The 124910-nt window shown below is 39.6% G+C and overlaps 1 protein-coding gene across 1 annotated transcript; it reads left to right on the top strand.

Moving 5' to 3' along the window:
- Window positions 1-10997: 10997 nt before the first annotated feature.
- Window positions 10998-75238, top strand: LOC106092140 (islet cell autoantigen 1). Its single transcript, XM_059370886.1, has 4 exons — window positions 10998-11472; window positions 11606-11816; window positions 33795-34034; window positions 74638-75238. Exons 1-4 carry the CDS (start codon window positions 11120-11122, stop codon window positions 75082-75084), a joined length of 1251 nt encoding a protein of 416 aa, XP_059226869.1. The 5' UTR covers window positions 10998-11119; the 3' UTR covers window positions 75085-75238.
- Window positions 75239-124910: the final 49672 nt, after the last annotated feature.

Below are 124910 nucleotides of genomic sequence, written 5' to 3'. Positions count from 1 at the left end.
GCACTTGATTGTTGTTAATTGATTCTCAACCGCACTGAGAATTTTCCTTAATTTTTTATAAATTCTCAACCGCACTGAGAATTTTCCTTCATATAATAATGAAAATTTTGCGCGATTTCCATTGACAGCGCGCCAAATAGATAGCTCTCTCCTAGAAAGAGATTTATACAAGAGAGAAATTACTTTCCCCAAATTTCCAACTGTTATAGGGTTTCATCCCACGATGGAACCCTATAACACTCCAGAAAATTGGAGTTTATGAAAATTTTGAGTTTATATACATTGCTGCATCCAGTTAAGAACACAATTTCTTCCATTACCGAATATTTAAATGAATTACAGTAAACGGATGAAATTGAGTTTTTACCTGGATGTCCTGTTTCACTTCACACTAAAACACTTCACTAAACTTTTCATTCTACATTTTTAATTTTTTTTTTTATTTTTGCACTTTTTTACCAAATACGACATCAACACACAAACACACGCGACAACCGAAATCTTTTTTTTTTGCCAAAAATTTAAAGGAAATTAGATTGTTACTCTAAGTTCCTTTAAATTAAGCCACTTTTATAAACTATTTTCATTTTTTTAAACATTTTAACTCGCGACGACCGAAGTTTGTAACCCGTAATAAACCGACACTTTTCACTATTAAAATGATTTAAATCAGAGGAACTTAGACTACAAATATAATTTCCTTTAAATTTAATCACATTAAACAAAAAATAAAATTAAAAGTTAACAAATAGCATAAGCGACACGAAAAAATTACTTTACGAATTAAAAACCCGAAAGGAACTAAAATTAATTCACGAAGAATTAATAACACAAAGTGAAATACAAAAAAATGTTCCAAAGGATGGCAAATCAAAACAAAAAAAGAAAAAATGTTGCAACGCTCAAAGTGATTCCAATTGCAATACATTGAAAAGGTTGTGTCTTTAACGCGAGTTATTTTACAATACGGGCAAGACAAAGCAGAAACCCTCTCTTGTATTAGTTCTTACGCTCTTTGATAGTCATAGTCATATTTGTTTTAGATCAATGATTGATACAAGAGCAAACAGTTACTCTAGTGAGGTTTCACGTTCAACCACATCGGCTATGGCGACAACAACAACAACCGCAGCAACTAAGTTAGCAATGGCCATTACAAACAATACGGCAGTAGCTATGGCCACGACAGCCACAACAACAGCGACAGTCACACCCAAGATGGCTACGCCTGCTTTGTCGTTATCAGACATGTCGGACGTACGCATAACTCCCGACACCCCGGAGTTCACCAGTTTGGCGGCGCAGACGGTACGGAAAGAGCGTAGAAAGAACTGGGAGGCAAGTACGGCACGCCAAGCGTTTTACGGAGCACCACAAGAGGAGGGTTTTTTAAATACTGTCATTGACTCAGCGATCGGTGTGTGACAGTTAGAGATCATTACGGTGCACGTGGAGAAGTTGAGGTAGCAAGTACCCCATCTAGTGTAGCACAGCTTGAACCATTTAAATGTCGCGACGAGCCCAACAGTACCACAAACAGCGACCGCAAAATCAGCGCAACCACCCAGGGTCGTAAGCCAACAGACGCCGCCATCAAATCGAATACAGAGAAGCAGCGAGTAACGAGAGCCAACAAGAAATCTGAACCCAACCTTTTCAGTCGCAGACGTCCCGCAGAGACCACCGAATGAACTGCCATCCCCTCACCAAACCGGAGCAGTATATACATCTGGGTAACCAGCACGAACATCTTCCGAACTCAGCAATGCACCGCCTTATCAGCCGATGTACCCGCAGGCGATGCATACTCCAAATCGCCAGAACATTAAGAATTAGACGTGGATAAATGGTGGGTAAAATTCGATGGCACAGCCAAGTCGATAAGCGCGGAAGACTTTATGTTCCGTCTAGAGCACCTTAAGGATGATTACCAGTGTGAGTGGGATGAGGTATTAGTGAAACACCCACAGCTTTTAGAGAAGGGTTGGATACACGCGCAGCTATCCCGAGTTGAAGCAGGCATTTTTGGCATATCTCCGAAAGTTCGAGAGTGACTTTGGCATCCAAAGAAAGATAATGGATCGCAGCCAAAGGCCATATGAGTCATTCGAGGACTTTTGTAATGCCATGCTGCGCCTACGGCATCAACAACGAGAGCCTATGAAACGAACAAATCATGGTCGAGATGATAACGGGCAATCTAAAGCCGGCAATGGCAGCGTTGGTCTTCCCAAAAGGAAAGGAAAGAAGGAGGAAGAGGATGAGCCTAAAGATCCCTCGCAACACTGCTTGAGGGGTGAGGAGAAGCTACGCCTGGACGAGGGCATTTCGATGTTTCCGTCATTTGAGGTGAAAGGCCTGGGGAAGACGCTAATTGCTGAACACAGTATCGACACCACAGAGGCAGAACCCGTCAAATAGTCGCATTACCCCGTATCTCCTGCCGTTCAGCAACTGATGTATTCGGAGCTGGATAGGATGATTGCTATGGGGGTCATTGAGCCGAGTCAAAGCCCGGAACAACCCCGTTGCTATGGTGCGCAATAACCACTAATAACCGTACTAATATCCGGTCGTTCCACGATGCGAGGAAGCTCTATGCCCTTACGATAAAAGATGCCTATCCACTTCAGAATATTGAGGGTCTGCTGGGTAACACTAATTTTATCTCGTGTGTGGATCTGAAAGGTGCATTCCGGCAGATCTCCCTCGAGTTAAAAAGCAGGGAGAAGACGGCGTTCACGCTGCCGGGAAGACCCTTATATCATTTTAGAGTCATGTCTTTCGGACTGTGTAATGCGGTCCAAAGGCTATGTTGATTAATTGACAAAGTCGTCCCAGGGCATCTGCGGGAGCGGGCGTTCGTCTACTCGGACGACTTACTCATAGTGTTGCCCGCTCACAGCACCCATTTGGAGCTGTTGGCGCAGGTGGCTAGAGCCTTGACAATCAATGTCGGCAAATCGAAATTGCGTATTCGCGAGCTCAGGTACTTGGGCTACATTGTCAGAGAAGGAAAATTAAGGCCGGACCCCGAGAAGGTGTCCGCCATACTAGAATACGACTATCCCAAGACAATTAGGCAGGTCAGAAGATTCACTGGCATGACCGGGTGGTATCGCCGATTTATCCCGGACTATTCGACAATAGCGGCACCGGTATGGCAAACGGGCAAGAAGTGTAAGAATTTTGCGTTCGGTGAGGAAGCCAAGGTGGAGGAAGCAAGTTGAAGGAAGCACTCACCCAAAGTCCCATTTTACGACATCCTGCCTTTGCCAAGCCGTTTTTCGGCCAATGTGACGCACCTTATGTAAGTATTGGGGGAGTGCTCTTTCAGAAGGACGAGGAAGGGGGTGAGCACCAGATTGCCCGATTGCCGTCATGTCCCAGAAATTAACACCGGCGAAAAGAATTACTCCATGGCCGAGCGTGAGTGCCTAGCTGTGGTGATGGCCATCAAGAAGTTCCGACCCTACATTGAGCTAATGCCGTTTATGGTGTTCTATGCCGAAGGAAGCCAGAACTTTGTGCCAGACACTCTATCATAGTTGGAACTAGAGGAGCTATTCGAGGAATTTGCCTCTCTTGTGGATCTCGATGCAGAGGAGTTCAAGGACGAAGAGTATGTGAACAAAGCAAGGAATATATCGGAAAACAGAGACTCATTGCCAGACTTGATGGTTAAAGACTGATTCATCTAAAAAAGGACAATACCCGTGACTGCTGATATACTGTGTGAAGACTTTGTTTTGAAGCTGTGGGTTGCGGCACGACTGACCACTATAGCAAGGGCACATGAACCAGCTACAGCGGTGCATAGATGTTCTTAAGTCTCTGAAAAGGTTGCGGGAGCTGTACTATTGGCCGAATATGAGTGCACAGATCAGTGATTACGTTAAAAGGTGTGACATCTGTAAAGGAGCCAAGCCCAATTATCAGAATATGCAGCAGCCTATGGGACCAGAGGTCACAATAGAGAAACTTTTTCAGAAGTTATTTGTAGACTTCCTTGGGCTGTACGTCCGGTCGAAAGCCTGGAATAGCTATATTTTTATAGTCCTCCACCACGTCACCAAGTTTATATTGTTGAAGCCTATGTCCAAAGCCACATCTAAAAACGTGATAAGGTTTTTACCGCTGAAGAGTTCCACAAGTTTGGAGTCCCAGAGATTGTCATGTCTGACAATATATCGGTTGGCTAAGCAGTTGTCTTCGATGATGGACCCAGAGTTTAGTGCTTTGCCAAGGCAACTCATTTGGAATTGGTCACAGAGGAAAGAAGCTCGAAAAAAGTTACAAAGAACGGTCTACGAAATACAATACCAGAGCGCGAGAGGTAAAGATTCATCCGGGACAGGAAACACTTCATCGCAACCATCAACTTAGCGATTTTGGCAAGAACATAAATGCCAAGCTCTGCCCGAAATATTTGAAATAATGATCGTGAGAGCAACAGTAGTCTTTACGAGATTGAAACCTTAGATGACAAACCTATAGGGGTCTACCACGCTAGAAACTTAAAACAATAATTTCTCCCTATCTCTTAAAAAGAGCCAATGCGAATCTTTTTAGTTTTTTTACAGCGTTTAGAGCCATTTTTTCCGAACCTACGCAATGATTTTATCTTTTGAGAAAAAATAATCAATTTTTTGCCAGATAAATGCCTGTTATTGTAGAATAACAAATACTGTTTAGCAATACGAAACAAAGAACTGATTAGCAGTACAAAGCGATATACGAAAATTCAAAGTCTATGCCATGTTTTACAATCGTCTATAGTGAACAATGGACTCAAGCTATACTTTTAGCTAATTCTCTAAGCCAATAGCAAAAAGGTCACTATAGAGTGTATACAAATGTAAAATGATTCACCTGATATATCAATTTCCTGCACAGCTAATAGTTCCAGTTCATAGTAAGCCATGGTCTAATGTAGGTATAGGTGTTATAGTTTTACCCTATACTCACCTGGGATGAATAGCAAAAGAATTGAATCCTCAGGAACTCCATAGCAATAAGAAACAAGATGTAGAACAGCTGTAGTGAAATGATGAACCGTAACATAAGATGAAACAAGTGAATTAGAATTGAATTTTATACTTATCTTAAGTTGTTCCTCTTTACAGTGGTCCAAGTAATTTTTGCTCAGTGCCCACAACATATTTCAGGGTTATCGCGAATCTGGTATCCTGTGTGTGTGCTTAAGGCAGTAGTGAGCACATATATAAGTGTGCATATATTTCCAAACCCATGGGTTTATGTTCCTGTGCACGTACGCAAAAAGTGCAATAGTGTGTGTGTATTTTCCCACCTTTGGTTTAAAATTAAGCTGAAATATAGCCTTGCTACTTACCAGGGCCTTACCTGTATGATTCGGGAATGTTGTTGTTGAAATGGACTCGTGATCTTACACTCTCGTGGGTGCTGAACAGCTGAGAGTGGTCCGGTAGCGTGATGTGAGCAGGATTACAAACTGTTTCATGCTACTTCTCTCTGTCAGCCTCTGGGGTGCCTCGACTGCGGGAGAGCTCAGTGACGACATCGAGACTGTGCGTCTATCTACCATTACGTCATGTTGGACGTGGAGCTCGAGTTGCCGCGGAAAGCGTTTGTCCGGACGGTGAATTTTAATTTCTCGCTGCCGGCTCCGGAAAAGCCTCACGATGACCTCGCGATGGGTCAACCCGTCCTTCTGTCGCTATCACAGTACTAGACCACAGTCTGTCTAGTTCATGCTGTTAAGCGATGGCCGATGTGAGTTCGCTAATCCATGATGTGAAGATCCTGGAAAGATAGAGGAGAGGAAGAAACAGATTAGTCATGGTAACAATTGGCTTTTTTTTGGAAAATGTCAAATGGTTTCAGCTATATTTCTGTTTCATTTTAATTTTTGAGATATATGTTCTCAATATTTTAAAAATGTTCTCCATTTCGCCCTGAATTTTGTTTTTTGTATTTTTACCCCACAATTTTTTTTTTATTATTCTTTTTTCTCTTTGGCGCCAGCTTATGGAAAAAAAGCAAGACAGTTTTTCGTGTTTATGATTTTTTTTTTCTTTTTTTTTCGTTTTTTATATGTATTATTACTAAAAATTTTTTTCCTAGTTTTTATTTGGGATTTCTGTTTTTTTTTTCTCCTAAATATTTAAACTTTTATCATTTTTGATAACATTTTTAATTTTTTATTAAGTTGCATTTAAAGCATTTTTAGTTTACCTTAAATTTTGCCATTTTTATTTAATTTTTGCTTTTTAACTTTTGGTAATTTTTACTTATTTCTGCTTTCATTTTCTAAGTCTTTCATTGGGAAAATTTCGGAAGTTTTAATATATTTTTATTTTTATTAAATTTAAAGGAATTTTTACTTTAGTTTTATGGCATTTAGAAATATTTCTTGTTTTTAATTTTTTTTTTTACTGTTGGCATAATTTTAAAATTTTGTTCAAATGTTTTAAGCAGTTAGAGAAAAAACTTTAAACTTTGAAAATGACGATGAACTTGCGGAGATTTATTTTTTGTATTTTTTTATTTTCTTAAACCTTCCCATGTTCTTTGTAAAATTTATTTTTTTTACATTTTTCATAAATTTCTATTTTAAATTGTTCACATTTAATTATTTTCGATAATTACTTTTCATATTAATTTTGTTGTGCTGGCCGGACAGATTTCACATTTAAGATATTTTTTATGGTATTGAAACATATTTTCTTTTTTTTTTTAATTAAATCACAATAACCTTTAGTGTTTCACTTCTCGTTGTTTTTCTTTTTTTTTTGTCAGCAAGAGTTTTTTTCATATTTACCACCTTTTGGCAAATTCGATCAAGACTTTTTAGTTTGAAACTCATTGAATCATTTCTTAATACCCCTTCATTCATAAATTGAGTGACTTGTACACAACAGCAGGGGCACTGTAGGATCATGTGTTCTCTTTGAAATACACGCACTCATAATCATGACTTCACTTACACTTGCACAAAATAAACGGATTTTCTTTACCACGTTGCTCTGGGTTTCTTTATATATTGTGGTTAGGATTTTTTTATTTTTGACATTTCGTACCACAATTATTTTCACTTTCTTTTTTCGCATTTTTCCAACGATAGTTCCTTTCATTTCGAGACATTGTTTTTTCCACTATTTCATTGATAATCCCCATTTTTAAGGGCTACTCTTGCACTCTTTTTTTTTATTGTTTTTGACACTGCCAACAAGGCAGTGCGCACTCTTTTTCATATTTACCATGATACAATTAAGAGGTAGTGTCATTAGCACAACAACAAAAAACTACCCCCAACGAAAATACCTTGAGTGGCAAATGCCGTTAACTGAAATGTCAAAGTGGTTTTAAATATAAACTTTGTTTTATCTTCTTCAAATATGTTTTATATTTGTATAAACGTTGTAAAAACGTAGCTTTCTGTACGTGGTTTTTTGTCCATTCATTTACACACACACACACGATTTGTCCGTCTGCTGCAGTGGTATATAATTAATTGGTCGAGGGCATATACCATGTATAATAACCAGGTAGTGTACTGTAAACAGCTGAATACAATTTTTTTTGACGAAATGCACCATCTGTCAACGAGTTCTGGTTGTGTCTGTGTATTAAATTAAGAACCATGCCTTACACAAACAAATGAAAAATGGCGCGAACTAGAAACAAACGCAAAATCAGAGTTGCACTAATCACGGATTTTGACAGTTAGTGAACTCAATATTTTGTTGGTGGGTAAGTGTCACTACACGTAAATGAATATATCCTGGTATATACCTATGGGTAGTTAGCTCAAGGTACATATGTTGAGGAAGACTTACATATTATAATGTGACCTACACATGGTAAGATAGGGTTGACTTACAAACTTTATGAAATTTAATGCCCTGAGAGAACTTATTTTTTTCCCCCTCCCATCCTTTAATAGTGGTGTTCAACGGATGGTTGGGTTTTTGGTGTGCGGCCTAATGTGCAACCTCATCGCCACCTACTATCAAATAGTAGACAGCCAGCGCCATCTAAAGGCTGGAAATCGACTCCTGTTAACGAAAGAAGCAGCCAGCTGACACAAACTGTCAAATTTGACCACCACCATACGTTTTGTTGGTGTCCGCTGGAAGTCAAATTTGATGATGGAGGCGAATCCAAGCCAAGCCGACCGATGATCCAAGAAAGCGCATTTCTTTTTCGATTGGGACTTGGCAGCTTAAGGAGGTCAAGCTCAGTGAACAACAAGAGGAAAAAACACCAGTGAAAAATTTTCTAAATTTTGTTTTATTGAACTTCGTTTTATCTGAAATGATACCAAATGTGTACAATATTTAAAAAAGCCAAATGTGTACAATATTTAAAAAAGGCTTGAAAAGTGAACAAATTAACAATTAAAAAAACTGAAATTTTAAAGAGATAAAGCTAAAAAAATCTAAAAACTTAAAGAAGCAATAAAACAATGCAAAAGGCCTAAAAGAAAAACTAAAGTAAATGAAGTTGTTCAAATACCTGAAAAGTAAAAGTTATTAGAAAGACACAAAAGGCTGAAAAAGAAAACTTATTAAGAAAAAGAAAGCAATTTTAAAATCCCGAAAAGAAAGAAAATTCGGTAAAGAAAGAGAAACATTGATTAAAGTTAACCCTGGGAAGAAATGTACAGTAAAGTCAAAGCAAAAAATATAACCAAAGAATCAAAGTCAATACTCCTCCAGCTTAACTGCTATAAGAAAAGACAGCAACTGGCACATCTGCAATTGACGATTCTGCAACCGCCACAACCACATCCACCATACCCCAGCGAGAGGTCCAGATGCTGTTGCGCACGCCAGCGTCAATAATTCATAAAGATTCTCATGACCAGGAAACCCGATTGCATAGGGATCCCAAACTCGACTTAAGACAAATCTAAAGGGTGATTTTTTTGAGGTTAGGATTTTCATGCATTAGTATTTGACAGATCACGTGGGATTTCAGACATGGTGTCAAAGAGAATGATGCTCAGTATGCTTTGACATTTCATCATGAATAGACTTACTAACGAGCAACGCTTGCAAATCATTGAATTTTATTACCAAAATCAGTGTTCGGTTCGAAATGTGTTCATTCACCGTAACGTTGCGTCCAACAGCATCTTTGAAAAAATACGGTCCAATGATTCCACCAGCATACAAACCACACCAAACAGTGCATTTTTCGGGATGCATGGGCAGTTCTTGAACGGCTTCTGGTTGCTCTTCACTCCAAATGCGGCAATTTTGCTTATTTACGTAGCCAAAGACTAGACAGACAGACGAGAACTCGAAGTGACCATATTGAACACACACCAAGGCCACATTCTACACTGGCAGTCCATTGACATCCATCCGAACAAGGCGACACATACCATCTGAAAAGAGGGAAAATTCCAAAATCTTTAATATTGTTTTTTTTCATAAAAGTTGTTTTTAAAAGGTTAGTATCCGATTTTATATCAAAAGTTTAACTTTTTCTTGAAATTGTTTGGAAGTTATAAGACCCAGTTTAAATTTCTTTTTTTTTAATTCTAATTACAAATTTTCTTTTTTATATTTTCTAAATCTACGGAATATGAGGTAAGTAAAAGTAAGAGGTTCCCCTTAAACATTTCTGGATGAGGGATGCCATGATTGGGGTGAGCAATGTCCTGAGACGCCGTGAAGGTATTTTGGGCGCCAGGCAATTCCACAGTTGCGATGTCTACAAGTTTTTTTTTATATAGGCGTTTTGTTAATGGTCTATTGCGTATTCTTATTCCATCGATAGATGGTTGATTTATTATGTGTTTTTTTTGTCACTTGCCAGAGGATTGGATTGGCAAAAGAACAGCGCCTCACAGACTGAGCTAAAAACCGGTGTTCAAATGCCAACAACCAGCGCCCGCCATTCCGACTCCTCACTTCGATGGCAAGGGACCCTTGGGTCCACGGCATGGTGTTGATCTTCCCTTTAATTTGGTATACGTTTTGTTTTTTTTTTTGAACGAAGTCCATTTGTGATTTCCAGTCTGAAGTTTGTGTACTGCCCTCCAGTTTCAAAATAGAAATCTGGGATATATGTGGTACACCAAATTAATGGTGTTGATCTTCCCTTCAATATGCGGAGCGGAGAATCTCAGTAAGAGGTCGGGCGGCAAAGGCTCTTGCACATATACTGAGTGCTTATGATGCTCGATATGACAAGGCGAGTTATTGGAGCCTTGAAATAACCAAAGGCCAGCATGTTCCCGCTGCGATCGGTCTTTTGGATCGGAACGAGCTTGCTCACCTACACATTGCATGTGAGGGTAGCGTTTCTCGTCAAGCACTTGTAGGTGAGCAAGCTCGTTCCGGTCTAAAGGCCTCCAGACTGAATTTTGTTTCCTGCCCTCCAGTTTCTAAACAAAAATCTGGAAGGATTGTTGTACGAAAAACAGTTCTGGGATATATGTGGTACAACAAAATAAAGGTGTTGATCTTCCCTTTAATTTGGTTTACACACTTTTTTGGACGAGTTCCATTTATGGTCTCCAAAGTGAATTTTGTGTCCTGTTATCCAGTTTCGGAACAGAAATTTTGAAGTTTTGTTCTACGAAAAACTGTTCTGGGAGAAGTGTGGTATACCAAATTAAAGATATTGATCTCCCCTTTAATTCGGCATGCGCACTTTTTTAAACGAAGGCCACTACGCCCTCCAAAATGAAATAATTTGTTCACAGCTTTTTGTTCTAGCGACAGTAGATGTAAACGGTTGATAATTTCCGTACATGCCGAGTTTTTGTATTAGTGTCACCCCGTATTACTGCCATTTGCGAGTTATCGTTGTTATATTCACACAGGTAGGATACATGCCGATTAGAGCGCGCTCTATTCGTCTATGTCGTACATAAAGCAAGTCTTATGAATACAGAAAGTAACAAGTCTTACGACATGTCTGATCGTCGAAAAGGAGCTTTACTTTGATTACTTTATACATAAGTACTGGGTACTGTATACAGATGTTTCATCACTCATATTTAATGAAAATCATAGCATACTTTCAGTAGGCATTTTTAAAGGACAATCTGTTCCTTCAAGTTGAAAATAAACTGTTCATAAAAATTAAGCACTTAAAGCAAAAAACAAAGTTTGGAAAAATGCAACATTTTTGGGTTACAAAGAAAACTGTTCAAAGGAAATTGGGTTCCAAAGAGGATGAACACATTATATCTTCTGACTCGGAATTAGATGCGAAAATTGAAATATTCAAGTCCATAAATGAGACTACAAGTGAATTGAGCCGAATAATTGATCTGTATCAGGAACGTCTTTGCGTGCTGTCTCAAGAAGAATGTGTTTTCGGACGATTTCTTAAAGAGGCTGGAAAAAGGAGCAAAACAACAGCTCTAAGTATCACTAACACAGGAAAATCTGTCACATATTGTGGACAACAAAGAATGTGTGTTAGGGTTCCTCTTCTCAGATTGCAGCACGAAGTCAACATTTATAGGTACATAGTTATGCCTTCTTTTGCATATTACTTGATGTAAACGTTTAGATACGTTCTACATCAAAACTTTTTTAATTTATTGGAAATTTTTAAAAAGTTAAGTATTTTATCAAAATATTGTCTTTGCAAATAGAAATCGCGCTATTACCGATACACAATCGACTATATCAGCCATGGAGAGGGAACGAACGGAATATAGAGCAGCCCTTGAATGGATGAAATCATCCAGTTCAGAGTTAGACCCTGACACCGGCCGAGGAGTTGACAAATTTAGAACAGCGCAATCTCACGTACGTGGTGCTAAACAAATATTCGATACTCTGTCGATGGATTCAATACAAAAGGTACATTATTTTTTGTTCCCACAATATATAGCTATAAAGATAATTTTTAATTGGCAATAAATACAAATACAACTCACTTAGGTTCGAATTGAAAAATTCTCAAAATACTTATGTAACTGAGGTATGAATAAAAATTCTTCCAATTTTTTTTATGGAAAATGGTAGTCGTTACTGGGTCCCGGAATGAATAGGAATGGGCGATGGGTAAATACCCAAAAGGTATTTACCCGGTAAATTGGGTAAATTCCCGGGAATTTACCCATTTATACCCAAAAGCTGGGTATTTATAATTTTGCAGATATCTTGGGTATAAAAACATTTTCCATACAATTTTTGATGATTTCGTATTTTTTGTATATAAACCTGACCTTCTGATCTCAAAAAATAGTATTTTAGTTTTATATAGCCGCTATATAGAACGATCTCCAGACTTAAAGTCTTGAGGTAATAAATTGGTATTTTTTCATCCATTTCGATTAAATTTGGCACAGTGATTTCTGGTAGACCCCTACCCATTTCTGTGAAGTGTGGTTCAGATCGGACTATATTTGGATACAGCTGCCCTATAGACCGACCGCCCGATCTCCCGATATAGGGTATTGAGGCCATAAAAGATCCATTTATTACCCGAATTCGATGAAATTTGGCACCGTCTGGTAGATCCCTACCCATTCCTGTCAAATGTGGTCCAGATCGGACAATATTTGGATATAACTGCCATATAGACCGATCTCCCGATATAGAGAATTGAGCCCAAAAAAGGAGCATTTTTCATCCGATCTTGATGAAATTTGAAACAGTGAGTCTTAATACACCTCTTCACCTTTGTGTCGAACATCGGCTAGATCGGACCATAGTTGGATATAGCTGCCATATATACCCATCTCCCGATATTGAGTAATGAACCCATAAAAGGAGCATTTTTCTTCCGATTTTGATGAAATTTGAAACAGTGAGTTTTGGTACTCCTCTAAACCTTTTTATTAAATATCGTACAGATCGCACCATATTTGGATATAGCTGCCATATAGACCGATTTTCCAATAAAGAGTATTGAGCTCATAGAAGGAGCATTTTTAGAGGTGTATTAAGACTCACTGTTTCAATTTTCATCAAAATCGGAAGAAAATTGCTCCTTTTATCGGCTCAATACTCTCTATTGGGAGATCGGTCTATATGGCAGCTATATCAAATTTTAGCCCGATCTGGACGATATTCAACAGAAAGATTTATAGGGGTATCCAAATATGGTCCGATCTGGACCACATTTGACAGAACACACTGTGCCAAATTTCATCGAAATCGGGTAATAAATGGATCTTTTATGGCCTCAATCGGGGGATCGGGTGGTCGGTCTCTAAGGCAGCTTTTTACAAATATAGTCCGATCTGAACCACTCTTCACAGATGGGTAGGGGTCTACCAGAACTCACTGTGTTGAAAATTGGGTACTAAATTTTTTGATAACTGAAGGGGGAGCGGACCCTCCCCCTTACACCAATTTTCAGTAACGTCAGATCTCGGAGATGGGTGGTGCGATTTAAGCGAAATTTTGTGTGCTCTCTTATAGTAACCTAAAAATAAAAGTTTGGATTCCAAATTTCGGTTGGGGTACCTGGGGGGTCGCCCCACCCTCAAAACCTACTAAATGTATATATAGACCAATCACGACAATATGGGAATCAAATGAAGGACATTTAATATTAGAAAACGTATCTGATATCCAATTGTCGAATCAAGTGTTTGGGGGACCACCCCAACCCCTAAACACACCTAGGTTAGGTTAGGTTTAAGTGCCAGTCTGCCTTCAGACTCACTTAGACGTTTTTGTCCATTGTGATACCACAGGAACAGTAGAAGGAAGATGCCTTTTAGTTCCTACCGTTGAACCATCCAGATCGCTTTAAAAAGCCCAATAACTTGCGAATGTTCACATCCGCTAAATTAGACTGGTTATCAAAGAAATGAGAACCTAAAGTGCAACTTCTTGTAACTGCTAATGTGGGACACACACACAGAAGGTGTTCTATAGTCTCTTCTTCCTCGATGTCCCTACAGCTTCTGCAAAGTCGTTGCTGGCAACCTTTAGTCATGTTTTCCAATTAAACATTGGCCTGTCATGACGGAGACAATGACTGAGACGTCTGTTCTAGCAAATGACAGCAAAGCAGTAAACCTCTTCAAGTTTAGATGAGGCCATATAGTTTTGGAATGCTCACATCCCCCTCTTTGTGACTATCTATCATTCATTGCCCTTCGGGCTTGGTCCTGAACACTTAGCTTACATGTCACTAGAGGCATACCCACAGATTCCAGTGTCCCTGGAGTGTGTAAGGTAGTTCCTAGTCTCGCAAGCTCGTCCGCTTTAGAATTGTCTGGGGTATTTCCGTGGCCCGGCACCCAGAACAGGTGAATTTTGAACTGTTCCACCATCTCGTTGAGAGATCTGCGACAGTCGAGGGCGGTTTTTGTGTTCAGAAATACGTTCTCCAGGGATTTATTGGCTGCCTGGCTGTCTGATGACATTATATCTTAGCCATTCAGCCACTTCCTTAATTGCAAGGATCTCAGCTTGATACACACTGCAGTGGTCGGGTAACCTCTTCGATATTAGCAGTTCTAGATCTATAGAGTACACCCCAAAGTACACCTGGTCGTTTAGTTTGGAACCATCAGTATGGAATAGTCTTCCATACTTCTGTTACCAGGGATATCGTAGTTCCAATCGTTTCTATCAGCAAAAGTGGTACAGTAATTTTTATAAAAAAGCGGCTCAGGTAGGGTGTAATCAACACTGCCTGGAACATTAGATATTGTATGAAGGAGACACAGTGTCCGTAGTCGGCACATGACCAATGAGAAAGCTCCCTTAACCTCACGGCAGTGGTCGCTGCATTTTCGGTAGCCACAATGTTCAGAGGCATAAGATGTAGCAATGCATCAGATGGTGTCGTCCTCAGTGCGGCTGTGATGCACAAACAAGCCTTCCTTTGGATCCGGTTACGGAACATTCTCTCCACCCAAGGAGACAGGTTCTACTGTAGGCAATTTGTATCTTGTTCTGTCTTGCACGGATTTATACCTAGACCACTTTCGGTATCCCACTTTGCTGTTGCACGTAAAGCTTCCTGAAGTATATCTTTCAGAGTGCTAGGAAACTTTCCCCTAACCGCAATTGCTACGTCATCAGCATACGCGATCACTTTTACGCCTTTTTCTTCCAGAGACAATAATATATTGTTAATGGCTATATTCCAAAGTAGAGGAGACAGTGCACCTCCTTGAGGAGTTCCTCTGCTGACCCATCTTTTTAGATTCACAGTTCCCAAGGCTGCCGTAATGCACCTTTTAGTAAGTTATTAATACTCTTTCTTACGGTAGTGTTGATGCAAACTCCAACTCCTTCGTGATTGACGTCGGTTTTACATTATTGGAAGCACCTTCAATGTCAAGAAATGCAACCATTGTATATTCCTTGACAGCGAGAGAACCCTCTATGTAGCCGACTAGGTCGTGAAGTTTCAGTGGATTTGACTTTCCTATAGTCATGCTGCTGCCGCGACAGGCGATCTCCAGGCATCTTTGCCCTAAGATATGTTTCTATCAACATCTCAAGAGTCTTCAACATAAAGGATGACAGACTAATAGGATGAAAATCATTCGCCATCGTATGGTAGGGTTTTCCTGCTTTCGGAATGAAAATGACCTTTATGTCCCTCCATTCCGCGACAGGCGATCTCCAGGGATCTTTGCCCTAAGATATGTTTCTATCAACCTCTCATCAGCCTTCAGCATACAGGATGATAGACTAATAGGACGAACATTTTTCGCCTTCGTATGGTAGGGTTTTCCTGCTTTCGGAATGAAAATTACCTTCCTGTCCCTCCATCCCACAGGTATATATGATATTCTGTTACAAGCAGAGTATATCTCCCTACGCCAGGGAACCAGTCAATCAAGAAATAATTCAGCCTGTGATACATCATCAGGGTCTGGCGACTTAATGGAGTCGAAACTTCTTATCGCCCAAAGGATTTTCGGCTCAGACACAATTTCCCTTATGGCCTCCGACGAATGCATATCTGTGACAACCTCTTCTGGCGCCTCCTTGTCCGTTGGAGAATTTCGCGGGAAATGTGTATCAACGAGTAGTTCTGGTGTTTTCTTACCAGACAATGTCCATACATTCTCGGACTTCTGGATATACCCCACCGTAATAGGTCTCGAGCCCAGAAAAGAAAACTAATATAAAGATGATCAGAGAAGCTGTGGTCATCCAACACATCCCAGTCGCATATTCTTCCACTTATATCTTCCGATACAAAAGTAATATCTAGTACCTCCAGCCTGTTCCTGGTAATAAATGTCGGTTTATCCCTTTTTTTACAAATCGCCAGATTGCAACTTATAATATATTCCATAAACAGCTCCCCCCTTTCGTTGACATCCGAACTCCCCCATATCAGCTGATGTGCATTAGCATCTCTTCCTACAATGAGGCTTTTCTTCCCCACAGATGCTGTTTCAACCAGCGACTTAAGGTTTGAAGGCGGCATCGCTGAATCGTGTGCCATATATAGGGAAGCCAACCAGTAATGTGACTTATTTATTTCAACGCTGGCTACTACTAAATCTTTAGCGTTTAGCGACGGAAGAAGAAAAACATTTAGACTACCCTTTGCAAGAATAGAGGCTCTGTGTCACCCATTCCCCGTACCCTTGAGAAGTCAAATCCCCCAGCCTTCAGGAGGATCTTTAGTGCCGCCGAAGCGGCCTTACAATGCTGGAGATTTATCTGTAGAAACCGGACCATTAGCCTCGTTTTCTGACTCCACCAGGAGTTCATCCTCACAAGATACGTTAGATTTTGTTATGATGAGCTTTCGTACGCATCCAGGGCAGGTGAGAAAGCTGTGGAACCACTCTTCCTCAGGACACTGGACTTGCCCCTCCTCAAAAACATGTCCCAAAGAGGACAAATTTACGACCATATCAATATGGGGCTCAAATGAAAGGTCTTTGGGAATTAAGCACGAATCTGATATCAATCTTCGGGAAGATGTTTCTATGGGGCCACCCCACCCCCATAACACCATCCAAATAGGAAGTATTTGCTGACCATTGCAATATGGGCCCAAATAATAGACAATTTGGGTCTTCAAGACAGTGGAGCTCGATATTGATAGTTTTTTGGGCCCACACCCCATACCGGACATATTTGCTGACTTTTGCAATAAGGGGCTTAAATGAAAGGTATTTAGGAGTTGAATACGAACATCCAACTGTGGGACAATGTATTTGGGGCACCGCTCTTTCCCTAAGACCCCCAAAGTGTAAAAATTTGGCGACCATGCCATTATGTGGCTCAAATGAAAGGTATTTGAGATTGGAAAACTATTGTAATTTGAAAACCAATTTTGGGGCCAAGTGTTTGGGGGACGCCTCATCCTTTATACTCTACTTAAACCAATGGCAATATGAGTTTTAAATAAATGATGAAAACGAATTTGATATCTAATTTCGAGGCCAATGCCAATATGGGGTTCAAATAAATGATTTATAGATATATGAGAATAGGGCACGTAGCTGATATTTTTTCAGAGCTTAGTGTTTGGGGGACCACCCCACTCCCCAAAACACCCCTAAATCGGGTATATTTACCGACCATGTCAATGTGGGGCTTATATGAAATTGATACCCACTTTCGGGAACAATTTTCTGGGGGTCTACCCCTTTCCCAAAATAGACCACAAACAGCAATTATTTACTCACCATCGCAATTTGGGGCTCAAATAAAGGTATTTAGGAGTTGAATACGAACATCCAACTGTGGGACAATGTATTTGGGGCACCGCTCTTTCCCTAAGACCCCCAAAGTGTAAAAATTTGGCGACCATGTCATTATGTGGCTCAAATGAAAGGTATTTGAGATTGGAAAACTATTGTAATTTGAAAACCAATTTTGGGGCCAAGTGTTTGGGGGACGCCTCATCCTTTATACTCTACTTAAACCAATGGCAATATGAGTTTTAAATAAATGATATTTGAGACAAGAGCACGATGCTGATATTTTTTCAGGGCCAAGTGTCTAGGGACCATCTCACCCCCGTAAACACTCCTAAATCGGATATCATGAGAATATCGGGCGGAAATAAAGACTTTTTAGAATGGCATTAAACCCTCCGAGCGAATTCGTGGTCCAATAAAGATCATATGGAATTCAGATAAAGGCACTTGTATTGTTAGTCAAGCGATATGCATATACTTTTTTCGTAGCATGGCATATCACTAAAAGCTTTTTTTTGTCGAAAACAATATTCAAGGATAATTTTGTTCCATATAAAGTAAAAGAAGGCGCGGCGGAGCAGGCTCGGTTTAGCTAGTATATAACTTAAATCCGATTTTATGACATCAGAAGGTCAGGTTTATAGACGAAGAATACGAAATCATCAAAAATTGTTTCGAAAATGTTTTTATACCCAAGATTCTTCAAAATTATAAATACCCAATAAATACCAAAAAATTGTATTTATTGGGTATTTACCTAATAAATACCCAAGCGTTGGGTTAGAGACGTTATCGTCCATTGCGATACTACAGGAACAGGAGAAGAAAGATGCCTCTAGTTCCTACCGTTGAACCATCCAGATTGCTTAAAAAAGCTCAACAATTTGCGAATGTCCACATCCGCTAAATCAGACAATTTTTCAAAGAAATGAAAACCTTCAGTCTGTCACCATGTTTTCCGAACAGACAGTTATCTGTCATGACGGACACAATGACTGAGACGTCTGTTTTAGCAAGCGACAACAATGCGGTAAACCTCTTCAAGTCTGGATTTGGTAACATATTTTGGAATGTTCCGGCTGAGTATATAGTAGGTGGATTTTTGAAGCACCTTCAATCAGATTACAAACTCATATAGCATTATAGGTCTGACAACTGCAGTCTATACTCAGTGCATGACACGCGGTTAAAACTCTGTTCGGTATGCCAGAACAACCTCCATCATAGGTCGGTTCCGGCGAGTTGAAACCGGTGCATGGAGTGGGTACATTTTCGATCTTGCTCTGGCCTTAATTACTACGGGAGTATAGTCATAATGAATATGTTGCAAGGTGCTGTGCGAATTTAGACAGCAGTGGATCTCAAGCGTCGTCTTCTGCGTCCTCTACATCGGACTATGTGACACCCCCACTTCTCACGTGCAGCAGCATCCCAGCCCCAATATTGCCAGGCCAGTGCCGGGAAGTGTATCATTTTTGCAGTTGAATTGCAACCGTCTCCGTGGCATGATCGACGAGATTGTGGATTTTATAAGTCGGAAGAACATATTGGTCGTAGTGATCCAGGAGACAAAGCTGACCAACACCTGCAGCTTGCACAGTTGTCACGGATACAGTGTGCTACGTAAGGATCGCTCAATGAATGGAGGTGGGAGATTGGCCTTCGTGATACACCATTCCGTGCAATATAGATCCTCTCGCCTGGCCTACGCCTAGCGCTAGTGACCCCTACATGGAGTAGGGAATAACAGTCAGGTCCAGTAGTGCCGATATAGAACTATACAACGTGTACATGCCGCCGGTTGGTAGCTGTGTCCCAATTAATGGCCAAGGTTACAATCCCGACATAGGTGGGTTACTATCTGGGCATCGTCTGGTTCTAGGGGACTTTAATGCGCATCACACTTCATGGCATTCTCCCCTATGTAACGACCAACGGGGCATAGCTTTGGCTGATCAGATTGAAGGCTCCCCGTTTTGAATGAGAATGAGGATACTATGATTACGAGGAGGTGTAGCAGATCGCAAGACATTTCCATTGCATCCCCTGATCTTCTGAGGGACGTATCCTGGCAAGCCGTCATCTCTTTGAGGTCATACCACTTCCCCATAATTCTCACCATCGACAGACCACCCGACTCCATATCAGAGATTTTTTATTTTATTTATTTATCAGAAGAAGGCCGATTAGGCGGCTTCAGAGAGTACACCAATCGCCGCTTCAGTGAACTGCCACCCCCCTCTCCTGTGCTAGTGGCCGAGAAGAAATTCCGAGACATCATTAACGCAGCTCCCGCTCGCTTTCTACCAGCCGGTCGAATACCCCAAGTGCGGCCCAATTTCCCGGCGCAAGCAGTCGTACTCGCAGACGAGCGTGATGGGATTCGTGGTATGGACCCCATTAACCCCAGAATCAGCGAGCTAAATCTGGAAATAGACAGGGTAGTCAACGAACATAAGCGGAATTTGTGGCTGGAACACTTGAAGCAATGTAACTTAGGCACCAGTTTAGGCAAGCTGTGGTCTACTGTTAAGTCACTGTCGAAGCCCGGTAGACGGGATGGCAGGACCTCTTTTCGCGAAGTAAGCGTGACTGATCCGAAGAGGTTTTTTTTATTTAAGTCTATAGATAATAAATACCCTTACAGACTAATAACAATATATTTACAAAGTTGGTTTTATAATAAGAAATTTTCAAAAGATCAAAATATCTGGTAGGTCTGATAGGAACGTTAAAGAAAATTCGACTCAAAAGAAAGCAGCAATCTATTTGACCATGAATTAAATTTGTCAAAAACGTAATGTTTAGCATGGTTCTACGACTTTTTAATGTAGGAAGCTTTATAAGATTTAATCGGTACCCATACGAAGGTAATGAACTTCTGTTTCACCCATTTCGACGTAGACTAAATAGTAGAAATTGTTTTTGAACCGATTCTATCAAATCAGAATGAATATTGTAGTGCGGATCCCATACCACTGAACCGTACTCGAGATTACTTCTAACTAGCGACGTATATACGTTTTTCGTTACAGAGAAATCATTAAGTTCTTTACTCCAGCGTTTCATGAAGCCAAGAGCATTACGTGCGTAGTTTTAAGAGAGATTATTATTGAAAATGATATGTGTTTGCATTTGGAAATATTAAGTTCCATAAAGTTCTGGTTGCACCATTCGTAAAGAGTATCAAGGTCATACTGAAGATAACACTGTTCATCGGAGTCTCTCGTTGATCTGAAGATCTTTACATCATCTGCATACATCAAAATATTCGAGTGCTTTAAAGTAAAAGGGATATCGTTTATGAACAAACAAAACGGCACAGGGCCAAGGTGGCTTCCCTGTGGAACACCAGAAGAGACAACAATTGATTTGGAAACTGCAGTACCAAATTTAACTCTTTGAGTACGTCCAGTCAGATATGATCTGATCATCTTTAGTAAAGATGGACTGAAACCAATAAGATCTATTTTCCTTAACAGAAGGTTGTGGTTGACTTTATCAAATGCTTTACTAAAATCGGTATATATAGTATCCGTTTGGTAGCGTTCCCTAAAGCCATCGTTGACCAAACAAGTAAATTCTCAAAATATTTGTTATCGTCGATTTCGATTTCCGGAACCCATGTTGGTAGGGAGACAATATAGAAGAGACTTGATGTGAAATAGTGTCAGTCAGAATTTTCTCTAATAGCTTCGGAATAGCATTCAAAATTGAAATGCTCCTGTTGAAAAGTGTACAAAGGGGATACGAAAGTTTGAGAGCGCAATGCATTAAAATGTTCGATGGTATTCCGTCTGGATCGGGATTAAAAGTTATCTTCAGTGACCTTAAATTTTCAATTACTACGTTGTCGCCAATCCCAGCTGAAATGAATTGGCGAATTTTTGATTGTGTATGGATATGTTCCACATAAATCATAATAATTATCTGAGTAGGTAGTGCTGAAAAAGTCAGCAAAGATGTCGGCAATGCCTGAATCGTTATCAGCTACTTTAGCTTTAGTTCGGTAAACTATTACAACGGCGCTTTGAATTCACAAATTTGTAGAAGGATTTAGGATTTGATTTCAATTGATTTCTAATTTTATTCAAATAACTACCATATGCCAATTTGTTTTCTTTATTATATTCGCATCTTGTTAATGAATGCATCGAAAAGTCACACGTTGACCCTGAGCGTTTAAACCTTTTATATAATTTATTCTTCTTGTTCTTCAGCCTAGAAAGATTGGTTGTATTCCATGGAGGACCAGATGCGTTGCAAAAATTAGTTTTAGGGACAGATTGAGAAATAAAGTCAAGTAGCCCAGTATAAAAAGTTGAAATCATTTCATTGATATCTTTAGATCTGAAAATTTCATTCCAATGAACAGATGCGAGTAGTGAGTTTAGTTTGATGTAATCAGTTTTAGCAAAACTGTACACTTTTTCAATTGCTACATCTCTTTTAACTGTAAGAGTGGGATAGAGTATAAGTAATTTGAGTGTCGGATGATATCTATCCTCAGGACTTACAACCGGATCATTAGAGCTTAAACATAACTCAGATGGTTGATTAACGAAAACAAGATCGAGTAATTTAGAAAATGAATTGTTTATGTAATTAATTTGAAAAAGACCAAAATTTAACAATATGCCGATGCATTCATTAGAAATGCCATTTGGTATCACGGGTGTTAAATCATTTGATTTGGACGAATGAATCCAGTTAATTTGAGGAAGATTAAAATCATCAAGGGCAATCAATGTGTCTCTTGGTTGAGACGACTGAAATGCTGATTGGATTGCAGATACGTGTTTTAAATAAATATCCTGAAATGAAGAGGGTGGGACGTAGGAACATGAAATAAATATTGAAACATTTTTAAAAAATATTTTTACGGCTACAAATTCAATATCCAAGGAAGATTCCACTATTATTTCTTCAGAAGGAAATTCAGTGGAGACCGCACACCACCGCCAGACTTTTTCATTTTATCGTTCCGATCACGCCTATATATTTGATATTTGGAATGTAATATTTCAGAATCGTTACCTTATTCTGATGCCAAGTTTCAGTAAAAGCGATGATATGATAATCGAAAATAAAGCTATCTGAGTAAAGAGAAGATAATTTTGTATTTAACCCTCTAACATTTTGATATACTAGAGATATGTGATCAGCAGCAAATGATAAATTTAGTTTTTTGGCATAATTTCAGAGTTAGAATTAGTTTGGAGGTAAACAACATCAGATCGAGGCCTATCCTTAAATATATTGTCGGATAAATGGCTTAGCGGGCCAAAAATCAGGTTTTATAACGACTTCAAAAATGTCTTCTCGAACAATGATTCGGAAAGAAGCTTTGCTACGTCTTTCTTGGTACTTAAATTTGTAAACACTCAATTCGACATCAATGTCAATCTTTGATTATATATAAAATAGCATGTCATCGGTGGAAGTTGCAGCAGCGAATTTGGCTGCAAAAATCGCTTTCTTACTCGGGGCAAATTTTAGTGGTTTAGGAGTCGTAGTTGGTAGTTTGGGTGTAGTTTGTGGAGTGTAAAATGTTGTTGTTCCAGGCGGTAAGGCAGAGGCACTAGGAGCACTTGATGAAGCAGCCGTGTTCGATGGAGTCAATAGGCCAGAAGGCGGCAGAGTATTTAGTCTCGTGTAATCGGCGACTAAATTGGTTGTTGGTTGCTGATGCATTGGAATTGGAATATTAGACGGAACTGTGTTTATATTAGGATTCAATGTTTTTTTTTCTTTTACGCATTGAATCGATGGGTGATTGCAGAAAATTCTCCAGGCATGATGCATTTTCAAAAACTGTTTTCTATCTTGCAAATTTTTCCATTAAGGCGACGAGTTCATTATTTACATTGTTTCGAATTCACTGCGAGCATTCTTAAAAAATGCATAAAACCCAACATCGAATACTTTCTTCTCTTACTCCTTTGTCTTCTCTTATGTTGTCGGCAGTTCTTGCAGAAAGTTCGACGCACTTTGCGTGATAAGACATATAACATTACCAGCAAGATACCATAGATTCTTCGATGTTTTTATTGGACATTTCGATTTCGCACAGATCACGTTGAGATAACTAGTGGACAAATGATCCTATTGGGATAAACTTTTATTTCAATAAATGTTAATAAGTGAAGTATAGTTTTAGGGATATGTGGTAAATTTAGTCGTAATTGTTTTGGGTTGCAATAAATGTTTACTGAAAAGCTCTACTCATTAAAATTACAACAAGGAAACTCTCTATTTATTTGTGAGAGGGTATCAGCAGTTTCACGAGACACTCATTTATTGGTGTTATTGTTTTGTTTGTAGTCTTCTTTTTCAACTTTGCAAAAACTTTATATGCACTTATGTATGTTTTTATGTTTTTCAATATATTCAACGCAAGAAATGTGTCACCAGATCGATTCAAAATCGTGTTTTTATTTTTATTCGTAGTGATCACAACTGAAACTATGAAAAATTTTGCGTTTTTAATGCGAGCTTTAAAAGAACACGTCCACTCTCAATGACAGCTTGCCGATAGTCACTTATAAAACACTTGATGGTAGCGACGAGAGTACCGTGAGGTAATGGTCCAATCGAAATGTTACACAGAATAGTTGTGCCAATTATTGCGAAGAGTTGTCACGAAGATCCGAAACGTTGGTATAATCATTTCCGCAAGGTGCAGATGATGATAAATTCTACCCCACCAAGAAGCACGAAGATATCACCATTTAAGCTGTTAACAGGCGTCGCACCGTGGGCCAAAAGGCAAAATAAATAGAAAATAAGTCTACAACTTTTTATCTATTGATCTAAGCATTTCAAAATGTTCTAGACATTTGTAGAGGAAGTCATAAACTTTCAGGAAAGTACTGCCCCTCGGGTCAACATCTTTAATACAGGGTGTTAAAGCTGACCACTTTTAACTTCTCCAGCATTTTAGGGGCCATACTTTTGATCTTCTGAATCGATTAGCACTATTTAGTACACTAGATAAAGAGCTTGACGAGATATTAAAAAAAATACGAATAATGTACCATGCCATCGTGTACCGTTAATAAGTTATGAGTTGTTTAATTTTAAAGTATCAAAATTTTGACTTTGTGTTATTTCAGTGTTTTTTTAATAACTCCGTCAATCTTTAAGTTATAAACTTAAAATTTTACACAATTTGTGCCAGTATGTGTATGCTCAAAATAAAAAATAACGTCAATATCCTTAGCAATCGTTTTTAATATCAAAAATATTGTTTTTTTAAAAATGTTTCAAAAAACATACTCCCATTTCCTTCAAGTTTTCGCAAATTTTGTCCATGAAACTATTATCATTTCTTTCCATTTTCACAAAGTGGAGGCGTTAAGAAAAATTTTAAGTGCTAATTTGACCCATTTCGATATCAAACCACCTCGTTATGTTAAAACCAATACGACTAAATTTTTTACTAAATTTCAAGTTTCACATTGGCAAAAAAAGTTCCACGGCGATTTTTTAAAGTTTTTTTTTGGACTTGAATTAAAGCTTGAAATGTTTTCAACAATTTAAGGTACGTCTCGCCATATCCTAGCCATAAATGAGGTCACTGCAGCCAAAGTACTAAAAAAGTCGATTTTCAAGAAGCATTTTATTCACTGTTAAAAAAAACGAGTACTACGTCAAATTTTATTGCACATGTGTGTGAGACCCTTTTTTCTGTATCACTTCTGCTACAAAACACAGAAAGTGAAAATATATATCTATCCTGTTCGATTTTATGTAACCGGCAACATAAAAGTTCATTTTCCAAAAAGGCGAATATTCCAAATTTTTTTGTTGTCGTCATCATTAGTAATGAAAACCGACCGACTTATTTATCCTTACTTCATTAAACTCAATGTAAAAATCTCTATATGTGAACATTGTGTATTTGTGTTTAGATTTGATGCAGACAAATGTTACCTGTTTCGCATTGTCGAATTTCCAGGAAATCTACCGTATCAAAATGTATGAAGAGTGACTAAAATCGGATCTACCAAAAAGAAAAAACAAGAAGTATTTAAAGAGGATGGTAGAAAGTATTTCAACTCCAAAATCAACTACGGAGTTCACAGAGGAAGATGCACTGGCCCTAATTTTGAACCTAGGCCTCTCAAGAAATAAATACTCAACAATGAGGATGGCTCTTCGTGAAAAAGGTTGGGGTTGTTTACCCTCAAAACAAACAGCATTGTACAGTTCTAGGACGAAAATAGTGCCATCCAATATACATATATGTGGACGAATTGAAAGCAAGAGTAAAACTTATTCATCTTCTTGAAAATACAGCTATAATAATTATATCTAATATTACTGAAGAACAGTTGAACACATCTAATAATTCTGAAGTGGTTTTGATCAGCAAATGGGGTTGTGATGGATCAGCTGGATTTTCCGACTATATACAACAAACAGAAATAGATACCATCTTCACATCAATTTTTATGGCTTTATTAGTACCATTGAGAATGAGATAGTATAAGGACCAATCTTCATCATCTAAAGAAAATGCATTTGAAGAAATATGGTTAAATAGAGCGCCTAGATCAAAATATTTTTGTCGCCGAATTGGGTTCAAGTATACGAAGAAGGACCGGAACACAAGACGAATCAATAGGGAAGAAATATAAAAGTTTCGTTTCAACTAAAGGGTGATTTTTTTGAGGTTAGGATTTTCATGCATTAGTATTTGACAGATCACGTGGGATTTCAGACATGGTGTCAAAGAGAAAGATGCTCAGTATGCTTTGACATTTCATCATGAATAGACTTACTAACGAGCAACGCTTGCAAATCATTGAATTTTATTACCAAAATCAGTGTTCGGTTCGAAATGTGTTCATTCACCGTAACGTTGCGTCCAACAGCATCTTTGAAAAAATACGGTCCAATGATTCCACCAGCGTACAAACCACACCAAACAGTGCATTTTTCGGGATACATGGGCAGTTCTTGAACGGCTTCTGGTTGCTCTTCACTCCAAATGCGGCAATTTTGCTTATTTACGTAGCCATTCAACCAGAAATGAGCCTCATCGCTGAACAAAATTTGTCAAAATTTGAACACATTTCGAGCCGAACACTGATTTTGGTAATAAAATTCAATGATTTGCAAGCGTTGCTCGTTAGTAAGTCTATTCATGATGAAATGTCAAAGCATACTGAGCATCTTTCTCTTTGCCACCATGTCTGAAATCCCACGTGATCTGTCAAATACTAATGCATGAAAATCCTAACCTCAAAAAAATCACCCTTTACAATTCGCTATGATAGCTGGAAAGGTAGCAAACGCATTGACTGGCGTTATGTCCAATTGGACTTGTAATATTTGTGGCAAGAAAAATTGGCAATTTGAGGAAAAGTCTGACCAAAATTTAGTAAACGAAAATGCTCTCAATTTCTGTAATTCTTTAGAATTCGATTCATGGAATATTGTTTGCAGTTATCATGTGACCTTAAATATCGGACTAGCCCTGGAAACCGTTATATCTCTGCTAGAAACTACCAAGATTTCCACAAAATGAGACAAAAAGAGAATAATCGAATCCAGTTAGAGTTTAAGCAAAAGGGACTTATATAATAAGCCTCTTTACGTATACGAAGCACAAATGATGGCAACACGGCAAGGCGCTTTTTTGAAAACACCGTATCGACATCTAAAATAACCGGTCTTGATGAACACTGCTAAGAGGATTCAAAGTGATTTTGGCTGTGATCAATAACAAGAAGATGATAAATTCAACCAAATTTGAAGCATAATGTATTGATACAAATAACATTTTAACTGATTTATATTCGTGGAAAGCTGTAACACCGACAGTATATAAAATCACGATAAGAAAATTGTGAAATACAACATACTTCCGTTAGGAGAACTTACAGAAGAAGCTCAGGTATCCCGAAATAGAGTTAAGCAGTTTCGGCATTGAAAAACCCAAAAGAGCAGCAAATTTAATCAAAATTATGATTCGATTCATTATTTATTGTTATCGTCGGATCCGGTACTATGCAGCATCAGATCTGAATGGCTACCTAAAATATGTGAAGATATAGGTAAGGACCATCCCGATGCAATTCTAATTAAAGAGTTTTGATACTTCAGATTATTTTGTAGAAAATAATGCAAAATTAAAATGTTTTTTTTTATTTTGGAAGTATTTTTGCTATAAAACACATAATTTTATTCCAATTTTTTTAACTTTTATAGGAGACCATTTTGTGGTCTAACACATTTATATTGCAAACCATGGGCAAATCGATGAATGTTTTAATGTAGGCCCCATATAAAGTACCATTGCACATATAGAGATTTTTACATTGAGTTTAATGAAGTCTAGATGAAATTTATTCGTAGTTGGAATAAAATATATTTCGTAGATAAGTGGGTCGGTTTTCATTGATAATGATGACGACAACAACAAAAAAATGGAATATTCGGCTTTTTTGAAAAATGAACTTTTATGTTGCCGGTTACATAAAATCGGACAGGATGGAGATATTTTCATGATTCTTTTTGTGTTTTGTAGTAGAAGTTATACAGGAAAAATTTTTCTCACACACATGTGTAATAAAATGTGGCGCAGTACTGGTTTTTAACAGTGAATATAGCACTTCTTGAAAATGGACTCTTTTGCCAGTGTAAAACTTTTGAAATTTAGTAGAAAATTTGGCCATATTGGTCTTAAGATAACAGGGTGGTTTGATATCGAAATAAGTCAAATTAGCGCTTAAAATTTTTCTTAACACCTCGACTTTGTGAAAATGGACAGAAATTATGTTTTCATAGACAAAGTTTGCGAAAACTTGAAGGAAATAGGAGCATCTTTTTTGAAAAATTTTGCAAATTTTTGATATATAAATATACTGGCACAAATTGTGTGAAATTTGAAGTTTATAGCTCTAAGATTGACGGAGTTATTAAAAAACACAGAAAAAAACTAAGTCAAAATTTTGATATTTTAAAATTAAACAACTCATAACTCGTTAACATTACACGATGGCATGGTACATTATGCGTATATCTTTATTATTTTTTATTTTTTAAATCTCGTCAAGCTCTTTCTCTAGAGTACTAAATCATGCAAATCGATTCAGTAGATCCCCTGACACCCTGTTTCTCACCCTGTATTAAAGATATGGACCCACGGCAGTACTTTCCTGAAAGCTTATGCCCTTATACAAATTTTGGACTTATTTCCAATTTTTGCCGTTTGGCCCATTGTGCGTCGAGATGAGGATAACCGAGTACCCTCATTTACATGCAATCCTAGATGAAAATGCAATGGCGCATCCGTGCCAGAAAAGATAAGAGCTAAGATTCAACGCAAAGGAGAATATCGCTACTATTAAACGAGAGAATTGTAAATCCTTCAACAAGAAGCGAAAGCCAGAAACGGTTTATAAAGAAGGTGGTTTGAAGTTGAAGGGAAAATTTTTTGGACCATATAAGATCGTGAGAGTCTTACGACATGGGAGATACAAAGTGGGAAATCACGAAGGACCCAATGGAACATCAACTGTAGCCGAGAATATGAAGCCGAAGGTTCTGCAATCCGAGACGTATTGTCGTCGGGAAGGCCGGTTGTAGGATGGTAACACTGACGATCTTAGAAAAAGACGCATAGTAGATAAAGAAAAGGATAGACAGACGACCTACGTTAGCTTCTTACACTTTGCATTGTAACCCACAAACACAATCCCATGGCAGTCGGTTGTACGTACCGGATTGACCCGATGGAATCTTCATCGGCAAGGGCTGCCGCCTCAGTGTACGTGTTCGTCTTTTTTCGTCATGGGAGAGGCACATCCCGGAGTGCCTTCTCCGTATGCTTTTGGTCCGTGCCGGGATTGAAAAGAACCCCGGACCCTGGTTCTGTTCCGTTTGCCAGAACCGCCTTCATCATCGGTCAGTGTCGGTGAGGTGTAACAGGTGCTTGGAGTGGGTACATTTCCGTTCTTGCTCTGGCCTAACTTCGCTACGGCAGTATAGTCATACTGGCTATGTCGCTAGGTGCTGTGCGAACATAGCCAGCAGTGGGTCACAAGCGTCGCCGTCGTCGCCTTCGGCGTCCTCGTCGTCGGACTATGTGACCCCCCCGACCTCTCCCGTACGGCAATTTATGCAAAGACAGCACCCTAGCCCTACTATTGCCAGGCCAGTGTCGGGAAATGTATCGTTCCTGCAGTTAAACTGCAATGGACTGCGAGGCAAGATTGATGAGATTGTGGATTTTATGAGTCGGAAGAGCATATCGGTCGCAGCGATCCAGGAGACAAAGCTGACTAACACCTGCAGCTTGCACAGTTGTCACGGCTACAATGTGCTACGTAAGGATCGCTCAAGGAATGGAGGTGGGGGATTGGCCTTCGTTATACACCATTCCGTGCAGTATAGACCTATCTCGCCTGCGCTTGACGCTAGTGACCTATACATGGAATGTATGGGGGTAGCAGTCAAGTCTGGTACTGCCGAGATAGAGATATACAACGTGTATATACCGCCGGTTGGTAGCTGTGTCCCGATTAATGGCCAGGCCTACAACCCCGACATAAGTGGGTTGCTATCTGGCCATAGTCGTCTGGTTCTGGGGGATTTCAATGCACATCACTCGTCATGGCATTCTCCCCTAGGCAACGACCAGCGTGGCATAGCTTTGGCAGAGCAGATAGATAGCTCCACGTTTTGCACGGTGAATGAGGATGCCCCCACTAGGATTACGAGGAGGTGCAGCAGCTCGCCAGACATCTCAATCGCATCCCCTGATCTCCTGAGTGACGTATCCTGGCAAGCCGTCATCTCTTTGGGGTCAGACCACCTCCCCATAATCCTCACCATCGACCGACCACCCGACTTCATAACCTCTGAGCGCCGAACGTTCATCAACTACAAGAAGGCCAATTGGACTGGCTTCAGAGAGTATACCAATCGCCGCTTCAATGAACTGCCACCCCCCTCTGATGTGCTTGTGGCCGAGAGGAAATTCCGAGACATCATCAACGCAGCAGCCGCTCGCTTTATACCAGCCGGTCGAATACCGCAAGTGCGACCCAATTTCCAGGCGCAAGCAGTGGTACTCGCAGACGAGCGTGATGGGATTCGTGCTATGGACCCCGCTAACCCCAGAATCAGCGAGCTGAATCTGGAAATAAACAGGGTAGTCAACGAACATAAGCGGAATTTGTGGCTGGAACACTTGGAGCAATGTAACTTAGGCACCGGTGCAGGCAAATTGTGGGCCACTGTTAAGTCTCTCTCGAACCCCGGTAGACGGGACGACAGGACCTCAGTCACTTTTGGCGAGTTAACCGTGACTGATCCGAAGAGATGCGCCAGGTTGTTCAACCGTCAATTTATCGTGCATCCCGAGAGAGACAGGGCAAGGAGGAGAGCCATTCGCCGTATTCGTGGTCTCCGAGCCGATGAACAGCCATCACAATTTACCGTGGGCGAAGTTACGAATGTCATCCGTGGCGCCAAATCTTCCAAGGCGTTGGGCCCCGACGGAATCTCTACATTGATGCTGAAGAATCTGGATTTACCTGGAGTTGAGTACCTTACCACTGTCCTTAACCTGTCATTGAACACTCTTATAGTTCCCGATGTCTGGAAAATGGGCAGAGTGATCCCGCTACTGAAGCCTGGTATAGACCCGAGTTTGGGGGAGTCGTACAGACCGATCTCCCTTCTCTCACCAGTGGCTAAGACGCTTGAGGCATTACTCCTCCCGAGCCTCGTAGGAGAATTTCCATTCGCCGAGCATCAACACGGATTTCGGAGACTGCACAGCACAACAACAGCTTTGCATGCCATCACCACACACATTTGCCGTGGCTTCAATCAACCCAGGCCATGTGATAGGACGGTCCTCGTGGCATTGGACCTATCGAAGGCATTCGACACGGTCAACCATGCCAAATTATTTGAGGACATCGCCAACACGTCCCTTCAGCCAGGCCTTAAACGTTGGGTCGCGAATTATCTGTGTGGCCGCCAGTCATTTGTGGAATTTAGGGATAAGAAGTCAAAACACCGTAGAGTGAAACCGGGAGTTCCCCAAGGCGGGGTGATATCTCCGGCTCTGTTTAACCTCTACCTATCCTCCATCCCACCTCCTCCAGACGGCATAGAGATCGTATCATATGCGGACGACTGTACGATCTTGGCATCAGGCCCCCCACCCATTGATGACATCTGCGATAGGTTGAACGCCTACCTCAACGAGCTTGCCTCATATTTCGCTGCAAGAAATCTGAAGATATCCGCCACCAAATCTTCAGCCACACTGTTCACTACAAATACGCGTGAGGTGAATTCTGAGCTGACTGTGATGGTCGATGGAGAATTGATTCCGACCATCAAGTGTCCCAAAATACTAGGCGTCACATTTGACAGCTCCTACACTTTCTCCCCACATGCCACAGCAATCTGCAATAAAGTCAAAAGTAGAAACAAGGTCCTCAAGTCACTCGCTGGCAGCACTTGGGGTGCAGACAAAGAAACCTTGTTGACCACGTACAAAGCAATTGGCCGGTCTGTGGTAAGTTATGCAGCGCCAGTGTGGTCACGTCAGCTTTGTGACACGCAGTGGAATAATACAGGGTGGCTGATGAAAGCCGCTACCAAAAAAAAATGTAATAACTTTTTTTCTATTTAATAATAATAATTTAATAATTAATTTAATTAATTAATTAATTAATTTAATTAATAATAATTTAATAATTAATTTAATAATTTAATTTAACATGAATAAAAGAAAAATGTATTCCATACACCGAAAAAAAAATGTAGCAATATTCATCATTGTAGCAATATTCATCAGCCACCCTGTATAATACTCCTTAGTTCTCATGTGGACCACCTCCACCAGGAGACAAAGATCCTACCAGTGCGAAGACATAACTACATGCTGTCTAAGCAATACCTTTTGGGCTGTTATCGCAGAAATCATCCAAATCATCATCTTGTGGATAGATACCCACCGCCCAGAAGCCTTAAGGTAGATCTACATGATCTAGAGCGTGAGGTCCAGCGCTACAAGAGAGAACCTCTAGATCAAGCGGCATATCAAGCGGGTCTGAACAACATTCATGCAGACACGGTAGCAGACGCGTTAACTGGCTACCGGGTGAATGTAGTCCTTGGAGAACGACCGCCACCCATTGCACCCGAAGAAATCGACCTCCCCCGGCAAACCAGAGTGATTCTGGCTCAATTACGTTCCGGCAGATGCAGCCGCCTCAATTCCCACAGAGCTAGGATTGATGCCGACGTGCAAGATGTATGTCCCGACTGTAACCAGGGACCGCACGATACACGTCACCTGTTTAACTGCCCGGCCAGACCCACTCGACTCAGACCCAGATCCCTGTGGACGCACCCCATCTTAGTCGCGGAGTTCCTGGGTCTTGACACTCAACAGAATCAAGCAGACGAAAGATAGTACACAATAAACTGCTACAACAACAACAACAACCCACAAACAGTCTCTCGTACCCGTGGATGTGTAAAGATGCGTGAAGTTATCGTTCTTTGTAAATAGTATTTTTTTATTTAAATTAACCGAAATCAACTGAAATATTTTTAAGTTCTTTAACACAAACATTCAATAAACATTGGTCTAAGATTAAACGTGTGTGTGAGCAAATTATTGAACTGGAAGGGAGTTACGACGAAAATCCCAGTAATCATTGTCCTCAAATATCCCTAGACAACGACCACCTGATAGGAATCCGGTGGACATTGCAATTCGGAGTCCGTTTTTTTGTGACTCACTAGGGTCCCCACATTTATATATTTTTTTTTGAGGAGCGAAATGGAAACACGTCCGCTTCGCTCAACGGTTATCTAAAATTAGAAAAAAACTCGTATGACGTACTTGGGGCCCTGGGGTCCCTGGCCCCGGGAGCCTTTATGTTCCCGCGGCGATCGGTGCTATGGACTTAAACGAGCTTGTTCACCTATAGGAGCTTGACGCTAGCTACCACCGCCTGCAAATATGAGGCTATAATAACAACACTATAACCAATTAAACAAATTTAAGGTATCCTATGTTAACATTTGAACGAATTTTGTACCGGAATTGTAGGAGTTATCTCTTCCCTCTTATTTTAACATTTCAATCCTTTCAAGTAAATACATTTTTTCTTTTATATTGTTGATGTTGTATTTTTTATATATTTAGATTGACCTTTTAGCTGCTGCACGTTGCAATATGTTTTCGCATGTACTAGTTTCGTATATTGCAGAACTGAAAAACTTCAGCCAGAAAACTAGTGCAACATTTGATACAGTTTCGAAAGCTCTTGACCAAAGGCCAAAGTATGACTTTTATATACTTAAGGAACTAACTCAACATGAAGAGGTTCATGAAGATATCATCAGAATTTCAGCTTTTAACAACGACCAAGCACTACTCTTTGCTGTAAGTATTCTAAATAATACTTTCTAATACGAGTATTTTATTTAAAAATACAAAATTTATTGATTCAACTTTTAATTAGTTACAGCTTAAAAAATGTGATCTGCTTAAATTATAGATTATTTACGAAGAAAAAACTAGAAATAGAAATGTCACACAAAATGACAGTTTTTTTTACGTTATTTCTCACCAAGGGGAGTTAGTCGAGCTAATGACCATGAGAATAAATACCACCAGAAATTGAGGCATTTAATTGATTACTGAAAAGAAATTGCCAGACAACAGATGGATTGATCACAGACAATACGCCTTTGACATATGTTGCTTGCATGGCTAGTGCTATCTTCAGTACCGTAGCGTTTCTCTCTAATCTCACGTCTGTCGGGCCTACAGTTCATTGCTTGATAATTTGCAGCGTCAAACTTAAATCCAAATGGAAATAGCATATTTGGATTTCAAGCTTGACTACCACAAGCTAATTCCTGCAGCCGTTGGACCAATATCTCTTCATGTGTCTTTATCGCTTCTATTTCTCTGTGTGTGATTTAATTTTTTCAAATGGCTGGTTTTTATACCCTTCACCACAGGACTGGGGTATACTGATTTTGTTATTCCGTTTGTAACAGGGTTTGTATTTCTGATTTCAAAATAAAAACATCACAAAAAAATTAATTTCTCTGGGCACAGCACAAAAAAATTAACTTTACTTAAACTTTTTTCAGTCGAAAAAGATCAAGCAAACTAATTACTTAATTGTAACTACGAAAAATAAACAAGCAACTGCAAAAGCCAAAAAGAAAAAACAGTATAACTTAACTTGACTTTTTAAGCAAACAGTTAAAGCATTAAAAACAAGCAAAGCTACATGGATCGGTTTAAATTGCTTAGCTGCCAACATTTAGGTTTTGTTTGAAACGCATCAAAATATGCAGCTCTTGCCCTATAAAGTATATATTAGATCGTCGTAAAATTCAAACATGTAGTAATCATGTCATAGACTTTAAAATTATAATGTTGAGCTGACATTGTGCACAGACCCATATTTTTGTTGTACGCAGTTTAAGTTTTTGAACGGGCAAAATCGGACCATACTGAGAAATAGCTGGCATATTAACCGATATTCCGATTTTGGTTCTTAAGCCCATAAAAGAAGCCTTTGTTGTTGTTGTAGCATTATGTTGTGCACTGAGGCGGCAGCCCTTGACGATGAAGGACTCCATCGGGTCAATCCGGTACGTACAATCCTTTTGTTACTTGTATATGTATAAGACCTCTCGATTTAGGCGCCTAATATTAACCAGATCCGGCCATTTGAAAGAAATGGACGCATGACGTGATTAATAAACGTTTAGCGCGGTTTAAACGTTTTTGCTTTTAATGTTTTGTTTGTTTGCTCGACTATGCAATTCGAAAAGAGCAAGTTTAAAGCAAAAAAAAAAAACAAATTAAGTAAAACGGAATACTGATAGTTAAGAAGTTCATATTTATTCATAATGCTTGACTTGCTTGGAATGCTTTAGCTGTTTGTTAAGGAAGTTAAGTTAAATAGTTCTGTTTTTTAATTGCTTTAGCTGTTGCTTTTGCTTGTTTATTCTTCATAGTCATAGTTAAAGCAAATATTTAAGTATTGAAATATTCGTCTAAGACCCCACAATTTTTGTCTATTCTTGATCGTATATGTATATGTATAAGACCTCTCGATTTAGGCGCCTAATATTAACCAGATCCGGCCATTTGAAAGAAATGGACGCATGACGTGATTAATAAACGTTTAGCAATCCCAAGGCAGCCGGTTGTACGTACCGGATTGACCCGATGAAATTCTTCATGGGCAAGGGCTGCCGTCTCAGTGTACAACACACTGCTACAACAACAACAACAACAACAATAAACGTTTAGCGCGGTTTAAACGTTTTTGCTTTTAATGTTTTGTTTGTTTGCTCGACTATGCAAGTCGAAAAGAGCAAGTTTAAAGCAAAAAAAAAACAAATTAAGTAAAACGGAATACTGATAGTTAAGAAGTTCATATTTATTCATAATGCTTGACTTGCTTGGAATGCTTTAGCTGTTTGTTAAGGAAGTTAAGTTAAATAGTTCTGTTTTTTAATTGCTTTAGCTGTTGCTTTTGCTTGTTTATTCTTCATAGTCATAGTTAAAGCAAATATTTAAGTATTGAAATATTCGCCTAAGACCCCACAATTTTTGTCTATTCTTGATCTATTCTTGATCATGACATTTTAAGTCGATCTAGCCATATCCGTCTGTCTGTCGAAAGCACGCTTACTTTCGAAGGAGTAAAGCTGGGCGCTTGAAATTTTGCACCAATACTTCATATTAGTGTAGGTCGGTTGGGATTGTAAATGGGCCATATCGGTGAAATTTGGCATGAGGTGTTTTGTTATGAGTTGCTAAGTTTTGGTCTAAATCGGCCCAAAACCTGATATAGCTGTAATATAAACCGATTTGGGGTCTTGGATCCGTTCACAGTAGTTAAGATGTTTTGCAAATTTCATATTTTTATGTTCCATCATAAATGTTATGATGCACTATTGTTCAGAATTATTTGTTCTTACTTTATCTTTAAAATTTTATTTATTTTTTAAATTTCTTTTGGAAAAACACCGATTTTTATTTTCTGACATTATCCAGGGCTTTGTTTATTTATCACAACTTAGGCATTTATTTGGGCTCACATTCTTAAAATGACCCGTTTTTGTGGCAAACGAGTCGTTTTGCCCTCATAAATTGTTAAGGAAAAATGAGTAGTTTTCGGAGCATTATAAAGGGAAAACGACTCGTTTGCCCAAAACAGTTTTGGTCTGAACATAGTGTAAGGGCGCAATTCTTATCCAAATTGGCTGAAATTTTGCACAATGACTTCTACTACTTCTACAATCTCCAACATTCAATTTAACTTGATATAGCTCCAACAGCATAGCAATTCTTATCCATTAAACTTTGCTTGCCTAAAAAGAAATACCGGAAAAAGAACTCGACAAATGCGGTCCATGGTCGAGGGTATATAAGATTCGGCCCTGCCGAACTTAGCACGCTTTCACTTGTTTTACAACAAGCCGATTAAGAGTGCGCAACAATAACTGGTTTAGGTGTATGTTCATTCAATTAATATTCTCACCCTTTTTATACCCTACAACACTACTGTGGTACAGGATATTATAACTTAGTGAATTTGTTTGTAACACCCCTAAGGAAGACAGATAGACGCATTGAAAAGTACACCGATCGATTCCGAATCACTTTCTGATTCGATTTATCTGTGTCCGTCCGTCTGTCTCTCTCTCTCTGTCCGTCTGTCCATGTTAATTTGTGTACAAAGTACAGGTCGCAATTCTAACCCGATCGTCTTCAAATTTGGCACAAACATTTTATTGGGCCTAGAAATGAAGCCCATTGAAATTGGAAAAAATCGGTTCAGATTTAGATATAGCTCCCATATATATGTTCGTTTGATTTGGACTAGTATTGCAATTATTTGGTACTTTGATAACGGATTCACACGAAAATTGGCACAGAGGATTCCCTTATGACTCCCGGTATCGCCATTGAATAGAAATCGGTTCAGATTTAGGTATAGCACCCATATATATTTTCGTCCGATTTTGGATAAAACTCAATAATTTCTCAATAGTTTTTCTTATAACTCTTCTGACTGATGAATTTCATAGAAATTTGTTCAGTTTTGGATATATTGTAGTTTCTTATATATGCATCGCCCTAATTTCACTTTTAACGCCTTATCTAACCCATTTATTAACAATTAACTCTATAGCTCCTACAATATATACGGATTTTGATCCAAATTCTACATATCAAATTTAAGCAAATTCTTAATTCGACGACTTAGCCTGCATATCCAATGTGGAGAAGCGTATCAAAAGGTCGGCTTCGCCCGACTTGTTTCAACTTAACCTAACCTACTTGTTTTTTCCGCTTCAATTGTCTTTGGTTCACGAATGTCACCAATGTGATGCGCTTTAACCAGTCATGTTTTTGTTCTTGTTTTTATTTCTTTTGGAACTTCGCTAACAACTTCTAAGTGCATATTTTTGTTGTTGCCTGCTACGGCTGGACAATGAATTTTACTTTTACGTTTTTTCTCCCAAATGGGAGTGTGACCATGATAATGAATATCACCAGAAATTGAAAGATTAAATTGGTTACTGAAATAAAATTTCCAGACAACAAATGGATTTGGTGACGGACAACACGCCTTCGGCATGGGTTTCAAGCATGACTAGTGCTATTTTCAGTACCGTAGCCTTTCTCTCTAACCTCCCGTCTGTCGGCCCTACAGTTCATAGCTTGATAATTTGCAGCGCCAAACTTCAATCCAAAGGGAAATTGCATAATTGGATTTTGAAGTTTGGCAACCATGAGCTAATTGACCGATCTAGGGCCGCAAAACTTAGTTTTCAACTTGTTTAAAATCGGCAACATTGTACCTCAATCGATTACGAACATTTCACATCTTAGAAATTGATTCTACATTGATTAATTGGATCCAGTAGAACAGCTGTATGCTGTCAATACCACGTGTTTTTTCGTTATCAAACAGATTATTAATTTCCATTTGTGTTAACTGATTAAACAAAAATTTGTGTTTTTCATTGAGAGAGGTATGTATTAACTTGAAAAAAAATTTGTGATCTGTGCTTATATGTTATAAGAAAAAAAATATGTTAAAGTAGCTTATACTGCAAAAAAAAAATTAAGACTTCCATGTTTTTTTTTTTCATGACTGAATCATCAGTGTCCACTTGCGAATTTACGAGATATTGCACTTTTTTTTGGTCAGTGCTCAGACGAGAAGTTTATTTAATGTGGTGACAGCCAAATTGAAAGATAGATTTATATGGGAGCTATATCAGATAATGGACCGATTCGGAGCATACTTGGCACAGATATAAAAACAACTTTCAAAACATGAAAAATTGTTGCAACTTTCACAAAAACCAAAAATACAAAAAAAGTTTAAACATTTTTTGTTTTGGTTTTTCTTGTTACTGAATCTTTTCTTAATTAGAAAAAAATATGAGCAAAACAAAAATAAAATTACCCTAGGTTAGGTTGAAAATAGAATGCGGTTGAAATGTTGTGCGGTCTAAATATTAAAAAGTAACCTCAAAAAAGAAAATCAAAGTTAGAATTTCGGTGTTACCTAAGTTGGTTCATGTCTGGTATTGTGTCCCCACCAAAGTACCGCTGTCTGTTGGCCGCGAAAGCTGGGCAATGACATAGAAAATGCTCCAACGTCTCATAATCTTCCCCACATGGACTGCACATGTGTCCCGTTATGAAACCCAAAGCTATAGCCTCGTCTTCTCACAATCCGAATATCCCCATAGGATTTTCGCCGTTCTACAGACTAATTGCCTTTGGGAATCATCAACGCTCAATTGAAATGTATCGTTGTGCGCTAAAAAAGATTGGTGAGATCTGGCCAGGAGCAGCATTAGATTTAGTCAAGAAGGAAAATATTCTTTTTCATCGAAGGGTGCATGCTTGGATACCAAGGATTCCCTCAGATCCTAAATGGATACTTAGAAGACTAAGGGAATGTAATCCCAATATTTCAACCACCGACTTGAAGATTGGTAGATTGGATGAGGCTGATAGTGATAGGAGACCAGCAGTATTCGCACTAAACTCTGGCAGTCTCGCAGACTTCAACATGTCTTCAGCAAGTTTAAACTGAAGGTCTGTAGAAGTGGTGGGGTTGGGGAATCAGGAGACGACTCAGCAGTTGTTGCTGAACACTTGCCTGAGGAACCATCGACACATCGCCAAAGGCTGATGGATTGCAGGAGACTGACCATGTCACAATCGAGACAGGAGGGGATGGCATCAAAACGGGATCCGACAAGTCCTGTGTGGGTGGATCATCCAGTTGGACTGGGCTCAAGGTGCACGCCAGCGGGGAAGCTCGGAACTTAAAAATTTACTTCGAAAGCAGCCGCAAGTGTCCAGTTTCCTGACGAAGAGTGGTTCCACAGCTTTCTCACCTGCCCCTGGATTCATACGGAAGGTCATCATGACAAGATCTTACGAATCTTTTGAGGATGAACTCCTGGTGGAATCAGAAGATTTGCTAAGACAACAGTGGTGGAAGTTCTGAATCCTGACTTTGATCCGGTTTCTACAGATAAATCTCCACCATTGTAAGGCAGCTTCGGCGGCACTGAACGTCCTCCTGATGGCAGGGGGATTTGACGTGTTTGTTATCCAGGAACCATGGGTGTGTGGAGAAATGGTACGTGGACTAAGAATTCCTTGATTTAAACTACTCAAGGGTACGGGCAATGGGAGACACAGAGCCTGTATTCTTGCAAAGAGTGGTCTAAATATTTTTCTTCTTCCGTCGCTAAGTACTGAAGATTTAGTAGTAGGCGGCTTTGAAATAAACAAGTCTCATTACTCGCTGGCTTTTCTATATATGGTTCACTATTCAGAGATGCCGCCTTCAAACCTTAAGTCGCTAGTTGGAGCCGTTTCTGTAGGGAAGAAGAGCCTCATTGCAGCAAATGATGCTAACACACCTTACCAGATATGAGAAAGTTCGGATGTCAACGAAAGTGGCGAGCTGCTTATCGAATATATTATAAGTTGCAATCTGGCGATTTGTAATGGTAGCATTTCTTGACATTGAAGGTGCTTTCAATAATGTAAAACCGACGTCAATCATGTAGGAGTTGGAGTTTCTAAGCATAAACTCTACTGTAAGAAAGATTATTAATGACTTACTTACTAAAAGATGCACTACGTCAGGTTTGGGATCTATGGATCTTAAAAATGGGTTAGCAGAGGAACACCTCACGGAGGTGTACTGTCTCCTCTACTTTGGAATATAGCAATTAAAAATATATATTGTTGTTTCTAGAAGAAAAAGGCGTAAAAGTGGTCGCGTACGCCGATGATATATACTTCAGGAAGCTCTACGTGCAACAGCAAAGTGAGGTACCGAAAGTGGTCCAGGTATAAATTCGTTCAAGACGGAAGTAGATACAAATTGCCTACAGCGGAACCTGTCTCCTTGGGTGGAGAAAATGTTCCATTTATAGAATGCGCAAAATAACTGGGTGTTTTGCTGGACAGAAAATTTAACTTCAATCCAACATTTTGGAAAGGGCAAGAAAGGCCACTCTTGCCCTATACACCTGCAAGGGAGCCATTGGCAAAAGTTGGGGGTTTAGGCCCCGTGTCATGCATTGGGTATATAGTGCAGTTGTCATACCTATTATGCTGTATGGTGTTGTGGCCTGGAGAACGGCGCTTCAAAAGTCCACCTATTGCTCAATACTTCACCGGATCCAAAGGAAGGCTTGTTTGTGCATCACAGCCGCACTGAAGTCGTCTTCACCAGCTTCCTCATTGGTCATCTGGCGGCTATGGACTGAGCCGCTTTTTGATCAAAAGTTCTGTACCACTATTCCTGATAGAACCGATTGGAACTACGATATCCCTGGGAACATAAGTTACATAGACTTCTATACGGATGGTTCCAAACTAATCGACCAGGTGGGCTTTGGGGTGTACTCTGACAATCTAGAACTGGTCATATCGAAAAGGTTACACGACCACTGAAGTGTGTATCAAGCGGAAATCCTTGCAAATAAGGAAGTGGTGGAGTGGCTAAAATATAATGTCATTTCGACGATTGGCATACATATATTCTGAGACAGCCATCAAATCCTTGGAGAACGTATTTCTGAGCACAAAAACGGCCCTCGACTGTCGGAGATCTCTCAACGAGATGGCTGAACAGTTCAAATTCACCTGTTCTGGATGCCAGGCCACAGAGTTACCTCTGGGAATTGTAAAGCGGACGAGCTTGCGAGACTAGGAACTAACCAACACATTCCAGGTATACTGGAATTTGTGGGTATGCCTCAAGCGACAAGTAAGCTAAGTTTTCAGGACCTGGCCCCAAGGGCAACGAAAGATAGATTGTCACAAAGAGGAGTTCCACTATTGGTTCTCATTTCTTTAAGAACCTATCTGATTTAGCGGATGTGAACATTCGCGATCTGGATGGTTCAACGGTAGTAACTTGAAGGCATCTTCCTTCTTCTGTTCCTGTGATATCACAATGGACGAAAACGTCTAAGTGAGTCTGATGGCAGACTGCCCCTTAAATCTAACCGAACCTACCCAACCGTTCGTAGCCCACGCCCTAAACTCGCACAGTTTCAACCTGAAAGTCTTCGGGTTAACCATGTTTATTGAAGGCAGTTCCCTGGCCTTCACTGCCAAATAGTCTGCTTTTTCATTCCCCCCTACTTCGCTTTAGCCCGGCGCCCAAATGATACGGATCGTTCCATCTCAAAGAAGGTGTTAATCTCCTTCTTACACTCCAACACTGTTCATGATCTTACCGTCCTGGTTTTTGTTGCCCTAATGACTAGTTTACTGTCCGTAAAGACGACCTCGTATGGAAACTACACCACCTCACGCATTCCGACATTGCTCAAGTCTCCGTGACAAGTTTGGCAAAGACTAAAGGCATGGCGTACTACGGTAACAAGACCGTCTTTTTCAAGATTGGTAAGCCTAGGATAGGCAAATGTCCTCATATTAAGCCATCAAGAACTGCAGTTGCAGGACATTCGACACCGCCTAACGAACAGGAGACAATCACCGATTGGGCAGACTAGGATAAGCAAAGATCCTAATACTAAAACATCAGGCAGTGCAGGGGCGAGAAACCCAACACAGCCTAACGAACAGGGCCCGACGATGGATCCATCACCGACTTTCTCAAGATTTGGAAGACTAGGATTGGTGAAGATACTAGTATTAAAACATCAGGCAGCGCAGCGACAGGAATCGCAATTTATCCTAACGTACAGGGAGCCGAAGATGAGACCATCACCCTAGAGACCCATATACTTAAGATTTGGAACATTCGGAAGACTAGGACGTTGGAGCATGTAGATAAATGGGCCACATCGGTCCATGTTTTGATATAGCTGCCATATAAACCGTGTCTTGACTTCTTGATCCTCTAGAGGGCGCAATTCTCATCCGATTTGGCAGAAATTTTGTACAACGGCTTCTCTCATGACCTTCAACATACGTGTCTAATAATCTGAATCGATTAATAACTTGATACTCCTGAGCTCCCATATAAACCGATCTCCCTATTTTGCTTCTTGAGCCCCTACAAGGTGTAATTCTTATCCGAATGAACTGAAATATTACACAACGACTTTTACAATGTTCAGCATTCATTTATGGTCGGATTTTAACTTGATAAAGCTTCAATAGCATAACAGTTCGTATTCAATATTCTTTGTTTGCCTAAAAAAAGATACTGCGCATAGAACTCGACAAATGCGATCCATGGTGGAGGGTATATAAGATTCGGCCCGGCCGAACTTAGCACGCTCTTACTTGTTTGAGGTTACTTTTTATTATTTAGAGCGCATAATAGGCCGATTACTGGCTAAGGGGTATGTCCATAGTAGCATGGGCGGATTCATATCCGCACCCTCTTTTTAATATAAACTAATCCAACATAGGAGAGGAACTGACGTGTCATGTATATGATGGTTTTGTAAAAAAATTTCAAGCAAATGTAATTAATTTACACTGATTTTACTTAGGCTTTTGATAGTGTGGTGCGCGATTTATTTCTTTTTAAACTTGACGTAATGGGTTTTCCATCATTTCTTCTATTTTCTTCTTCTGTTTAATGATATTCTTTCCAAGGATAAACCTTCTTATTCTGGTGTTCAACAAGGCAGTCATTTAGGTCCATTGCTGGTCGTTCTTTACTTGAATAATCTTCCATAAGTTATTCAGTCTTCTATGATTTTAATGTCCGCAGATGATGTGAAACTGTCTTATAATATGTAACATGTCTTTTCAGGGTGACTATTAAACTCATTTACAAATCTTGGTGTTATTTTGGATGGAAGATTACGTTTTAATATGCACATAGACTCGTGCGGCAATAAGGCGCACGAGTCTATGTGCGCACGAGTCTATGTAGTCCGGCCTACATTAAAATACGGCTGTGTGATTTGGAACCCATTCTAGAAGTTTCATTTAGATCGGATTGAATCAGACCAGGTACAATTTTTTCTTTTCGCGCTTAGGAGCTTACCATGGAATTCGGCTGAAGTTTTTCCTCTCCACGAGAATCGCTTGAATGTTATTGATTTACCAACGCTCGCAATGAGACGCTTGATGCTTAGAGCCGTATTTATGGTGATATTATTGCTCGGTCAGATTGATTCCGAATTCTTGACTGGCGAACATTGGCGTAGCTAGCGGGGGTGCTGGGGTTGTTAAGCACACCCATGCGAATCTGTAGCACCTCCAGAATTTTCGTTAGTATTAATTACTGTTTGCAATTGATTGTATTCCACTGTATTTCAACTCTTCCGTTTCCCAAAATAAACCGTTGAGAAAAATTTTATTTGTTTACGAAAGTCGCTGGCGTACTTTATTTGCAAAGCAATGGGCAGTATGACGAATTGGGAAGTTACATTATTTACTGGAAGTGTTTGCAAAGGCATAATTCAGTATGACACTTTTATAATAAATACTCTGGCATAATTCCATATAGTTTTGTCATTAGAAAACCATTTTTCGACCAAAAATTTCGAAAGAAAAACCTACAGGCAAGATGGGGAGCAGGATAACATTGAAAAAACCGCAATGCACCCAATATTCTTATTTAAAAAAAAACGTCTGTCATTACACAAAAATAAATGCATTGGAAAAAGTACAGCTAATAAGAAGGGTTGTCGAGCTTGGTTAATGTGGTAATTGTATCATAGATGCGTTTTCGCAATTAATACGATTTAAATACAACATACCAACGCACGGCCCTTAAAGCCATCACACCTAATATGGTTGAAAAGTCTTCTAACCAAGACGAAACGCATCCCATAGTGGTTGGTGTCTGTTGCTACCTTTGGCTTTCCTTTTCCATTTGCATCTTCGATCGTTCAGCTCGTCTCGAAAGAGAAACAAACAAACAAACGTTTTTATTATAGAGAAAAACCACAATAAACCAAATAAGGATTAGTGTACCGATTTTGAATGAAATTTAGCAGAGGCTTTCATTTGATTAATAAAAATCATGGCATACCAAATTTTGTACAAATCGGTTGAAAATTGTACCAAACATGTCCCCCTTGATTACAAAAAAAAAAACACAGCGGACGGACAAACGATATAAAAAGGATACGTGGACAGACGGATATGACTTTTATATATTTTTTCTATCACAGCCACAGTAGTGGTGTTTTTATAATAAATGACACATGATAATTTTGAGCTAGGACCGAAAATACTAAATGGATTCCCTAAATAGTAATACATCCAATTTTGACGTCATGTCAACGGGTCATGGTTTACCGATTGACATAATATTGCGTATTTTGCTTATTAGAATCAAAAGCAAAATACGTGGGCCAGTCTAATGAATATTATTGGTCATCGATAATATCTAAGACGAACATCGATCCCATGTCCGTCTGCTGCAATCACGCTACAGTCTTTACAAATTAATATATTGAGCATAGATTATTTTTATGTCCATGGGCAGATTAAGTAAGAATGTGTCTACATCGGACTGTGTCCTGATATAACCCGCATATAGAACCGATATCCGTGGCAAATATGGTCCAAAATGGTAGTTGTCTTAATATAGTTCCCATTTACATCGACCTTCCGATTTAAGGTCTAAAGCCCATAAAAGCTATATTTATTGACTGATTTCACTAAAACATTAACACAGTGAACTGTCTTAGTTAACCATGGCGGATGTTGTTTAGATCGGACCATTTTGGTATAGCCCCATATCGATCTCCTGATTGAACGCCTTTCACCCACAAATAGCGAATTCATTACTCGATTTTGCTGAAATGAAATATATATAAATATGATATAAATATAAAAAAAATTGGCATAATCGTACTGGAAATGCGAGAAAAAGTAATCTTAGTACCGCAATTAATACCATTTGGTACTATCTTTGCGGATTAAGCCGGAACTCCAAATTTTGAAGAAAGGTTCATTATGGCAACTTAAATTAGTTGAGTGAAAGAGTTTTTGGACTTTTGAACGATTATGAACTAAAAAGCTGTTTTTTTTTTTTTTTTTTTTTTTTTTTTTTTTTTTTTTTTTTTGTAATCAAGTTTGAGATGTTTGGTACAATTTTCAACCGATTTGTACGAAATTTGGTATACCATGATTTTTATTAATCAAATGAAAGCCTCTGCTAAATTTCATCAAAATCGGTACACTAATCCTTATTTGGTTTATTGTGGTTTTTGTCTATAATAAAGACGTTTTTTTGTTTGTTTCTCTTTCGAGACGAGCTGAACGATCGAAGATGCAAATGGAAAAGGAAAGCCAAAGGTAGCAACAGACACCAACCACTATGGGATGCGTTTCGTCTTTGGTTAGAAGACTTTTCAACCATATTAGGTGTGATGGCTTTAAGGGCCGTGCGTTGGTATGTTGTATTTAAATCGTATTAATTGCGAAAACGCATCTATGATACAATTACCACATTAACCAAGCTCGACAACCCTTCTTATTAGCTGTACCTTTTCCAATGCATTTATTTTTGTGTAATGACAGACGTTTTTTTTTTTAATAAGAATATTGGGTGCATTGGGGTTTTTTCAATGTTGTCCTGCTCCCCATCTTGCCTGTAGGTTTTTCTTTCGAAATTTTTGGTCGAAAAATGGTTTTCTAATGACAAAACTATGTGGAATTATGCCAGAGTATTTATTATAAAAGTGTCATACTGAATTATGCCTATGCAAACACTTCCAGTAAATAATGTAGCTTCCCAATTCGTCATACTGCTCATTTCTTTGCAAATAAAGTACGCAAGCGACTTTCGTAAACAAATAAAATTTTCCTCAACGGTTTATTTTGGGAAACGGAAGATTTGAAATACAGTGGAATACAATCAATTGCAAACAGTAATTAATACTAACGAAAATTCTGGAGGTGCTACAGATTCGCATGGGTGTGCTTAACAACCCCAGCACCCCCGCTAGCTACGCCAATGTTCGCCAGTCAAGAATTCGGAATCAATCTGACCGAGCAATAATTTCACCATAAATACGGCTCTAAGCATCAAGCGTCTCCTTGCGAGCGTTGGTAAATCAATAAGATTCAAGCGATTCTCGTGGAGAGGAAAAACTTCAGCCGAATTCCAAGGTAAGCTCCTAAGCGCGAAAAGAAAATATTGTACCTGGTCTGATTCAATCCGATCTAAATGAAACTTCTAGAATGGGTTCCAAATCACACAGCCGTATTTTAATGTAGGCCGGACTAAGTTTGTAAACAAACTCTTGGTCACATAAGGGTAATCCAACATCGACTTCGCCTTATTGCCGCACGAGTCTATGTGCATATTAAAACGTAATCTTCCATCCAAAATAACACCAAGATTTGTAAATGAGTTTAATAGTCACCCTGAAAAGACATGTTACATATTATAAGACAGTTTCACATCATCTGCGGACATTAAAATCATAGAAGACTGAATAACTGATGGAAGATTATTCAAGTAAAGAACGACCAGCAATGGACCTAAATGACTGCCTTGTTGAACACCAGAATAAGAAGGTTTATCCTTGGAAAGAATATCATTAAACATTCTTTGTACGGTCATGTAAATAAGGAGCTGTCCAATTTAGAAGAAATGATGGAAAACCCATTACGTCAAGTTTAAAAAGAAATAAATCGCGCACCACACTATCAAAAGCCTAAGTAAAATCAGTGTAAATTAATTACATTTGCTTGAAATTTTTTTACAAAACCATCATATACATGACACGTCAGTTCCTCCCCTATGTTGGATTAGTTTATATTAAAAAGAGGGTGCGGATATTAATCCGCCCATGCTGCTATAGACATACCCCTTAGCCAGTAATCGGCCTATTATGCGCTCTAAATAATAAAAAGTAACCTCAAACAAGTAAGAGCGTGCTAAGTTCGGCCGGGCCGAATCTTATATACCCTCCACCATGGATCGCATTTGTCGAGTTCTATGCGCAGTATCTCTTTTTAGGCAAACAAAGAATATTGAATAAGAACTGTTATGCTATTGAAGCTTTATCAAGTTAAAATCCGACCATAAATGAATGCTGAACATTGTAAAAGTCGTTGTGTAATATTTCAGTTCATTCGGATAATTAGACACGTATGTTGAAGGTCATGAGAGAAGCCGTTGTACATAAATTTCTGCCAAATCGGATGAGAATTGCGCCCTCTAGAGGATCAAGAAGTCAAGATCCCAGATCGGTTTATATGGCAGCTATATCAGCTTATGTTCCGATTTACGCCATACTTAGCACAGTTATTGGAAGTCATAACAAAAATCCTCATACAAAATTTCAGCCAAATCTGATGAGATTTGAGCGTGCAACTCAAGAAGCCATGATCCAAGATCGGTTTATATGACAGCTATACCAGATTATGAACCGATTTGAATCATACATAACACAGTTGTTGGAAACGATACCATAACACTACGTGCAAAATTTCAGTTAAATCGGTAGAGAATTGCGTCCTCTAGAGGCTCAAGAAGTCAAGACACGGTTTATATGGCAGCTATATCAAAACATGGACCGATGCGGCCCATTTACAATCGCAACCGATCTACACTAATAAAATGTATTGGTGCAAAATTTCAAGCCCTAGCTTTACTCCTTCGAAAGTTAGCGTGCTTTCGACCGACAGACGGACATGGCTAGACCGACTTAAAATGACATGACGATCAAGAATATATATACTTTATGGGGTCTCAGACGCATATTTCGAAGTGTTACAAACAGAATGACGAAATTTGTATACCCCCATCCTATGGTGGAGGGTATAAAAAGAAAAATTAAGTCAGAAATTCCGTGCTGCTTACAAAAATTGTTTTCGATACCACACTCCCAAGCTTGTTCATGTCTGGTATTGTGTGCAGGTATCTGTTAGACGCGTAAGCCGGCAATGACAAAGGAAATGCTCCAACGTCCTAGTCTTCCGAATGTTCCAAATCTTAAGTAAATGGGTCTCTAGGGTGATGGTCTCATCTCCGTCTCCCTGTACGTTAGGATTAATTGCGATTCCTGTCGCTGCGCTGCCTGATGTTTTAATAATAGTATCTTTACCAATCCTAGTCTTCCAAATCTTGAGAAAGTCGGTGATGGGTCCATCGTCGGGCCCTGTTCGTTAGGCTGTGTTGGGTTCTTTGCTTATCCTAGTCTGCCCAATCGGTGATTGTCTCCTGTTCGTTAGGCGGTGTCGAATGTCCTGCCACTTCAGTTCTTGATGGCTTAATATGAGGACATTTGCCTATCCTAGGCTTACCAATCTTGAAAAGACGGTCTTGTTACCGTAGTACGCCATGCCTTTAGTATTTGCCAAACTTGTCACGGAGACTTGATCAATGCCGGAATGCGTGAGGTGGTGTAGTTTCCACACGAGGGCGTCTTTACGGACAGTAAACTAGTCATTAGGGCAACAACAACCAGGACGGTAAGATAATGAACAGCCTTGGAGTGTAAGAAGGAGATTAACACCTTCTTTGAGATGAAACGATCCGCATCATTTGGGCGCCGGGCTAAAGCGAAGTAGGGCGGAATGAAAAAGCAGACGATTTGGCAGTGAAGGCCAGAGAACTGCCGTCAATAAACTTGGTTAACCCGATGACTTTCAGGTTGAAACAGTGTGAGTTTAGGGCGTGGGCTACAAACGGTTGGGTAGGTTAGGTTAGATTTAAGGGGCAGTCTGCCATCAGACTCACTTATATGTTTTCGTCCATTGTGATATCACAGGAACAGAAGAAGGAAGATGCCTTCAAGTTCCTACCGTTGAATCATCCAGATCGCTTTCTAAAGCCCAATAACTTGCGAATGTTCACATCCGCTAAATCAGACAGGTTCTCAAAGAAACGAGAACCTAAAGTGGGACTCCTGACTGCTAGTGCCGGACACACACACACAGAAGGTGTTCTATAGTATAGGTATCCATGGCGGATGTTGTTTAGATCGGACCATTTTGGTATAGCCCCATAAAGATCGATCACCTGATTCAACGCCTTTCACCCACAAATAGCAAATTTATTACTCGATTTTGCTGAAATGAAATATATTGTATATAAATATGATTTATATATCAAAAAAAAATTTGCAAAATCGTACTGGAAATGCGAGAAAAAGTACACTTAGTACCGCAATTGGTACCATTTGGTACTATCTTTGCGGATTGAGCCGGAACTCCAAATTTTGAAGAAAGGTTCATTATGGCAACTTAAATTGGTTAAGTAAAAGAGTTTTTGGACTTTTGAACATTTATGAACTAAAAAGCACCAAAAAGTTACAAAATTGGCTGATTTCGCACAGTGCGAACGTGTAGAGCTATAACTCAAATGATACTGTTACGTAAAAATGGAAGTAAATGGAAACATTTTCGCAAAATAGTTCTCGCAACAGGAGAAAATGTACGTTTAGTACTGAAATTGGTACCATTTGGTACTATTTTTACGCAATTTGGTAAGAATAATTGGGTTCTTGAAAAAAATTGGATGTGCGGTTACAATTAGTTCCAGAAGAGAAAAAAAACTTACTACAATGTTGTAATTGTTACTATTTGGTATATATTTTACGAGTTGAGCGAAAGCTTATACAATTGGGATAAAGGAACTCTTTGAAAGTATATACCAGGCGACTAGAAGATTCCTTTTGAAGTTCGTACATTTAGATACTAAAACGTACAAAATGGTACTCTATTTATGGATTGAGCTAGAGCTCTGAAATTTGGGATGCAGGTACACCTTGGGAGTATATATCGGGCGACCAGAAGAATTAGTTCAAATTCGTATATTGCAGTACTAAAATGTACAAAATGATATTTTCTTTACGGATTGAGGTAGAGCTCTGAAATTTGGGATACAGGTACACCATTAAAGAACATATAAGGCGATGGGGAGTTTTTTTTGAAATTCGTATATTTAGGTACATAAACGTACAAAATGGTACCTTTTTTAGATTTTTTTCTGAAATTTGGGATACAGGTACACCTTGGGAGTATTTATGTACCTTAATTGGAGGATGTTTTTGAAATCCGTACATTGAGATTCTAAAACGTACAAAATGGTACTTCCTTAACAGATTAGGCCCAAGCTCTATAAGTTGGGATGCAATTATCCTTATACATTTGGTGCAGCAACGAGGGCAGCGTAGCCTCGTTGAATTAGAGCTCTGAATTTTGGAAATTAGGTAAACTATGGTATTCTTAATTGGGTGACTATAAAAGTTTTTGGAAATTTGTGCATTTAGGTACTAAAAAAAAGTACCAAAAAGGTACGAAATGGGTGAACTTTGTACTGGGCGGATGTATAGAGGTAGAATTTTGAAATTTGACTTAAAAGACATGTGAAGCAAAAGGATATGGTTGAAATGAAAAATAAATAACGGGAGAAAATGTATGATCCTATGACTAAATGATCCATTCAAAATTCGTACATTTTGGTACCATAAAGTGCAAAATAGCTTATCTTCGCTAAAATTTGGGCGACAATTTCTTTTTCAAAATCTTACATTAAGGTAGTAAAACATTCAATATGGTACTTTCTTAATAAATTGAGCTCAAGCGCTCAAAACTCATAATCTTTTAAACTGAGTAACTACCTAGGGTTTTGGAAGTCCTACACTAAAAAGGATATGCTTAATTAAGCACCAGTTATTTGTACGAATGAATGCAATGGCATATTATAAGAGCAGTCAAAAGGTAAGAGTGTGAGAAAAGCAGATTGAGAGAGGGATTGAGCATGAGATCTTAATTACTGCAAAAGTGTTGAATATGAAAGCAGTATATGAGAGTAGGAGGGGTAAAAGTAAAATGTGCTAGAGATAGAATATGAATTACTATGGCGGTATTGTCGAAGGAGAAGAAGCACATTAAATTGGTGTTTAGCATCGAAGTCAGTTTTTATCGGCTGCAAAATATGACGTGTGCATTTGCATTTATTTTTGTAAGATGCTCTTATTCTAAATATAGCGAAAGAACAACAACAGGGTTGTTTTATTTACCTTCTAGGTGGATTCTCTCGCTAATCTTGATGGTATTAACCGGGTTGGCTTATCCGTTTATTAATGACATAGTTGGTAAGCGTGTAAATTGGAAATTATATGGTATCATCATTCAATCGGAATGATAAACCGAAAAGAGGAAGAACGATAAATATTTATTCGTTAAATTTTAATAAAATTACATTCATAAATTCCAAGAAACATTTATCTTTTTCCATATATAAAAGAGTTGCGTGACAGATTGACAGACTGATCATCGCCTAGCCCAAACGGCTAAAGCTCGAATCGTGAAATTTTCATGTTGGTCTTGGATCAAAGATTTATCCCGTCTTTGATATTCGTACGGGGTTTGGTGATATTCGTACGTTTTGGTCCTAAAAAATACGAAACGGTGAATTTTTGTCCAGCGCGAACGGTAAGAGCTAGAATTGTGATTTGGGCTCATATTAAAGAGAGCCTCGAAAAAATAAGGTTTGAAGAAAAATTTTTTGCAAAATTTTAATTTTGGAACTTAGGTACACCATGGCAACCTTAGTTAAGTAACTATAAGAGTTTTTGTTAATTTGTACATTTAGGCACTAAAAAAGTACTAAAAACCTAAAATGTACAAAATGGGTAAACTTTGTACAGGGCGCATGGATAGACCTAAAATTTTGCAATTTGACTTAAAAAGACATCTGTAAAATAATGAGAGTGAAATGAAAATTTAGTACTGGTAACGGGAGAAAACCTACGTTTAGTACCGCAATTGGTACCTTTAGTGCTTTCTTTACAGATGGAGATAGAGGTCTGAAATTTGGCATGAAGGTACAACTAAAAAATCATAAGTGACTAGATTAGGTTGAAAAGATGGTGCGGATGTTAATCCGCTCATGCCACTATGGACATACACCTAAGCCTGTAATTGGCTTGTTGTGCGCTCCAAATTCTAAAAAAAGTAACCTCGAAAAAGAAAATCTATGTTACATATTCCGTGGTACTTACAAAATCCTTAATTTTTTACCATACCATGTCCCTAAGTTGATTCATGTCTGGTAATGTGTTCCCACCTAAGTGCCGGTATCTGTTAGACGTGAAAGCCGGGCAATGACAAAGGAAATGCTCAAACGTCTTATCATCTTCGCCGCATGCCATACCCATGCTATCACTTGCCGATTTTTCATAAGTGAGCTCCTAGATCTATGTGTCCCGTTATGATACCAATAGCTATACTGACCTGCTCCTTACTTCCTTTCAGCAATAACCTCGTCTTCTTCTACCGATCGTTTCGCTGTTCCACAATGTTACAGGGTTCGTCGACCACTCCGTTAACTCGGACTGCGTCGACCCGAAAGGCTTCGGATTAAACAAGTTTATTGACGATAGTCCTCTGGCCTTCACCGCCAAATCGTCTGCCGTTTCATTTCTCCGTTATGGCCCGGCACCCAAACGATGCGAATTTTGCCATCCTCAGAGAAGGCGTTAATATCTTTCTTACACTGCAAGACTGTTCGTGATCTTACCGTCCTGGTTGTTATTGCCCTTATGGCAATTTTACTGTCGGTAAAGATGTTCACACTCGACATCCCCGCGTTAGTACCACACCACCTCACACATTCCGTGATCGCCCGAATCTCCTTCTGTAAGACCGTATTATGGTCAGGCAGAATAAAACAGATCTCAGACCCTGGGTTCTCAATGTAGACCCCCATTCCACTCTGTCCTCTAGCTTTGATCCATCCATGTAACATGATCCTCCAGATGCCAATACTATGGTTGTGAACATTTAGGTACTAAAAATGGAGATAAAAAACATTTTAGCAAAATAGTTCTACATCGGTCTATGTCCTGATATAACCCGCATATAGAACCGATATCCTTGTCAAATATGGTGTTTGTTTTAATATAGCTCCCTATTATATCGACCTTCCGATTTAAGGTCAAAGGCCCATAAAAGCCGCATTTATTGGCCGATTTAATCAAATTGAACCCATTGAACTGTGTTAGGTATCCATGGCGGATGTGGTTTAGATCGAACCATTTTGGTATAGCCCCATAAAGATCGATTTCCTGATTGAACGCCTTTCACCCACAAATAGCGAATTTATAACTCGATTTTACTAAAATGAAATACATATAAATTAGCTGGACAGGGCCCATTCCGCTGCGCCTTCTTTTTAGCGTGGGGACACTTCACCCTGATTGTGTATATCGTGCTACTGTAGCCTATGTCCGCCTATGACGCTGAACGTTTACGTTCGAATCCTGGGGGAACTTCGGACAAAATTTAAAGCAGTGGTTATCTCTTCTTAATGGTTGCGATATTTGCGAGTCATATAAAAATGTCACCCCAAAGAGGTGTCCCACTGCGGCACGCCGTTCGGACTCGGCTATAAAAAAGATCCCTTATTGTTGATAAACTCAACTTGAATCGGAAAGCACTCATTGTCCCTGCTCGGTTCTCAAATACCTTTCATTTCAGTCCCATATTGCCATAATGGGTCAATCGACGTATTTTTAGGAGGAAAAGTGCCGCCTTGACTTGAACGCAAATTTTAATGGTCATATCAGCCATGGTCGGCTGATATGACCATTTGGGGGTGGGGCGACTTCCCATTACTTGTATCAAATTATTTTTGCCATATTTGTAATCTAGGCACGTCGAAAATACCTGTTTAGAGGAGTTTTTGGGGTTGGGGCTGCCCGCTGGGTACTTGGACCCAACATTTAAAACGATATTCATTTTCTAGTCTCCAATACCTTTCATGTGTTACCCATATTGTGCTTATCAGTCCACTTTTGGTTTTGGGTGGCATTTTTAGTGAATGGGGGAGTGTCAGCCACCATCCGATATCTAAAAATTATATAACCTATGTTTCCTTTTTTTGATTCTACGGAACAAACAAACAAACCAATAGTCATGAGGGCTCATATACCCATTTGGGGCGTTTTTGGAGGGTGGGGTGACCCCCTAAACTTCGATCTGATTTTGTATACCAGATTCGTAATTTACTCCCAAATACCTTTTATTTAAGCCCCATATTGATATGGACGACCTGCTTTTAGGCATTTTGGGGTTAAGGCGACTTCCAAGGTACTTGGACCCAGTTTTTAATGCCGTATTCTATCCACATTGTCTTTATCGGTCCTCTCGTGATTTTGGGTGGTATTTTTGGGGAAACGGGGAGGGTCCGCCCCCTTCCGATATCAACAAATTATAAAGCATATTTCTTCTTTCTGGCCATATTCGTAATCTACTCCCGAATACCTTTGATTTGAGTCCCATGTTGTCATGCTCGTCTAATGAACCTTTTTTAGGGGGTTTTGGAGTTGGACCCAGTTACCTGGACCCAATTTTTACTATAAAATTCGTATTCTACTTCTGAATACCTTTCATTTGAATCCCATATTGTCCTGATCGGTACATTTTTATTTTTGGGTGGTACTTTTGGGGAAGGGGGAGAATTCGCCCCCCTTCCGACATCAAAAAATTATATAGCCCATGTTTCCATCCAGAACAACCTACACAATCTGTGAAAGTTTCAAGATAATCGGTTCAGTCGTTTTTGAGTCTATACGGAACAAACTAACACAAATTAGTTTTTATATATGAGTTATGATTTACATATATAAAAAAAAAAACTTGCAAAATCGTATCGGAAGTACGAGAAATAGTACGTTTAGTACCGCAATTGGTACCATTTGGTACTATCTTTGCAGATTAAACTGGAGTTCTAAATTTTTGAACAAAGGTTCATTATGGCATCTTAAATTGATTATAGTGTTGTAATTATTGTTATTTGGTATTTTTTTACGAGTTGAGCGAAAGCTCATACAATTGGGATAAAAGTACTTTTTGAAAGTATATACCAGGCGACTAGAAGATTTCTTTTGAAGTTCGTACATTAAGATACTAAAACGTACAAAATGGTACTCTATTTATGGATTGAGCTAGAGCTCTGAAAAATTGGGATGCGGGTACACCTTGAGAGTATATATCGGGCGACCAATAAGCTCGTACATTTTAGTACTAAAATGTTCAAAATGATATTTGGGATGCAGTTATCCCTATACATTTGGTGCAGCAACGGGTGCAGCGAAGCGACCTCCGGTATGCTAGTATCTATATATAAATATAAAAGAGTTGCGTGATTGACTGATTGCTGACAGACTGATCATCGCCCAGCCCAAATGGCTGGAATAATGAAATTTTGCATGAACGTTGGTCTTGGGTTGTAGGCACGGGATAAGGCTGGATTTGGTAATATTCGAACGTACCAAAAAGTACGAAATGGTACATGTTGTTGTTTTTGTAGCAGTTTATTGTGTTCTATCTTTCGTCTGCTTGATTCTGTTTAGTGTCAAGACCCAGGAACTCTGCGACTAAGATGGGGTGCGTCCACAGGGATCTGGGTCTGAGTCGAGTGGGTCTGGCCAGGCTGGTTACAATCGGGACATACATCTTGCACGTCGGCTTCAATCCTTGCTCTGTGGGAATTGAGGCGGCTGCATCAGCCAGAACTACTCTGGTTTGCCGGGGGAGGTCGATTTCTTCGGGTGCAATGGGTGCCGGTTGTTCTCCAAGGACTACATTTACCCGGTAGCCAATTACGGCATCTGCTACCGTGTCTGCATGAATGTTGTTTAGACCCGCTTGATGAGGTTCTCTCTTGTGGCGCTGAACCTTACGCTCTAGATCATGTAGATCTACCTTAAGGCTTCTGGGCGGTGGATATCTATCCACAAGATGATAATTTGGATGGTTTCTGCAATAACAGCCCAAAAGGTATTGCTTGGACAAAATGTAGCTATGTCTTCGCACTGGTAGGATCTTTGTCTCCTGATGGAGGTGGTCCACATGAGAACTGAGGAGACAGCCCATCGCAGTTCGGAGGGCGGCATTCTGACAGATCTGAATATTATTCCACTGCATGTCACAAAGTTGACGAGACCACACTGGCGCTGCATAACTTACCACAGACCGGCCATTTGCTTTGTACGTGGTCAACAAGGTTTCTTTGTCTGCACCCCAAGTGCTGCCAGTAAGTGACTTGAGGACCTTCTTTCTACTTTTGACTTTATCGCAGATTGCTGTGGCATGTGAGGAGAATGTGTAAGAGCTGTCAAATTTGACGCCAAGTATTTTAGGACACTTGATGGTCGGAATCATTTGTCCATCGACCATCACAGTCAGCTCAGTATTCACCTCACGCGTATTTGTAGTGAACAATGTGGCTGAAGATTTGGTGGCGGATATCTTCAGATTTCTTGCAGCGAAATATGAGGCAAGCTCGTTAAGGTAGACGTTCAACCTATCGCAGATGTCATCAATGGGTGGGGGCCTGATGCCATGATCGTACAATCGTCCGCATATGATACGATCTCTATGCCGTCTGGAGGGGGTGGAATCGAGGATAGGTAGAGGTTAAACAGTGCCGGAGATATCACCCTACCTTGGGGAACTCCCTGTTTCACTCTACAGTGTTTCGACTTCTTATCCCTAAACTCCACAAATGACTGGCGACCACACAGATAATTCGCGACCCATCGTTTCAGGCCTGGCTGGAGGGACGTGTTGGCGATGTCCTCAAATAATTTGGCATGGTTGACCGTGTCGAATGCCTTCGATAGGTCCTGCGCCACGAGGACCGTCCTATCTCATGGCCTCGGCTGATTGAAGCCACGGCAAATGTGTGTGGTAATGACATGCAAAGCTGTCGTTGTACTATGCAGTCTCCGAAATCCTTGTTGATGCTCGGCGAATGGAAATTCTCCTACGAGGCTTGGGAGGAGTAATGCCTCAAGCGTCTTTGCCACTGGTGAGAGAAGGGAGATCGGTCTGCACGACTCCCCCACACTCGGGTCTTTTCCAGGCTTCAGTAGCGGGATCACTCTGCCCATTTTTCAGACATCGGGAACTATAAGAGTGTTCAATGACAGGTTGAGGACAGTGGTAAGGTACTCAACTTCAGGTGAATCCAGATTCTTCAGCATCAATGTATAGATTCCGTCGTGGTCCAACGCCTTGGAAGATTTGGCGTCACGGATGACATTCGTAACTTCGCCCACGGTAAATTGTGATGGCTGTTCATCGGCTCGGAGACCACAAATACGGCGAATGGCTCTCCTCGTTGCCTTGTCTCTCTCGGTATGGACAATAAATTGACGGTTGAACAACCTGGCGCATTTCTTCGGATCAGTCACGGTTATTTCGCCAAAAGTGACTGAGGTCTTGGCATCCCGTCTACCGGGGTTCGACAGTGATTTAACAGTAGACCACAGTGCCTAAGTTACATTGCTCCAAGTGTTCCAGCCACAAATTCCGCTTATGTTCGTTGACTACCCTGTTTATTTCCAGATTCAGCTCGCTGATTCTGGGTTTAGCGGGGTCCATAGCACGAATCCCATCACGCTCGTCTGCGAGTACCACTGCTTGCGCCGGGAAATTGGGTCGCACTTGCGGTATTCGACCGACTGGTATAAAGCGATGATGTTTCGGAATTTCCTCTCGGCCACTAGCACATCAGAGGGTGTGGCAGTTCACTGAAGCGGCGATTGGTATACTCTCTAAAGCCAGCCCAATCGGCCTTCTTATGGTTGATAAACGTCCCGCGCTCAGAGGTTATGAAGTCGGGTGGTCTGTCGATGGTGAGAATTATGGGGAGGTTGTCAGACCCCAAAGAAATGACGGCTTGCCAGGATACGTCACTCAGGAGATCAGGGGATGCAATTGAGATGTCTGGCGAGCTGCTGCACCTCCTCTTAATCCTAGTGGGGGCATCCTCATTCACCGTGCAAAACGTGGAGCTATCAATCTGCTCTGCCAAAGCTATGCCACGCTGGTCGTAACCTAGGGGAGAATGGCATGACGTGTGATGCGCATTAAAGTCCCCTAGAACCAGCCGATTATGGCCAGATAACAACCCACTTATCGGGGTTGTAAGCCTGGCCATTAATCGGGACACAGCTACCAACCGGCGGTATGTACACGTTGTATAGCTCTATCTCGGCAGTACCGAACCCGACTGCTATCCCCATGCATTCGAGATCAAAATTGGTATTTGGTTCTATAACAGGAGCAAAAGGATAAGGGTGAAAAAAGGAAAATTAGTAATGGCAACGGGAGAAATTGTATGTTTAGTGGCGCAATTGGTATCGTTTGGTACTTTCTTTACAGATGGGTGACTAAATGATCTATTCAAAATTCGTACATTTTAGTACCAAATTTGGTTCTTTCTGTTCAGATGAAGCTAGAGGTCCGAAATTTGGCATTTAGATACAACTAAGAAATATATGATGGGTGGCTAAATGATCTATTCAACATTCAAGCATTTTGGTACCAAATTTGGTATTTTGCATTTATTTTTTAAGATGCTCTTATTCTAAAAATAGCGCCTGCGGCGCGGAATAACAACAACAGATTTGTTTTTTTACACTAGGTGAATTTTCTCACTTATTTTGATTGTAGTGAAATGCTTATTAAGCGGCTTGGCTTATCTCCGTCTATTATCACCGTTTTTTAATGACAGTTGATAAACGTGTAAAAGAGAAAATATATGGTATTATCATTCAATCGGAATTTGACAGCAAACAAATATTTTTATTTCCATATTTCTTTATCTGCACTTATTGTTTTCCCTATTTTATATATTTTTTCACAAATAAATAAAGAAAAACGAAACATTGAAAACCAATAAAACAACAAAAATCATGCCGGCAATAGTTTCAAGTGTTGCTGTTTGCGATTTTCGTCACTATAGACAGAGTACTACTTTTCCGCCTATTTTCAGCCAACGTTTCGCCGACCTTTTTTCATATGGAGTTTGACAGCATTCCGCTTGAAAAGCTGAACAGAATACTCAGCTTAAAAGAGTTGCGTGACAGATTGACAGACTGATCATCGCCCAGCCAAAACGGCTAAAGCTCGATTCATGAAATTTTGCATGAATGTTGGTCTTAGGTCAAATACTTATCCCGTTTTTGATGTTCGTACGGGGTTTGGTGATATTCGTATTTTTGCCCATCACGAACGGTAAGAGGTGGAATTGTGATTTGGGCTCAAATTAAAGAGAGCCTCTGAAAAATAAGGTTTGAAGAAAAAATTTTTGCAAAAGTTTAATTTTGGAACTTTGGTACACCATGGCAACCTATGTTAGGTGACTATAAGAGTTTTTGTTAATGCGTACATTTAGGTACTAAAAAAAGTACCAAAAATGTACAAAATGGATAAACTTTGTACAGAGCGAATGGATAGAGCTACAATTTTGAAATTTGACTTAAAAGACATCTGTTGAAAAACAATGAGGGTGAAATGAAAATATAGTACTGGTAACGTGAGAAAACCTACGTTTAGTACCGCAATTGGTACCATTTGCTGCTTTCTTTACAGATGGAGCTAGAGGCCTGAAATTTGGGATGTAGGTGCAACTAAGAAATATATGATAAGTGACTAGGTTAGATTAGTTTGAAAGGAGGTTGCGGATATTAATCCGCCCCATGCCACTGAGGACATATACCTAAGCCAGTAATCAGCTTGTTGTGCGCTCTAAATACTAAAAAAAGTAACCTTGAAAGAGAAAATCTAAGTTAGGAATTCTGCGCTACTTACAAAATCCCTTATCGTTTTCCATGCCACGCCCCTAAGTTGGTTCATGTCTGGTATTGTGTCCCCACCTAAGTGGAGGTACCTGTTCCTGTGCTCTATGTGTCCCGTTATGATAGAGAGCTATACTGACCTCCTTCTAACTTCCTTTCCGGCGCCTTCTAACCGTTTCGCTGTTCCACAGGGCTGCATGAATATTCGTCGCCCACGCCCTTAACTCGGATTGCGTTGATCCGAAAGGCTTCAGGTTGACTAAGTTTACTGACGGCATTTCTCTGGCCTTCACCGCCAAATGGTCTGCCATTTCATTCCTCCTTACTCCGTTATGGCCTGGCACCCAAACGATGCGGATTTTGCCATCCTCAGAGAAGGCGTTAATCTCTTTTTTACACTGCAAGACTGTTCGCGATCTTACCGTCCTGGTTGTTATTGCCCCTATGACAATTTTAGTGTCCGTCAAGATGTTCACACTCGACGTCCTCGCATTAGCACCACACCACCTCACGCATTCCGTGATCGCCCGGATCTCCGCCTGCAGGGCCGTATTATGGTCAGGCAGTTTAAAACAGATCTCAGTCCCTAGGTTCTCAATAAAGACCCCTAGGCCCACTCTGTCCTCTAGCTTTGGTCCATCCGAATAACATGTTCTTCCAGAAGACAATACTAGGGTTCCGTCCCAGGCACGCTGTGAAAAAATTGGCCAGGTGGGGCGTCAGATAGGCTGCCGCAAGGATTTCTTCGCCATAAATTCCGTAATTATAAACCATCGATCAACATCATTATTCCAAGATTACGGTATCTTTGTGAGCCCCGTCGTATCCTTTGGAAAACAGTTTTTCATCATAAGCCTCGACATCTCCTCCGTTGTCTCTGCTCTCACTCCCATGTCGTCTACTAAAGTTTCAGTTTGGACATGGGTTTTTGGAGAGAAACTTTTTTATCTCGATGGCGTCATTAACGCTATCGACCTGTTCGCAAAAAAGGTTCCAGGAGGCACATTTTGGCGAATCTCCCCGGTCATCCTGGGTTTTTCTTGGGCTGATTTCCTTTCCCGAAGAGGACAACTATCTTCGAAGGACCCCACCAGTGCAGTCGTAATCCTGTTGACATTTTCGTCAATGTCTTCTATGGTTGGACAATCTAAATTATCTTGCCCAAGTTTTCTTCTGAGTAGTCTTACAATTTTTGTCCAGTTGATTTTCGAGTTATTCCGGAAGCTTATCAGATTCGGCGCTGGCCGTGCTATTCTAAACCTAATGAAGCGATGGTCAGAGAAAGCGTGTTGCATGGAGACCCTCCTGAACCTCATCGACTAGATTTTCCGAACATATCGTCACATCTAATACCTCCTCCCTAATCCTATTACCAATATAAAGTGTTATTAGGTCTGCCAGTGCTTGGACCCGCTTGTTAGTGTTGGTACTACCCCACGTCCGTCTGCTCCCAGTTCTTTAGACTGCATTGACTTTCCTGTAACTGCACTGCCTGATGTCATCGTATTAGTTTCTTTGCCTATCCTAGTCTTCCGACACTTTATAAAGTAGGTAATGGTTCCATCGTCGGGTCCTGTATTGAGTTTCCATTCCCTGTACTGCCTGATGTTTCAATACTAGGATCTTTGCCCATGTTAGTCATCCAAATCTTAAGTAAATGGGCTTCCTGAGAGTAGGTGATGGTACCATCGTTGGCTCCCTGTTTGTTAGGCTGCATTAAGACTCCTATCGCTGCGCTGCCTATTGTTTCAATATTAGGATCTTTACCTGTCCTAGTTTTCCGAATCTTTAAATCGGTAATGGGTCCGTCGTCGGGTCCCTGTTTGTTAGGCTGTGTTGGGTATCTCGCCAATGCACTTCCTAATATTTTAGTATTAGGATCTTTGCTTAACTAGTTTTTTTTTTCAATGTTGAGAGAGGCGGTGATTGTCTAGTCGTCAGCCCCCTGTTTGTTAGGCGGTATTAAGTCACCTGCCGCTGCACGGCCTGCTGTCTTAATGTGAGGATTTCTGTCTATCCTAGTCTTCCCAATCTTGAAAAAAACGTCATTGCTCCCATAGTGCGCCATGCCTTTAGTCTTAGCCAAACTCGTCACGAATACTTATCAACGCCAATCACAAGGAGAGTTCCTTCCTCCTTCTCCTCCCTGCGGATGACCTGCCACTTCTCTGCGACCAAACCTTGGTTTTGCTTGCCCAAGAATCCCAAATTTCGCAAATTTACTGCCCCATCCCTTGATGAAGACCCTTGTCTTAGTGAACTAGGGGTATGTCCATCTTTCTCGCTAGGTCTAGCTTTGCGCCGTCCCAGGGAGCGCGGTAACCTCTGACGAGCTGTTTGACGGTATCAATACATTCCGCTCATCTCTGTTGTGCTTACTTGCCACTCGGGGGTAAAAGGGCTGCTCCTTATCATTCTTGGTGACCATCTTTCCCTTCCGTGATGGCTGTGGCCTTCGTTCCTATTCCGACTTTGTCTACCTCCGAAGGACACTGTCGGGAGTATCCTTTGCGGGAAGGCTGGCTTGGTTTTCCCAGAGTACTTGAAAGCGGGGAGCTCTTTTTCTTCTTCGGCATTTTTGCAGTATTATGCTCTTCGGGAGATCTGGTTCTCTTGCCAGCTTTCGTAGAAGTGCTTGGAATGTCAGTTCTATCCCTTCAAGCATCCTACACTTTCGCCCGATTGCGCTGCCGGTACATAACCCTCTGTCTCCTTCGTCGTGCCACGGATCACTTTCTCGTCCTGCTTGTGAGTCTAGCAAGGCCATCCCTCACTTCTGCCGTCATCCCGCTGCCCTCATTTCTCGATTCGGCTGCGATGACTGTTTCATTGACAACGTCGCTGTCTGAATCCGAGTCGGAAACACCACAAACTGTGCATCCCTCTGGTTTATCCGTCTCTTCCGCATTAATTAGTCTGACGACTAGTTGTGCCCTTGAAGCATTACTCTCAACTACAGGTGCCAAGGCAACCACACATAAATGATCTATTTAAAATTCGTACAATTTGGTACCAAAAAGTGCAAAATAGTTTCGAAATTTTTGGTCAAAAAATGTTTTTTCTAATGAAAAAATTATGTAGAATTATGCCAGAGTATTTACTGTAAGAATGTAATACTGAATTATGTCTATGGAAAAACCTTCAGTAAATAATGCAGCTTCCCAATTTGTCATACTGCCCATTGCTTTGCAAATAAAGTACGCGAACAAATTTCGTTGTTGTTGTTGTAGCCACATTGCATGTGGAGGTGGCGATCCTCACCAAGCTCCCGTAGGTGAGCAAGCTCGCCTTGTCATATCAAGCAATGAAAGCACTCAGTATTTGTGCAAGAGCCGTGCCGCCCGACCCCTCACTGAGACTCTTCGGTCGATATCGCTGATTGTATGCGACTGCCGTTGCAGCTACTCCGTATGGAGCATTCCACTATCCGCAACCTGTGGACGCGCCCAGTATCTCGCAGCTAAGCTTTTCGTGACAGCAATGCACAGAACAGATTGGACCTCAATGTTCCAGCATGTGTAGTGCTCACAGCTATGCCGTGCCTGCATCGTAAACAAATAAAGTTTTCCTCAACGGTTTATTATGGAAAACGGAAGGTGGAATATAATCATTAGTTAACAGTAGTTATTACTAACGAAAATTCTGAGGGTGCTACAAACTCTCTGGGGTGTGCTTAACAGCCCAAGCACCCCCGCTAGCTAAGCTAATGTTCGCCAGTCAAGAACTGGGAATCAATCTGACCATGCAATATTTTCACAATAAATACGGCTCTAAGCATCAAGCGTTTCCTTGCGAGCGTTGGTAAATCATTAAGATTGAAGCGATTCTCGTAGAGAGGATGAACTTCAGTCGATTTCCATGGTAAGCTCCTAAGCGAAAAAAGAAGAAATTGTACCTGGACTGATTCAATTCTATCTGAATAAAATTTGTAGAATAGGTTCCAAATCACACAGCCGTATTCCAATGTACATAAACGCTGGGTCGCCGTTAAGTCTTTGTATAATTTTTAAATTCTTTGTTTGCAATATAATATGCTCAATAGTTCATTCATTTCCTCAATGCATATCGGTCACTCACCGTACTTATTCCTTATTTGGTAATTGTTATACATACATGTTTGTGAGCTTAGTCAACAATGACTGAAATTGCAATTCATGCCCACATTTTTTCTAAAGTCAGCAAAAACGTCTTGACCGAAATATGAAATTCATCAATATGCAGTGTCAGAAAATGTTGGTCAATGCATAGAGAATTAGGTTAGCCACTTATTATAAATAGCATGAAATTTCTATAAAATATTGTCACTGTTCTCAACTGAATTTGACAATTGTGTTTTCGTTGCTTTCTAGTTCCAAGTGCTGGAAAGTAAAAAAAAAAAACGGACAAAAAAGTTAACGTCAGCCTTGACTCATATGTCAAGACTGGTCAATGCTAACAAAAACATTTGAAATTTGGTGACCCCTAAAATTGGAACATGCTTCAATCTTCGGGCTCCAAAACCGTTTGGTGTGCAACAGCCCTGGAGAATTTGGAGAAAACATTTTTGTTAAAGCTAGAGGAAGGAGAAAGTAATTCACAGAAACGTCATTAGAGGAACTTTTTAAGGAGCAGAACGCTTTAGGAGAAAGTATTCAAAGGATTGTGCGGAATTTTAAAAAAGATTCCGATGATAGGAAGACAGGTCCGCGTACTTCGAAGCGAGGTATCGCGGATGGTTGGAGGATTGGCTTCGGTTTGAGCAAAACGACGGCAAGATTCGCAGACTGGTCACAGCCTATGACGACGTAGAGTAATTTAAGTCGGAGTACTATGACAAGGTGCACTCATGTGCGCAGGAACATCTAGCAAGATTAGAATCTGAGGCCAGTCGGTTGAAGCAGCCAGAGGACGCCGTCCGGAAACTACAAGATACAACGATGGGACTTGAAACAAACTATACCAGCTGTATAAAAGATGTGGGACCTTAATTCCAATGTAACGGGGGAAGAAGAGAGAGGTTATCAGTCATTTCGCGACAACAGAAGGCAATTGTAATACAGCGTGGAAGATGTTACGTGAAACATACAACAACAATAGGATAATTGTAGCTACTTTATTGGAGAGGCTGTTAACTCAACCGAGCACAACCTCAAATACAACTTCGGTGAAAAACTTGCACGACACAACGAGGGATTGTTTATTAGCCCTAAACAACGTAGGCATTGGAACGGATTCTTGGTATCTACTTGTGATTTAAATCCCGATAAAAAAGCGGGATAGACACTTGCACATTCGATTTGAACAATCGCTGAAAAATTCTATGGAAATTCCAAAGCTAGCATTTTAAAGTTCTTGGAGCAGCAATTCCAGTTCATGGATGCCATTGTACAAAAGGACAAACATTGGTCGAATAAGCCAACTTCATCAGCTATGTCGGCAGAAAAGAAGCAACAAAAATGTACTATGTGCAGCACTGAAAACTATGCTAATAATATATGCGGCAAATTTCGACAACTCAACGAAGCAGATAGATTAAAGAATGCTCAATCTCATAGGTTTTTCTTCAACTGTCTGAAGGCTGGCAATGGATCAAACAGGTGTTCGTCGAGTTCGTGTAGAAAGTGTGGCGAAAAAACAAAACACTTCGTTATCTTCAAAAGCAATCCAACCAAAAAATTCATCTAATATAGCATCAGCATCATCATCGTTATCATCTTCAGCATCAGGTTATTTGTCTGGAGACCAAGAGTATGGGCTGTTAGCGACTGCAAAGGTGGTCATTTGATTTCCAAATGGTAACACCCGTGAATTCAAAGCAGTTCTGGATTGCGGATCTCAAATAAACGTTGATTCTGAGCGTCAAGTTCAAAAATAGTCGTTTTCGCCTACAGAAACATTACTTAAGATCGACGGAGTAGGAAAAACGAAAATAAGAGCTACACATCGTGTGAATGTAGAAATGGCTTCAAGCAAGGTCGCGTATGGAGCGGCAGCATATCTTCGTGCTGCGCTTAAAGACGGATGAGTCATTGTTTGATTGTCCCATTGAAGAGGTAGTCACTACCTCGTCTGGAATTATGTGTGATAAGCATAGCAGCAGAACTCTCACACCGAATAAAGGCTGATATCAAGTTGCAGAGTGAATTAACGTTTCTATGGACCGACTCCGAGATTGTCTTACACTGGATCAATGCGCAGTCATCATCTTATAAAACAATTTTTGGAAACAAAATATCTACAATGCAATCACTGACGTTGACTGAACAATGGCGACATGTTAGATCTAAAGATAATCCGGCTAGGAAAAACGCAGATCATTAACCGCCTAATGGATACCTCTATCGCAACTATCCTTGAGTGACTTAAATTTTTCTTCCAAAAATAGTGATCAATTACGAGTTACAGGAAAATTCTTCCGGAGTTAAATAACAATACGTCCGCTCCACTCAATGTTTCAAACAAGTTAGAAGGAATCAAATGGATATAATACTTAAACAGCTCAATTTATATCACAACAAACTCCAGTTCACGGGGGAAAAAGAACAAGAAAGTGCAATACCCTTTTTGAACGTAAGAATAATTATAGAAAATAGGAAAATTATAGCAAATTGGTATGCGAAACCACCATCATCCGGGAGAATAATTAATTTTATTTCGACACAACCATTCAAAATGAAAATTTATACCACCACAAATCTTGCAAAGAAAATATTTGAGACAAGCGATAACAGATTCCGCAAAAAAAGAAGAAAATACTATATTAAAAAATAATAATTTCCCAGCAGACACTATAGAATATATAATCGAAAAGAGTAGGCAGGAGAAATAAATACAACCTGAAAGACAGAGGTTAAGTTATCTCAGTGTACTATTTATTCCCAAACTGACGGAGAACAGAACTCTTAAACAAATGATAACAACAACAAACACTGCAATTGCATTCAAGTCTAATGAAATATTAAAAACAATATTTGCGAGAAGAAAACAACGTTGTTTACGAAAAACTTGCAAGGGCAACGAAAAAGAAAAATGCAACAAGGTTTATGTGGGAACAACAAAAAGAAGATTGGGTGTGCGATTCAGCTAAAACGAAGCAGATATAAAAAAATGAAAAGACACCACAGCATTGGCACAGCATATTAATGAGAGTAAACACACTGCGGATTTGAAGAATGTAAAAATACTGGACAAAGAGAAGAATGAAAACAAACGATATACAACAGTCCCGTTTTTTATAAATGTTATGTTCTTACGAGATGGTCGATCAATAGAAAGTCGATGTTTAAAACATAACAATCAATTTATTTATTTAAACAATACTTTAAATGATATAAATGAAAAATAAAAGGTAATTAAGCAAGTATGATGAAATTGTCTTTAAGAGATGTATATTGGTTGACGGTTTCAACTTGACTCAGCGTGTGTGCAGAAATACAAAACCTGTTGAGCCAGCTGCGCTGCCATGAAGTTGCCAGATTATTACAATAAAGCAGAAGATTGTTAGGGTTACCGTAACATCTCCCCTTTTAAGTTTGAACCGGGCTCCTGCAGATTGGTTCTACAGGTTGTCTTCTTTGGGTGATCCTTTTTGATTGGTGAAGTTGGAAGAGTGATGAACTCATCCGTTGGCTGCGGTGATGATGTCGAAACATTAGAAGGTAATACAAGAGGTGAGTTTTCTTCTGATGTTGGTCGAATCTCGAAATCTTGAAGTAGAATGTCTAGAGATAATGTGTTGTCTGGTGATGGTTGCACATCTGCTATCCTGGTTCGAAGCTGATCTGCATGTGCTTTAATTATCTTCTTCCGATTCCCTATCCATATCAATGTTTTGACGTTGCCTATTCTGCTTAGAATTTCTCCAGGTACCCAAAATGACTTAGTTCCTTTGAACTCCTTTGCATAAACAAGATCTCCATGCTTGAACGATTTTGACTTAGTTCCATGTTTGCAGTTGTACTGATTCTCCATTTTCAGGTTCCTTTCTAGAAGCGATGGTGAAGACTGTTTAAGAGCGTCAAATATGGTTCTCATCTTGCGTCCTAAAAATGCTTCCGCTGGCGATGCACCTTTTGGCGAATTTGAGTTTGGTATGGATCTGTATACCTCTAAGAATCCTTAAAGAATTTCCGCTGTCCCTTCCTTTTCCATATTCTTGAGTGCTCGTTTGAAAGTGTCGACAAACCTTTCGGCTTGACCGTTCGAGCTGGGGTGGAAACGAACAGTTCGAGTATGTGTTATGGCTCTTTCATTACACCATTGTTCAAAAACGCTGGAACAAAACTGAGTACCATTATCTGATACCAGTTGCTCGGGGTTTCCGAAATGTGAACAATACTCGTTCATTAGCTTGATCGTAGCTGTAGCGGTGATATTAGATGTTTGGTAAATTTCGGGATACTTTAAAAATGCATCAACTATTATGAGGTAGTAGTGTCCCTTCACTGGACCTTTCGTAGTCGATATAGACTCTTTCCAAAGGTCTAGTCATCAATGGCCATGAAGACAAGTCCGTCTTTACTGGATTTTTAACAACTAGCTGGCAATTTTGACATCTTTTTACATAGTCCTCAATATCTTTGTCTATGTTCGGCCGGTAGACGTAACTCCTTGCGAGCGTTTTGCATTTCTCAATCACAAAGTGTCCACGATGAAGTTGTTTCAAGATTTTCTTGTAGATTCGTGGAATAACTACTCTGGCGTTGAAAAGCAAACATTCGTCCACATATGAAAGTGAATCCTTCCTTTTGAACAATGGTAGCACCTGAGGTTCAACTTCACTTTGCTTTTCTAGCCATCCATTTGCCATATATGATAAAATTTGCTCAAAAGTTTCATCTGTTTTTGTCGCTTTCAAAATCATGTTGTGAGTGACAGGAAGTGATGATAATGATTCGTTTAAATCATGTCGAATGTCCTTATGGATGCGGGTTTTTCATGCGAGTTTATTAATCTTGAATGCACGTCGGCATGACCGAAATACTGTGTGTTCGTATACTTGATATCGAAATCGTATCCTAGTAGAACTAGCGCCCATCTTTGTTGTCTATTCGCTGCATAAACAGGGATGCCCTTCTTAGACCCAAATATGGCTAACAATGGTTTATGGTCTGTGTCGACTGTGAATTTGCGACCAAATATCATACGGTGAAATTTCTGAACTGCGAATATTAGGGCGAGACCCTCTTTTTCGATTTGACTATAATTCTTTTGCACGGGAGTCAATGACCTCGAAATATGATATATCGCTTTCATACTTTTGTTCGGAAATGTATGATAAATAATTGCGCCAAAGCCATGGCTTGAGGCATCAGCCGCTATATGAATGGGTAAATTCGGATCATAATGTGTAAGAAGCAATTCTGATGAAAGAATGCTTTTGGATTTGTCCAAGACTGACTGACATTCGGTTGTCCACTTAAAATCAGCTTCCTTCCTTAAAAGGTCATCTAAAGGTTTTCTTAAGTTTCTCATATTAGGAGCATATTTCCCGTAGTGATTTATTGAACCTAATAAGGACCTTACCTCAGATATGTTTTCCGGTGCTTTGAGCTGCTGGACTGCTCTGATCTTTTCTGGATCTGGACGTATACCGCTTTAATCAATTATCTGTCCCAAGTACTTGAACTGGTTCTTGAAAAACTGGCATTTTTCAAATTTTAGACGAAATCTGAACTCCTTGATACGTTCCAGGAATGTGTTTAAGCTGTGCTTATGTTGAGCAATATTTGAACTGGCAATCATTATATCATCGATATATGCTTTAATTCCATCTATGCCTGCGCAGACTTGATCCATAATACGTTGGAATGCTCCTGGTGCACATTTTACACCTGGAGTTAACCTGTTGAACTTGAATAGTCCCTTGTGGGTGTTAACGGTTAGTAACTCCTTACTCTCATCATCAATCTCTGCTTGGAGATAAGCGTCTGATAAGTCCAAATGTGTGAAAATTGTACAATTATGACATTCCGATAAAATATCCTCTGGAGTAGGCAGTGGATACTGGTTTGATTCTATATTGTTGTTTAGACCGGTTGAATAGTCTCCACAAATCCTGACTTTTCCATTTCGTTTACTAACTACTATAGGAGCTGCCCACTTTGATGTGTCCACTGGAGTAATTATACCTGCATTTTCCAGACGTTGTAGTTCCATTTCAATTTCACTGCGTGCCGCATATGGAACTGGACGTTTGGGTATAAAAACCTCTTTTGCATTTGGAAGTCACTTGATGTGTACCTTTGTCTTAGTGCAAAGGCCCAATGAGCTGTTGTCAAACACTTCCTTGAATGTCGTTTTTAAATTTGAAATTTCATCATTGAAATTTATTTGATGACACCATGCTGAAATTGGTATATCCCACAAATTAAATTTCTCAATCCAGTCTATGCCAAGGATATCCAGGTTTTCTACAATATATTTGAAATATAGCAGTCCGCAATCTTGGATATTTCGCCTATTGTGACTTCCGTTGAAAATGTTGCCAATAATTTGATTTTATTAGCAATTGCATCATTTGCCGTGTCTGTCGTAGTGAATGCTTCTGGCTCTCCGATAAGTTTCCACGTCGAGATTGAAATAATCGTTATGTCAGAGGTCGTGTCCATCTGTAACTTTACTTGTTTTGCATTCATACTCACTGTGACGTATTTTCTTAATTTCTTGAATTGAACTTGATTTACAGCAAACACTGATTTTGCACTGAATCTTGTTTTTTTGTTGTTGTCGCTGCTGTTGGAATTTTGATGCTTTGTTTTGTTAGTTGTTGAGTTTGAATCATGACTGGCTTTGCTCTTTTGTTTTTTTTGATTCTGCTCTGCTCTGCCATCTTTGTGTCTAATCAGTTGACATGTTGGACATTTCTTATTGGAGTATGGACAATGTTTACATAATGCAACTCTCCACAATACCAACAAGAAGTTTTCGGTACTTCCTGTTTCTGTTTGTGCTTACCAATTCTGTTACACTGTTTCGGTTTCTCTTCGATTAACGCTGTGTCACTATTCAAATCATCGACCAGCTTTTCCAATTTGACCATTTCATTGCTGTCGTTGAGGTGTCTTAACAAACGGATTCTGATTTCACCGTCATCGGATGATTTAAGACCAAGTATAAAAATTAAGCACTTGAACTGATCTGCGTTTAGTTCATCTAATTTAAAAAGTTCACATTGAAGATTAACTCGACTTGCGTACTCCTTGAAATCTTCGTTTTCCATCTTCGATATTTGAAGGCACTTGTAACGTTGACTTACTTGTGCTTCGGTTTTGCCAAACAGTTTGGAAAGATGCTTGAGTGTGTTTTCCAAAGAAAGTTCATGGGATTGTCTTGGTAAAACAAAATTTGTAAAACGTTCATGAATGTGATTAGACATTTTCCTCCATAAGAGACCAACTTTGTCTGCATCGTCCAGAGCACTGGCTTCTCTTTCAAAGATGTGTCTGTAACGATTGTACCAAGAATCGAATAATAAACCACTATCAGGCTCATAGTTGAATTCCATCATGGAGTTAGCTAAAGATTCCATTAGTAGAGCTTTTGCCACTGGTGATTCCTTAATTGGAATTGATGACGTGACTGTGTTCGCATCTGTGTTTTGGTTTGCATTAAGTTGTGTGAGTTTAACTAACAAATCCTGTTGGCTTGAAAGTAATTTCACAATATTTGCATCTTCCGACATTTCTAGACTGTTCTGGTGTCTGCTCTGTTTGCAATGCTGCAAATATGTATGTTGACTTGCCTCAGGTGTTATGGTGTGTGTGTGTTGGTGGTTGATGAAATACCTGCCACCAAATTGTTTTGGGTAGGCTGCTAATAATTTGCAATTTTTCCTGATGAAAATCCACAGAAATTTTGTTTACCAAAACTGCCACTGTGTATGTGCTGATCAATTTGTAATTCCTCTGTTGACAATTCCAGTCACCACAATTGTTATTGTGCGTGCGATTGTATGCTTGCACCTTCCTGTTATTTTTTTTTTTTTTTTTGAAAATTCCTCGTCAAATTCTCGTCGCCACAATTGTTATTGTGGTTGCAGTGGTTCTTTCAACAAATCCTCATCGCCATAATTGTTATGTTCTTACGAGATGGTCGATCAATAGAAAGTCGATGTTTAAAACATAACAATCAATTTATTAATTTAAACAATACTTTAAAGGTATTAATGAAAAATAAAAGGTAATTAAGCAAGTATGATGAAATTGTCTTTAAGTGATGTGTATTGGTTACAACTTGACTCAGCGTGTGTGCAGAAATACAAAAACTGTTGAGCCAGCTGCGCTGCCATGAAGTTGCCAGATTATTACAATAAAACAGAAGATTGTTAGGGTTACCGTAACAATAAATATAAGTGAAAGAAAAATAAAATAATTGTATGTAAAAAGCTTAATCATGAACTCATAGAAAATTATAATTTTCTAAGCCTACTTTGTTCTCCAATAGAAATTCAAAATAAACACCCCCTGAAGAAGTTGAAAATAACATGGCGAAACGTAATGAACTAAATTAGTCTTATTCATTGCATTATTAGTCTTATTCATTATTATTCATTAAAACATCCATGAAACATAACAAAAAAAAATTGTCAATAACGAAAATACAATCCTTGGACTTATTATTGCCGCACGAGTCATTGTGCAAATTAAAACGTAACCTACCATCCAAAATGTCAACAAGATAAGTAAGAAATCTACGTTATCTACCTTATAAGAACCTATAGTACAATAGTCGTCTGGAACAGGTCTAACCCTGAAAAGACATGTTACAAATTACAAGACAGTTTCCCTTCATCTGCGAACATTAAAATCCTGGAAGACTAAATAACTGATGGAAGATCATTCAACGCAATAACAAACAGCAATGGATAAATGACTCCCGTGTGGATCACTAGAATAAGCAGCTTTAGCTTTGGAAAGAATATCATTAAAGTAAACTTTCTGTGTTCGATCTTGTAAATTAGGAGCTATCCAATTTCAAAGAACTGATGGGAATACCATTATGTCAAGTTTAAACCAGGGCTGCGGGGTCTAGTCCTCGCTCTAATGGGTGACAAAATGATCTATTCAAAATTCGTACACTTGGTATCAAAAAGACCAAAATAGTACGAAATAACTTACCGCCCACAGCGAATTGGTACAGCTAGGATAAAGCAATATGACAAAAATTATCTCAATCTTGACAAAAATGCAACATGCGGAAGAGAACGTGCTAATTGAGGTGTAATTGGTTCCTTGGAAGGTTTTAGGTACTCAAACGTACAAAATATCTTCTTTACGAATTTCTATATCAAAAATAAATAAAACAATTAACACTTGGCTTGAAAAGTGTTTTATAAGTCAACACTATGTTTAATTGGTTATATTTTTTCGGTTTATGTCAAAAAATATGAACATTGTTTGAAGTGTTTTGAGTCATGTATAAATTAATATAATGTTTAGTCGGTCAAATTTTAGCCAGTATTTTTTTGAAAGCTAATGGCCATAGTAGCCGATTGCCCTCTCTCTATATTTTTTAATATTATATTTATTGTAAGCTAAACAGATATAAAGACATATGGATGGCTTAATATAAAACGGGTCCAACTCGATGCTTTGTTACTTTACATGAGAAGGAAAATCTTGACGCTGGTCTTAATTTTGAAATCGTGATTCGCAATTTTATCCATCTGACGCATGGTGCATCCTATATTTGTGCCTTTTCTTAAATCGTTATAAATCTGTTATTTTCAATTGCATCCACCAGAAATTTGAAGGCAAGGTGTATTTGAATTTTGTCTTCCAGAATCAAAAAAAGCAATTAAAAATGAGTTATGCCCTTTTAACATTGAGCCATCAATATAAATCATACAACCTTAAAAATGATTTTAGTATAGTCTAATATATATTTATTTTTTATGTTCGATTAGTTTAAATTTGTTTGCAAACAAGGTATGAACAGAAACTCTATTTACACTTTCACTTATTTTTCATCCACAGTCAGACTATCTCGATACCACAGAGAAAAACTTACCAGATTGCCAGGACAAAGCTAGCGATGCAGTGGAAAATGTCCCCTTAATCGAACTATCAAGAGATGATGACATATTGGATTTGTGCAGCAAGGACGACTCCATAGATGTTGGTACAACATTGCCAAAAAATGGTTGCAATAAGAGTCAAAGCCATGGCCCTGATATATTTATGTTCAAACCTAAAGAAGAAAGTATTCTGAGCTCTAGTTCATCCACGGTTCTTGCAACACCTCAAAGTGCTTTAGAAACACTTGTATCGAGACCAAATAGTTGCCAACAAGAAAGTTCAAGCACCAAAAATTCAAAACAAAGTCGGTGGATGGATCTTTTTTCAGATCTTGATCCCTTAGCGAATCTTGACGCTTTTGATTTGAAACTAAGTGGAGGTTGTACAAGTTCTCAGCCAACGTGAAATGTTGAATGTAGCAAATGCGTAGAAAACTAGTTGAAGTACAGAAATCACATTTTCTAAGTATAAACATAAAACAATTTTGAACAAAATTTACAATAATACTAATAAAAATACATATAGAGGAAGTTATACATAAAAAACACTTCTCCCAACAAATTGTGTCGTTTAGATTTAGATTTTTAATCGAGATAATATTTTTCATGAACATTCCTTAAAGGAACAGGGGGCTTTTATCTCGATGGACTTTGTTTTTTTTATGCCCAATGCAAACGTAGGTTTTTCAATACTTGCTCATTTTATTGACGATTCCACGGGAATGGCAAAATCGTTGAAGGAAAGAACTCACCGGAAGAGGTATGCATTTTTTTACTCTTGCCTCGGGATCATCATTGGGGAATTGCACGAAAATTTACCGACTTTCTCACAAAATTTAAATTATATTGGTTTGCCCAAAAAGTAATTGCGGATTTTTCATATAGGCGGCGTTGACAAATTTTTTCGCAGCTTGTGACTCTGTAATTGCATTCTTTCTTCTGTCAGTTATAAGCTGTTAGCTTGCTTTAGAAAAAGTGTAAAAAAAGTATATTTGATTATAGTTCATTCTAAGTTTTATTAAAAATACATTTACTTTCTTTTAAAAAATCCGCAATTACTTTTTGGGCAACCATAAAAATCTAAAAAAAAATATTTCCAATAGAAGATAGCATTGATTTCAGTAAAAAAATTAATTGAACTTGTTCTAAAAGTCCCAAAAATGCTCGCTTTGAAGTGTTACGCCGGATTGGCATCACTGTTTTTCAACAATGGTAATAACCTTTCAATGGTGACTTCCACCATTACAAAATAATGGAGTTTACTGTTGAAAATATGTCTACTCCAAGGTTTAAGGTGCTACTCAGTCCTAGCACAATCATCATGAGGTAGAAGTCCGTAATGCCAGTACAAAAAAAAATTTTGAAACGAACCACTAACAGCTTTGATTTGAAATAAAATATCAGTGATGTCTGTATATACAAAGGTAGCATTTCTTGGCATTGAAGGTGCTTTCAATAATGTAAAACCGACGTCAATCATGAAGGACGCCGTAAGAAAGTTTATTAACTTGTGTACGTCATGACAGGTCACTGTCTAATTGGAAAACATGCTGACAGACTGAAGGTTGCCAGTAACGACTTTTGCAGAAGCTGTAAGTACATTAAAGAGAAAGATAACACCTTCTTTGTGTGTGTCCCGCACTAGGTTAGGTTAGGTTCAAAAGAGATTGCAGATATAAATCCGCCCTTTGCCACTTTGGACATACACCTAAGCCAATAATCGGCTTGTTGTGCGCTCTAAAAACTATGAAGTAACCTCTAAAAAGAAAATTTTAAGCTAGGAATTCCGTGTTATTTACAAAATCCTTAATTGTTTTCAATGCTACTCCCCTAAGTTGGTTCATGTCTAGTAAAGCCGGGCAATGACAAAGGAAATGCTCCAACGTCTCATCATCTTCCCCGTATGCCCTACACATGCTATCACTTGCCGCACCGATTTTACATAAGTCTTCCCACGATGGATCCCCCCATAGGATTTTGACGTCCTACCGACCGTTGCACTGCGTTTATTGGCGGCAGTCCTCTGGCCTTCACCGCCAAATCGTCTGCCCTTTCATGTCTCCTTAATCCCTTTTGGCCCGGCACCCAAACGATGCGGATTTTGCCATCCTCAAAGAAGGCGTTAATCTCCTTCTTACACTGTAAGACTGTTCATGACCTTACCGTCTTGGTTGCTAGTGCCCTTATGGCAATTTTACAGCCAATAAAGGTGTTCACACTCGACGTCTTCGCGTTAGCCCCATACCACTTCACGCATTCCGTCATCGTTCGGATCTCCAACTGCAGGATCGTATTATAGTCAGCCAGTCTAAAACAGATCTCAGTCCCTGGGTTCTCAATTGAGACCCCCAGACCCACTCTGTCCTCCAGCTTTGATTCATCCGTGTAACATGATCTTCCAGATGGCAATACTAGGGTTCCGTCAATCCAAGACTGTGCAAGGTTCATCCCAGTTATCCGATCGAAAACCTCTTCCCTTCCCTCCAGGTTTCCTATCGTCGCCTCGATTATACCGCGATGGTATGAGCTGCTCCCATCTTCAATCTGTTCTCCCATCGCCTTAAGTCTCATAGCCGCAGTGGCTGCTTCACACTTAATCTTTATGTCAATGGGTTGCATATCTAGAATAGTCTCCAGTGCCCTAGTGGGCGTGGTCCTCATCGCTCCGCCTATGCCAAGACAACATGTTCTCTGAACCTGTTGTATGGTCCTTATGTTGCACTTTTTCTCCATAGCAGTCCACCAAATACCGAGGCGTTTGTAAGTATTGGTCTAATCACTCTCCTGTGGAGCCAGTGGACTATCTTGGGACTCAGGCCCTATTTCTACAAAGTACCCAACATTTGTGAGTCTTCTCAGTACTCACCTGAATGAGACACTTCCAATTCAGTTTCCTGTCCAAGATCACACCTAAGTATTTAATCTTGTCAGATATAGAAAACGTCTTATTAAGGAAACGTGGTGCGTTATATTGGCCCATCGTCGTCTTTGTCGTGAATAGGGATATTTCAGCCTTCTCTGGATGAACATTGAGACCTCTGGGTCTAGCTCAGTTATATGCCATATGCAAGACCTTTTCGGCCCTTCTGCATAGCTCGTTCGGATCCTTACCCCTTAGATAAAATGCCCCTGTGGCGTGTCCTGTGCCACTTTCTCCCTTATAATTATACAATGGGACACACAATTTATCCACTTGCTCTTTAGCATTTGGTTCCATATGGTTTATCCAGTCTCTAAGGACCGGGTCCACCCGGTACTGGTCTAAGGATTGGATCAGTGTGTCGGTCCGCATATTGTTAAAAGCCCCCTCGATGTCAATGCATACCGCCAGTGTGTACGTTTTGACATCGAAGAATTCTTCTATTTTATGTACAACCTCGTGCAGGGAAGTCTCCACCGACCTTCCCTTGGTATAGGCATACCGTTTGTATTTCAGCAGTTCACTGGATGTCATACTCTTTATCATGGTGTCCACAATACGTTCCATGGTTTTGAGTAGAAAGGACGTAAGACTTATGGGTCTGTAGGCCTTTGGTGTCGCATAACTTGCCTTGCCGGGCTTGGGTATAAACACCACCCTTGCCTCCTGCCAGGCTTTCGGAGTATATGAAAGTCCTAGGCAAGCAGTGAAAATTTTGGCCAGACGAGGCGCCAGATCGTCTGCCTCTTTCTGTAGTAACGCCGGAAATATTTCATCAGGTCCGGGTGACTTAAATGGTCTGAAGCTCCTCAAGGATTCCTTCACCATAAATTCCGTTATTATAAACATTCGATCAAAGTCATTATTCCAAGATTCCGGTGTCTCCGTGAGTCCCGCGTATCCTGTGGAAAATGGGTTTTAATCAAAAACCTCAACATGTCCTCCATTGTCTCTGCTCTCACTCCCATGTCGTCTAATGAAGTTTCAGTTTGCACATGGGTTTTTGAGAGAAACTTTATCTTGGCGTCGTCATTAACGCTATCGACCTGTTCGCAGAAAAGCTTCCAGGAGGCACGTTTTGCCGCTCTGGTAACCCTATTGTATTCCTCGAGCCGTGTGTAATACACATCCCAATAAATTTCCGCTTTTTTACGACGTGCTCTGTTATAAAGTCTGCGGACCTCTTTCCCAATACTGCGAATCTCCCCGGTCATCCAAGGTTTTTCTTGGGCTGATTTCCTTTCCCGAAGAGAACAACTATCTTCGAAGAACCCCACCAGTGCAGTCGTAATCCTTTTGACATTTTCGTCAATGTCTTCTATGACAATCTAAATAATCTTGTCCAAGTCTTCTGCTGAGTATTCTTCCGAATTTAGTCCAGTTGGTTTTCAACTTATTCCAGAAGTTTATCGGATTTGGCGCTGGTCGTGCTATTCTAAACCTAATGTAGCGATGGTCATAGAAAGAGTGTTCCATGGAGACCCTCCAATCCTGAACCCCATCGATTAGATTTTCCGAACATGTCGCCACATCTAATACTTTTCCCTAATGCTATTAACAAAGGTAGCGGTGTTTCCAATATTAAGTGTTATTAGGTCGTTAGTATTCAGGAACTCTGCCAGGGCTTGGCCCGCTCATTAGTGTTGGTACTACCCCACGAAATGTGGTGAGAGTTCGCATCGCACCCTATTAGTAGCTCGTTTCCTGGTGTCGGAGGGTCGAAAGGCAGATAATGTGATGCCAGGTATGCTCCACCGTCTCTCTGTCTGTCTGTCGTCTCTCTCTCACCGTCTCTCTGTCTGTCTGTCACTGTTCCATCCGACGTTGACAACTCTGGGGAAAATATAATATTAAATTTTTTCTGACAAATAACGCAGGTCCTCGACCGAGTACCAGTGTTGGCATAGAATAATTGGTAGTTGATATGGTTCAGTCCAGAAACTTTGTTCCGGGTCGTCCATGGCTCCTGAATTAAGACAATATGAATCTTGCCCTTGCTGATTTTCTTCATCAGAACGTGTGTAGCAGTCTCGTTCCCGTGGAGGTTTATCTGGATTACCTCAGTCTGTGGTCCTCCAGTAAATGGACATCTTGGGTGTAGGTGATGATCTGATCGTCTGCTCCCTGTTCTTTAGACTGCATTGACTTTCCTGTCACTGTCAGGTTCTTTGCCTAGTCTAGTCTTCCGACTCTTTATAAAGTCGGTAATGATTCCATCGTCGGGTCCCTGTTCGTTAAGCTGCATTGGAAACCCAATGCAGCTTAACGAACTGCCTGTACTGCCTGATGTCTCAATACTAGGATCTTTGGCTATCTTAGCCTTCCAAATCTTAAGTAAATGGGCTTCTTGGGAGTAGGCGATGGTACCATCATCGGCTCCCTGGTCGTTGGGTTGCATTGAGTCTCTTGTCGCTGCGCTGCCTAATGTTTCAATATTAGGATCTTTACCTCTCCCAGTATTCCGAATCTTTAAGTCGGTGATGGGTCCGTCGCAGAATTAAAAAATTTCTGCCTATCCTAGTCTTCCCAATCTTAAAACAGACAGCTTTGATCCCGTAGTGCGCCATGCCTTTAGTCTAAGCCAAACTTGTCACGGAGACTTGATCAATGCAAACCACAAAGAGGGTTCCTTCTCCTCCCTGTGAAAGACATCCCACTTCTCTGCGACCAAGCCTTCGTTTTGCTTGCCTTAGAATCTCAACATGCGTTCCGTCGCAAATTTACTGCCCTGCCTTTGTGAGCTGTGGGATATCAATTTTTCTCACCAAGTTGTGATTTGCGCCCTCCCAGGGAGCATGAATATCTTCGACGAGCTGTTTGACGGTATCAATACATTCCGCCGACGCAACACGCAGCGTAAAGATGTACCCTCTAAACTCGCAGATCATCATACGTATGGGTGGGCGCTCTACAGAGTTCCACACATGTTCAAAAATCCGATCGTTAACCAGATCCTCCACTTGGGACCGATGATATGGTGGAATCCTACCGGATGTACAGCCCCTATTGATGACTGCATAGGTCATCTCGTCTCTGTTGGGCTTCCTTACCACTCTGGCGTAAGAGGACGGCTCCTTACCATTCTCAGCGACCATCTTCCCCTTCCGTGATGGCTGTGGCCTCCTTTTGGAAGTCACAGTCCTCTATAAAGACTTAGGGGCCTGTTCCTGTTTCAACTTTGTCTACCTCCGCAGGACACTGTTTGGAGTCTCCATTGCAGGATGGATAGCTTGGTTATCCCAGAGCACTTGAAAGCGGGGTGCTCTTTTTTTTCTTCAGTATTTTAGCAGTGTTATGCTCTTCGGGAGATCTGATTTTTTTCCAGCTTCCGTAGAAGTGCTAGGAATGTCAGTTCTATCCTTCCAGAATCCTGCACTTTCGCCCGATTACGCTGCCGGTACACACTCTTTTGTCTCCTTTGTCATGCACCGGGTCGCTTTCTCGGTCTGCTTGTGAGCTTAGCAAAGCCATCGCTCACTTCTGCCGTCATCCCGATGCCCTTATCTCTCGATTCGACTGCGATGACTGTTTCATTGACACAGTCGTTGTCTGAATCCGAGTCAGAAACACCACCTTTTCTTAAAGGCTGGGGACGAACTGTACATCCCTCTGGTTTATCCGTCTCTTCCTCATTTATTAGTCTGACGACAAGTTGTGCGCTTGAAGCATTACTCTCGACTACAGGTGCCAAAGCACCCACACCTATAGGAGGGGAAGACAACACGCTACGGTCTGACGCCACCACCCCAGGTGTTGAGTCTTTAGGGTCCATTTCTAGCCTACTCCAAAAGGCTTTAAATTTTTTTTTCGTAATAGGTAGTACCTATTCCGAGATACGGATATATTTTTTTTTCTTTGCGGAGCGAAATTAAAACACGTCCGGTTCACTCAACGGCTACAATACAATACGAGAGAACCTAAAGTTCTACTGTAGGTTTTCATTTCTTTGAGAACCTGTCTGATTTATTGGGCTTTTTAAAGCGATCTGGATGGATCATAATGGACGAAAACGTCTGCAAAGACGTTAGTGAGAAATCCGCAGAGACTACAGTGAAAATCCCCCTTAATCCGCAATAGACCGTCAACCACACTATGCGGATCGTGGTATCTCCAGAGGAGACGTTCATATCCTTCTTACATTCCAAAACTGTTCGTGACCTTACCATCTTGGATGTCATTGCCCTGATGGCCAGTTTACAGTCCGTAAAGATGTTCCCAATTGACGTCCTCGCGTTAACACCACACCGCCCGGATTTCCGCCTGCAGGACCGTATTATGGTCAGGCAGTCTAAAACAAATATCAGTCCCTGGGTTCTCAATGTAGACCCCCAGGCACACTCTGTCCTCTAGCTTTGATCCATCCGTGTAACATGATCTTCCAGATGAGTATTGCCAAGGTTCCGTCAATCCAAGACTGTGCCGCTAGCAGCAGTGCCTCGCACTCGACCACAAGTGTCGTATCAGGTATCCGATCAGACACCTCTTTCATTTCTTCCAGGTTTCATCTCGTTGCCTCGATTATACCGCGATGCTATGACATGCTCCCATCCTCTATCCAATCTCCCATCACCTTTAGTCTCATAGCCGCAGAGTATTTTTTGTATGTTTGTATGTCTATGGGTCGATATTTAGAATAGTCTCCAGTGCTCTAGAGGTCGTGGTCCTCATCGCTTCATCTATGCCAAGACGACATATTCTCTGAATCCGTTGTATTATCCTTATGTTACGCTTTTTCTCCACCGCAGCCCACCAAACTACTGAGGCGTATGTAAGTATTGCTCTAATCACACTCACGTAGAGCCAGTGGACTATCCTCAGATTCAGGTCCATTCGAGCCTACGCCCCGTCTACATAGTGCCCAACATCTATGAGCCTTCTCGGTTCACTCCTGAATGTGACACTTCCAATTCAGTTTCCTGTCCAAAATCTCTCCGAAGTATTTTACCTTGTAAGATATCGAAATAGTTTTATTGATGAAACATGTCAGGTCAAATCCAAATATATCTGGGATAAGATCAAGTTGGATCTAATTAAATCCAAATGGATCTGCCATATCCAATTATATATGATGCTATATATAACTATATCTGGTAGTAGATATAAATGGATAGTCAGCAGGGGTTTTTGACGAAGGTACCTAGTTCGAGTTTTAAGGACAATGACGAACCTATTCTATCTTCGAATGCCTATAATTTTTCAGGTCATCGGCCTGCCCCGGCAAACCAACACGCTTTAAGAGGATGGAATAATAGAAGGGCATAGCTCTCAAGTTTATTGAGAAGCTGTCAAGACCCTCATCAAACAGATTCTGTTTCTTTCCCGCGTTTGCTACCTATTGTCTCGGCCATGCTCAGGGCATTGGGGGTGTTCTTGCTAAAAGAGACAAACCTCGGTCAATTAAAAAAACCTCGGTAGGTAGCTTTAAAAAAAGTTTATGATGACCATTTTATATAACCGAAATGTAGTTAGGTATGAATGAAAAAATTAAGGTGAAATTCTTTCTTCATCAATAGCCGTGTCCCGCCCTACCTTGCCGACTATCATTTAAATCTGTCAGCCCACATAATCTTTAACCAGACTATTTCATTTTCGCGGAAATTGTTTAAAACTGCTTAGCAATTTATATCTACTAATCCAAGTTTAATTAAACAAATATGTCACATACATTAGTGAACAAAAAAAAAAAATAATAAAATGGTGGGAAAAATATGTTTTCTAACAAAATTCTTATAAGTGATATGTATGTAAGTATATGTATGATAAGTTATAGGTAGATATAATTAATTAATGTTAAAAATTTTAGATAGTAAAAGTGAAATTATTTATATATATAACATTTATCACAGTGTAGTATTGTACAAAAATAAAGGTATACTCACGGGTTTTACCTCCAAACACTGCCAAGCGCTTGTAAATATTGATGAGGGGTCCAAAACATGTATAACAAAGCGATGTAGTTGGTAAAATTAATGTATGTAATAACATTAATGGGTTAAATCAGTTCATAAGATACAAAAAAAAATTTGCCTTTGAGAGTGATGAAAATATTCTGAAAGACCTTTGGTCGATGCTGCAATGTTGATGATTTTGGCATAAATGTAATTTTACATAAATCAGCTTAGATTTTTGCACAGCTCAGAAATCGAAAACGTCTTTTAATCTCAAAAATCTAGGGTCTTCCTAATGCGTTAAATTGGGGGTTTTCATTTATACAGGGTTATCTTGCAATTATGCCTTAATTTGAATGGAAGTCCTTAGAAACGATGCATGCCACTTATAATAAAAACAGCATCCGTTTTGCAATTTCTGCATATTATGTCAAATAATTAGTGGTAACACAAGGGTAAGATATTGTAACTGTGGGATTTTCTCTCACAGTCAATGAGTCCTTGTATGTCCTTTTCAAATCGATGATTTTTCACGATAAAAAATCTATTAACAACTACGAAGAAAAACGCCACTCCGAAACGATTGAGTCACACGAAAACAAAATCAGAAATGTTGTAACCAATTTCCAATCTATTTTCTTTTTTAATAATTAAAATTTTCCGACAATTTGTTCTGTCGTACTAGAAAATTTTCTTAGAATGAAATGTTTTCAAAAGCAACTACACAAACATCCAAAAACAAATAAAATATTTGAAATAATGTGAACTACCAAAAAATTACAGTATTTCCTGACACAGTGGAATACTAACCATTACACAGAAACAAGACTTGTGAGACCTCACAAATTTACACCGAGCTCTCCTCTGAAAAACCATTCTTGACAATTAAGCCCAAATATCCTTCGCATGACACACTCAAGTATTGTCGCCATCTATATCCTTCAACTCATAATAAACGTGTCCTAGTTTACGTATAATCACAGCGTTTACTCCAACTGGTGCCAACTTTGCACTGTAATAATCTACTTTCGAACTTTGCCTAAAATTTCTTCTAAAGACAACTTGCCCTTTTTCAAACGATTTCGTCCTCGTCCGTAGATTATAAATGTGTCGATTTTTCTCATATGCAGCTCGCATACACTCCTTAACTGAATCTCTTACTAACTGAAACTCATCTTCGCGTTCAATTTGCGTATCACTTTCTGACAAAAGCTGCAACTTCCTTATTATCTGGTAATCTTGTCCGTGCGTTATCATGGACTGTCCGTAAAGGATCTGGTGAGGAGTTTTCCCTGTGCTCTGATGAACATTATTTCTCAAAGAGCAGTTAATGCTGCCTATATAAACATCCCCCTCTCGCTGATCCTTTCTAACATAACTTCGCAGAGCCTCATTAATAACTCGGTTCACTCCTTCACTCGCATTGGCCTGAGGACTGTAAAGACCAATTAAAACATGTTTAACGCCATGTTTCGTCAGAAAGTTATCAATATCCATATAAAGGCTTTCGAATGGCCTTTCAGTTTCTACTCTTTGACCCATTTGCGGCTTTGTTAAAGACGTAGGTGCTTTAGACGTTTTACACAACTCACAATTAAGCACATAAGCCTTAACATCTGATACCATTCCGGGCCAATAGAAAAACCGTCTTATCCTCTCCAATGTACGCCCTATTCCTCAATGAGATGAATTTGGAATATCGTGTGCGGAGTACATTACCTTGTTGCGTAAACCCCTCGGAACCAATAATTTCCATAAATCTGACTCATCAACCAGACCAGACGGAAAACCGGTTCGTTTATATTGATGTTAGTATACTCTTTTCGTAAATTCGCGTACTCAGCGTCATTAAACTCCTTCGAGTCAAGTTCAATAGCAGGTAAAACCTCCAATTGCACTGCTTCAATCAAGGTATCGCCCTCATATACTCGAGACAAGGAATCCGGAAAGACGTTGTCCATAACCGTCACAACCTTAAATTCGTGGCCTTCTATATAAGGTCGAAACTTTATAATAGCCATCGAAACCGCTAAACATTCAAGCTCAGTGACTGAATAATTTCGCTGATTCTTATAAGCTTGTGCGACATGTAGGCTATCGGTCTTTCGTTTCCTTGATCGTCCTTTTGCGCCAAAACTGCACCTACTCCAAATGTGCTGGCATCGCTTTGAACTATAAATGGTCGATCATAATCAGGGTGTACTAAAACAGGTGCCTTTTTAACGTATCAAACGCTTATTGGGCTTCTGTATTCCACTGAAAAGGTTTCTTCTTAGAGATAAGTTTTGTTAAGGGAAATGAAATAGATGAAAAATCGCCTATGAACCGGCGATACCAGCTCGACATTCCTAAGAAACGACGCAATTGCCTTAAAGTCTAAGGAATTGGAAACTCGCTAATAGCCTTAATCTTATCCTCGTCAGCACTCAAACTTCCGTTTCCTACTATATATCCTAGATATTTGACCCTTTTCAAAGCAAAGCTACTTTTATTTACATTAATTGTAAGACCAGCCTTTCGTAATTGAGTAGCGACCTCCATTAAATGAGTTAAATCTCTTTCGAAATCGGTAGACATGACTAAGAGGTCGTCTAAATATACAAATACGTGTCATTTTAGCTCATATGGTATAACCATATCCCCCCAATCATTGTGTAGATTGATACACAATGATTGGGGGGCATTACACAGCCCAAATGGCATACGTGTAAATTGATATAGGGGCCTATTTGGAACAGTGAAAGCAGTCTTGGATTTAGATGTTTTGTCCAACTTAACTTGCCAAAAGGCATCTTTAAGAACTATTTTCGAAATACAGTGGACCGGTGGCAAACGAGATAGTATTCCATTAATATTTGGTATAGGATAGGTCTTTTATTGTCACACTATTGAGCTTCCGGCTATCTAAACACATCCTTACTTCTCCTGGCTTAATAACTACCACTACTGGTGATGACCAAGAGGATTGAGCTGCAACTTCAATTACTCCTAACGAAATTATACGGTCCAATTCACCACATAGTTGTTTCTCTATAGTAGGAGATATGGGATAATAACGCTGTTTGATCGGTTTCGCCTCTCCTGTATCTATGTTGTGATCTATCAATGATGTGCAACCTAGGCCTTGTGTCTCAGAATTAGGAAATGGCGCAATGATATTTTCAAGTCTATGATTTTGTTCTGGTGTCAACATGATTCTATCCGAATCCCAATCAGAATTTAGCTCTGAAATATTTCCATTGAACGTGATTCCAAGACCTTGTTTTATTGAAGGTACCACCAGAAAAGTAAATTGCTTAGATTCACCTTGAAATTTGACGTCCATTACAATAGATCCTGCCACACTTTGTCTTTGTCCATCAGCTGTCTTCACATTACCTGAACATCTCTTAAAAACAACGTTTTCTTGTATTGGGTTGCCTAAAAAGTAATTGCGTATTTTTTAAAAAAAAAGTAAATGCATTTTTAATAAAACTTAGAATGAACTTTAATCAAATATATAATTGCCATTTTGTTCGATAATCTTTTGCCATCTTCCTGGCAAATTTAGTATTCCACGCTCATAGAACTTCTGGCCTTTATCTGCAAAAAACTGAACCAAGTGCGATTTTATAGCCTCATCATTGCCGAAAGTTTTACCATTTAAGGAGTTCTGCAAAGATCGAAATAAATGGTAGTCTGATGGTGCAAGGTCAGGGCTATATGGTGGATGCATCAAAAGTTCCCAGCCAAGCTCACTCAGTTTTTGGCGAGTGACCAAAGATGTGGTCTAGCGTTGTCCTGGTGGAATATGACACCTTTACGATTGACCAATTCTGGTCGCTTCTCCTTGATGGCTGTATTCAATTTGTCCAATTGTTGACAGTAAACATCCGAATTAATCGTTTGGTTCCTTGGAAGCAGCTAAAAATATACCACACCCTTCCAATCCCACCAAACAGACAGCATAACCTTCTTTTGGTGGATATCAGCCTTTGAAGTGGTTTGAGCTGGTTCACCATGCTTGGACCATGATCGTTTTCGACTAACGTTGTTGTAAACAATCCATTTTTCATCTCCAGTTATGATTCGTTTTAAAAACGGATCGAATTCATTGCGTATAAGGTGCATATCACAAGCGTTGATTCGGTTTGTTAAATGAATTTCTTTCAATACATGTGGTACCCATATTAAAATTGACGCCAAACAAACAAATGTAAACAAAATTTCGCACACTTTTTTCTAAAGCAAGCTAAAAGTAATAGCTGATAACTGACAGAAGAAAGAATGCAATTACAGAGTCACAAGCCGTTGAAAAAATTTGTCAACGCCGACTATATTACTACTATTGTATATTACCGACAATTACTTTTTGGGCAACCCAATACTTTAAGTGCTAATGTACCAACCAAAACACTTGCATTAGCATCACTAACAAGTAAAGCGAAACATATTTCCTCATTTATATTTATATTTAACATAAGGTCTATTATCAAAATCTTTATTTACAATAGCCGATATCGTAAATAACCTATACGCTTTAAGTCGACGATAATATTCCCTAATGCGTTTTGATGATCTTTTCTTGCTTGAGTTTGTCTGTAAAATTTCTATTATTCGGGTTCTGTTATATTCATTTACACGTCTATGAAATGGTCTAATAAGGGTGTCATGTGTCTCACTCAGGGAATTATCGATAGACTTTGATTCAAATTGTGAATTTACTGTCCCGGATGTCCGGCTTGTCTCTTGCGGACATCCGCTTTTGCGTTTCCCTGTATATTGCCTTTACACTTAGGACACTTCGGCTTGTATGCATCTTTCAAACCGCAACCAAAACAAAAAACAGTTCTTGGACCTTCGCAGTCAATATAGGTGTGGCCAACTATACCACAGTTCCAACATCTGATCGTATTCAAACCACAAAGCTCATCCTTTCCTTTTGTACTTGGTTCTTGCAGGTTTTCGTCTAAATCTGAAATCTCTGATATACGCAATCGACCCACTTTAATATCCTTAAGCCTCACTTCTTGCATAAACTTTTCGTGTTTCCTAACTTCTCTCCTAAATTGTGACACACTTGTTATCTGCATATGCAATAGTTCATGACGAATCTCGGGTCTCAAATTACGTAAAATAGTCTCACAGATATCTAATATATCTGAAAGAGGGTTTCGCAACCTATCGGTCATTGATGATATAATGTCCAAATAGTCATGAATTCTTTCGTCAGCCTTCTGTTTGCGCTTTCTTATATCGTCTAGGACGTCATAATCACTTATGTCGTCCTTGTATTGTGCCTTCTGAGCCTCTGTCAATGACTGCCAATCAATATTATCTTGTGTACGATGTCCAGTACTAGTCTAGAGCCTTACCATTGAATAAAACATGGACATGTCTTCCTAGTAATTGAAATTCACCTCCCAGGTTATTTGACGTAACACAGTGGGCCAAATGGCAAAAAAATTGGAAATAAGTCTACAACTTTTTATCTGTTGATTTTAGCCATACAAAATGTTCTAGACATTTGTAGAGGAGGACATAGGCTTTCAGAAAAGTGCTGTTGTTGGTCCATATCTTTAATACAGGGTGAGCTACAGGGTGTCAAAGTTGACCACTTTTGACTTCTCCAAGCTTCTGGGGGCCATAACTTTTGATCTACTCAACCGATTTACATGATTTAGGACTCTAGAGAAAGAGCTTGACAAGATCTAAAAAACTTATGCATAAAGTACCATGCCATCGTGTACTGTTAAGGAGTTATGAATTGTTTAATTTTAAAATATGAAAATTTGGCCTTGGTTTTTTTCAGTGTTTTTTAAATAACTCCGTCAATTTTAAAGCTATAAACTTCATACTTCACACAAATTATGCCAGCATATGTGTGCATAAAATACAAAAGGAATCACGTGAATATCTTTGGCGGTTTAAAAATGGCATCGTTTTCAATATGAAAAATATTTTTTTTGTCAAAAAATTGCAAAATTTTTCAAAAAAGATACTCCCATTTCCTTTAAGTTTTCGCAAACTTTGGCCATCAAAGCATTATCATTTCTTTCCATTTTCACAAAGTCGAGGTATTAAGAAAAGTTTTAAGTGCTAATTTGGCTAATTTCGATATCAAACAACACCGTTATCTTAAGACCAAAATGGCCAATTTTTTTACTAAACTTCAAAAGTTTCTCACTGGAAAAAAAGTTCCACGGGGATTTTTTCGCTTTTTTTGAACTTAAATGAAAGCTTAAAATGTTCCCAACATTTTAAGGTATGTCTCGCCATATCCTAGCCATAAATGAGATCGTAGCGATCAAAATACTGAAAAAAGTCAATTTTCAAGTAGTGCTATATTCATTGCTAAAAAACAAGTATTACGTCACATTTTATTGCAAAGATGTTAAATAAACTTTTATTTGGTAACACTTCTTCTACAAAACACAAAAAGAATCATGGAAATATCTCTATTCTATTCCATTTTATGGAACCGGCAATAAAAAAGTCAATTTTTCAAAAAAGTCGAATTTCCCAAATTTTGTTTTTGTTGTCCTAATTGCACATGACACACTATAGCCATATTTACGCAACATACCTTATCGTAAAGGAAATTTTCATACCTTTCCAACGATGTATAAAACATTTCTCAACTCGGATTCTATCTACTCTAAAATTCATTTACACTTCATTAAACTCTATATAAAAATGTCTATTTGTGAAATGGAACCTTATATGGGGCCTACACTAAAACATTGATAGATTTGCCCAGGGTTTACAATACAAATGTGTTAGAATAAAAAAAGGTCTCCTGCCAAAGTTTAAAAAAATTGGAATAAAAATATGTGTTTTAGAGCGAAAACACTTCGCATCGGCGTGCGTTTATATGTATATTAGCTACTCCCAAAATAAAAAAGCATTTTAGTTTTGTATTATTTGATTTTATTCTCTACCAAATAATCTAAGGTATCAAAATTTAAAAGCTCTTTAATTTGAATGGCATCGGGATCGTCCTTATCTATATCGTCACATATTTTTGGTAGCCATTTAGTTCTGATGCTGTATAGTACCGGATCAGACGATAACAATAAATATTGAAGTAAATCATAATTTTGGTTAAATTTGGTGCTCTTTCGGGTATTGAAAAGCCGGAACTGTTTAACATCTCTATTACGGGATTCCTGAGCTTCTTCTGTAAGTTCTCCTAACGGAAGTATGTTGTATTCCACAATTTCCTTGCCATGATGTAAGACTTTATGTACTGTCGGTGTTAAAGCTTTCCACGAATATAAATCAGATAAAATGTTTTTTGTGTCATTACTATAAGCTTCAAATTTGGTTGAATTTATCATCTTTTTGCTATTGATTACAGCCAAAATCACTTTGAATCGTCTTAGCAAGTGTTCATCAAGACCGGTTATTTTAGATGTCGATACGGGGTCCTCAAAAAACCGCCTTGCCGAGTTGCCATCATTTGTGCTTCCGTATCCGTAAAGAGGTTTATCTATTATAAGTCCCTTTTGTTTAAACTCCAACTGGATTCGATTCTTCTCTTCCTGCCTCATTTTGTGAAGATCTTGGTTGTTTCTAGCAGAGACATCGCGGTTTCCAGGGCTAGTCCGATATTTAAGGTCATACGATAAATGCAAACAATACTCCATGAATCGAATTCTACAGTGCAGGGGCGAAATACCGAAATTGAGCGCATTTTCGTTTACTAAATTTTCATCAGACTTGTCCTCGAATTGCCCATTCTTCTTGCCACAAATATTGCATCTCCAATTGGACATAACGCCAGTTAATGCGTTTGCCACCTTTCCATCGATCATAGTGAGTTGTAGTTGAAACGAAACTTTTATATTTCTTCCCAATTGGTTTATAACAATCATGGGTAATGCAGCAATTTCTTCCTTTATTTCGTTCACCAAAGATCGTGTTGTGTTCCGGTCTTCCTTTGTATACTCAAACCGAATTGGGCGACATAAATATTTTGACCCAGGTGTTCTATTTATCCATATATCTTGAAATGCATTTTCTTTCGATGATGAAGATTGGTCCTTGTACAATCTCATTCTCAATGGTACTAATGATGCCATGAAAATTGATGCGAAGTTGGTATCTATTTCTGTTTGTTGCTTATATTCGGAAAATCCAGATGATCCATCACAACCCCATTTGCTGATCAAAACCACTTCGGAATTATTACATGTGTTCAACTGTTCTTCAGTAAAATTAGAAATAATTCTAACAGCTGTATTTTCAACAAGATCAGCAAGTTTCACTCTTGCTTTTAATTCGTCCACGTATATATTTGATGGCACCATTTTCGTCCTGGTGTTGTACAATTTATGTTTTGAGGGTAAACAACCCCATCCTTTTTCACGAAGAGCCTTCCTCATTGTTGAGTATTTGTTTCTTGAGAGGCCTAGGTTCAAAATCAGGGCCAGTGCATCTTCCTCCGTGAATTCTGTAGTCGATTTTGGAGTTGGAATACTTTCTACCATTCTCTTTACCCTTTTCGGAGATGCTAATGGTAAAACATCGACAATTCGTCCAACATTTTTTGGTTGTGTTTTTAACAATGCTGTTTTGAACGTATCTTTTATTAAATTTGGCGGATGTGCCGCCAATAGTTCCTCTTGTTTTTTCTTTTTGGTTTTCTCCGTAACTTCGTCGTATGCTTTGCTAGGCCGGCCGGGAATCAGCGGTTTAATTTCAATAAGTAGATCCGATTTCAGCCACTTCTCATACATTTTGAAAAACTTGATTTTTGCGAATGAACATTCTGGCAACCTTCTCTCAAATGATTTGTAGAATTTTTCAAGTTTGTCTAAAGCGTCTTTATTTAGCCTTATTCCATATATGTGGTCCAAAGTGTAAACAAGTTCCTTAAATGACTCCGTGTATGATTTGGAATCATTTTTGATGTCCCATACAATTTTCGAAAGAGTGGAATACTTCAGTATGACTTCCATAACTTATAAATGTCCTTTACGCCTCTACAAAATATAATGAAGAAAATTTGGATTTTGTTCAAATATTTATGCAATATATTCACAATTAATGACCCATTTCAGGTATCAGACGCAATCGTAAAAAGGGGTCCAAAGTGCCTCTTTTTACTTACTCTTCTATAATTATTTACCTGGACTCGAATTTGGTTAAAAAAAATGACAATGAATTTTTTATGGGTAGGTTTTTTCACATTCATTGATACGGTGGATTTCCTGGGAATTCGACATAGCGAAACAGGTAACATTTGTCTGCATCAAATCTTAACACAAATATATATATATATGCAGGTATATTTCTAGGTTACTTTTTATTCAAAAATCATCAGCTTACATTAAAAATAGATGTAGGTACTATACAAACGCACGCCGATGCGAAGTGTTTTCGCTCTAAAACACATATTTTTATTCCAATTTTTTTAAACTTTGGCAGGAGACCTTTTTTTATTCTAACACATTTGTATTGTAAACCCTGGGCAAATCTATCAATGTTTTAGTGTAGGCCCCATATAAGGTTCCATTTCACAAATAGACATTTTTATATAGAGTTTAATGAAGTGTAAATGAATTTTAGAGTAGATAGAATCCGAGTTGAGAAATGTTTTATACATCGTTGGAAAGGTATGAAAATTTCCTTTACGATAAGGTATGTTGCGTAAATATGGCTATAGTGTGTCATGTGCAATTAGGACAACAAAAACAAAATTTGGGAAATTCGACTTTTTTGAAAAATTGACTTTTTTATTGCCGGTTCCATAAAATGGAATAGAATAGAGATATTTCCATGATTCTTTTTGTGTTTTGTAGAAGAAGTGTTACCAAATAAAAGTTTATTTAACATCTTTGCAATAAAATGTGACGTAATACTTGTTTTTTAGCAATGAATATAGCACTACTTGAAAATTGACTTTTTTCAGTATTTTGATCGCTACGATCTCATTTATGGCTAGGATATGGCGAGACATACCTTAAAATGTTGGGAACATTTTAAGCTTTCATTTAAGTTCAAAAAAAGCGAAAAAATCCCCGTGGACCTTTTTTTCCAGTGAGAAAATTTTGAAGTTTAGTAAAAAAATTGGCCATTTTGGTCTTAAGATAACGGTGTTGTTTGATATCGAAATTAGCCAAATTAGCACTTAAAACTTTTCTTAATACCTCGACTTTGTGAAAATGGAAAGAAATGATAATGCTTTGATGGCCAAAGTTTGCGAAAACTTAAAGGAAATGGGAGTATCTTTTTTGAAAAATTTTGCAATTTTTTGACAAAAAAAATATTTTTCATATTGAAAACGATGCCATTTTTAAACCGCCAAAGATATTCACGTGATTCCTTTTGTATTTTATGCACACATATGCTGGCATAATTTGTGTGAAGTATGAAGTTTATAGCTTTAAAATTGACGGAGTTATTTAAAAAACACTGAAAAAAACCAAGGCCAAATTTTCATATTTTAAAATTAAACAATTCATAACTCCTTAACAGTACACGATGGCATGGTACTTTATGCATAAGTTTTTTAGATCTTGTCAAGCTCTTTCTCTAGAGTCCTAAATCATGTAAATCGGTTGAGTAGATCAAAAGTTATGGCCCCCAGAAGCTTGGAGAAGTCAAAAGTGGTCAACTTTGACACCCTGTAGCTCACCCTGTATTAAAGATATGGACCAACAACAGCACTTTTCTGAAAGCCTATGTCCTCCTCTACAAATGTCTAGAACATTTTGTATGGCTAAAATCAACAGATAAAAAGTTGTAGACTTATTTCCAATTTTTTTGCCATTTGGCCCACTGTGCGTAAGCACATTGATTCGGTAAATAAATTCATCTACCGACATATTATTTGAAAATCCGGTAAATTTAATTCGCCAATTTCTGATTATACCTAATACCTTGTCTGTGTCCAAATTACTTGAAGATCCACCAGATCTTGCATTTCCTATGGCTGCAACAGAATTCGCATATCCTAACTCCAGCCCATTTGCGGATGAATCTGTAGCTCTATGTGTATTCGCGTTCATGTTCCCTATCATAGTTCGAATCTCTTCAACCAATTCAGACCTCAAATTCCTAATTAATTCATTCAACACAGTTCTGAATTCCGTACCTCGTGCATTTGTTTGCGATGTGGAAGCCTGATTCTGGCGTCTGAGCGCTTGATTTCTAGTAGTCACTCCAACTCTATCTAAGCTGTTTTCATGCTCGTCATCAAAATTAATGTTAAAACTACAATTTCTTTTTTCATCTCCATTCAAAGCGTTTAAATTTTCATTACTTCTCGTTACAGGCATTTCTTATATATTTAATTTACAATTAAAACAACACTGTTATATTTGCAATATTTCCACTACTCATGAAATAATTTGGTCAAAAGCATAATCATTTCGGTTAATATGATAATATTGAAAATAATAAAAAAAAATTAATTATCATTTTACAGCCGGGAGTATATCGTTCATGAAGAACAATAGATATATCCAATCCTAACCATAAATAAGACAACTGATAAAATAAAACTTAAATAACTAGGCGATTGATCCTGCAAGTAAAATTCCGCTTTTAAACATAACTGAAAGCATCAAAAACTCACCCAAAAAAAAATACCTCTCAAAATTTTAAAAGGAACAATTTCAGCTCAACGTGCTGAATCGCTAATCCATCATTGAAAATTTAAGAGTACGAAATAAAAACAACCCATAAAAAAAAATTATTAAAAAAAATATCCTCAATAAGCAGGATACACCGGAACGTATTATGCTATGACGCATTATGCAGAAAATCTCAATGATTAACCGAATTTAAATTAAACTGAATTTCTAAACCGATGTAGCCCCACGTTGGGCGCCATTTTTATTTGTGTAACGACCCTCATCAAACAGATTTTGTCTCTTTCCCGCGTTTGCTATCTATTGTCTCGGCCATGCTCAGGGCATTGGGGGGTATTCTTGCTAAAAGAGATAAACCTCGGTCAATTACAAAAACAAATATGTTGTAGGTAGCTATAAAAAGAGTTAATGATGACCATTTTATATAACCGAAATGTAGTTAGGTATGGATGAAGAAATTAAGGTGGAATTCTTTCTTCATCAGTAGCCGTATCCCGCCCTACCTTGCCGACTATCATTTAAATCTGTCAGCCCACAGACTATTTCAACCAGACTATTTCAATTTCGCGGAAATTGTTTAAAACTGCTTAGCAATTCATATCTACTAATTCAAGTTTAATTAAACAAATATATCATGAGGCTTGGGCGAATGATCCTAAGACTCTCACTAATAGTGATTCGGGGATTTGCTTCACAGCAAACCCAAAGACTACACGTCTAGATTTGGAAACCGCAGTCACACAAAAGACTGCTGTCACGTGCCTTAACTAGGTTCGCTCTAGTAATCAGTAAGATGGGTCCAAGAACCTTTGCTTATGTCGCTAAGGACAGTTTGGTGATGACAGTTGTCGACAAGGGAGAAGAATAGGGCTGCATACCTAAGAATAACTGGAGTGGGATAGTCAATGAACTGCCATCAGTATACTCTAATATTCTTGCAGAATTTCCTCGGTCTCCTCCAGTTTGTGACGATGCAGGCTGATATCGGGGTCGATCATGGTTACCGTTGAGAGTTTCAGAAAAGGGTAAAAAAGGATTTTTTTAAACAAGGGCCACAATAAAGACTATTTTCAAAATAGGGTCAACGACTATTTTTATTTAACGAAAGCGATGCAATAAAAAAAAAAAGAAATTTATGTTTTCTTTTTTTTTATTGCAAAATAAACAATTCATGTTAAATGGATTACAACAGGATTTGAGTAAGTACTATCACATAGTATGTAATTTATTTTTAAAATAATTTAAACCTTTATTTTGTAGATACTTAGTTTCTATATATTCGAATGCCATCCTCTTGTAGAGTATAGTCCTCTACTCCCTTTTCTACCAAATTAAGAGCAAAGATTCGCAAGTTTCCATTTTTAAACTATTACACAGAAAAAATATAGACCTAAATTTGACCGATTAAACATGATATTGACTTATAAAAAACTTATCAAACGAGGTGTTAATCGCTTTATATGTTTTTGACATTGAAATCCGATTTTTTTTGTATCATGACAAGTGATTGGTAAAGAAGACATTCGTTGAACATATTTTTAATGGAACGAATTAATTTGTTATTTAATTTCTGCGTTCTGTTGTGTCCTCTTTTCCACATATGTAATGAGCCAAATATATGTCTAGTTTCTATCATATCATAGACAGACACATGGGTAGACAAAAAATATCAAGAACAAGTAAAAGCGTGCTAAGTTCGGCCGGGCCGAATCTTACATACGCTCCACCATGGATCGCATTTGCCGAGTTCTTCTCCCGGCATCTCTTCTTAGGCAAAAAAGGATATAAGAAAAGATTTGCTCTGCTTTTATTATATTATTACATGTTGGAGACCTGTGTAAAAAGTCAGCCAATTCGAATAAGAATTGCGCCCTTTGGGGGCTCAAGAAGTAAAAATCATAATAAACACGTATGTTGATGGTCATGAGAGGATCCGTAGTACATAATTTCAGGCAAACCGGATAATAATTCACAATAGTAATTTGACCGTTAAATTTAAATTCTACAGTGGCTCAAAGCGAAAGTATTGTTTACCTTGTATCGTTCGGTAGTGTTATTGGGTCTTTATAATTAAAACTCAAACCTGATAACACCTATCACGCAATTGCTCAACCCCAATAAGAACAACTTTCTTCATCGTATACAATACTTACACCGAGAAAAAAAAAAAAAAAAAAAAAAAGATGAATACCCCAACAATGCCATCCCAATCTTCGAATCCAGGCGATTTTGCACGGCCCCTCGACCCTAATGAAAGCATCAGCATGGATTCCAAGGCAGTCAAGAGGAACCGTGATAGCGTGTTACACCGCACATTGGTTGGTAACATCACAAAGACACCAAGGCTCTCTGACTCTCCACTTCGCTTGATGCAGATATTGGATGACCGTTTTGAGAAGCTAAGCGATAGAATCGAAGATCGTATGAAATCATTGTTAAAAGAATCTAAAAACCGAATATTTAATGAACTGGACAAAAGATTATGCGAGTTACATGCAGACATTGCTGATATCAGTGATAGAGTCACGAAACTAGAGACTGCAGTATGTGAAATCGATGTGCTCAAACTGGAATTAAAAGAGATCAAACTGCAAGTCTTACGTCAAGAAAATGCTCCGGTTGCTGCAGATCTTCATATAAATGGAATCCCTTTCAATGAAAATGAAAACCTAAATAACATTTTCACAAAATTCTGCACAAGCTGTAATATTCCGACTCCAAAACTCAAATCTATACACCGGCTAAGAAACAGAAACAACACTAAAGAAAGAAATTCACCGGATGGAGTAATTATTGCTACATTGATGTCTCCGTATGACAAAAATTTCCTTTTGAAAGGACTATCTGAATTTCGGAAGAGAAACAATACCGCCTTATCTCTCAACCTGATTGGATTTGAATCAACATGTCAGTTCTATATAAATGAAAACATTTCGAATTCAAATTATAGAATCATACAAGATGCCCTCTCCCTAAAAAGAAAGAAACTTTTACACTCAGCTTACACTTTCAAAGGACTAGTGTATGTGAAGCGTGATCCCAGCGACGTTCCGGTATGCATTGAAAATTCTGATGCTTTAAATGGGTTTCGTCATACTAACCACACACAAAATTCTACTACTAACATCATCTCATAAACCACAACTAATCTCATGTCATTTATGTTATCCTATATTTAGTTCTTTTGCCATGCATTTCTTAAATTTTTATTATAGTACCTTATCATTCATCAAAACTAATTTATCTTCACCCATAACATTTTTCATCTTCCGAGTTGCTGAGGATTTAATTAAATCTTTTTACTTCTTTAAATATGACTGCTACAACTAATACTAGAGATACAACGGCGAATATGATCAGGATATAATTAGGGATTAAATATCTGTCACATTAATGCCCAAAGCCTGAATAACAAGCTTGACGAATTCAAGATGATTTTTGAGAACTCTGATATTGATATAGTGTGTGTATCGGAGACATGGCTGAATCTATCAACACCTAATGCGTTTATTGATCTCTCAGGATATAGCGTGCATAGAGCTGATAGATTACGTCGTGGGGGCGGCACCGCTCTGTATGTGAGAAACTACCTGAATACTCAGTTATGTACAAAGTCTAACCCAGGTGGCCCAATTGAGTATGTTTTTGTTGAGGTGTCTGCTGCCGATACCAAGCTCCTAGTGGGGTGCGTTTATAGACCGAACAACCGTACGGATACGCGAGATTTTTTCTCTGTCCTTGAACCTCTCTCTCTTGCTTACTCAGACATTGTGGTTGCTGGGGACTTTAACTCTAATGTTTTACAGGACACGGGCTTGACGTTTGAAATGTCTTCCTTGGGGCTTTTGCCTGTCAATTCAACAATTCCCACGCATTTTTCTGCACCCTCCAGCACGCTTCTCGATCTGTACTTTGTTAGTGACACTTCGAAAGTCCTCCTATACGACCAACTGTCAGCCTCATGTTTTTCGAACCATGACTTGATCTTTTTATGTTATGAATTTGAGCTCACCAGGACTAGGGAAACTTATTCATATAGAGACTTTGCCCGTCTCGACCATGATTTTTTGCTTTCGAGTGCTGTGCTCATCGACTGGGATCTGATATTTCGTATGGAAACTATCGATGAACAAACTGACTTTCTACAGAGAAATATCCGTGACCTACAGGAACTTACGGTTCCACTAAAGACTAGAGAAGTGTCCTCCAGATCGAAACCGTGGTTCTCCCGGGATATTCGTTCGGCTATTCACGTGAGGAATATGTCGCATCGCAGGTGGAGACGTTTCAGGACGCCTGAGTTACATGATGCCTTTCGATTAGCAAGAGATCATGTCAATAAGTTGATTAAGATAGCCAAGAAAGACTACTATTACAGACGCTTTACTTCTGCAATAGGCTCCAAGAGAACGTGGAAGGTTATTCGAGACATAGGAATTGGGAAAGATACTAATAGATGTTCAACAAACTTGGACATCAATGGGCTTAACGATGCTTTTGTTAATGTCCCACAGATCCCAGTTGATCCCAATTTCTATGGCTTCAATGTCTCCCCCTCCCTCGATGACAACTCTGGTTTTGGCTCCAGCTGTATTGGTCCCACTGATGTCCTTGAGTTCGTCGACTGTAAAGTCTAACGCTGTCGGATCTGATGGCATTGATCCTAGATTTGTAAGACTCTTGCTCCCCCTTATTATTCCTCATGTAACCTATGTTTTCAATAGGATTTTGACCACGAGTTACTTTCCATTAGCGTGGAAACATGCCAAAGTCATCCCACTGCCTAAAAATTCCAAGGAATATAGACCAATTGCAATTATTTGTTACTTGTCAAACGTCTTTGAGAAATTGTTGTATTTGCAAATGTCGTCTTTTGTCAACGAGAACTCTTTGTTATATGTGAGACAGTCCGGATTTCGACCTTACCACAGCTGCGTAACTGCCTTGGCAGAGGTCACTGAGAGGATCAGGGTCAATTTGGAGAATGACAAGATAAATTTCCTTGTTCTTCTTGACCATTCTAAGGCATTTGACACTGTGGATCATTCCTTGTTATGTGATAAGATGAGACATCTTTACAATTTTTCCTCTACGTCCGTTCGTCTTATTTTGTCGTACCTGTCACACCGCACTCAGTCCGTCAGTTATAAGTCTTCTCTATCGGCACCTCTGCTTGTTTCAAAAGGTGTTCCTCAGGGATCAATTCTGGGTCCTCTTCTCTTTTCATTGTACAGTAACGACTTGGCGGGTCAATTGTCTTATTGTGAGGTACATATGTACGCTGACGATGTACAAATATATATCGGCAGTCCGAGGGACGAGATTGCTGAAAACATACGTCTGCTTAATCATGATCTGTCAAGAGTCAGCACGTGGGCGAAAGCCAATGGCCTGTGTCTCAACCCTGTAAAGTCCAAGTGTGTGGTTATCAGATCAGGCTGTCTCGTTTTTCATGTGATGTCGGTATATTCATTAACGACTCTAGATTGGAAATCGTTCCTCATGCAAAGAACTTGGGCGTTGTTATTAACAGCACTCTGACTTGGAGTAATCATATCGACTCTGTCGTTGGTCAGGGATATTCAAAATTGCGTGCTCTCTGGGCCACTCAGTCGGTTACTCCGCTGCGGGTTAGGTCTCTCTTGGCAAAGACTTATCTTGTTCCTAGCATTCTCTACGGTTGTGAGTTGTTTGCTAATTGCGACTCGGTAAGTAGACGTAAGCTAAACACCTTTTTTAATAGCGTTACTCGTTATGTATTTGGCTTGAGACGGTGCGATTCCATCTCTGAATACTGTTTATCCTGTATGGCGTCTCCTTACAGCACTTGTTGTTCCTAAGATCGCTTACTTTCCTGCATAAACTGATCTACACGCAGGCACCACAATATCTGTATGGATTTATTGATTTCGCCAGATCTATTAGAGGTAAAAAAATCATTCCCAAAATGTAGCGGAGGCTTGTTTCTGAATGGCATATGATCATATTCGCTGTACGACTCTGGAATTCTCTTCCTAACGATCTGCAATTACTCAGTAACTCGGCAACATTTAAAACCAGACTTTGGAAACATTTTACTGCATTAAGTTGATGAATGTTAAGACTCATTTATATATTTATTTTATTCTATACTTACCTTAATTTCTTTTTTTTCGGATCAACTAAGTCTACTAATTCCTCTTTAATTGATAAATTCACTTTTGTTTTTTTTTTCTTTTAAATTCAAATCTACAAAGCCACAATTGTTAGTTTTTTCCGTAAGTTATTCATTCAAAATCTGTGATGTATTGTATAGCTATAGATTCTTAGCTTTAAGTGTTTACTATGTACAATTGTTGGAGATATTACCCGCACTTTAATTATAAGAATTTTATATTCTTGTTGTGCGGGTGTAAATAAATAAATTACAAATTACAATTGCGACCTCTAGAGGCTCAAGAAGTCAAGATCCCAGATCGGTTTATATGGCAGCTATATCAGGTTATGGACGGATTTGAACCATACTTGGCACAGTTGTTGGATATCATAACAAAACACGTCGTGCAAAATTTCATTCCAATCGGATAAGAATTACGCACTCTAGAGGCTCAAGAAGTCAAGACCCAAGATCGGTTTATATGACAGCTATATCAGGTTATGGACCGATTTGAACCATACATGGCACATTTATTGGATATCATAACAAAACACGTCGTGCAAAATTTCATTCCAATCGGATAAGAATTGCGCACTCAAGAAGTCAAGACCCAAGATCGGTTGATATGGCAGCTATATCAGGTTATGGACCGATTTGAACCATACTTGGCACAGTTGTTGGATATCATAACAAAACACGTCGTGCAAAATTTCATTCCAATCGGATAAGAATTGCGCACTCTAGAGGCTCAAGAAGTCAAGACCCAAGATCGGTTTATATGGCAGCTATATCAGGTTATGGACCGATTTGAACCATACTTGGCAAAGTTGTTGGATATCATAACAAAACACGTCGTGCAAAATTTCATTCCAATCGGATTAGAATTGCGTACTCTAGAGGCACAAGAAGTCAAGACCCAAGATCGGTTTATATGGCAGCTACATCAAAACATGGACCGATATGGCCCATTTACAATACCAACCGACCTACACTAATAAGAAGTATTTATGCAAAATTTCAAGCGGCTAGCTTTACTCCTTCGGAAATTAGCGTGCTTTCGACAGATAGACGGGCGGACAGACGGACGGACATGGCTAGATCGACATAAAATGTCGCGACGATCAAGAATATATATACTTTATGGGGTCTCAGACGAATATTTCGAGTAGTTACAAACAGAATGACGAAATTAGTATATCCGCTATCTTATGGTGGAGGGTATAAAAATAGAAAATGTGGCTTTTATTAATCCCTCAATAAAATAAAATAATTTATTAAACAATAATTGTTATGTAAATGCAGTGTTAGTCTGATGTAGTGTAAAGCAGAAAAAGTAGGATGTGACCAAATGAAATAATCACATTCCAAACAAAACAAATTCGAGGACATGGAAGAAGGTAGATGAGGTATTTATAAATATTATTTTATTTTCATATGTTATTATCCCTATAGAGACTATATTAGCTTGGAAAACGACGCTGACGATGGAAGATATTAAATGTAGTATTCTTTCATGTGGATCTAGATTTCGTGGTATTGTGTTCCAAATGCTAAGATTGGTACTTATTTCGATTCACTTTAATATGCACATAAATTATTTTGTTGATTATACTTCTTACAGACGGTATCCACGGCGATGAAGACAGGCTCAAAAAGGAAAGACAATTTTTCTTCTTTCTTTTAGAAAATATAATTATTTTAAATCAATATGTAACATGTTATATCAGCAATTTAATCCAATAAAAAAAAATATTTTTAAATAATTAAATAAAATTTTTTATTTAACTCGTAAAATGTTATTTTAGAGAAGGCACAATATTCAAATAAATCGTTTTATTGAGTTCATAACTGCTTTAGTTGGATTTTTCAGCTTGTCATAAATCCAAACTACAAAATTGTTAATCAATAATACAAATTCGTTTATAGGTCCGATTTCAGCGAATTTTTTCATTAAATGAAAAAATTTCTTAATTGAACCATGTTTTTCATTTATTCTCTGTTGTTAGCCTATTTTCCATAAGTGCTAACTTTGAAAATATTCGCTCAGCGCAAGCACTACTATGTGGCAAAGTGAAAATATGTGCTATAAATTGATATAAGTTAGGAGACACCATTTGATTTGAATTATTTTTTAAATTGCCTATACGAGACATGAACCAACTTAGAGGAGTGCCATTGAAAACAATTAAAGATTTTGTAGGCAGCACGGAATTCTTAACTTAGATTTTCTTTTTCGAAGTTACTTTTTTTTGTATTTAGAGCGCACAACAAGCCGATTACTTGCTTATGTGTATGTCCATAGTGACATGGGGTGGATTAATATCTGCACCCTCTTTTCAACCTAACCTAACCTAAATCTGGCGAGTATTTCATCGCAGAGTGTTTGTTAATAATGTAAAATTTTATTTTTAATAGCAATAGTTCCATTTTGTGAAATACTTTTAGAATGTATTTCTTCTTCACTCCTATCACCTATATATATATTTTTTTAACATCTTTGATGTTTATCACATTTTTGTGACAAACAGGATGCTGAAGCAGTGAACCAGCATCCTGTTTGTGACGGACTCCAAATATAGCCACATTGTGTCAGAAAGTCGCAAAAAAAAATACCTTGCAACTCCTTCAAATCTTTTTGTCTCTTCGAACTTTTAAAAAAATTAAAAATGTTTCTAGTCAATTATTCCACACCTTCGGCAAAGCTGAGATATTCATTAAATTTATTGAATGGCAAACACATCTCATATGAAAAAAGGGAAACCATTTTCTTCAAAAGGGTGGATAAGCCTGTTTTTTCCACTATTGTGGATCCATTGTCTGTCGCAAACCCTACGAAATTTTGTAATTTTGTAGACCTTCATTATAAAGATTTCTAAAGTAGCATCACACATCGTTTTCCCAGAACCATCTTTTGGCTGAATTAAGCGAAAAAATTCTCCTTAGTTTTGCCTTCTATCACATCGAATTGTCTTACAACACTTACACTTCTCCGTGGAAATATCAGTTGTTTCGTCGATGATAATGCTGAAAGGTCCGTCTTTCATTTTAAGAACTATGGAAGATAGACCTTCCATTCAAGAAACTGCGCCATTATTTTGGATTTTTTCCGACCGCAATATACTTGCGTAAATTCAAAACAGTTTAGCAAATATAAATTGTATTACAGTTGCCAGTTTTACTAACCGACTTCACTATATTATAATCTGGATAGATTGCTGCATTAAATTTCGCTACATTGTCCATCGAATGGAACGAATGACTTAAATCTATCATACGCAACACCAATTTTATTTCCGCAACAGCAACTTTTTGACAAAATTCTGTTTTTCGGCAAGGGAAATACCCTTGAAGTTGGATTTTTGAATTTTCCGACATTATCTTCATATTATTTGCATGCTTTTTGTACTTTGGTGACGGTCCAGATGGGGTTTCTAGTTTCTTAAGATTTGTTCGCAGGCAATGCAAATCGGATTTTTACTTTCATCATCTTTTTTGACCCAGGAATACTAAAGTTTCCGTTCTTTGAAGAAAATCCTGGAAATTCTTTTTACGATCAAGAACTGGTTTGAAATAATTCCTGCAGATTTTTTTCCATTGGTCATTCCCACCATTCAATTCATCGTTGGGCATTTTTTTTTTTTTGATTTAGGTTCGGTTAGGTTAGGTTTAAGTGTCAGTCTGCCATCAGACTCACTTAGACGTTTTAGTCCATTGTGATACCACAGGAACAGAAGAAGCAAGATGGCTTCTAGTTCCTACAGTTGAATCATCCAGTGATCCTTTAAAAAGCCCATCAACTTGCGAGCGTTCACATCCGCTAAAATAGACTGGTTCTCAAAGAAATGAGAACCTAAAGTGGAACTCCTTCTGACTTCTAGTGTGGGACACACTCACAGAAGGTTTTCTATAGTCTCCTCTTCTTCGATGCCCTCACAGCTTCCGCAAAAGTCGTTTCTGGGAACCTTCAGTTTGTCAGTATGTTTTCCGATTAGACAGTGACCTGTCATGACGGACACAATGACTGAGACGTCTGTTCTAGCCAATGACAGCAGCAGTAGACCTCTTCAAGTGTAGATAAGGCTACATAGTTTTGGAATGCTCACAGCCCCGTCTTTGTGACCATCTATCATTCGTTGTCCTTCGGGCCTGGTCCTGAAAATTTAGCTCACATGTCGCTAGAGGCATACCCACAAATTCCAGTATCCCTGGAATGTATAGGTTGTTCCTAGTCGCGCAAGCTCGTTCGCTTTACAATTTCCTGGGATATCTCTATAGCCCTGCACCCAGAACAGGTGAATTTTGAACTGTACAGCCATCCCGTTGAGAGATCTGCGGCAGTCGAGGGCGGTTTTTGTGTTCAAATATACGTTCTTCAGGGATTTAATGGCTGCTTGATTGTCTGAGAAGATATTTATGCCAATCGTCGTTATAACATTATATCTTAGCCATTCCACCACTTCCTTAATTGCAAGGATCTCTGCTTGATACGCACTGCAGTGGTGGTAACCTTTCGATATAACCAGTTCTGGATCTTTAGAGTACACCCCAAAGCCCACTTGGTCCTGTAGTTTGGAAACATCCGTATAGAAGTCTATGTAACTTCAATTACCTGGAATATCGTAGTTCCAATCGGTTCTATCAGGAATAGTGGTACAGTACTTTTTATCAAAAAGCGGCTCAGGTAGGGTGTAATCCACACTGCCTGGAACATAGGACATTGTATCAAGGATAACACAGTATCCGTAGCCGCCACATGACCCAAGAGAAAGCTCCCTTAGTTTCACGGCAATTTGTCTACCCACAATGTTGCAATAGATTAAGTGCATCAGATGGTGTCGTCCTCGGTGCGGCTGTAATTCACAAAAAACCAATCCTTTTGATCCCGTTGGCTACTGAACAGTAGGTTGGCTTTTGAAGCCCCGTCCACCAAACTACAACATCATATAGCATTATTGACAATTGCAGTATATATCCTGCGCATGACACGCGGTCTAATCCCCCAAATTCTGCCAGTGGCTCTCTTGCAGGTTTATAGGACAAGAGTTGCCTTTCTTGCCCTTTCCAAAATAGAAGAATTGGAGTTCAATTTCCTGTCCAGGAAAAAAACACCCAGGTATTTTGCGCTTTCTGCAAATGGAACATTCTCTCCACCTAAGGAGACAGGATCCACTGTAGGCAACTTGTATCTCCTGCTGACACAACTACTTCTGTCTTGCACGGGAAAGAGATATACTTTAGCGTAGAGCTTCCTAAAGTATATCTCTTAGAGTGCTGGGAAACTTTCGCCCAACCCACTTTTACGCCTTTTTCTTCCAGAGGCAATAATATATTGTAAATGGCTATATTCCAAAGTAGAGGAGACAGTACACCACCTTGAGGTTCCTCTACTGACCCATCTATTTAGTTTCACGGATCCCAAGCCTGCCGTAATGCATCTTTTAGTAAGTAAGTTATTAATAAACTTTCTTACAGTAGCGTTGGTGCCTAGAAACCTTAACTCCTTCACGTTTGACGACTGTTTAACATTATTGAAAGCATCTTCAATGTCAAGGAATACTACCATTGTATATACCTTGGCAGCGAGAGAACCCTCTATGTAGCCGTCTAGGTCGGGAAGGGCTGTTTAAGTGGATTTGCCTTTACTATATGCATGCTGCTGCCGCGACAGGCGATTTCAAGGAATTTTTACCCTAAGATAAGTTTCTATCAACCTCTCAAGATGACACACTAATAAGACAAAAATCTTTCGCCTTCGTGCGGTAGGATTTTCCTGCTTTCGAAAAGAAAATGACATTCGTTACCCCCCATCCACAGACATATATGACATGCTGATACAAGCAGAGTTTATATCCCTAAGCCAGAGACACAGCTTGTAATTCAACCGGTGAAACATCATCAGGGCCTGGCGACTTAAAGGAGTCGTAACTTCTTATGGCCCAACGAATTTTCCGCTAGACACAATTTCCTAATAACCTCCGACGAATGCATACCAGTGCCAACCTCTTCTGCCGCCACGTTGTCCGTTGGAGAATTTCCCGGGAAATGTCTATCAACTAGTAGTTCTAGTGGTTCCTCACTAGACTTTGTCCATACATTCTCTTATTTCTGAATATACCTCACCGTCATAGGTCTCGAGGACAGAATCGTCCTTAGCCAAGAGGCCTCAGATGTATCCTCCATGGAGCTGCAAAATTCTTCCCAGGATTTGTTCTGAACCTTTCTGATCTCGCCCTTATATTTTCTTTGCTCAGCCTTATAAATGTCCCAATCGTGTGGTGCTCTTGTAGCTTTTGCTCTGTTGAAGAGTTTTCTGCAGTCCTTTCTTAGACCAACCAGCTCTGGCACTAGGGCATGCTGACACAAGCGAGTCATTCAGGGCCTTCGTGATCCGCTTAACCACTATGTCTATATCCTGCGCTGTTGCCACTCCTTTTCGGGTGTAGAAGGAATCGAATTTGTGACGAAATTAATCCCAATCCGCTTTTCTTCTGTTAAGCCGAGGGACCACTTCTGGAGTATTTTCTCCAAGGCTGAAACTAATATAACGATGATCGGGTAGCTGTGATCATCCAACACTTCCCACTCGCATATTCTTCCACTTATATCTTCCGATACAAAGGTAATATCTGGTACCTCCTGCCTGTTTCTGGTAACAAAGGTCGGTTTATCCCCTTTATTACAAATTGCCAGATTGCAACTTATAATATATTCGATAAGCAGCTCAACCCTTTTGTTGACATCCGAACTTCATCCTATCTTGTGATGTGCATTAGCATCATATCCCACAATGAGGATCTTCTTCCCTACAGAAGCGGCTTCAACCAGCTTCTTAAGGTTTGAAGGCAGCATCTCTGAACCGTGTTCTATATACAGGGAAATCCCGGAATTCTTAGTCCACGAACCATTCTTCCACACACCTATCGTTCCTGAATAAGAACCACGTCAAATCCCCCTGCCATCAAGAGGACCTTTAGTGGCGCTGAAGCGGCCTTACAATGGTGGAGATTTATCTGTAGAAACCGGACCATTGTCAGGATTTGGAACTTCCACCGCTGTTGTGTTAGCCTCGTCTTCTGATTCCACCATCCTCACAAGATTCATTAGATCTTGTCTTGATGGGCTTCCAACGCATACTGGAGTTTATTACGAATACGTACGCATACTGGAGTTTAGTACGAATACGAATACTACTCTTCCATTTGATTGGGATTTCATTCCCTTAGTCTTCCAAGTATCGATTCAGGATCTGAGGGAATCCTTGGTATCCAATCATGCGCCATTGGTCGAGAAGGAATATCTTCCTTCTTCACTAAATCTAGAGCTGCACTTGACTAGATCTCACCAATCTTTTTTAGTGCACAACGATACATTTCAATTGAGCGTTGATCCCCGAAGGCAATTAGTCTATATCGCCCCCGATACCAGCCTGCATCGTCACAAACTGGAGGAGACTCAGCAAATTTCTCAAGGACAGCGGAGTATACTGATGTCCGTCCATTGGCTATCCCACTCCAGTTATTCCTATATATGCAGGCCTGTTCTTCTCCTCCACTATCGATAACTGCCATCACCAAACTGTCCCTATTGACATTAGCAAAGGTTCTTGGACCCATTTTACTATTGTTCGCCCTAGTTCTTTTTGGCATGGGGATGCCCTGCAGGTGACTGCAGCCTTTTGGCTGACTGCTGTGCAAAATCTAATCGCTCCACTGGAAACAGACGCAGATCATCAACCGAAAATTAATGACCTTCATTGATAAATTTGGAATCGAATCGAATACGAACATGTTAGTGGATTTAACGGAGAAACATTATTTGAACGTTTTAGGGAACGAAAAGTGTAACAAGGAAGAAGTAGATCAAAAATAAAAAGGTTGCTTATTTAAAAGTCAAAATAGGTTCAAGGTTTTAAAAAAGGGTCGAGATGACCTTTAAGCGTCAAAAACGGTAACGCTGGGGCCGATACAAACTACTTGCTCAATTGAAATGTATCGTTGCGCCCTAAAAAGGATTGGTGGGATCTGGCCATGCACAGCACTGGATTTAGTCAAGAACGAAGATATTCCTTCTCGACCAATGGCGCATGTTTGGATATCAAGGATTCCCTCAGATCCTGAATTCATACTTGGAAGACTAATGGCATGTAATCTCAATCTTTCAACCACATACTGGAAGATTGGCAGAATGGATAAGACTGATGGTGACCACAGACATGCAGTATTCGTACTAAACTCCGCTGTCTTTCTGACCTCAACAAGTTGAAACTAAATGTCTGTAGAAGCGGTGGGTTTGGGGAAACAGGAGACGACTCATTAGTTGCTGAAAACTTGCCTGAGGAACTATCGACCACAATGCTAAAGTCTGGCGGATTGCCGGAGACTAAAAGTCCCCCTGCCACAATGAAGACAGGAGTGAATGGCATCGAAACGGGACTTGACAAGCTCTGTGTGGGTGGGTCATCCAGTTGGACTGGGCTCAAAATGTGCGCCTGCGGAGAAGCACGGAACTCAAAGAGTACTTCGATACCAGCAACTAATGATGCATCTAAGGAGGATTCGTCCAAGTGTCCAGAGTCTTGAGGATGAGTGTTTCCACAGCTTTGCGTACGGAAGTTCATCATGACAACATTTAACGAATCTTGTGAGGATGAACTCCTGGTGGAATAAAAAGACAAGGCTAACACTACAGTGGTGGAAGTTCTGAATCCTGTCTATGGTCCGGTTTCTACAGATAAATCTCCACCATTGTAAGGCCACTTAGGCGGCACTTAAGGTCCTACTGATGGCAAGGGTATTTGATGTGGTTCTAATCCAGGAAACATGGGTGTGGGGAGGAATGGTTCATGGACTCAGAATTCTGGCAATTAAACTTCTCAAGGGTATTGGGAATGGGAGATACCGGGCCTGTATTCTTGCAAAGAGTTATCTAAATAGTTGTCTTCTTCCGTCGTTAAGCACTGAAGATTTAGTAGTAGCCAGCCTTGAAATAAACAAGTCTCAATACTGACTGGCTTCCCTATATATGGCACACGATTCAGAGATGCCGCCTTCAAAGTTGTAGTCGCTAGTTGAAGCCGCTTCTGTAGGGAAGAAGAGCCTCGAACTCAACCTATCTTCAATCTGTTGTTTGAAGCCACACCCTTTGGCTTACAGCTCGCCATATCCTTTGGCGTTGGCTTATAGCTCACCATATCCTTGGTTCCCAGAACACAACCATCGTGGAAAGCCAAGCTCAATTGCTCCAGAAACTGAAGGAAATCGGCGATGGTATAGCCACCATAACCAGAAATTTAGTTAAGGACTCCAGTAGCGAAAGACTATTCCCTACTACCAGAAGCGATTCATCAGGCTCCAGACAGCTTGGACCGAGTTCGAAATGGCGAATACAAAACTGAGAAGTTCGGATGAGGTGGACACATCGCACGGGTACTTTGTGTCAGACTATTACAACAAGGTTTCAGTTCTTGTCTACAAAGTACTTCGCATTGATAGAAGGTGAACTTTAGACGCTAAGGCAAGCATCAGTCAACAAAACCCATCAGAATCTCCCAATTCCAAATATAAAACCATCCCAGGATAGCGCCACTAGTGACCATGATGGCCTCATCAGCCGATCTCTAGTTAAAATGGCGGCTTTGACCCGTCAGCGAGAAGGCCTGAAGCTGATGGAATCCTACTACTAGGTGAAAAGGGACACCATTACCCACCTGTGGCTACAGTTGGAAACCCTTAACGATGGACAAGTATCCCCATCCAGACATATCCGGCTACGACTCATCAAAGTATGTCCACCTCGAAGAAGATGTTCAAGCAGCAATCATCAAACTCACCACTGTTAACAAACCTGGTCACACCACCACTGACGACATTACCCTTACCAGCAATCGCCATTACGAAATACTATGGCGATTACATGAAGTGGACTTCATTTGCAGATTTATTTAATAGAATCATCCATGAGAAAAAAATATACGACGCTCATAGGATGTGGTATCTAAAGAATGACGTGGTTGGTGAAGCAGCAAATATTATTTCTCATTTTGCGGTTAATGGATAAAACTACAAAGCGACATGGCAATTAATGGAAAATCGCTATAATAACAGGAGAATGATGGCGGCCACTGTAATTAAGAAACTCCTCGAACAGCCAATGGCGTCAGCTCGTTGAATGCACTCAAGAGATTGCATGGTAATGCTATCAAACATAGGTATCCAGACTACGTCATGGGACCCACATTTAATTCCCCTTTTGGTTAAAAAGGTGGGCAAACCTGTTTAAAGCCAATTTGAATAATCAATTCCAAATCCTAAGGAGCTACAAAACCTTAGCGAGTTCCTAAACTTCCTCGAAACTTACTTCCGTACTCTCGCAGCAATGGGATATAAAGAGAAACCTGCTTTCAACAATTCCAAAACCTGCAATCTCACTACTCAAACCCAACTTGAAGGCCGACAATGCATTAGTTGCAGGAGAGACCCTCACCCATTATATCGATGCAAGGAATTCGCATTGCCCAACCCAAAAAAGCGACTGAACCTTGTACAAAAACAAAGTTTGTGTGTTAACTGCCTCAACAGTAGTCATTCCACCAAGCGGTGCACAATTTTAGGCCAAAAATGTGGAAAAAGCACCATACGCTGGTTCACCTCGAACATTCTCGAACAAGGTAGTGCCACATTCACAAAACAAGGAGAACCTTCTACAGATTCAATCGCAACCAGTGCAGTCCCAAGCATCAAAACAAGTCCCAAGCTCACCATAAAAAGCAACACAGGCCTTACATTTTACTTGGAACGGCATTGGTAAAGGCTAAGGCTAATGAATCACAAGTCAACCTAATCACAGAATGATTAGTTATCCGACTTGGACTCCCCGATAGGTTTGCATCTATCTCAATCAATGTTATTGGAATTAACCACACCAGAGTTCAACACCGAGTCAAAATTACACTTCAATCCAGACTCAAAAATTTCTCAGAGCGTTTGGAGGCATTTGTGTTGGCCAAAATAATTGCTCCCCATCCATCTCAGCTAATTCACATTGAAAAGTGAACGATTCCCAACAATATAAATAGACGTGTCAGAATCTACAATCTCATCAATCTTGCCACGCAGTCCGTTGCAGTTTAACTGCAAGAACGATACACTTCCCGACACTGGCCTGGCAATAGTAGGGCTAGGGTGCTGTCGTTGCATAGATTGCCGTACAGAAGAGGTCGGGGGGGTCACATAGTCCGACGACGAGGACGCCGAAGGCGACGACGGCGACGCTTGTGACCCACTGCTGGCTATGTTCACACAGCACCTAGCGACATAGCCAGTATGACTATACTCCCGTAGCGAAGTTAGGCCAGAGCAAGAACGGAAATGTACCCACTCCAAGCACCGGTTACACCTCACCGACACTGACCGATGATGAAGGCGGTTCTGGCAAACCGAACAGAACCAGGGTCCGGGGTTCTTTTCAATCCCGGCACGGACCAGAAGCGTACGGAGAAGGCACTCCAGGATGTGCCTCTCCCATGACGAAAAAAGACGAACACGTACACTGAGGCGGCAGCCCTTGCCGATGAGGATTCCAAAGGGTCAATCCGGTGCGTACAACCGGCTGCCATGGGATTGATCCAGGAGACAAAGCTGACTAACACCTGCAGCTTGCACAGTTGTCACGGCTACAATGTGCTACGTAAGGATCGCTCAAGGAATGGAGGTTGAGGATTGGCCTTCGTTATACACCATTCCGTGCAGTATAGACCTATCTCGCCTGCGCTTGACGCTAGTGACCCATACATGGAATGTATGGGGGTAGCAGTCAGGTCTGGTACTGCCGAGATAGAGGTATATAACGTGTATATACCGCCGGTTGGTAGCTGTGTCCCGATTAATGGCCAGGCCTACAACCCCGACATAAGTGGGTTGCTATCTGGCCATAGTCGTCTGGTTCTGGGGGATTTTAATGCACATCACTCGTCATGGCATTCTCCCCTAGGTAACGACCAGCGTGGCATAGCTTTGGCAGAGCAGATAGATAGCTCCACGTTTTGCACGGTGAATGAGGATGCCTCCACTAGGATTACGAGGAGGTGCAGCAGCTCGCCAGACATCTCAATTACATCCCCTGATCTCCTGAGTGACGTATCCTGACAAGCCGTCATTTCTTTGGGGTCAGACCACCTCCCCATAATCCTCACCATCGACCGACCACCCGACTTCATAACCTCTGAGCGCCGGACGTTCATCAATTACAAGAAGGCCAATTGGACTGGATTCAGAGAGTATACCAATCGCCGCTTCAATAAACTGCCACCCCCCTCTGATGTGCTTGTGGCCGAGAGGAAATTCCGAGACATCATCAACGCAGCAGCCGCTCGCTTTATACCAGCCGGTCGAATACCGCAAGTGCGACCCAATTTCCCGGCGCAAGCAGTGGTACTCGCAGATGAGCGTGATGGGATTCGTGGTATGGACCCCGCTAACCCCAGAATCAGCGAGCTGAATCTGGAAATAAACAGGGTAGTCAACGAACACAAGCGGAATTTGTGGCTGGAACACTTTGAGCAATGTAACTTAGGCACCAAGGCAGGCAAACTGTGGGCCACTGTTAAGTCTCTCTCGAACCCCGGTAGACGGGACGACAGGACCTCAGTCACTTTTGGCGAGATAACCGTGACTGATCCGAAGAGATGCGCCAGGTTGTTCAACCGTCAATTTATCGTGCATCCCGAGAGAGACAGGGCAAGGAGGAGAGCCATTCGCCGTATTCGTGGTCTCCGAGCCGATGAACAGCCATCACAATTTACCGTGGGCGAAGTTACGAATGTCATCCGTGGCGCCAAATCTTCCAAGGCGTTGGGCCCCGACGGAATCTCTACATTGATGCTGAAGAATCTGGATTTACCTGGAGTTGAGTACCTTACCACTGTCCTTAACCTGTCATTGAACACTCTTATAGTTCCCGATGTCTGGAAAATGAGCAGAGTGATCCTAGCCTAGTAAAGACCCGAGTTTGGGAGAGTCGTACAGACCGATCTCCCTTCTCTCACCAGTGGCTAAGACGCTTGAGGCATTACTCCTCACGAGCCTCGTAGGAGAATTTCCATTCGCCGAGCATCAACATGGATTTCGGAGACTGCACAGCACAACAACAGCTTTCCGCTATCACCACACACATTTGCAGTGGTTTCAATCAACCCAGGCCATGTGATAGGACGGTCCTCGTGGCACTAGACCTATCGAAGGCATTCGACACGGTCAGCTATGCCAAATTATTTGAGGACATCGCCAACACGTCCCTCCAGCCAGGCCTGAAACGATGGGTCGCGAATTATCTGTGTGGCCGCCAGTCATTTGTGGAATTTAGGGATAAGAAGTCAAAACACTGTAGAGAGAAACAGGGAGTTCCCCAAGGTGGGGTGATATCTCCGGCTCTGTTTAACCTCTACCTATCCTCCATCCCACCTGATCCAGACGGCATAGAGATCGCATCATATGCGGACGATTGTACGATCATGGCATCAGGCCCCCCACCCATTGATGACATCTGCGATAGGTTGAACGTCTACCTCAACGAGCTTGCCTCATATTTCGCTGCAAGAAATCTGAAGATATCCGCCACCAAATCTTCAGCCACACTGTTCACTACAAATACGCGTGAGGTGAATACTGAGCTGACTGTGATGATCGATGGAGAAATGATTCCGACCATCAAGTGTCCTAAAATACTTGGCGTCACATTTTACAGCTTCTACACTTTCTCCCCACATGCCACAGCAATCTGCAATAAAGTCAAAAGTAGAAAGAAGGTCCTCAAGTCACTCGCTGGCAGCACTTGGGGTGCAGACAAAGAAACCTTGCTGACCACGTACAAAGCAATTGGCCGGTCTGTGGTAAGTTATGCAGCGCCAGTGTGGTCACGTCAACTTTGTGACATGCAGTGGAATAATATTCAGATCTGTCGGAATGCCGCCCTCCGAACTGCGACGGGCTGTCTCCTCAGTTCTCATGTGGACCACCTCCATCAGGAGACAAAGATCCTACCAGTGCGAAGACATAACTACATGCTGTCTAAGCAATACCTTTTGGGCTGTTATCGCAGAAACCATCCAAATCATCATCTTGTGGATAGATACCCACCGCCCAGAAGCCTTAAGGTAGATCTACACGATCTAGAGTGTGAGGTTCAGCGCTACAAAAGAGAACCTCTAGATCAAGCGGCATATCAAGCGGGTCTGAACAACATTCATGCAGACACGGTAGCAGACGTGTTAATTGGCTACCGGGTGAATGTAGTCCTTGGAGAACGACCGCCGCCCATTGCACCCGAAGAAATCGACCTCCCCCGGCAAACCAGAGTGGTTCTGGCTCAATTACGTTCCGGCAGATGCAACCGCCCCACCTCCCACAGAGCTAGGATTGATGCCGACGTGCAAGATGTGTCCCGATTGTAACCAGGGACCTGTTTAACTGCCCGGCCAGACCCACTCGACTCAGACCCAGATCCCTGTGGACGCACCCCATCTTAGTCGCGGAGTTCCTGGGTCTTGACACTCAACAGAATCAAGCAGACGAAAGATAGTACACAATAAACTGCTACAACAACAACAACAACGTGTCAGAAAATATTTTATACAGGAAAAAAAAGAAATATTCGAAGATTTAATTGAACAATTATTAAAGAGATAAAAGGACCACGAGCAGACCACATAATTTTTTTTTAAATTTCGGACTACGAAATTAATTTTTCAATTATTTTTTTTATTTTCCTGTTGTTTGGATCGCCGATTCCTTTGTGAATCGGCGCTGTCCACGAACAAAAGAAGAGGAAAATTCCAATCTCAAGTTATCTGTATTGGTCCCAAATTGCCAATGCACCCCAAACATCCATTAAACGGCACAATGTTTGGGGTGCATTGCACAATCCGAAGGGCATCTATGCGAATTGATATAAGGGCCTATTTGGTATGGAAAATGCTGTCTTAGGCTTGGAGGTATCATCTCGTTTTATGTGCCAAAATGCATCCTTAAGATCCACTTTGGAGATAAAACGTACTGAAGACAACCTTGACAAAATTTCTTCAATGTTCGGAATAGGATAAGAATCCTTTACCGTTGCGGAATTAAGTTTCCTGCTGTCCACGCAGAAGCGAACTTTGTCAGGTTTAACTATCAATACACCTGGCGAAAACCATGGAGACTGAGGACACTCCTCAATAACTCCCAATGACAACATCCTATCAATTTCCGTAAATAGAATTTTCTCCCTCGCTGGAGATATCGGATAGTATCTCCAAGACCATCCCTGTCAGAATTGGAGAACATCTCGATAACAACATTCAGTCTCTGGTCCTCCGATAATTCTATGGAGTCCAAGTCCATATCGATACCGCAAATCTCATCTTGTCCGGAACCCAAAGAAATGCAAATTTTAAATTTGGACCAAAAATCCATTCCACCAAAATCTTTCTGATTTTGGTAATAAAAATCTAACTCAATTATTCCTGAAATTGACTGTTTCTGATGGACAGCGGTCTTCACATTTCCGCGACATTTCTTAAAATCACATGAATTCTTCAGATCACCACCAATAACACTCTTATTGACTCCACTGTCTAATAGAGCGAAATACAATTTTCCGTTGAAATTTAGAGCTACATAAGGCCGAGTATCTGAATCTTTGGTTACAATCGTTGCAATTTTATACTTTTTAAAGGTCTTCAGCTGTTTCCAAAATTCTCTCATACTTAAAGCACATCGCTTGGACTTAGAATTTTTTAAAGATTTCCTCGCAAGTATAATTTTAGGTTTTATAAAGCTGTGTGGTAAAATTAGGTTACTTGTTCTGGTATTTGTAAAATCTGGGTTTTTCTCAATAGCTTCAAAATTTACAATCTTTGTACAGGTGGCCACGCTCCTCACAATTCCAACATTTTATATCCTTAAGAACCGCATTGACCTCATATTCGTTTGATCCTTCGTCATCCACATCCTCTTCGTTCACTAATTCTGCTACCTGAGGCTTCCCTTCACGTCTAAATTTGACGACTAATTGCACATCCTTCATAAATTTCTCGTGTCTTTTCACCGATTTTCTGAATTCTGAAACCTGTCCAAGTGTAAGTGTAGGGGTAAATCTGAGATCATCTTCCTATAAAATTGGGCTTAAGGTAGTGGTTCGTTACACGCATGAGCCAGGGGATAGAGCGATTCTGGCAACTGGAAGAAGTCGAAGGCACTCAACAACAATTTTCGATCAAAGATGCATAGTGTGAAACGCATTTTAATCAGCACTGTAAACGTAACAAGGATGGAAGATTCGTAGTGAGACTCCCGTTCTGCGCCGAACCGAGCTCACTGGGAGAATCTCATAGTATCGCCTTCATTCGATTTCTGTCTTTGGTCGGAGATTAACAAAAAACATCGCTTTGATGCAGCAATGCATACACTTCATGGAGGAATATGAAAGAAACTTTTACGTTGATAATGGACTGGGCGGAGATGACAGTTTAAATGAAGCTTTGGAAACCCAACGCAAACTGCAACAAGTCATGGCACAATATTGATTCAATCTACGAAAGTGGAGGGCTAATCACGCTCAACTGTTTCGTAAAATCCCAGAATGTGATCAGGAAGTCAGCCTCCACTTCCCCACAGAGGAAATCGATTACACCACAATATTTTAGGGCTAGCTTGGTTACCTAAAAGCGACCAATTCAAAATCAAGGTCAGCCTACAACCAATCAAGGCTGTAACCAACACTTACTTTTGACCCAATCGGTCTCTTATCTCTTGTAGACGTCAGGGCAAAAATGTTCGTCCAAGAGATATGGATTCAGAAACTTTCATGGGATGAAGCTGTGCCTTCGGAATTTGACTCATGGTGGCGAAATTTTCGACACAATCACAAGAACTCGAAACCTTTCAAGTACATCGACATGTCTATAATGGTCACATTTCTCACAACTTCACATCTGCATCTGGGGCTGTAATCTATGCAATCTGTATCAAATAAAACGATAATTGTATACCTATTATGCGCAAAATCGCTTATAGCGCCTCTTAAACAACAAACACTTCCAAGATTAGAATTATGTGCTGCCCAGTTTTGAGCTAACCTGTCGGTAAAGGTTAAACACGAATAGGATATGACTACAGTACCAACTTTCTACTGGACTGACTCAACAATAATGTAAAACTGGATAAACTCAAAGTCATCCTCCTTTCACACATTCGTTGCAAATCGAATAGCTTAAATTCAAGAGAACACGAAACCTGAACAATGGAGACACATAAGTTCCAAAGGCAACCCAGCAGACATCGTATCTAGAGGATTGAACCCACAACACTTACAACACACACCTCACTGGATATACGGCCCGTTTTTCCTGCATGAGGACGAGAAACATTAGCCTTCTGCTTTTCATTCAACTCCCGACTCAGCTATTATTGAAAGGAAACAAAACTCTCACAACTTGCTGGTATCGGTTGAGTGTGAAAATCTGTTGCACTGAGTAAACCACAGAAACTCATTGAAGACGCTTCAAAGATTTGTCGGATATGTTCTAAGATATACCAAAAACGCTAAAACTGGAAAGAAAGATCGGCAAACCAGGCCAACTCGTATCCCTATTGAGCTTCACGATACCCCGGTCCTTATTGTCCGAACGACAAAGCATTCATCTTTGAAAGAAGACCTCGAACAATTGAAACGGCAGCAAGAGCTTAGAGGATCGAGTCAGATCAAACTGCACATTTCTAGATGAACATAATGTTATGAGTCGGAGGAAGACTAGAATAATCTGCCTTGAGTTTCACTGCAAAACACCCCATGCTTTTACCCTTTAATGACAAAATATGTCGGCTAATCTTCGAGTCCATACACAAAGAAAATAAACTCATTTCATACCTCCGTGATCTCCGCGTTTCGGTGGACCATGGGAAGCTGCAGTTAAATCAGCTAAAGGTCTTTTGGTTAAAGAAATATCAAGCGTATTCCTGACCTATAAAGAAATGGAAACTATTGTCATAGAAGTAGAAGCTATCCTGAACTCAAGGCCAATTGCGCTAATTCCTAACAATCCGATAGATGACGCTGCATTGACTACTGGTCATTTCTTGATTGGGGAGCCTCTCACGGTTCAGGTTGACGCGACTGCACAATCGAAACCATCCTCCTTGGCAAAACGTTGGGAATTAGTATCGCGGATAAAACATAAATTTTTGAGAAGATGGTCGCAGGAATATCTTAATGAACTTCAGCAACGCAACAAGTGGCAAACTAAGTCCCAAAATCTACAAACCGGCACTATGCTCGAAATTAAGGGCAATTTACCTGTCATGAGATGGCGGCTTGGAAGGGTAATCGAAACGTTTCCTGGGCCCGATGGTTTTGTCAGGGCAGCTCAGGTAAAAACGTCAACTGGTGTCATCAAGCGAGCCATTCACTTACGTGCTCCTCTTCTTTTGGAACCTCCTTTTTTTTAAATAATTCACTACATCTCAAACGAAGCGGCGCGTCCAGCGACAAGAACAAAGGTTCTCCACCACCAAAACCCGTCAACTTGAGCATAACCAGCATACTCGTGTTCTTGGAAAAGGCCTGCAATCACTCCCTCTTCAACACTCAATGTACCGGACTGAAGTCCCATTTTCGCAATATCCAGGATGAAATGCAGGCTGGTCTAGAAAACCTTGCTAAACGGAAAAAACAATGTGCAATAGATATAGTTGGCAACTTAGCGAACTCTTTATTCGGCGTTCTGGATTCAAAATATGCTGAGCAAATGCCCGACACCATCAAAGACGATGAAGCCCGTAAGGACTACTGCGAATTCAATCACCATTCCTAGACTCCACCCTTAACCTTATGAAGCAAATTGAAGCTCGGATTTAACTTTTAACTCAACAGACTCGTATACCTTACAAACAATGAAGACCACCGATTCAAGCTAATTTTATCTGTTATCATCCAGTTAATTATAACTGCAGACAACTTACAAAAAGTGCACACATCCATGTTTAAATTGTTGGCTGAAACTTATCATGGTCGAATCAGTCCTATTCTACTAACTCCACAACAATTTTCTATTGAAGTGCACAACGTAAGGGCTAATCTTCCAACAGATTTGATTCTACCGGTGGTATAAATCATCCATGACCATGGCATCGCGACAGCTAATGCATTTATCTTAAATGAGCACGTCATCAGCACGTTGTTCATTCCGTAGTCAAATCAAAGTGAATACGACCTCTTTTACCTTTCTCCAGTTCCACAAATATTGAATAACTCGTTAGTAGGTATTACACCAACAACAAAAATGATAGCCCTTAATGCTCATCGTGATACATATTTTCCAATTGATAGTAACAAACTTTTCCATTGCAACACACTTGAGCACAATACCTTTTTATGCCCAAATGCTCAGGCCACTTACCACAAGGGTGCACCAATATGCAGCTGAGAGATACATAAATTTAACAATGAATTTGATTCAAACTGCAATATAGAGGTGGCTGCCAACAACACCGTTTGGTATTAACTAATTAAAAAGAATAAGTGGCTGGTCGCAACCTATGAACAAATCAAGTTAAGTACTGTTTGCAACGGAAAGAGCAGTTATCAGCTTCTACAAGGTACTGGGTTACTCTTCAATCTTTCTCTCAAAAAAGTGCAAAGCAAACGAGCTTATGCCCCAACAAATATATTTTAAGTTGTATTCTGGGATCCCAAGTTGGGATGAAGAGTCGACTTTTATCAAAATAGGAACGTTTTTCGACTTTTCGACTTATTTTTGCAAAAAGTCGACTGTGCAACTTTTTGTCAAAAATTTGCAAAATGCTCTAAATAAGATACTCCTATTTTCTACAAGTTTTCGTACATTATTCCATCCAGATATAGATAGACAGATATATCTTTGTATTTTCATAAAGGGGAGGTATTAAGAAGAGTTTTAAATGCAAAATTGGCGCATTTTTATATCAAACCCACCCCGTTATCTTATAGCCGCTATGGCTTATTGCAAATGTTTACACATTGCCGTTAACATTCAACTTTTTTGTATTTGAATTAAAGTTAGAGTGGTGTATATGTTCTAGCCGACTTTCAACTAGTGTTACCAAGTAGAAAATCTATAAAACCCAATTATTAATTATCTCTATTCTATTCGAATTTGTGTATCCGGCATTATCAACGACCATTTTTCAAAACTGTCGAGTTTTCCAAATTTTGTTGTTGTCGTCACCATAAAACATGAAAACAGACCGCCTTCACCAAATCGGAGTCTATCTGTTCCAAATTCCATCTAGACATCGCTAAGTTCGGTGCAAAATGTACATTTGTGAAATGTACCCTTATATGGTAGCTACTATAAAATATTTTTCGATTCGTCCACGAATCAGAATATGCTTTAATCACGCCGAGAAATTGTCGATTGCCATATATTAGACAAATTGGAACTAAAATATGTGTCAGAGCAAAAATACCGAAAATTGTGGGTACGTTAGTATGGGACCTACACCTAAAGTTGGACCCATATGGACCATATTCCTATTTTTAGGTTTAAGATGTTTTATCTGGAGATCGATCTATTGGGTAGCTATATTAAAATATGTACTGGGGTGAGTAGGTTAGGTTGAAAAGAGGCTGCGGATGTTAATCCGTCGCATGCCACTATGGACATACACCTAAGCCAGTAATCGGCTTGTTGTACGCTCTTAAAACTAAAAAAAGTAACTTCGAAAAAGAAAATCTAAGCTAGGAATTCCGTGCTACTTACAAAATCCTTAAGTTTGTTCATGTCTGGTATTGTGTCCCCACCTTAGTACCGGTATCTGTTTAACTCGAAAGCCGGGCAATTACAAAAGAAATGCTCCAACGTCTCATCATCTTCCACGCATGCCCTACACATGGTTTCACTTGCCGCACCGATTTTACATAAGTGAGCTCGTAGTCCTATGTGTCCCGTTATGATACCAATAGCTATACTGACTGCTTCTTACTTCCTCTCAGTAATAGCCTCGTCTTTTCACGATCTGGATCTTCATATAGGATTTTCGCTGTCCTACCGACCGTTTCGCTGTTCCACAGAGTTGCATGCGCCCTTATCTCGGACTGCGTCGACCCGAAAGGCTTCGGGTTAACCAAGTTTATTGACGGTAGTCCTCTGGCCTTCACCGCCAAATCACCCTGATGGTCAGTTTACTGTCTCCCATTTCGTGATAGACCGGATCTTCGCCTGCAGGACCGTATTATGGTCAAGCAGTCTAAAACAGAACTCAGTCCCTGGGTTCTCAATTAAGACCCCCAAGTCCACTCTGTCCTCTAGCTTTTATCCATCCATGTAGCAAGTTCTACCAGATGACAACACCAGAGTTCCGTCAATCCAAGACTGTGCCGCTGGAAGCAGTGCCTTGCACTAGACCTCAAGGTTCATCTCAGGTATCCGATCGGACACCTCTTCCCTTTCTTCCAGGTTTACTACACCGCGATGGTATGAGCTGCTCCCATCGCCTTAAGCCTCAAAACTGCAGTGGCTGCCTCACACTTAATCTATATGTCTATAGGTCAGATATCTAGAAAAGTCTCCAGTGCCCTAGTGGGCGTTGTGCTCCTCCAAACTACTGAGACGTAAGTAAATGTTGTTATCCTGTAGATCCAGTGAACTATCCTCGGATTCAGGCCCCCATTTCGAGCCTACGGCCTGTCTTTTTTGTAGTTTTCAACTTTTTCCGGAAGCTTAATGGATTCGGCGCTGGCCGTGCTATTTGAAACCTAATGTGGCGGTGGTCAGAGAAAGAGTGTTCCATGGATCCCCTCCCTTTCGCTCCAATTTTCAAAACCGCCAGATCTCGGAGATTGGTGCACCGATTAAAGCGAAATATTGTATGCCACCTTATGGTACCCCAAAAATACGAAATCGGTATAAAATGTTGGGGTCAAATAACCTAGGGGGACGCCCCATCCTAAAACGAACCCGAACGGACGTGTTTACCGATTGGGACAATTTGAAAGTAGAGTACAAACGTGGTATACAAATTTCACCCTAAGTGTTTGGGGGGTTCCCCACCCCCACAAAACCCTCCAACAGGACACTTTCACTGCTTTGGGCAATATGGATATCATCTGAAAGGTTTTTGTAGAGTAAGAATCTGACATAAAAATGTATCCTTGGTGTCTGACGGAAAAATACATTTTCAAAATAATTTTATGGTGTGGCCAAGTGCACCGGGCGAGTTAGTATAACATAAAATCGGATGAAATGAGATACATATTTACATGATTCGTTTTGTGTTTTGTAGAAGAAGTGATACCAAATAAAAGTTCGCTACGCATATGTACAATTAAGTTTAACGTAATACTTGTTTTTAACAGTGAATAAAGCACTACTTGAAAATGGATTTTTTTAGTATTTTGGCTGCCATGACTTTATTTATGGTTGCGATATAGCTAGACATACTTTTATTTTTTTGTATACATTTCAAGCTTTAATTCAAGTTCAAAAAAGTGAAAGAATCCCCTCGGAAATTTTTTTAGTGTGAAACTTTTGAAGTTTTTAAAAAAATTTGCCATATTGATCTTAAGATAACGGGGTGGTTTGATATCAAAATAAAACAAATTGGCATTTAAAATTTTTCTTAATACCTCCGCTTTATGAAAATGGAAATAAATGATAATGCTTTGATGGCCAAGGTTTGCGAAACTTAAAGGAAAAACTAGCATCTTTTTTGAAAAATTTTGCGAATTTTTGGCAAAAAAAAGTATTTTTCTTATTGAAAACAATGGCATTTGTTACCGCTAAATATATAGACATTTTTCCTTTTTATTCTGTGCATACATATGCTGGCACAATTTGTGTGAAATTTGAAGTATAAAGCTAAAAAATTGATGGAGTTATTAAAAAAAGTTGAAAAACCAAGTAAAAATTTTGATATTTTAAAATTATATAATGCATATCTTTTTAATGGCATAAACCATTGTGCATGTTCTTTTTTAGATCTCGTCAGGCTATTTTTCCAGAGTCCTAAATCATGCAAATCGGTTTAGTAGACCAATAGTTATGGCTCCCAGAAAGTTGGAGACGTTGAAAGTGGTCAATTTTGACAACCTATGTCCTCCTCTACATATGTCCAGAGCATTATGTACGGCTACAATCAACATATAAAAAGTTTTAGACCTATTTCCAATTTTTTTGCCGTTTGACCCACTGTTCAACGCTGTTTGTTCTAAAACAATTGTAGTTGTTTACCTTTAGCCGTGCCCATTATAAGCAATTTGTTCTCACTGTCTGTCAACGAGTTTTGGTTGTGAGTATATTATAGTTAAAAACTATGACACACACAAACAATGAAAAATAGCGCAAATTAGTAACATACACAAAATCAGAGCTGCACTAATCACTGATTTTGACAGAGAGTGCACTCAACATTTTTCTGTTGGGCTACTGACACTACCTGTAAATGAATACATCTTGCAACTGACTAGCAAACGTGTGGACCCATGTTCAAAACCCCAATGACGTCAAAAAGTAAAGGTAGGACCAATATGGAAAAATTGTAAAAAATAGAGTTTAATTTAATTAAAAACAACAACATTTAAATGTAAAATAAACAAAAAAAAAAAGATATTTTTCAATTTAGGATTTAAAATCTAATGACTGACTGATCATCGTTCAGCCCAAACGGCTTAAGATAGATTTATGAAATTTTGCATGAATGT

Source organism: Stomoxys calcitrans, chromosome 1 (genome assembly GCF_963082655.1).
Source record: "Stomoxys calcitrans chromosome 1, idStoCalc2.1, whole genome shotgun sequence".
Lineage (NCBI taxonomy): Eukaryota > Metazoa > Arthropoda > Insecta > Diptera > Muscidae > Stomoxys > Stomoxys calcitrans.
This window is presented reverse-complemented; position numbering and strand designations above follow the sequence as displayed.

Bases quoted from the DNA above. Each gene is read 5' to 3' on its own strand.
- LOC106092140 (XM_059370886.1), top strand. From the start codon at position 11,120: ATGCAACATTTTTGGGTTACAAAGAAAACTGTTCAAAGGAAATTGGGT. The intron at 11,473-11,605 runs GTACATAGTTAT...CTTTGCAAATAG, and splicing joins CACGAAGTCAACATTTATAG to AAATCGCGCTATTACCGATA. The intron at 11,817-33,794 runs GTACATTATTTT...TTATATATTTAG, and splicing joins CGATGGATTCAATACAAAAG to ATTGACCTTTTAGCTGCTGC.